Genomic DNA, 109,789 nt, shown 5'->3' with positions numbered 1-109,789 from the left:
GACCACCACAAGGGAAAGAGGGAAACAGCAGGGGGAGGGGCTGCTGTGAGCAGCGCTTGCATGGGGAACAGACATGAAGTCTGGCCAGAGTCACTGTGATACGATAAGAGAAGACACCCACAGCCACGTGTCACTTTCTGTGGTGCTCAGTTCTGTCAACATCCCTCACCATCCACTGAACCTTAGAGAGATCAAACTGCTCTGGTCATCCTTCCCTGCAGGCAGGCAGAGCTCTGGAAACAAAACAAGTATCACTTCATATACCGAGTCTCAAAGTCTTTGAAACTGATTCACCTCCAAAGTTTTCAGTATTTCAAACATCCATCATTTGTAGGCATATTTTAAACTATTTTCTATTACTTTTGTCTCTTAAGAGGAAAAAAGTTCTAGAAACTGGATATAGTGATTCATGCCTGTGGTCCTAGCACTCTGGAGGCTGAGGCAGGGGGATTGTGGTTAAGTTCCAAGATGGACTGGTCTACTTTATGAGACCCTGTGTAAGAAATAAAACCTCTCGGTTGATTTTCAAAGATGCCTGGAGCCAGCTTAGGTCCAGCTGCAAATAAGTGGAAAACATGAAACGTCTGCTAATACCTGCTAACCCTATCCCCTCATAATCAAACTGCTAAGCTAGCCACCCCCCCCCAAAAAAAAAACCCTAGAAGTTAAGATTAGAAAATTACAAACAGGCACACTTGCCGACAAGGTCACGTGTCTGATGAGCTTTAAGGATGTGAAAGGTAGAGCCCACACACAGTCTTTGCTGAGAAACAGAGGGACGCAGACAGCTGAGGAGGAGATAAGATGTAAGTGATGTATGTGTAAGATTGTCCTTCCTGATCGCCGGGGCGAAGTGGGAAAGGAGGAAGGGGCTTGCTGGTGCCAGGGCTTAACAGCCGTTCTCTGCATTCCGTCAGCGCACCTGACACTCCAGGCCAATGCCCCACTTTCCGAAGCCACAAAAGAAACTGCCTTGTTTTCCACACGTGGAATCTCCAGTGCTCTTGTTAGGAAGCGAGGATCACTGCTTTTTACGCCTGTCTCAAAACACCAAACAAAAATTCTGGGGCTCCACAGTATGTTTTCATTATGCTGTTACTTAAATGAGTATCAGTGACGAACTGTGAGGTTCTTACATTTAAAACAAGTCAAGAAAGGGAGACTCTAGAGCCAATAAAATCCTAGTGAGTAACATCTTCAGAATGGGTTCGTTGTGGCTTGTGCAGAACGTTGACAGCGTGCTGCCTTTGTGCTTTGCTGGGCCAACTTCTTCTTCTGATTGAGAACACGATGCTCCATCACTCCAGTCTTCAGACCATATTTCTTTTGTTTTCAACAAATCAATCTTTGCTGCTGATTCATTATTTAATGAGCTAATCAATTTAATAATGCACCATCAAAGCACAATTTTGAAAAACAAAACAACTGTCTCCATGAATGTCAGCACTAGCAGGAAAAGAAGTCACGTGGCAGATTGACTTGCGGGGTCAATGTGTCAGAGACACTGAGGCGTGGTTTAAGATCCATTTCGGGTCCTGCAGCAGGATGACGCCATTCCCAGTTCGACTCCCAGGAAGCCATTTTGGCACCTTGCCCTTTGAAGTCTTTGTCCTGTACTGAAGTCTGTCTCACTGCATGTTAAGTTTTTTCCCTGCTCTGTTTTGTCTTACCGTCTCTACTGTTTGGGGACTCATTATTCTATCAAGCAGCATTGTCTTTGTGGTATCACATCAAAACTGCTGAATCCATGAAGACAACAGTCTTACTCTGGGAAGATGTCTTTCACCAGCAAAAAGAAGTCTCAACTCTCTATTAGCCAAAGCCATCCCTGCACCCACCTCTACCCACCCCCATCTGAGCCCGGACAGGACCAAGCCAATGCGGGACAGACCAGATATTCCTGGAAGGAGGGCAGATTGTCTTTCTGGGTTCTCCTTGTGTTGGCATGCCTGAGACAACGAGTCCTGAGTACGGACAGGGCTTTGGTGGCACCACTGCTCTGGTAGTGGCAAAGATGAGCCAAGGCAGAGAGCCCTTCAGACTAACAGAAGTAAGCTATGGTGTCAGAGCACCTTGGGGGAAACTGAGTGTTGGTTTTAATGCGGTGGTGCAATGTTATTCACTAAGCGGCAGTGTTGTTACCGTGGGAGAAAAGCCATGAGGCATGACAAAACCCACTATCAGAGTTTTATTAGGAGAAAGGAGGGACGGAAGAGAACCTGACCAGGCCAGTGGAAGACATGTGCAGAGAGAAGGCTTACGGAGCTGTGCCGTGCATGCGCACAGATCGCAGGGTCATGCTGCACTCAAATTATGCCATCACACAGCACACAGATTACATAGGATGTAAGGCCCCTTGCTTGGCTACTGAACTGCGCATGTGCGGTCATGTAGCTGGGGGAGTGGCCAGAAATTCCAACACTAAGCAGAAAGTCTGGTTCATGCCGTGGTGCCTGAGGCTACCTGCCCAGCCTTGGCTCCTCTTGGCTGTCTGGATTTTGGCCCTGAACAAAAAGGAAATCAGACAAAACAGTATTTGTCTCATAGGATGGTTAGAAGATCAAGCAAACATGGACTCACTTAGAATTTGGTGTCGTGATGCAGTGGCTATGACTACCTATGTCTTCTCCTGGATTAAGGACTCTTTGCTTCCTAGCCCTAAGGGAGACAGACTCAGTGACAGACAACATTTCTTAAAGGGACCTTCTTTAGCACATGGGCATGTTAGAATGTCGCATCTGTTTTATTGTGCTTGTTTATGTCGATCCTGGTTATCTTAGGAGACAGCCACCTCAGCAGTCACAAGCCATGAAAGTTTCAGGACACGATCAAGATAAACAAAGAGCCATGGCCCTACATTCAGCCAGGACTGACCATGTCAATGTGTACTAATGAGTATGGAAGGGCATCTTTGCATAACAGTGGAACCCACTAGAATCCTGTGGCTTCAAGCTTCACAACTGAGAACAGCCAAGCTCAGGAAGACGAAGTCATTCAGCTAGAGTTGGACAGCCGAGAAGATAGAGGATGTGGACATCACCTGCCAATGTCTGGGCCACAAGCTCCTAAGGGCTCTTTTCATATCACACTGACCTGGAGGTAGGTGGATGGCTGAGGGGTGGATCAAGGGCCTGATTCATGTGAATTACATCCTGCCTCACGTCCTCTGTGTGATGAGGCTAATTGCATTCTCCGGGGTGGCTTTGGATGGCTTGCCTGTGTGGAGTCACATGAGGGAACTGGGGTGAATGTTGAAACTTATAGAAATTCTACCAGGGTCTGACTCTGCTGGGTACCCCATCAGGCGGAAGATGCTGCTTGGCGGGAATCTGTAAGTTACTGACTAACTGAACTGTGCATGGGTCTCTCTCTTAGTAGAGATGTAACAGGCCACCTCTGCTCCTTATTGTACTCCCATCTCTTCGGCTCCCTAGAGATTGTGCAGGCCTTCAATAGGTCTCAGTGTCTCTCCACCTCTTCTCTACTTTCATCAGAAAGCCTGACAGAGGAGCCTGCCCGTGGAACGGGACATATATGCCCAGCCCCATCTTGTCACTGGTGCTTCCCAGAGAAGATGGGGTGGGGGCTGGGCAGTGGGCAGCCCTCCAGAAGATGTAGACTCCCAGGCTCTGGACTGGATGAAGGCAGCTCACAAAGGTGACGGCAAAGAGAGCAGTCAGCTATCATTGTTGACTCAGCCAACGGTGAGAGAAAAATATAAACACAGGACTCAAACCGGGAGAGATGCCGCTTCCAGACAGGCTTGATGGATTCAGGTCGCATGAAGGAGACGTTCCTGTAAGAACTGATGGCTAAGGAAGGATGTGGAATCACCTTCCCTGAAGGTCTTTAAAGAGAGCATTAATTTCTACCTGTCTGAGGCCAGTTAAATAGGTCCAGCTTGAAGGAAGAAAATGCATCAAAGTGATGGCCAAGGTCTCCCCTGGCCCCGCGTGTCTGTGGCTTCTCTACCACTTGAAAGTTTCACTTACAATACATTTTGGAAAACTGAAAGTATGCGCGGACTTGGCTCAAGGCTCCCGAGTGATCTGTCTGCATGTCACGGGAGGTAATTCAGACCATAGAAATAGTCTGTATTTGTCTCTTGTAGACATCAGTTTATGAGAAAAGCAGAATGGTGTAGGTCATTCAGAAAGACACTGCAGGAATTACAACAGAGTCTATGGCCATCATTAAGAAAACAGATGACCACAGAGGCTGGAGAGGGGGTGATGAAAGAGAAGCCCTCATTCACGGCTGGTGAGGGTGTGAACCGGTACAGCCACTATGGGAATCAGTGTGAAATGCCTCAAACAACTAAAATAGATTACTGTGTTGCCGTGCTCTGCCACTCCGGGGCATGTGCTCACAGGACGCTATGTCTTCCCACGGAGACACTTACATGTCTGTGTTTACTGCTGCTCTTTCCACAACAGCAAGGAAACAGAACCAGTCTAGATGGCCACTGACGGATAAATGGACAATAAAAATGGGTCCATGTACACAATGGACAGGTATTCAGCTGTAAAGAAAAATTAAATCACGCAATTTACAGGACAATGGATGAAACTAGGAAATGCTATATCCAGCAAGGTAACCTAGACTCAGAAAGAAGAGGGTCACACGGTCTCTCTCACATGGGGATCCTAGCTTTCAGTGTTTATATATGTATATATTCGGTGTGAGTGTGGGCATAGGCTGTGAAACTAGGAATGTGACCACAGAGGGGAGAAAAGAGCTTTCTTGGGAAGAGAGGCCACAAGGGTATGGAACACCTAAAGCAGAAAGGAGGCTCCTGGGGGTGAGAGGGTACAAGGGAAGGAAGGAGGTGGGGGACAAGAATCAACAAAAACAAATTGTATTTGAAAATCTACAAGGAAATCTATTACTTTGTATGCTAATTTTAAAAAATTAAAATTAAAAAGGCACTGCAGGCAAAATGCATGACCTCAGCACATACTAGCAGAGACCTTGCTCAGTCTACTGCATTTAGCCAGGCTTGTTTCCAAATGCCGGTTCCCAAGGCCCGTGGGAGGAGGCCTGCTTCAGCACTTAGCAGGAGGGAGACGGAAGCCTAAGAATCCAGCTGCACGAGAACCTGAGACCCAGGCAGCACTGAATGGACTGCTCACTCCACTGGGAATCCCAGAATTCCAGCAGAGGTGAATTCACTCGCCTCCAAGAAGGACCACACTTTCCACAACAAGCACGTGGAAGCCCTATAGTGACTAACAATAACCACTGAAATAATTAAATTCACTAATAGGTGGTCAGCAGACAAAGCCCTGTGGAGGAGAACTGGGCCTTTTAATATTGCAGAGTCAGCCAAGAGAGCAGTGGTGCCACTCAGTGTACTCTGTGCTGTGTACTGCATGTCAGTGTGCTGTATACTGCATGTCAGTGTGCTGTGTACTGCAAGTCAGTGTACTGTGTACTGCAAGTCAGTGTACTGCAAGTCAGTGTACTGCAAGTCAGTGTACTGTGTACTGCATGCCAGTATGCTGTGTACTGCATGTCAGTGTACTGTGTACTGCATGTCAGTGTGCTGTGTACTGCATGTCAGTGTGCTGTGTACTGCATGTCAGTGTACTGTGTACTGCATGTCAGTGTACTGTGTACTGCATGTCAGTGTGCTGTATACTGCATGTCAGTGTACTGTGCACTGCATGTCAGTGTGCTGTATACTGCATGTCAGTGTGCTGTGTACTGCATGTCAGTGTGCTGTGTACTGCATGTCAGTGTGCTGTGTACTGCAAGTCAGTGTACTGCAAGTCAGTGTACTGCAAGTCAGTGTGCTGTGTACTGCAAGTCAGTGTACTGCATGTCAGTGTGCTGTATACTGCATGTCAGTGTACTGTGTACTGCATGTCAGTGTGCTGTGTACTGCAAGTCAGTGTACTGCAAGTCAGTGTACTGCAAGTCAGTGTGCTGTGTACTGCAAGTCAGTGTACTGCATGTCAGTGTGCTGTATACTGCATGTCAGTGTACTGTGTACTGCATGTCAGTGTGCTGTGTACTGCATGTCAGTGTACTGTGTACTGCATGTCAGTGTGCTGTGTACTGCATGTCAGTGTGCTGTGTACTGCAAGTCAGTGTACTGTGTACTGCATGTCAGTGTACTGTGTACTGCATGTCAGTGTGCTGTGTACTGCATGTCAGTGTGCTGTGCACTGCAGGTCAGTATACTGTGCACTGCATGTCAGTGTGCTGTGCACTGCATGCCAGTGTACTGTGCACTGCACGTCAGTGTGCTGTGCACTGCATGTCAGTGTACTGTGCACTGCACATCAGTGTACTGTGTACTGCATGTCAGTGTGCTGTGCACTGCATGTCAGTGTACTGTGCACTGCATGTCAGTGTGCTGTGCACTACATGTACTGTGTACTGTACCAGTGTACTGAGCACTGTGTCCCTACTTCAATGAGCAGAATCTTGGGCTGGCTGCGTCCTGGGTCACTGCCGGCACAACCCGAGGACCTATGGAGAGGCTGCCTCTGTCTCCATGGAAACAGTGTGTATTCAGGCAAATTGAAGTCCTTTTCAATTGGAAGAAATGGCCCTTTGCAAGTGAGTGGTTTTGTGCCAAACAAATGGATATCACGCATCACTTACGCTATATTACAAGGCCAAAATCAGGGAGCTGAAATACCTTAGTCTTACAAAGTGCTTTAAGTATGCTCCTATTTGGCCCTTCCTCTAAATATTTATAATTCTCCAAAAGTCTTTCCCTTAAGTGCCTTTTGAGTCAGGTTTACTGAGCCTTCATTTACTTATTCATAGCAAACGCTGATTGAATGGCAATGTATTGATACTGAGATGTAGGTATTAATCAGGTGTGACCTCTGCCCTCAGGGAGCTCACAGCCAGGTAGGTAAATGACACCAGGGCACAGTGCCTTGCCATGGCTACTTCCTCCCAGGTACCCCAAAGATGTGTGTGTGTGCTGCTGCAGGCCCTCGGCTCCTTCCCAAGGATGCTCTCTGAAAGTAGCCTGCAGAGTTAGTGATCACCCAGAGGCCTTACAGCGGTGGATGTTTAGTGGGACAGAAGTTCAAGGTCATCTTCAGCTATATAGCGAGTGCTGAGTGAGTCCTAATCTTTAAAATAACAACAGCAAAGCCCCAGGATGGAAACCTGGGAAGCCAGAGCTCCAGGGATGATTGACACAAGGAACCACTGACTTGATTTCACAGTTCCAGGAAAGGTGGTCCACACACCAAGAACTGGGAGGTGTCCAGTGAGTGAGTGCACGTGGTCCAAGCTGGATGAAGACTGCATATGGCCTTCTGAGCTGGGCCACTAGGAGCTCTTGGTGACCTGGGACGAGGTAAGGTTTGAGAGGAAGACAAAAGAAGGAGGCTGAACAGTGTGTGTAGACTTCTCTGCAGTGGTATGGTGTGCAGACTGGCTGCCACTCAACCTCAGCATCCTCCATTCACACAGGATTCTGCACTTACCCTGCCACGCATCTGCCAGGAGACAGGGATGTCCTCGCCACCCTGGTTTCTCCAGGTGGGGCCACTGCAAAATAGAGACTGCGTGTTCCAAATAAAGACTGACTGCTAGCTCTCATCCTCGCTGCGCTTGTTTTCCTGGTTAACACTCATGCACTGCCAGCCATCACAGATGAATTGTGCCGTACTCAGAACTGCTTGGGGGGGGGGGGTCATTGTGTGTGCGTGAATGTGTGCATGTATGCTCAGACAGGAAAGGCAAGGCTGGAGAGCAGGCAGAGGACAGTGTCACAGGGCTCCAGGGACCTTTGCAGACATAGTCAGAGGCAGGACTTAGGTTTTTCTTCAAAGGAAGTGGAATCAGAAGTCAGAGAGAGAGAGAGAGAGAGAGAGAGAGAGAGAGAGAGAGAGAGACAGACAGACAGACAGACAGACAGAGATGTGCAGAGCAGTCCCCAGAAAGAAGGAAGATGGAGGAGCTGGAAGCCTGACCCTGCATGGGGAACAGAGGCTGAGAGTGGAGTGGATTTTACATGGTCCTGAGAGACAAACATTGGATGCACTTTAAAATGCCCTGGAGAGTTTTCAGAAATGATCTTGAGTCTACCGTCTAATCCTGTCAGTACTGTGGAGGATCTGAGGGGCAGCCTCTCACTCTGGATGGGTACTGCTAAATGGGGAGTGCTGGGACCGAAGCCTGAGCTGACTCAGTCCGCAGCCCGGAGTGACGCATCTGGCACTTAAGCCTGCAGGATATTCTGCTCCTTCTAAACATTGTTCAAACTCACTACAACAGCTTTTATTTTAAACATCTCCCCCAATTCAACAAGCCCTTCAGGAAGTTTGTCCTTGTTTCCCAGTGTTGTGTCCTATGAGATCATTATTTTAAAAAAAAAAAAAAGAATTTTTTTTTAAACCATCATTTTATTTATTTTGCCAAAATTGCACTTTTGAGTCTATTGTTGGCAGTATCATCCCAGTGTTATCGCATACTCGACATTGGCATTGTGGAGATCTGACATAAACCACTTTCCAGCCTGCTCGGATATTGATTTAATATCAGAGGGCCATTTTCTCTTCATCCCTACCAGATGCTAAAAGGAACTGGAGGTGGATGGCAAGGACGTGTCCTGAGCAAGCTGTCCCTCAACTACCCATCATTTCCCTCCTTTCAAGTATCCTGCAGCATATTTAAAAACATATCTACAGAAAGGCATGTATGAAGCAATGGCAGTGTCTCCAAGGGACCCTTTTCACCTGCTTGAGGCACAGGACCCTTTACTTTGCTCCTCTGGTTCAGGAGCTGAGGTCCAAGGTTCCAAGGTCATTGTGTCCCTTCATTATGTAGACCCCTTCGGGGCTGGACCAGGTGAGACCTCTCTGGGAAAACACCATTAACCACAGACACATTGGTACTGTTCCCATTTCCACTCGACGCTTTACTTCTGGCTTACATCCTCTTCCTGGGGGTTTCTGAGCCCTCCAGACTCATGGGATACGGTAGCAACAACAGGGAGCACCTTTGTTCTACCCCCAGTATGAAGAGAAATCCCTCTGCAATGCTCTGCATATGCAGTCCCTTTGAGAATATATTTAATAACACAGGCAAACGTTGGCTTTAGAGCTGAGTGCTTCTCCTTTCAGTGAGGTTAAATTTGCATGTGATGTGCACAAAACAATAGTCCTCAAGAGGTTTGAAGCAGACAGGCATGGAGAAAGTTTAGCAGTCTGGGGCTCCATGTAGCTTGGGCAATAAACATATCCTTTTCCTAAGAGTACACCTAGCAACTTAGGTCCCTTCAACTACACTGAGCTATGCACACACTCCACTTTAAACAATAGATTGAGTTACTTCTTCCTAGCAACCTTTAGAATAGTAACTTCCTCTTTGGAGTTTGGTTTCCATTCAAATGTAGTACAGAACATATCTGGGTAAGGGAGGCAGGGACCATGCTGGCCCGAACTGGTTTTGGGTGCAAGCGCAGTACAACAAACTGTCCACGCAGAAGGCCTTGGCAGGTTAAGCCAAGGTGCCCCAGTGGGTGAGGGAGACCATGCAGGCGCGGGGGACATTGGCGTGGGGAGGTGGAAAGTTACTTACACAGCAGATGTGCATCCTTGTGGAAAAGTTTATTATAGTAGAGAAGAGAGGGAGAGAGAGAGAGAGAGAGACAGAGAGAGAGAGACAGAGAGACAGAGACAGAGAGAGACAGAGACAGACAGAGAGACAGAGAGACAAAGAGAAGGAAGGAAAGCGGAGGTGTGTGCAGCCTGGTGGAGAAGACAGAGGGAAAGGGGGAGAAGAAAAAGGAAGGGGTATTTCCTCCTAAAGGGGGCTTTATGTCAGGACACAGGGCAGGTCCCCAAGGGGCGGGCCAGAATGCCAACAGTTTCCTCTGAGTGAACTCTTGGGGGAAAATCCCCTATTTACCTTCTTACGTCTATGCACAGTTGGGAGTGTACATGATTAAAATCAGATGCATCATGGGAAACGACAGGGAAGTAAACTAAAGCTTACCAAACCCGAGCCTCAACGGAGACCGCCAACAGGGACCTGGGGTCCTTGAGCACTCTGATTCAAGGGTCCCTGGGCTAGCTGGTGGTCTGTGCTGGCAGTCTGCTTCTGAGAAAAATCTCCTGGCTACTTTGCAATCTGTGAGATAATCTAGTTCTTTTGTTAAAACACCAAGAATTTGGAAACACTCGGTCCAGACTGCTAGCCCAGTGATGGGTTGAGAGATGTTCCACGCCGTCCGGATGGACTCCAACATCTCCCGTGAGTGCCCTCATAGTTTTTGGCCAACCCACCCCCATGGGCACCGCAGTTCTGAGTCTTGCCACTCTCAATGAAATGTGGGTGTCTTCAGCATCACACAAAGGCTACTCAAGCACACATGATTGTGCACGCCTTATTTATCATGTTCTCGTTTTAAATCGCTGAGCCGGATTCCATTGTGATTTGTAGCACTCTGTTGACCTGTTCTGTGGATGGCTGCCTGTATTGTTTTCAGTTTGGGGGGTGCTGCAGATGGAGCTGCTCTGTGCACCACTGTCTTTGTGAATGTTTTCATTTATTTATGAGCAGGTGCTCTGCTTTATGCAAAACCGTGACACACTTACAAGTAGCTGCACCCATGTGAAGGTCTTAGGACAAGCCAGAGTTCTGCTGCTCCATGTTCTCCACAGTAAGAGTGGTTTTCAGTCTTCAGGTTGGGGCCATTCTACCAAGTGCAAAGTGAGATCAGAGTTCTGATTTGGATCCGCATTGCAGGGGTGTGCATGGTGTGGCTTTGGGAGCTGGAGTTGTGTTTGCTGTTGGGCGCCTGGCACTGGTGAGCTGTGTCCTGTCTTGCCTAGCCTTTCCAGAGGCTTATTGATTTTTTTTCTATAAAAAGAAAATTGTCTTTATAATTTATCAGTTTTCTCCTTTTTTAAAAAAAAGTATTGATTTCTTCTTTTCTTCCTTCTTCCTTTCTGTGGATTTATTTTTGCCTTCTTTCCCCCAGATTCTTGACTTGGAAACTTAGATTGTTGTTATTTCTTTTCTTTTACAATGTAAACGCTGTGTGTGTGTGTGTGTGTGTGTGTGTGTGTGTGTGTGTGTGTGTGTAGGCCAGAGGGGGACAGTGTGTGTCTTCCTTAGTTGTTCTTCACCTTATTTGGGTGGAAGGGTTGTCACTGAACTTGGCTCCCTGATTCACCTAGACCGGCTCCAAGGACTGTCCTGTCTCTACTCTCCATCCCCATGCACTGGGGTGATGGCCGTGGACTGCTGTGCCTGGCTTTTGACATGGGTGCTGGGGATCCAAACTCACATTTTTCATGTTTGTGAGGCAAGCTCTTTCTTGGTTAAGCTACCTCCAGACCCTACAATAGCAACATTTACAGCTCTCCATGTCCCTATCAGCTTTGGCAACATTCACAAATTTTCCTCAATTCATATGGTTTTCATATGAATTTTCGCCCTCATGTGCGTTTATGTATTTTCAAATTTTCCTCTCTCTCTTTCCTTTTTTTCCTTCTTTCCTTTCTGTTTTCTTTAGAGGGAGGGTTTTTGAAATGGGGTCTTGTCTCTGCCTCCTGAGTGCCAGGAGTACAGGTGTGTCCACCAAGCCTGAGGTAGCTTCCCCCTGAAACTTCCTGTGTTAGGTCCGTTGTTACATTGTTTACTTTCTTCGTGTTGGAGATTTTCCTGTCGCCACTGATTTCTGATTTGATTCTATTGTTGTCAGAGTGGTTCCATCGGCGTCACTAGGGTCAGTTTTGTGACCGAGGCTGTCGTTAGTCTTGTTGAGCGACTAGAATGATGCTTGCAGAGACCGCACATTCTGTGATTGTCAGAGCTGGAATTTGGGAGTGTCAACTAGACCTTGTTGCCTGAGAGTATTAATTAGTTCCTCTAAATCTTGCTGATTTCTCGTCTGGTAGTGCAATGTCTGTACACAGGATGTTGAATGATCTGAGAAGCAATTTTGGATTTGGCTATTTTTTTTTTTTTAGGGCTCAGTGTTTGTTTCAGGTATTAATACTTTGCAATTCTTTCCTCCAGCATCCACATATATAGTTGGATGTAGTGTTAAACACCTATAATCTAGTATTCGGGAGGCTGAGATAGGAAGGTCAGCCTGGCTCACACAGGACACTGTCACAATCGAAATAAAGCAAACCACACTCCAACAGTGTAAATAACTCAATGTCCAATGTCTAGGATTCACTCACCATCTTCTGGGCTCCTCCAGTGGGCTTGGGTCACTTCTCCGGCTCCGCCCTCTGCAGCACACAGTCATCTAGGCTCCACTCCACTACCGCTACTGTCCTTGGTGGTCATCCCATGGTCCTGGCATCTCCAAAATCTTGCTGCAACTGAGCTCTTCACTTACACTTATAGCCGTTCCTGGGCTCTCTTCAGGGACACCAACCCTGCCACACAGTGCCAAGCCTCAGCTGCTCTCCATGTCCCTTCATGCCTTCAAAATCAGCACCATCTGGGTGACTCTTACACTACCAAGTTCAGCTGCCAGCACAAGGTACAACCTTGGCCATGTCTGGAACGTGGCTTCTGTGTGCTGACTCTTGGAAACACTTCCCAGAAGATTTCACCTCAGTGATGCTGGTCTGTTTGTAATCACCACTAATTTCTTAGCTCCAGCTGACCAGCATCCAGTATCCCAGCAAAGTAAAGGTTTCACTTCTGTGATACTGGTCTCTTGTTAATCATGGCTGACTATTCAGCCCTAGCTTACCAGAACTACATATCACATATGCAGTGGTCCCAATAGTCTTTAAGTGACTCCCAAACTTCCTTCTGGAATGTTACAAGCCAGGCCTCTATTGTCTGCATTTCTCTTGACACTCTTTTCTTCCAAGCTTCCACAGAACAGGTCACCAACTCTGAACACTCCATGGATTTTCTTTGTCCAAAATTCCAAAGTCCTTCCACAGTCCTCCCCAAAACAACATGGTTAACTCTGTCACAGCAATACCCCACTGTCCTGGTACCAATTTGTTTTAGCTAGGGTTACCATTACTGTGATAAAACACTGTGACCAAAGAAACTTGGGGAAGAAAGGATTCATTTGGTTTACACTTCCACATTGTAGTCCATCATTGAAGGAAGTCAGGATAGGGACCTGGAGGCAGGAGCTGATGCAGAGGCCATGGAGGGGAGCTGCTTACTCTTTGCTCCTCATGGCTTGCTCAGCCTGCTTTCTTGTAGAACCCAGGACCACCAGCCCAGGGATAGCTCCACCCACAATGGGCTGGGTCCTCCCACATCAATCACTAATTAAGAAAATGCCCAACAGCTGGATCTTATGGAAGCGTTTTTCTCAGCTGAGGGTCCCTCCTCTCAGATGACTCTGGCTTGTGTCAAATTGACATAAAGCCAGCCAGCACAGCTATTTTGAGGAACCTTAACTGCAACAATTTAGGTTCTAGGCCTGGCAATTGTACTTCATATTTCAGCAGAGTGTAGCTCAGGAGACTGAGCTAGGAAGATTGCAAATACGCCTGGAGAGAGAGAGAGAGAGAGAGAGAGAGAGAGAGAGAGAGAGAGAGAGAGAGAGAGAAAGAGAGATCAGCCAGATCGGACAAGTTAGTGGTGCTGTGTCTCAAAAAGTAAAAAGCACTTGCCTAGGATATATGAGGCCCTAGGTGTGAGACCAGCACCCCTTGCCAAAAGTAATAAGCAGTTCCTAATTGTGTAACTAGAAAAGTGAAAATCCAATGTGGGCATGTGTCTCATGTATAATCTATGGTGTGGAGGACCCCAGGTTCACAGAAGTGGATGTCCATGAATAGGGAAGCAGCTGTGCTGGCTAGTTTTATGTCAGTTTGACACAAGGTATAGTCACTGGAGAGGAGGGAGCCTCAGCTGAGAAATAAGAATGGGCTGTAGGCAAGCCTGTGGTACATTCTCTTAATTAGTGATTGATGGGGAGGGCCCAGCCCATTGTGGGTGGTGCTATCCCTGGGCTGGTGGTCCTGGGTTCTATAAGAAAGCAGGCTGAGCAAGCTGTGAGGAGCAAGCCAGTAAGCAGCACTCCTCCATGGCCTCTGCATCAGCTCCTGCCTTCAGGTTCCTGCCCTGTTTTGAGTTCCTGTCCTGACTTCCTTCAGTGATGGCATACAACATGGAAATGTTAGCCAAATCAACCTTTTCCTCCCCAACTTGCTTTTGGTCATGGTGTTCATTGCAGCAATAGAATCCCGACTAAGGCAATGTGATTCTCATGTGTGACTATTGGAAGTTCCAGGACATGTGGACAACACTAGCTTTACTGGCTAAGTCTGTGAGTCTCCACCCAGGCAGGGCTCCTTGACCACACCATCAGAGTCAGGTCACTCTTGTGGGTTCTTTGCTATATTTTAATTTATCCTTGCTCCATTTTTAACACATTTCATGTGTTAGAATGGTATGCGGATAAATTGTTTCTTTTTCTTTTTTTTTTTTAAAGGTTTATTTGCTGGCAGTGGTGGCACACGCCTTTAATCCCAGGCAGAGGCAGGCAGATCTCTGTGAGTTCGAGGCCAGTCTGGGTTACAGAGTGAGTTCCAGGAAAGGATCCAAAGCTACACAGAGAAACCATGTCTCAAAAACCAAAAACCAAACAAAACCAAACCAAACAAAACAAAGGCTTACTTTATTTTAAATTATCTGTTTGTGTGTGGGTATGTGCATATTGAGTTCAGGTACCTTCAGAGGCCAGAGAGGGTGTTGGGTTCCCTGGATCTGGAGTTACGGACAGCTTGAGCCTGACATGAGTGCTGGGCATCTAACGTGAGTCCTCTCAAAAGGCAGCACTTGCCCTTAGCCACGGATCCATCTCTCCAGGCCCCTGGACTTTGTTTATAAATAAATACAGTGTGATAAAATGAAGCTGCTGGTCCTTCTAGTGGAATTGTAACCATCCTGATAGAAGAAAAGACATTGTAAAGAAACACTTGGGCCCATTCCTTTGACTACCAGATGATTTCAACGATGAACCTCAAGAATAATTTCCTCAAAAACGCTGTCTGGGGAAAGGAAAGGAAAAGCCCTGACTCCAGCCAGAGGAGGACCTTGCCTCTCAGAGAGAGACTTCACAGAGTTCTGAGTCCTCAGAGCACCTTGCGGGAGAGACTGGAGCTGAGTCAACGATGGGCCAGTGATGGGCAGGACCACACATTGGTCTGGACTGCTTAGTCCTCTATACCTCTGCCTCTTTAAAGCTAACCCTGATGTCAGGACACAGAAAATGGACTCGGGGGCCAGGTGTCACCAGACCCCTTTGTTTCTCTTCCCCATAGGGACACACTGAATAAATCTTCTTCTCCTGATTTTTATTAGTGCTTGTCTGTTTAATTGGCATACCGGTCACAAACATTTAAACATACTGAGTATAAACAGTCTTGTTTAGACTTTCAGAGTCCAGGCTTTGAGGCTAAAACCTTCTGTAACAGAATCTTGATAAATTTATCATCTTGAAATTTAGTGGCAATTCCATGTCTTTCTTTATAGCTGCCACTTCTAAATGTCTGCAGGCACTTTTAAATACCTATTTGTGTGTGTTGGAATTCCTGGCCACACCCCCAGCTACATGACCACAGATGTGCTGTCCAGTAGCCAAGCAAGAGCCTTAGTCATTCCCGGGGCCTTATGTCCTATGTAATCCGTGTGCTGTGTGGTCACATAATTTGCACGCAGCGTGGTCACGTAATCTGTGTGCATGCATGGCATAGCTATGCGAGCCCATATGTGCATGTGCGGGGGGGGGGGGATCTATAAAAGCAGGCCACAGACCCCCCCCCTCCCTGCACAATCTTCCATAGGCATAAGCACTGCCCCGGTTCTCTTTCCCCTAATGAACTCTGACAGTGGGTTTTGTTGTGCCTCCTGGCTTTTCTCGAAAGGTAAACAGAGCCACTTAATGAATAACACAGTGCCACATAATAACTGTGTGTGTGTGTGTGTGTGTGTGTGTGTGTGTGTGTGTGTGTGTGTGCCTGAGGGTGTGTATGTGCACTTCAGGCCTCCCACTGGAGGTCATAAGTGCCAGATGCCCTGGAACTGGAGTTACAGATGGTTGTGAGCTGTCGGTCTGACTGCTGGGAACTGAACCCAGGTCCTCTGCAAGAGCAGTCAGTATTCTGAACTGCTGAGCAATAGCTCCAGTCCCTCACAGGCACTTAAAAAACAACTTGTTCTTCATTAAAATAGAGTTACATCACTTCCCACCTTTCTTCCCGCCCCTCCCAGATACCTTCCTTCAATTCCTCCCAGGCCCCCAATGCGATGGCCTTTTTTCTTTATTATTGTTACATTCCTATAGAGGTGTATATGCATAACCAACTTGCTCAGTCTGTTTTTGTTGTGTGTATATGTTTTCAAGGCTGACCACTCTACATGGGACAACCAATAAGGGGGCTCATTCTGGGGGAGGCTAATTTTCCTTCTTCCAGAAGTCAATAGCTGCCTGTAGGTCTTTGTCTAGGGGTGGAACCGCCCCCCCCCCCACCGCCAAGTTTCTCCCTTCCATGTTAACATGTTCATTGAAATTGTCATTGTTCTGGTCTTATTTATGCAGCCATTTCTGGGAGGGACTGTTTCACAGCAGACTTCCTAGTACTCTGGCTCTTACAATCTTTCCACCCTGATCCCTTCCTCAACGTTCCCTCAGCCAAAGATGCAGGAGCCGTGGTGTAGATGGGTCTCTTGGGACAGGACTCCCCATGATCTGTCCATCTTGTATTGCGTTGAGGTGGTGGTGGTGGTGGTGGTGGTGGTGGTGTGTGTGTGTGTGTCTATTAGCTGTAAAGAGAGGTTTCTTTGATGAGGGTTGGTAGCCACTTACACAGGAAAGGTGGCTTGCACACCTCACTGGCACTTTTAAAACTTAACATTCAACTCATCCTTTCAAAATCCTGTAAGGCAAGCACCTTCACCTCTGTTTTAAAGATGGAAAAACTGAATCTCAGTGCTGTGTCCTGCCGGGAGTTTTGCCACTGGATGGAAAGATTGAAAACCAAGTTTCTGAAGGGCTTCTCCGACTGTCGCTGCTTCCTGATCCCCCTTACCGTCAGTGACAGAGGGGAAGGACCTTACAGACTTTCTAACAAGACACTTTCCCGGCCTTAGCTTTTCTCAGCAAGACTCATTTGCATAAGTATGTGACCTCCTCAACAATCCATTCTTACCAGTAAAACAGTCAGCTGGTTCCCTGCAATTCCAGGCCTCTTATTTCAGAGTGGCTGTTCAGCCCCACTGGCCGGCAGAGGGCAGCACAGGCCAGCTGATGGATGCATCAGCCAGCCTACCACAGGCCTCTAGCCTCAGCCCCCAGCGTGAAGTCTACTGAGTCCGATGCACCTGCTGAACTTCCTTGGGTTGGGTGTATGCAGGTGCAACAGCTCAGGGTCCAGAAAGAAGTTGGTAACTCTCCCTCTCTTCCGGTGTACCCTGGAGATTCGACAAAAGTCGAGAAGATTCTGGACCACAGGCAGATTTTTTTTTGTTTTCACTAGTACCTAGCTAGAGACACCTAGTGACCTGTAACATAACTGGAGTTTGGGGTTTCCCTGCATGAACTGTGTTAAAGGACATCTTTCCAAAATAGTTCTGATCATGGCAAGGCTTTCAGTTGGCTTCCTGGGAACTATAAAAAGAGTCACAGGGGCCAGGCGGTGGTGGCTCATGCCTTTAATCTCAGCACTCAGGAGGCAGAGGCAGGCAGATCCCTGTGAGTTTGAGCCTGGTCTACAGAGTGAGTTCTAGGACAGCCAGAGCTACACAGTTGAAAACCTGTCTTGAAAAACCAACCAACCAACCAACCAACCAAACAAACAAACAAACAAACAAATGTAATATAATATTATTTTAAGGTGTGTTACTTTTGTTTATACTGCATTTGTTTAACTCTGTGAAGCTGGATTACTGTGCCTGTCTAAAACACCTGATGGTCTAATCAAGAGCTGAATGGCCAATAACGAGGCAGGAGAAAGGACAGGCAGGGCTGGAAGGCAGAGAGAACATAGGAGAAATCTGGGAGGAGAGATCTAGGAGCCAGAGAAGGAGGAGGACTCCAGGGGCCAGCCACCCAGCCACCCAGCTACACAATCAGCAATGGAGTAAGAGTAAAATTTACAGATGTAAGAAAATGGGAAAAGCCCAGAAGTAAAAGATAGATGGAATAATTTAAGTTAAGGAAAGCTGGCTAGAAACGAAGCCAAGCTAAGGCTGGGCATTCACAACTAAGAATAAGCCTCTGTGAGTGATTTATTTGGGAACTGGGTGGCAGGCCCCTTCAAAAGAGATAAAAAGTAAAATAACAACAAACAAACAAACAAACAAAAAACCAACCAAAGGAGTTCGAGGGAACTTGGGTTTCCTTGCAGCACCCGGGGGACTTTGGGAAGATCACATGTTGCTTGTTAGAGAACTCAGAGCTGCAAACACAGTACAAAGCTCTGGGTCATGGCAGAGGTCACCTGAGATAGATTTTTAACTAATTTACTGATAATGTGTTAAAATGAGAAACAACTGTATGTTTAGGCCAATCATTACATCAATGCAGACCTTAGAATTAAACTGCTGTTGCTATGTTTCATTTTTGTGTCATGGAGCCCATTGGGTGGCATGCTGTGGTGGTAATCTGGCCAGTTGAGGACATCCAGCTCTGAGGCCCTGCTTGCTTCGCTGTAGCAGGAACTTCAGCAGAGCCCCGCCTCCCTACAGGCCTGTCCAGTGGTGGTGAGGCCTGTGTTTCCATATTTGGTGTGAGAAATGGCCTCCCTGTAGGTCTTCTTCAGGAAGGAATGTGTTTCAAGGTGGAGGCTCAGGTTATTAGAGTGCAGTTCCCAGAACCTCTTAGTAGGTCTCGGATTCACCCTCACTACATTGGTGGTTGTCACACTGCAGCTCAGTTAGCCAGAACCTCTTAGTAGGTCTCGGATTCACCCTCACTACATGGGTGATTGTCACACTGCAGCTCAGTTAGGCACGTTTCAGGGTGCTCACATGGCTTTGTGACGGCCACCCAGAAGGATGATGGCAGATCAGGATGAAGCTTGCTGTGCACGTTCCCTCTACTTCCCAGTGCTGACAGGGTACAGGACATGGTGACCAAAGGCGTGCACGATGACAGGCCGGGCTGCCCCCGTTGTCCTGGCTTCTACACTGGCTGGCAGATTCATCTTCAGAGAAACAGTTATGACTCAGACCTGGAGCCCTGGAGGGGACAGAAGCTGCAGAGTCGGGACTCCAGGGGTGGATGAGGTTTGTACCCAAAGCTGTCTTTAAAATTGCTTTATATTCCTTATGTATAAAATGCTGAAGCACAGGAGATACCCGAGAATGCAAAGAAGAAATGAATCCTGTAACTTGAAGTACACCCATTCAGTGGAATGTTGTGTGACCGACCATTCATGGTCAGGCCTTAGCTTATTTTATGATGGAGAAAAATATGAAATGTAATCTTATATGTGAAGGTTAAAATGCCCTGTGTAATACAATGGCATATTTGTATATGCACATGTGTGGTGGGTGTATGCATACCAGAATTTCATAGTGAGCATCTCCCTGGGTACAATTATGCCTTAGCCTTTCAGTTTTTTATGGTTTTCCATTTTTTCACGCTGCTGGGGATCTCATCCAGGGCCTTTTGGTTTTGTACTCGGCCACCAGCCGCAACCCTAGTTCTTACATTCTTGAGATAGAGCCTCACTAGTCCCTAAAGCTAGCCTTGATCCTCTACATATCCAGGATGGCCTTGAACTCACAGTCATCCTTCTGCCTCAGCTTCCTGGGTTCAGTTCTAATTTGTCAATGCACATTTGTTATTGGAGGAAAAAAACTTACTCATTTTAAAGGAATTATATGTATATATAGCTAGTAAATTAAAAAGCAAGTTTTCAGATGAATACTTAATATAGTTTTCCAAAGTAGGGAAAGCCAAGAGAGAAAAGAGAAAGACGATGCTACAACATTAAAGTTGAATGTAGTAATGACATGGGTAGAGGGGTTCGACACAGACAGTGATTCGGGTGGTGATTTATTGTGATGACTCTGGGTGTCACTGAGGTGCTTTGACACAGTGACATGTGGTGACCACTGTGGAGATTATGGTTGTTAGCACGAGGTGTCAGACAGAGACAGTGTCAGAGGTTGTCTGTTGTCAAGATTTCAGAAGTAGCACCAGGCCCTTGACCCTGACCCTGACATGTTGCTCCTGTTGTAAATAGTCCCAGAGCTGTGAAGAGCTTGATACAGACTGTGACTGGCTGACTGATACAGACTGAGGTGGCTGTTGTGATGTCCCTGGTTGTAACTTGAGGCACTTTACAGAGACACTGATATCTCACAGCTACTGTGAAGAGTTCAGACGTCACTGTGAGGCCCTGACACAGACAGTGACAAGTGTTAGTTGTTGTGACGTGTCAGATGTCACTCTGAGGTGACTGACAGAGATGGTGACATGTGGCACTGTTGTTAAGAATATGGGCATAACTGTAAGGTACTTGGCACAGACAATAATGGGGTGTCAGAGTGAGACACTCTCGACGCAGACAGGACATGTTGGGGTTGTTGTGACCATTCCAGATATAAGAGTGAGGCGTTTGAGACGGAGCGACATGTAGCCATTACTGTGAAGAGTCCAGGTGTAACTATGAAGAACTTGACATCAACAGTAATTAGAAGCAGCTGTTGACACTGGATGTAACCGTGGGGCATTTGACAGTGACAGGACACAGCAACTGTTGTGGAGAGTTCAGGTGTCGCTGTGGGCACTTGAAGCAGACAGGGACCCGTGGTGACTGTTGTCAGGAGTCCGAGTAACTGTGAGGTGCTTGACACAGACAGTGAAATGGGTTACCTTCATGAAAACTGCTGGTGTTGCTTTGGGGTTCTTGACAGAGATCATGGTGCAGGGTGGCTGTTGTGAATATTATGGGTGTCACTGTGGGACATTTGACACAGCAATGACATGTGGAGGCTGTTGTGAAGACTGGGTGTAACTGTAAGGTGCTTGACACCAGCTGTGACACCTGGCTATTGTGAAGTGTCCATTGTCGCTGTGGGGAGCATGACAAAGACAATGATCCGAGGGAGCTTTTTGAGATGGCTCTGGGTGTCTCTGTGAGGTATTTGACACATGGTATAGTGATACATACATGGTGGCTGCCGTGGAGACTGTGGGTCACTGTGAGATGCCTGACAGAGGGTTAGAGGGTACTGTGAAGGTTCCGGGTGGAAATGTAAAGCTAGTAGACAGACAGTCACAGGTGGTGGTTGTAACTATTCTAGAAGTAATGGTGATGTTTTGGGTGGTAGCTGTTGTGAAGAGTTCAGGTGTAAATGTCAGGAGCTCGACCCAGACAGTGATTCAAGGCAGGTCTTGTGAAGAATTGGGTGTGACTGAGAAGTGTGTGATACTCTAATGACATGTGGTAGCTGTTGTGAAGAGTTCAGGTGTAAACGTCAGGAGCTCAACACAGTGATTCAAAGCAATTGTTGTGGAGAGTAAGGGTGTCACTGAGAGGTTGGTGACACTCTAGTGACATGTGGTGGCTGTTGTGAAGAGTCTGGGTATCACCGAGAAGCTTGGCACAGGCAGCAATTCCAGGTGACTGTTACGATTTTGGTGTTACCGTGGGCACTTGCCAGAGACAGTGACACATAATGACTGTTGTGAAGAGTCTACGTACCTGTGAGGAGCTCAGTCCCAGGATACTGGTCCAAGGCTGCTCTTCTGACGACTCTGGGTGTGTGTGTGGGGGGGACTTGAGACAGACAGACATGTGGTGGCCGGTGTGAAGATTCCTGGTGTTATGGTGAGTGACTGACATAGAAAACAACACTAACGGCTTTATACTTTTAGTGGAAGTAGGAATGAGCCCCTGTGACTACAGCGGTGAAGAGGAGGCACAGCCTTGCTGACTTAGAGCAGGCAGCCTTCCCGGAGGCTACGGCTAAGAGGCAAGACCCCAAGGCTTCACAGATGGTGTGGCATGGACACTGAGAGCTTTCACCTCAAAGGAACATGAGATCATTCGTTTCTGAGCCAAACACAAATCATCGTGCCCTGGCAACAGGGGTTCGGGTTACCCCCAAATGTCACATTCCAACATGGTAACAGTTTCATGAAGATTTTATAGTTACAGAAGGGAAGAAAGTCATAAATCAAGACACTTCTCAAACACATGGGTGGATCAGTCGTTAGGCGATCATAGCGAAGTGGGGAAGTCTCTGTTACAGGCTTCAGGTGACATTCTTAGCCTCAGGGCTGGGGGGAAGCCGTGATCTCCTAAGTTCATACAGCCTAAAAGGTTTCAGATGGTAGTTATAGGATGTAGGTCTGAGACAGAGGTGTTGTGGACTATTATTTTAAGATGTGTTACATTTGTTCATGCTGTGGAACATTTGTTTAATGATGCAAAGATGTGTTGCATTATTTTATGTTGCATTTGTTTAACTCTGTGAAGCTGTGTTACTGTGCCTGTCTAAAACACCTGATGGTCTAATAAAGAGCTGAACAGCCAATAGTGGGGCAGGAGAGAGGATAGGCGGGGCTGGTGGGCAGAGAGGATAAATAGGAAGAGAAATGTGGGAGAAAGGAAGAAAGAGCAAGAGAACAAGGGGAGGAGGATGCTGGGGGCCAGCCACGGAGTAAGAGTGACAGTAAGATTTACAGAAGTAAGAGGAAGGTAAAAGCCCAGAGATAGATGGATAATTTAAAGTTAAGAAAATCTGGCAAGAAACAAGCCAAGCTATGGTCAGGCATTCATAAGTAAGAAAAAGTCTGTGTGTTTATTTGGGGGCTAGATGGCAGGCCCCCCAAAAGAGCAAAAGAGCAAAGAGCAAAAACAACCATCATTTTGGCTTCTAACGTGGGGCTAGAGTTAAAGAAAATCTTAAAACACAGAGGTGGCCAATTGAGTGTCTGTAAAGGGGACTGTAGATAGCCCAAGATGATTTGGCTCTGGCTCTGCAACATTCCCACTCCTCAGAGTCATACAGTTACAAATCTATAGGACTTGTGGAATCTCTAACACATAGGTGTGTTTGCTTCTCTTTTTGTAGAATTTCAGTTCACAGTGGCCATGAAGAAAAACAGTGTTTCAGAGTAAACCTGGTGAAAGAACCAGAATCTACTCAGGGGCAGAAGCCTAGGGACTCACTCAGACTCACTGCATAGGTGTGGGACGAGCGTGGTGAGTGTGGGTGAGTGAGGGGGTCGGGGTTGCACCATCTTGGACTTGACTTGGTAGGTCCAGCTCCTCTTTTCCTCCTCTGCCAGCCCTCAGGAGAGCCGAAGAAACTCTCAAAAGTTGTAGAATTTACTGAGAGAAGTAAGCCATTTCCACTGCATGAATGGATGCCAGAGGACCATGAGGACGTTTACAAATGAACTATGAAGGCTACGTCACAGCAAGTGCACTTCTGAGATGGGAACTATGAGGCCTCTGTATTGGTTCATCAGTTGTAACAAGTTCATCAAACAGTGCATGATGCTGAAAACTGGTGATGAGGGGGCTCCTGTGCTGGGTGCAGAAGGGAGACAGACACAGGTGTGTGACTGTCATCTGTCCCAGCCCCATGTCTCTGTAACTGAATGGTAGGGGAAATCCTATTCATTTTATTTTCCTCTCCCTCCCTCCCTCCCTCCCTTCCTTCCTTCCTCACTTCCTTCCTTCCTCTTTCTCTTTCTTTCTTTCTTTCTTTCTTTCTTTCTTTCTTTCTTTCTTTCTTTCTTTTCTTTCTCTCTCTCTCTCTCTCTCTCTCTTTCTTTCTTTCTGTGTGGTGTAAACACAAAAGACAGCTCTCACCTTAGAGGAATAGGAATAACTTACTCTGAGTCAAACATGAGTGACCATTGCCCAGGAATTGGATTTGGGTTGCTCTGGATAAACATATTCCAACATGGAAGTGGTTAGATGAACACTTTATATTCAGAGAACAAAAGAATGTCACAAATCAAGGAATTTTTTTTTGTTTTGTTTTTTTGTTTTTTTTGAGACAGGGTTTCTCTGTAGCTTTGGAGCCTGTCCTGGACTAGCTCTGTAGACCAGGCTGGACTCGAACTCACAGGGATCCACCTGCCTCTGCCTCCCGAGTGCTGGGATTACAGGAGTGCACCACCACCGCCTGGCCAAATCAAGGAATTTACCACATCCGTTGGTGTGGACATTGGGTATGGGGTTATGTCAAAGTAGGGGAACTCCTGCTGTAGGTCTGGGTGCTGCCTGGTGGCACCCCAAGCTTTGGGGTTGGTGGAAGCTGATAGTCTAGTAGCGTGTGCCAAAGGTTCCATTACCAACACAAAGTTCTAACCAGCTGATCAGTTTTATAGAAACTTAAACACAGGTGCTTTTTCTGTGAATTTCAGTTTCCACTGGGAATCACACCACAAAGGCCTTGCACCCAGTACTAAGTATTTTTAAAAATTCACAGCAGTGAGGGAATGTTCAAAGGTTACAGAAACTAACAAAAACTGAATCATCAAATCTGGATCCATTTCAGCAATAAAACGAGACAGTACAGGACAACTGCTTGAAGTATAAAATTCATATAAGCACGTTGTGATCTGAGGTATCCACTGGTTTCTGTTTGAACCATTGGTTCCCAGCTGGAAACACTACTTTGGGAGACTTGGAAACACTGGGAAGTGAGGCCTCACTGGGAAGAACAGGACTCTGGGTGGGCCTACCCTACTTCCTGTCCTGTTCCCTGGCCCCCTGATACATGAGCAATCAGCTTCATGCTCCCTGCTGCCACAGCCTCGAGTCCTTCCCACCATGCCTTCCCTACCATGAGGGATGGGCTGTACTCTCAAATGGTTAGCTAGGATAAATTCTTCCTGGAGGTGCTTCTTGTCAGGCATCTGGTTACAGCGTGGAGAAAATAGCTACTGCACGGACACAAAACAAGTTATTGACTAAATAAGCAGATGGGGGAGGACAGACAAGCCTCCCATGCAGAGTCCCAAAGGATCTCTGTAGATGCTCATCTCTGGAGGGGTGAGGCAGAGTTAGTCATTTTTCTCAAATTATACTGATTTTTGGATGTTGATCAGCTAAACCTCCATCAGTGTATGACATGAGTGCAGATGCACGCATACAACAGGACACGTACGGAGGTCAGAGGGCAGCGGTAAGGAGTCAGTTCTCTCCTTCCATCGTGTGGGTTCCAGGGATCAGACTCAGGTTGCCAGGGTTCCACAGCACCTGCGTTCATCTACAGAGCCATCTCACTGGTCACTGACTTTCATTACCTCATTTTCTTAGCAGATACGTGGGTTGTTGAGTTACAGATATCTTGAGCTTTGGATGTTTGTGTATTTAAGGACCTGTCTGGTTATCCAAAGTGCAGCTTTTATTCCAAGGTTTTGTCCAAAATGTTCATTTCCAGGCCTCTGGCGTGAGATTCCACACCACCACTGCTATTATTACTCTGTGTCTTGTAAGTTTTTGTGCATTGTTTCCCCCCGAAACTTAAGCTGCTTAACTGGGGTCCTGGTGTTGGGTAACTGCTTTTCCTACTCAGTTAAAATTCTCATCTGATTTCTATAGCTGGCTTCTCAGGTCTTCCCTGTGTCTGCACAGCTCATATGCACATCTTGACTTAGGAAGAGCCTGTGCAGACTTCATGCTGCGCCGATGACAGACCTGGGTGTGGGTTAGAAACACATTCTGTCTCTCCTGAGTCTGGTGTCCTGCTGAAGTCTCACATGATTTTCTTGTCAGCCAGCATTTTCTGGGATGCTCATCTCAGACATTCATGTGTGTATGTATGTACATGAGACTATTTTAAGGTACTGTCTCTACTGTATGGGGCTAACAGGGCTGAAATCTGCAGAATGGGCTGTCTCTGTAAAAGTCAGCCTTTTTTGTTCTTTTTATCCAGGATTTCAGTGGGATGGTTGGGGTTTGACTCCACCAGGAAATGGAATCTGTGCTATTCAAAGACCTTTGTCATGCTTCAGATCTGAAATGCCTCAGTGCACCCCCCCCCCCCCCCAACAAAGCTCACTTTTTGAAGACTTGGTGTTCAATGCGGCCTCGTTTAGAAGTGACTGGATTATAGAGGCTAGAATTTAAACTTCATGGGCATGAAGTTAATACTGATTGTCAATTTGACAGGACCTACAGTCACCTGGGAGACAAGCCTCTGGGCATGCCTGTGAGAGATTATTTTATTGGGTTAATTGAAGTGGGAAGAAGCATCCCCAAAGTGGGTGGTAGGTACCATTCTCTGGGCTTGGGTCGTGGACTGCAATACAAGACAAAGCTAACTGAGCATGGGCATTCACATATTTGCTTCCCATTGATGCAATGTGACCAGCTGCTTCAAGTCCCCGCCACAAGGACCTCCCCATCCTGGTGGCCTGTACCGCTGAACTGAGTCCAAATAAATAAATAAAACCTTTCTCCTGTAAGTTGCTATAGTCAGGGTATTTCATCTTGGAATGGCGTGATTAAGATACCCATCAATGGAGTTAATAGCTTAATTAGCTATTAGTGGGTGGAGCCTAGTAGAAGAAGCCGGTCACTGCTGGTGTGCCCTTTAAGGATATATTTTCCCTCTCAGACACGTCTTCTCTTCTGCTCTGCTCCCTGGACATGATGAAGGCAGCAGACCTCTTCTGCTATAAGGTACTACTTTCTAGGCCTCAAAAACAGCTGGGTTAAGCAACCTTGGGCTGAAAGCCCTGAAATCACAAGACAAAACAAGCTTTTCCCTTTTAAAATTATTTCTCTTGGGTTTATTATCAGGGCAGTGGAAAGCCGACCAATTCAAATGTTCACATCATCCAAAGAAACGGCCACAGTGGTGCTGAACCCAGCCGGGCTAACCAACAAAGCCTGATAGCATAGTGTTTTCTGGGCAAGTAGTCCTGACTATGACTGAAACACCTGCTGCTTCCCAACAAGCCTTCCCTCTCTGGCACCACTTTGAACCACAGGTCCCTTATGCAGTCTGTTGATTGTGGGACAAATCCACCACTGGCCAACACTGTGGTCCTCACTGACTGGGTCTTGAGCTGGGCTGCTGGTGACAGATATAAAGATGTATTCACTTAGTTTATGTATTTCGCCTGCATGGATGTAAGTGTACCATGTGCATGCCTGGTGCCTCAGATAGTTAGAAGGCATCAAAGCTGCTGAAACTACTTACAGGTGGTTGTGAGCTGCCATGTGGGTGCTGGGACTTGAACCCAGGTCCTTTAGAAGTGCAGCTAGTGGGCTTAACCACTGACCCATCTTCCCAACCCCAATTATTAATATTTTTTTTTGAGGCCGTGTTTCTCTATTTTGGAGCTTAGGAACTCACTATGTAGATCAGACTTTCCTTGAACTCAGAGACCACTTGCCTATTCCTCCCATGTGGTGGAATTAAAGGCGTGCGCCACCATGCCTGGCCTTTGAGTGCTTGTCACTGGCCTAGTAGATTTAGTATCCTGACCTGGACAGCACGTGGAGGGTTTGATGATGTCTTCATCCAATTATGTCTCGAAAGCTTCTCTTATTTCATGCACTTTGGAACTTCATTACTAGGCACACACACATTTATATTTTCCTAGTGGGTCAAACTTCTTGTCATTATGATGTTTATGACTTAGAAAAGCTTTTTAAAATTAATTTTGTGTGTGTGTGTGTGTGTGTGAGCACACACACGAGGAGGTCAGAGGACCAACTGAGGGAGTTGCTCCTCCCCTTCTATCACGTGAGTCCTGGGGGGTACTCAAGTCATCAGGCTTGGTAAGGCTGCCAACTATCAAGACCATGTTACTATCCAAACACTTGCCTGGAGCAGCTACTTAACTTTCAAAGTGTTGCTACCAGCTGGCCCTTTACTTCAGTCACACATAAGAGCAAACCACTCTGGCGATTTTCCTGGCTCACTGGCCGCCCTCAAATAGTTGTCAACACATGGGCGATGAGATGTGAGTATTCAGTCCAGAAAGCCATCTTAAGACTTCTTGCTGGGATCACTCCTATTACCCAGGATGGTGCTAGGACCCGGTGAGCACAACAGAATCTATGGGAACTGAAGACTAGCTACTTGGGGATGGAAACTGAAAGTGGAACTCTGGGAGGTTAGCTACTGCCCCGGGGGTGGGGAAACAGCAGGAATGGGTGATGTCGGTCACCATAGCCACATTCTAGACCTTCCGATGGAGCATCATCTGTGTGGGTGGTACAAAGTAGGTTTGCGCTATGAAGAATGGGGTTGAGGACAGAGGCGTTGACAGAGTCTCACTGAGTCACAGTCAGAGGTAATATGGGCTGAAGCCGGGAGTCTTCTCTTGTAGTTTTCCATCGTTGGCTTCCACCGGCTGAGCCCCACCAGGTACCATTTGTGCAGGGAGCTTGTCAGCATTCTGTACACCACAGAGGAGGCAGGAAGGGTGTCTAAGTGGTCTGCGAGCGAAAGACGAACAAGGCTATGCCCTCCCCTAAGCCATCTCTGAGCTTCAGTGCGACCACAGACCTGACTCAGTGGCCAAGAAGGAGGCTTTCATCTGCCCACCACCGCGCTTCCTGGCAGGAGCTGCCGGGCTGGGCTTCCTGTGTTCCAGAGACACCAAAGAGCTTCTTCTGCCTGCGTGCCTTCTTTCCATACCGCAGCACGCCGGGAGATACCGCTCGAGCCTCTCCGTGTCACCAGCCGCTGACAACTAAGGTCCCCGTTCCCAGGACTATCTCCCGGTGACGTCAAGGGGCTGAAGTCCCAGATCCGTGAGAAGTCACTTCCAAGAGGCCCATGTAGGAGTCCTGCCGCCCCCTGCGCCCTGGTCACGGTCCTGCGGTTCATGCGCGCTCGGACTCCGCATCCAGATGTAACTCCAACCGGGGTTGTCCACAAAGCAGCGTGCAGACTGCAAGCTGCGGACGTGCACGGGCCGCCAGGATCCAACGTTTAACCTGGAGCCTCGCTCAGCAACCACCCTCCGTGGGGGCCGCCGCCACTCTCCTTCCCGCGCGGGGAGGCCGGGCGGTCCCGGCGCCGAGAGAAGGCGCAGGCGCGCCTGGCGCGGGGAGCGGTGCATGATGGGAGGCGCGCGCTTTTGCCGCTTCCGCGAAGATGGCGGCGCCGTAGTCCGGGCGCGGAATCCTGGGGCGCGGGGGAGGCTGCGGTACGCAGTCCCGGCGCGGTGATGGCGACCCCGGATCAGAAGTCGCCCAACGTTCTGCTGCAGAACCTGTGCTGCCGGATCCTGGGCCGGAGCGAAGGTACGCGTGGCGGGGCTGAGGGCAGTGGAGGCTGGACGCCGTGACCCCCGGCCGGCCCGGGTAGCTGTTATCCCTGGCCGCGGGGAAAGGAAGGGGTGCGGCTCGTGGGGTGTCCCTGCCCCCGGGGGCCAGGCCCTGAGCGGCGGTGCCCGCCGGGTCCACACTGCACGGCGGCCCGCAGCTCTGCCTCTGCGCGCTTCCCTCTCTGCTGTCACCTTTGCCGCTGGTGATGATGCTCGCTCATTCCAGCAGAGTGCAAGCCGCGAAGGACGCTTCTCAGAAGCCGGACCTCAAGGCGGTTCTGCCCACTTCGACCCGAACTGTAGCCGTGCGAGTCAGTCGCGGGCGGGAAAGAGGTCCAGGATCTCGTCTCTTGAAGCTCATTTTGTAAATGAGTGGGGACGCGTCGTTGAGGGAACGTTTTAGTCATTGACCTGACTGGGTTATTTGCTCCTTATGCCTCAGGATGTAAGAGAGAATTCGCGCAGGTTTTCAAGGAAGACTTTCAACAAAATTGCATTTTAAGAACTGAGAGGGCCTTTTGATCTTTCATAATTTGTAACAACCTATGTAACAACTTGTCAGGGCTGAGAATGAATTTATATGTGTCACTGCTAAACTGTTGACTTAACACAGTTTTTTGCTTTAGACCTTGCAGTGTTTTTTATTCATGAAAAAAAAAAAAATCTTTGAAGCCTCGTCGCCCCGGTTATGCCAAAGGAGATGTTCCTACTGTCTAGTGGGGAGGAATGTGACTGGTGTGTTGGTGAACAAATAGTGTATATAAGTAATAAACGCTGTGGGGAAAAGGTAGGGTAAGCAGATAGAAGGAGCTTGGGAAAATAAGTCTCCAGGAATTGAAGAAGCTATCCCAGCGATCCAGTAAGAGTGAAGGAGGGTCACTCCAACGTCTGGGGAGAGTGTGAGTTGAGGGGACAGTTTACCTTTCTGATTGAATGTCCCAATCATAGGCGAAATCAGATAGCTAAGGTAGCGAGTTATGACTTAATGCACCATAACATCATTTTTCCTTTATTACATTGGGTCCAAAAATTTTACCTTTCAGGAAGAACCTCATAGTTATAACTGAATTTTGAAATTATTCATTATGAATTTCTAAATTTGAATTTTTTTTTTACATGAAGGTCCCTTTTGATTGATAGATGTTTCACAGCTTACAGGTGATTCTGAGCAAAATTCTGTAGCCTCCCATTCCCCCCATTTATAATTACGTCTGAGTTGGGAGTCACTGGTCTCTGAGATACAGGGTAAAATATTCCATAAAGCTCACCAAGATGATGCTGACTTTGCTGTGGATGGAGTTGAGGGTTGCTGAGTGGACTAGGCTCTCTGTCCTCACACACTTGGTTGGAGTTTTGTCCTGGTCTGACAGGTGTGGACGAGCATCTTCTCACGACTTCTCGTTTGGACATTGGGTACCTTCCTAAAACTGTGATTGGTTTTGTTCTCTCCCCAGCATTTGCTCATGTTCTTCCTGAGTTGCTTCTTCCACACTTAGGATTTTGAGTGTTCTTTATGTATCTGGGTACAAGTCCTTTGTTTTGTGTTTTGAAAACTTCCCCCGCCCCCCAGTATTTTAACTTAATAGTTGTTTTCTTTGCGGAGCAGAAATTTTCATATTTTTATAAGTTTTTTTTTTAAGATTAAAAAATATGCGTATAGGTATTTTGCTTGCATGTCTCTGTGTACACCATGTGTATGTACTGTCCGCAGAGAACAGAGGTGGGTGCGGGATCTCCTGGAACTGCAGGTGGTTGTGAGCTGCCGTGTAGGTGCTGGGAATTGGATCCTGGTTTTTTGGAAGAGCAATCAGTGTTCTTCACTGTTGAGCCCCCAGTCCTGATGAATTCCAGTTTGTCCATATCAGAAAGGGGGAGGGGCAGGGAGCTAGCTCAGCAGGTGAAGAGCTTGCTCTACAGTCTCTGGGACCCATGTAAAAGCCTTGCACGGTGGCAATGCATTTGTACTAATAGCTCTACTAAGGCAGCATGGGAGGCAGGGACAGGGGAATCTGGAAGCTCAAGAACCAGCTAGTCTGGAGTCTGCTGCTGCTCAGTGATAAAAACAGCAAGAGAGACTGCTTCCTCACAAGGTGGGAGGCGAGGACAGACTCCTGAGAGTAGCCCTTTGATTTCTACATGTATGCTGCCCCTCAACTTCATAAATAAGAGAAAAAAAAATGTTTTAAAATGATGATTTTGGTGTCATGTGAAGAACTGTTAGCAAGTCCAAAATCATAAAGATTTCTTTCATCTTTTTCCCTAGGAGAGGTTATATTATATTGTTATGTGTGATAGGAGTTAGATTTTTGTTATATGGTACAAGTTGAGATTCATTTTTGAGTTTACCAAAGAAACCCCTTCCCCCAACTGTACTTGTTTTATTCTTGAAGACCGAAAGTATTGAAATGGAGCTTTAAAGAATGTTGATAGCATGAGCTGCTCCAGACCATTTGTGAAGGGGAGGGCCTCATGTCAGTATGGTTTTCAAAAGCACTTAATGTTTTAGAGTGTTTTAGATTTACGAGAAAATCGTACACACGTAGTTCTCCTTTGCCCAACACCATCTCTTCTGGTCTTAGCATCTTGCTTAGTGAGGTGCACTGTCACAGTTAATAATAATAATAATTCATAGGTATTACTGATGCAGAAACACAACTCTCACTTCAAAGGGAGTAAGAGGCAATTTATTTTGGAGGCAAACACAAGTGACTATGGTCTGAGAACATAGATTTGCGTAACCCCTAATGCCCTGTCCCCGCATGGTCACAGTTTTATGAAGTTTAGTGACTATAAAGTCATACGTCAAGGTGCTTTTTACTGTATTGGAGTGAACATCAGGTGGGCAGGTTACAGCAAAGTGTGGAGTCTGTTACTGGCCTCAGCTACTATTCAATGACACTCTCATCTTAGAGTGGTGGAGCCTGGGTGCTCTACATTTACCTAATAGTCACAAGGATGGATGCTAGGTCAGACACAGAGGTGAATAGGGAATGGCCTTTCAGAGGGCTAAGGATAGATGGCCAAGACAGCTTAGCTCCAGACCGACAACATCCTACCTGTGTGTCATCACAGAAGTTCTGATTAATTATCTGTAGAGTCTTTAACACAGGGGTGACTTTTCTGGGCATTTCAGTTCATGGTATTGACCAAGCCCTATGCTTTTTTGGCTTGCTCAGGTGTGGCTTACTACTTAGGCCTCCTTCTAGCTTGAGGCCTCCCTGTTCTCATTCTTCAGGTCTCCTTGGGACATTCTTGATTTTTGTTTTTTTGGTGAGCTTGGCAGTTTTGAAATTTAAAGTTTATTTTGTAGACTTGTTTGACACGTTTCCCATGGTTAGATGGGATTCTATTTGGGGATGAAAACCGTAGAGTGGAAGTGCCATTTTCATCGAATGGCGGCCGGCACAGCATGGCTGTCTTGTTGATGTTGGTCTTGATTGCCTGGCTTGTGCGTCTCCACTCTGGAAGCAGCTCTCCCTCACACTGACCAAGGAGCTCGGCTTTTATCCTTGAGTGGGTGTTTCCACATGAATATTAATATTAGATCTCCTTTCAAGTTTCTCCAGCATTAGTGCCCCTCTCCCATCTTAGTGTTATTATTTCTTAATGCATACTTTCAGTTTAGTTGTTCTGTGTTACAGATTTTATTGTATAAACCAAGATTATTGACTTCAAGTCTGTCTAGTTATGTCATATTTTCATTTTCAAAATTATTTTCAATTTTTAAAATTTTCTTGGGATATGTATTATGAATTGATTGCCTCAAAATACTTGGTGTTCTGGGTAGTATGCTATAGTTGTTTAAGAGGAGGGAACCTTGATTTAAAAAATGCCTCTATAAGATGGAGCTGTAGGCAAGTCTGTAAAGCACTTTCTTAACTAGTGATTGATGTGAGAGGGCCTAGACCATGGTGGGTGGGGCCATCCCTAGGCTGGTGGTCCTGGGTTCTATAAGAAAGCAGACTGAGCAAGCCGTGAGGAACAAGCCAGTAAGCGGCACTCCTCCATGTCCTCTGCATCGGCTCCTGCCTCCAGGTTCCTGCCCTGTTTGAGCTCCTGCCCTGACTTCCTTTAATGATGAACAGTGATGTGGAAGTGTAAGCTAAATAAACCTTTTTTCTCACCTTGCTTTTGGTCATGGTGTTTGATCACAGCAATGGAAACCCTAAGATACTTGGTGATTTTTCAGATTTGATACTGATTTCTAGGTTAATTCTGTTAGTGTTGAAAAATATATGATGGCTGATTGCAGTTACTTAAAAAAAATTTGTGTGTGTGTGTGTGTGTGTGTGTGTGTGTGTGTACGTGCGTGTGTGGAGAGAGAGAGAGAGAGAGAGAGAGAGAGAGCGCACACTAGTACACATGTTCATTCATGTATGAGAATGAGAGCACATGCATGTGTGGAGATCAGAGGACAACCTCTGTTCTAGTCCTTGCCTTCCCCTATTTTTGGAGCAGGACCTCTTGTTTGCTTCTGTGTCCACTGACGGGGTTAGTTGGCCCAGAAGCTTCCCCTTTCCCTTTTCCCTCCCTTCCTCTTCCTCTCTGTATGCAGCTTTGTTTTATTTTGTGCACTGTCCTCAAATGTCTGATGGTATTTAAACATGAAGATGGACAGGTGCCATGCTTCTTCGTGGAGGAACTGTTGGGGACCTGGCTGCTTGCCGGGAGCATCACCTGCCCTTGTCTTTCCTCTTGGCTTCTTTAGTCTCTGAGGTCAGCCCTGACTTTGATCACTACTCTTTCCTGATTTGCTGTGTGCTGTGAGGTTTGCCTGGATGGTCAGTGGCTGTCAGGAGGACTGGGATTTGGGCAGGCTTTGGCTCTCCCTCCACATGTGCAGCGCCTTCCTTTTCTGAGCTTCCCTGGGCTCCTCTAAAGTGAGGAAATACTGGACCAAAGCAAGACTGAAAACCAACAGAGTAAACTCCAAATTCTGCATCTCCATGTCTGATGTCAGTGGGCTCTTCAGATCTCCTCCTCTCTGCTTTGTGGACTGCAACACACTTCTTTCTCTTAGGCTGCTTTCATTCTCTGTTAGCAGCTTTCCTTGATTGGTATTCCACAGCTCTGGCGTTTCCAATGTTTTGGGGGTCCCCAAGGCAATCTAAGCTTCACCTTCACAGCTTCACATAATGGTCTCTCTAGGCCTGCATTTAGGGATACCCCTGACACATGCCTGGCTGCAGAAGCTCTCCTGAGCAGCGGAGGGAAATTCCATAGCTCTTTCTTCTGTCTTTGACTCTGAAGCCAGAACCACATGGCCGAAGCTATTGCTTCGGAAGTTCTTCTTCTTTCTAGGGCTGGAACTTGACCCCTCCTTGTTCAGATACATTTTCACCAGCTTTCTGTTGTCTGTGGTTTTCTTCACTGTTTGAGCTCTTCTTTATTTCCTTTCCACAAGTTGGAAGCTTAACTGGTTGGGATTTTGCCCCAAGATTACCACTCCCTTTATGTCATTTAACATCAAGCTTTTTGTCTCCTTGAATATTGGACTTAGTTCCATTACACTTCCTGGTGCTCCTTTTCTCCTCAAACTGTGTGTTTTATATTTTTCCTTGCTCAATGAACTCCTTTTCTTTGTAAATCTGCGTAAGAATGGCTACTAATAACCACATGACACAGTCAATACTAGATTGTCTTGAAATCTCCTCTGCCAATGCCATTAATCTAAAACTCTTTTATTTACCCTTAGGCAGATTTTTAGGATGGGGGCAAAAAGCATTCTTTGCTAAAATATTACAAGGATGATCTCTAGGCCACTTACTAATGTTCTTCTCTGAAACCTCCTGAGCTGAGCTACCATAATCTTAATTTCTCTCAGCACCGCTGTCTTCCACCCATGCTCCCACTAGTATGGCCCATTAAACCCTACTTAACGCATTCAGCTGCTTTCCTAGCCCAAAGTCCGCATTCTGCCAACATTATGGTTAGGCTTGTTACAGCAATACCCAACTTCTGGTACCAAATTCTGTCTTAGTCAGTGTTCTATTGCTATGAAGAGACACCATGACCATGTCAACTCTTATAAGAAAAAGCATTTAATTAGGGCTTGCTTACAGTTTCAGAGGTTTAGTCCATTATCAGCATGGCTGTGTGCAGGCAGACATGGTGTGGGAGAAGGAGCTGAGAGTTCAACATCTGGATCCACTGGCAGCAGGATGAGTCAGAGCCACTGGGCCTGGCTTGAGCATCTGAAACCTCAAAGCCCACCCGCAGTGACACACTTCCTTCACCAAGGCCACACCTCCTAGTCCCTCTCAGTTAGCACCAATCTCTAATGACCAAGCTTTCAAATCTGTGAGCTTTGGGGGTCGTTTCTGTTCAGACCAGCACAGAGCATAACGTGAGACTTTGAGGACAAAGAGTAGAAGGGTGTGGCTTAAAGTGATATGTTTGTGTCATGTTGGCAAGAGGTGAAATTGTGATGATTAGTTTTAATTATCACCTTGACTCTAGAATCACCTGGAAAGGTAGTCTGAATGAGAGATTGTCCAGGTTGGCCTGCTAGAATGTCCATAGGGAGTTAATCTTGACTTGTCGGCAGTCCTGCCTGCTGTGGGTGTCACCGTTCCCTGGGTGCCTGCTGTGGGTGTCACCGTTCCCTGGGCAGAGGATCGTGGGCTGTCTGAGAGTGTAGAAAGGGAGCTGGGCTTCTGCATACTATTTTCAGTTCATCACTCTCTTGACTGAATGAATGATACGTGACCAGCTGGTTCACGTTGCAGCCCTTGGACTTCCTTGCAGTGATGGAGTAACTTAGACTTGTGTGTCGATAAACCCATTCCTGCTTGAGTGGCTTCTTTCAGCGTGTGCACCACAACAACAGAAAGAATGACAGTTTCCACTCCCCTTCCCCCGTGTCCTTGCAGACATTGGGTCTCCAGTTTGATCATCCTGGAGTGAGCGTCGCCTATCCATCGCTCTCCAGCGTTTCCCTCTGACTTCTCGTCTGTCTTGGTGAATTTATGTCCTCTTATTTAAATGCTTCATTCTGAGTTTTGTGTGTTTCTTTAAGGAAGCAGAGGCAAACCTCTGCTGTAACATAGACTGTAGAAGTGTGTACATGAACTCTGCCCTTTCTTCCTGGGAGCTGCTCAGAGGTTTTTGACCACGCTTACTTTCTAAGCCCTCGTCTGGGCTCTGCCTTTAATCGCTCCTTTTAAGATGGCTGTCTGTCCAGTTTGGTTTTCCTTCAGGATTCTTCTGTGTCTCTGCTGTCTTTTCCCATCTTTTCCGGAACACTTTGATTCCGTCAGTGATTTCATTGGCTTTTCTGTCCTTTCAGTTAGGACTGGGAAAGTGGCTTGTTCTCTTGACTTGTGCTCTGCAGATGAAAACTGCCGGGCTGTAACCTGCGCCCTTTGCTCACCTTGCAGCTGATGTCGCCCAGCAGTTCCAGTTTGCCGTCAGGGTCATTGGCAGCAACTTTGCTCCGACCGTTGAAAGAGATGAATTCCTAGTGGCTGAAAAGATCAAGAAAGAACGTACGTATTTTTCTTAACTATTACCTGTTGGATTATGAAACTTGTGGAAACTTAAGAATTCCTATGTGACATAGGTATGTGCATGCTCATGTGTGTATCTACATGTATTTATGCATGTATACAAGTGTGTATTTGTGTGTGTATTCACATACATTTGTGTGTGCACATGGATATACACGTGTGTATGTGTCTGTTTATGGATGTATTCACATGTGTATGCATGTGCATATGTGTGTATGCTTTTCTCAAGCACGTTTTAATCATAGATGCTATTAAAATAAGGACAGTTCAATTTTGTCTTGGCGTTAGAATTATTGACATATAGTGGAAGTCTCTTTTAAATGTGTCATGACACTGCAGTTTAGTTTTAGAATACGAAAGATAAAAGGCCTCGCTGTCCCTTCTTGCCTCCCTGATTTCCGGTGTCTAACGTAACAGCTAACCGTTCTCTGCCAGACGTCACTGCTTCTTCAGTGTTACGGGCACAGTTTCAGTACGTCAGAACTCTGTGAGCATTTTACTCCTCCTCAGCAGTGGCACCTTGGAGAAGAAAGTTTTCCACTCGTGACACTGGCTTTGGTAGTAGTGGTTGGGCTGGGTGAGGTTGGCTCTGCCGCCCCCTCAGCCTCTGGAAGGTTTGTGGAGTCTTGGCTCTGAGTGGCAGGCGGTCTTCAGCAATCTGTGGGAGAGCTGTTCTGGTCCTGGGTGGGAGAGAGTGCTTTGCTGGTGTGCTAGCATGCCGCAGTGGGGGCCTTTCAGTGGGATTGAAAAACCTGCCTTCGATAGTAGCAGCTTCCTTCTACTGGGGCCTGCTGATAAACTGCCCAAATGAAGTGGGCTTTGATTTTGTTTCTAAGTCAAACTGCATGGGCCAGTGATCTGTGTGGATGTGATCTTTCGGAGCTGTAACACAGAGCTGAGGAGTGTTGGCTGGTGACAGATCTGGGGCTGATGTGATGCAGTGGTCACACTACAGTGTGCACCTGCAGTGGTCACACCCACAGCATGCACCTGCAGTGGGCACTCATACCTTCAGCATGCACCTGCAGTAGGCGCACACACCTACAGCATGCACCTGCAGTGATCACACCCACAGTGTGCACCTGCAGTGGTCACACACACCTCCAGTATGCACCTGCAGTGGTCACACACACCTATAGCATGTACCTGCAGTGGGCACACACACCTACAGCATGCACCTGCAGTGGTCACACCTACAGCATGCACCTGCAGTGGTCACACACACCTCCAGTATGCACCCGCAGTGGTCATACACACCTACAGCATGCACCTGCAGTGGTCACACCTCCAGTATGCACCTGCAGTGGTCACACACACCTCCAGTATGCACCTGCAGTGGTCACACCTACAGCATGCACCTGCAGTGGTCACACACACCTACAGCATGCACCTGCAGTGGTCACACCTACAGCATGCACCTGCAGTGGTCATACCTCCAGTATGCACCTGCAGTGGTCACACACACCTACAGCATGCACCTGCAGTGGTCACACCTACAGCATGCACCTGCAGTGGTCCTCTTTGTCAGCCACTTTACTTTCTTGGTTTTAAGTTACCCATGGTGAACTATGGTAGGAAAATACATCCCAGAAACAAGTGATGCATAAGATCTAAATGACCTGTCACCTTAAGGAATGTGTTGAAGTCTTGTGCCACTCCACCCCTTCCTGCCTGGTCTAGTAATCATCTCTGTTTACCTGTCCATGCTTTGTGTGCTGCCCACCTCGTCCCGTTAATCATGTAGCTGCCTTCTCAGTCACTAGAGTGAGGGTTGTGTTATTAGTGCCCGGTGTTTCTCAGAGTCCAGGCTGGCTTCAAACTTGCCACCATGCTGAGCTACCTTGTTTTTCTTAGTGGTCCCAAAGCATAAGGATGCTGAATGCTGTAAATCAGACATGCTGAAGAAAATCAGAAAATTCTTGAGAGGTACTGGTGGAGGTTTCAGATGTCCCCCAGGGCTCTAGGACCTGAACTCACTAGTAAATAAGTAGAAGAGTAACCGTGGCATTCTAGCCTGTTACTCAATATTGAGACTTCCTTTCCTTTTATGCGTGTCTAGTTCCCATGTCAGTGTGAACTCTTTCCATGAGCTCCAAACGGCTTGCAGTCTAGATTCCCACCCAAACTCTGCCTGGTGGGTATCCTGCAAACATAACTTCCTTAGTGAGTTCGATCTCATGGGCTCCTGGTGAGCTCACTGCCAGTGTGTGTCATAGCTGTGTCATCCTGTAGATTGTCAGGAAGTCACATAATGGGTTTTTCTTAGGAAACTGGTGGTGTACAGTTTCCTTAAGAAAAAAACCTGTGAGCCATGAACGTGTATGTTGCTGGTTTAGGGATGTGCGTATGGTGTGCCATAAGCAAGTGTCCTTTTGCTCTTCTTGTCTTGAGTGACACTTGCCCTCACATCCTGTGGTCCTCTTGTCTGTTGCTGTGTTGGCCTGTCACGTATGAGTTCTCAGGCATTTGAAATTTGATTGTGGTTGTTGGCATCTTAGACTATTTGAGTTATAGTCAGTCCATCCTCTAGAACACCACAGGAAATTAATTTTCCATTTGCCATGGCTGACTTCAAGTGTAAGATACCAGTGAGTTTTTTATATTGAAACCCATCACAGCGGGGGCATGCAGGGGAGCATTCAGTTAGTCCCCTCATCTCTCACACCAGCAAAGTAGAGTGCATTCTAACTCAGGACTCTACCTCTGCTCAGCAATTTTGAAGGGAAAACTATGTTTACTTGTAAATAGTTGCTTACTGTATGACTGTGCTATAACAATTTTCAACCTCACTAAGAATATCAATTGCTTAATGTCATGACTGTATTTATTTGGAGTCCATTTCTTTTGTTGTTTTTTAAGACAGGGTTTCTCTGTGTAACAGCTCTGGCTATCCTGGAACTTGCTTCGTAGGCCAGGCTGGCCTCAAACTCAGAGATCTACCTGTCTCTGCCTCCGAATGCTGGGATTAAAGGTGTGCATCCCCACCTGGCCGTTTCTGTTGTTTTAAAAGATTGTGTTACATCTTGCTAGGATTGGTTTTATTGGCTTTATTTGTGTTCTGTCTCTCCGTGGTTCGCTGTGTCCTCTGTAGGAAGCTGAACAACAGCTGTGGCTTGGATTACATTGTCTCTGTGAATTCATGAAACCCTAGATAACTGCCCCCTCCCTCCATCCCTCCCTCCCTCCAGGTAGCTGTTAGTAAGTAGTAGAGTTGGTGATAGCTTGCTTCACTGTGGATCAGTATTTGTAGACAGACCTCTCTTTATGCCAGCCTGATAGACTCCATGTTTTACATGCACAGAAGGGCTAGGTGAGCTGATCAAACTGATATTGCTAAAAGTCTCCTGGTCCTGTTCTTTGGATTCTTGGGCTCAGGGTTCTTTTCAGCACTTCCCAGTCTGTTAGCCCAGAAGAAATGATTTCCTAACGTTGACTCTCAGTGTGTGCAGCTAATGGGCTCCATTCTTTTTCTGAATTTTCAGTTATTCGACAAAGGAGAGAAGCAGACGCGGCGCTGTTCTCAGAGCTGCACAGAAAGCTTCATTCGCAGGTACGGTGGAGGGTTTGGGGTTCTGAGACTGGGGAATGGCTTGGGAATGCTTGGGGGTCCTTGGGTGTTGACTTCTCAAACACCCCTGTAATCACTAATGGCTTGTAGTTGTAGAGAGCGCTTCCTCTTAAGAGGGCCAGTGTCAGAACTGTTGTTCAACTTCCCGTTAAACCTGTGATGTGTCCTGTGGGTGGGAATTGGACTCCGGTTGGCACTGTGGTTGCTTTGATGGCATTGCCATCAAAGGAGTAGGCATGCTGGTGGACGTGCAGGCCTGTTCCCACCACAGCAGAAGCTCCCATGGCTGATACAGTTGTCTGTGAGCAGCTCATTTTATTGCTGTAGTGAATAATGAAAAGGAAAAAAAGTTTTGAACCCTTTGCAATTAGATACTGATACTTGAAAATTGTCCCAATCTAATATTTTGATAAAGATTTGTCAGCCTCTGTCAAAAAACTCCTTGGACCACAAGGTGAGATTTTGTGATTTCTGACCACCCAGCTGTCTCCCTCCTTCTGTAGAAAGGACTAGGGACCCAGAGTTGAACGTTTGCTCCACAGGTCTGTTAGCCTGAGACAGTGCAGAGGGCCCAGGACTGTGGAGTCTGAGCTTGTTCGCGTTCCCCAGTCCTCGCCTCTTTGGGCCCTGAATTTTTGCCGAGAGCTCTGGTTCCTCAGTGCATTTGACTGCCTGGTTTGCTGCCTTGGGATCCCTCTCGGTCTCGGAGAGTGCTTACCAAGTCAGGATGAGAGCTTGCATGCAGGCTGTCCCCAGGGAATGCTTTCTTCAGTCTTCCTCCCCGTGAATGGCTTCTGCATTTGAGGTGTGACAAAGGCTTTTAATGCGCTGTGGTCAGGGAGCTTCTTGGCCTTGCTGGGGTTAGTTTTCTGAGGCAAAACCTGTGTGTCTGATGCTGTGGCCACTAGGTGGAGGTGTACTTGGGAAACTGAAATTTAAGAAGGTTGTTTTCTAAAAGTTTATTTGAAACTCTGTTTATTCCTATGCTTGCTTGCTTGCCTATCTGTCTGTCTATCACCTACCTACCTATCTATCATCTGTCTGTCTGCCATCTTTCTACCTATCATCTGTCTATCATCTGTTTATCTACCTATCTATCATCTGTCTGTCTGCCATCTTTCTACCTATCATCTGTCTATCATCTGTTTATCTACCTATCTATCATCTATCTGTCTGTCTATCACCTATCTACCTATCTATCATCTGTCTGTCTGCCATCTTTCTACCTATCATCTGTCTATCATCTGTTTATCTACCTATCTATCATCTATCTGTCTGTCTATCACCTATCTACCTATCTATCATCTGTCTGTCTGCCATCTTTCTACCTATCATCTGTCTATCATCTGTTTATCTACCTATCTATCATCTGTATCATCTGTGCATCTATCATTTGTCTATCTATCTATCTGTCTGTCTGTCTATCTATCTGTCTGTCTGTCTGTCTATTATCTATCTACTATCTATCTATCAATCAATCAATCAATCAATCAATCAATCAATCATATCTCTCTCTCGCTCTCTCTGCCTTCCTACCTACCTACCTATCATCCATCTATCCATCATCTGTTTTGTGAGATGGTCTTTAACCAGGCTGTGCTGAAACTCACTATGTGGCCCATGTTGGCCTGGAGCTCACAGCAGTCCTCCTGCTTCAGTCTCCCTTGTTCTGGGATTACAGGTCTAAGCCACCTCACCTAGTTCCTAAACATCGTTTTAAATGGTGGCTGGCTTCCCACAATGCACAGCTAGCCCACAAAACCAACCTAGTTGAATTTTTCATTCTGGAGATGAACCATGTTTTCAAACCTATGAGACAGTGGCTTAATGATAAAGCAGGAAGTATGTCCAGATAGTAGCCGTTCCATCTTTTTGATTTAAAAACAAAAACCAGCCCTTCAAAGTACAGAGGTCATTGATACTATTTTGTCCTGTTTTCTGATCAGTGAGGGTGTCTCATTTGCTGTGTATGCCACGGGGTGCCCTGGGAGGAAGGGTCCAGGGTGCACAGTGTTTTCAGAGCTAGAGCAGGGAGGATCCAGGTGTGGTGTAAGGCATTGGGGTTCCGAGCTGAGTTCCTGTGTGGCCCGGAGCAAGGGCAGCGGCTTGTCTGGGGACTGCAGTACAGTGTGCAGCCGGGACTGACAAGACGGGATAGGCCTGGGCAGCTCCTGTGTGCGTGAAGCGTCAGGTGCCACGGGCGGCTGCCCAGTAGGCACGCACTCCTCAGACACCTTTGTTTTCATAGTCCTCCACTTGGGGATGTTGTTTGTCCACACTTAACATGCAGCTGACACCCGGGGCATGAAGCTGTGTGTCTGTGTGAAGGACCTGGTGGGATCTGGGGTGGCTGGTTCTGTGGGTCAGCTGTGGTGAGCTCAGCCCTCAGCACCGCTGGCATGGTTGCATTTAGTCTTTGTTCTCCCAGGTTGATTGCTTGCTACCCTCGGGCTTCAGCTGGCACTGGCTGTGGTGCTGGTGAGGTAGCTGGGTGGGGGGATGGAGACTGAGGGTGGACAGTGACTCCTGAGCTAACTGGAGCCTGTTTCTTGTCTGTGCCTCTGTGTGTCCACACACGTCTGTAGCCAGCCTGCCTCTCCCTTTGTGTTGCCCATCGCCATCATGACTGCCCGCAGCAGTCCTGTGTCTGCCTCCACCGACTGTTGAAGCTGGCGGCCAGGTTCCAGTCTGGTCCTCTCTCCGCATCGCGAATCTGTTTGCTCTCGGTTCCTCGTGGGTGGAGAGAGTCTTAGGGCGTCATAGTGATGACGGAAGTGGTGCACACAGAGTGCTTGGCCCTGTGGGTATTTCTGAATGGCAGCTGCTGCTATTGACTGGCAGAAATGGAACCCAGGGAGAGTCTGTGTGGGGCAGACAGAGCTTGACTGCCGGCCCAGGGCCTGGGTAGGTCACTGAGCGGCCTGGCTCCTTTCCTCCATGTCCTCCTTCCTTGTGTTTGCAGTGTCCTGGGTCCCCAGTGCTGGTCCGTGGGCCTGGTTAGGCCTTCTACTCCTCATGGCTGCATTTCTAGAGATTCCTCTCCATGTGTAATTTGCCTCCATGTCTGTTTCTATAGAAAAATGAGATGCTCACCGGGGTGGGGCTCTCTCCATCCTTGTCTTCTCTTTTCCATAATACTCTCCTCTGCTCTAAATGAGACATTAATTAAGAAAAACAGTTCGCTTTCATCCCCCTGAGACAGTCGCAGTATGTACGCTTAGCGGCCTGAAACTCTCCGCGTTGATGAGACTGGCCTCGAACCCGCAGAGATCCACTTGTCTCTGCATCCTGAGTGCTGGGATTATAGATGTCATCACGGCCAGCTTAATCTACAGGTGTTGATAATACTTCTTTATCACCATGGTGCTTGCTAAGTTTTATTAATGCAAAGCAGGGTAACTTAGGGATTTGTTTCCAGGGAGTTAAGGACCTGGGGGTGTTGGTTACAGAGTGTCAATCCCAGCCTTCTGAGGGGTAGTACTATTTTATGATGCATGAAGTGAGCTCAGATTAAATGTCCACAGGTGAATTTTAAAATGTTTGTCTATGTTGGAAATAAGTATAAATAATGAAACAGGAAAGGTAATAGCTCTTGTAATATTATTTTTAATCTAAACAGGGAGTTTTGAAAAACAAATGGTCAATCCTCTACCTCTTGCTGAACCTTAGTGAGGATCCTCGCAAGCAAACCGGCAAGGTGGGTGAGCGGGCCTCAGCCGTGTCTTGTGGGACAGTTATACCATGTTTTCATAGGGAGGAAAATAATAGGAGAAAAGCAAAAGCCTGCTAAGCCTGGAGTCGAGTTGTTTCTTCATTCCCAAGGGCAGTTTCTAGAAGATGTGTTGGAAAGCTGTGTAATTCTGATGTAACAATGCATTGAGCAGCCCAGGTAGTTAAAGAGTTGACACCATGAAATCAGGGCCATCTGAGCTGGGAAGCCATGGGCAGTTCTCCTGCTTCCAGGAGTTGGGAGCACAGGTCACTGTCATACCAGTGGCTTCCTGCTGTAAATCCCTGTACTCTTCCCACTACAGGGTCTAGTACAATAGAAAGTTCTGCAGGGGTTGGCCTGGCAAGAAGCTGAGGAGTGTGGGTGCAGCATGTATTCCAACCTCCTCCATATGTAACAGTGATAGACTTGTACACTTGTTTGTGTTTTCTTTTGGAGTTCAGAGAACACCTAATCCTGTCAATTATAACCATTCAAAAGCATCTCCGTTGACTTGCTTGAATAAGTGTGAAATTCAAATCCAATTCCAGAAATAGCATGGCGATAGGAGTAGAAAGGTCCCGAGGGCAAGCTGTTCTGCAGTTTCTCACCTCTGTGTTCTTGTGTACTTCATTTCAGATAACTAGCTATTCTTCGTTATTTGCACAAGCGTTACCAAGGGATGCTCACTCGACACCTTACTACTATGCCAGGCCTCAGACCCTCCCCTTGAACTACCAGGACCGCAGCACACAGGCACAGAGCTCCGGCAGCTTGGGCAGCAGTGGCATCAGCAGCATCGGCATATGTGGTCTCAGTGGCCCCACCCCTGTGCAGCCTTTCCTCCCTGGGTAACTTGAGCTCATATGCATGTACACACATGCACACACACACACACACACACACACACACACACACACACACGACATGATAGAACCAGTAGAATCAGGGGCTTATGTTTGTCTTGCCCATGTTTCTAGGGCATTGTGTGTGTCTTGGTGTTGCAGATCTGTCCCCGGGGTTTTAGCTAGGCCCTTTTAAGAAGTAGCAGGGTGAATTGTCTTTAGGCTGTGATTTTCAGACTCGCGGTTAATGCTCTGAGCAAAGAGGGTGGGAACCAGGAATGTGCAGTAGGACAGGGCAGTGTCTGGAGTCTTAACTTTCTATCCAGTCTGAGGTAGCAGGTGGCGATGTGGTTAATGGACCTTCAGATTCTTTTCTGTTAAGTACACGTTTTTGTGTGTAGGTAATTGGTTGGCTTAGCTTCTGGCCATTGTCATTCCTGGCGACCACATCATAACAAGACTGAGCTGGATAAGTTTCCAGAGGAGCCGAGATCAGAGAGTCAGTATCAAAAGCTGGTGTTTTCCATGTGAGCATGGTGGACTCCCAAGTCACTCTGAGTTATATCATTGCACAGAAGGTCTTGACTGTGGATTACGTGTACCACACACAGGCTGCTCTGTGATGAGCCCATGACATTTTCCAACAGCACTTACCGCTGACCCAAAGCCCATATTTGGCTGAAAGGTTCTCATCTGTGACCTTGGAATTTAGAGTGCTTATTGTTGTCATGAAAAAGTGGCGTAGACAATTTTGAGCTGACATTTTATTTTACATATACAGTTCTTTTCAGATATGTAGTATTGCTGAGCCTGTGCCCACTGAGGGTAGTGCAGGACAAGAATGGCAGTGCTCCTCATACTGAGAGTAGTTTAGGATAGGAGTGGTGGTGCTCCTCATGCTGAGGGTAGTGCAGGATGGGAGTGGTGGTGCTCCTCATGGTGAGGGTAGTGCAGGATGGGAGTGGTGGTGCTCCTCATGGTGAGGGTAGTGCAGGATGGGAGTGGTGGTGCTCCTCATGGTGAGGGTAGTGCAGGATGAGAGTGGTGGTGCTCCTCATGCTGAGGGTAGTGCAGGATGGGAGTGGTGGTGCTCCTCATGGTGAGGGTAGTGCAGGATGAGAGTGGTGGTGCTCCTCATGCTGAGGGTAGTGCAGGATGAGAAGCATCCCCAGAGCACCCCTAGGTCAACAGGTGCAGTTGAGAGCCTGTGGCTAGTTTAGCTTTCGGAGAAGCAGTGGTTTTGTTACAGTTGCCACTGGAGATCAGCATCAGGTTAGAATTTCACAGAGCGACTGTGATGTATTTTCCAGGTTACTTTGCCTTACATTTTATGTATTTGTGTATTTTTCAAGTGAATTAAAACTGTAGGGTCTCACCGGGCGGTGGTGGCGCATGCCTTTAATCCCAGCACTTGGGAGGCAGAGCCAGGCGGATCTCTGTGAGTTCGAGGCCAGCCTGGGCTACCAAGTGAGTCCCAAGAAAGGCGCAAAGCTACACAGAAAAACCCTGTCTCGAAAAACCAAAAAAAAAAACAAAAAAACAAAACAAAACAAAACAAAAAACTGTAGGATCTCTTTAATAGTATGCATAAAGAGTAGGGGTGGGGGCTGGTGACCAGCGGATGAAACAGGGCCCAGCTGTTGAAACCTATCAACTCAGGAAATGTTGAAGGAATGAAAGGCTATGATCTTGACGTTACAGCTACTTTAGAATTTCAAACTGCTTACGTGTGGGTGTGCTGTGTGTTTGTAGAGAACTCAAGTACAGAAGAGAAGTATGGACAGTAGGTGAGATGTCCACCTGGAAGTAGGTCTGAATGCTAGGTCTGTATCCCCGGACAGTGCGAGGGACCTGGAGCTGAGTGTGCTGGGACTCTGGTTTAGGAGACTCCTGGGATCAGACTTACACATTGATGTAGTTAATGTGGTAACACAAGGACACACAGTGGCTAGCACATTCATCTCCAGCGGACAGTCTGGATATTTGAAGCTGGAATGTTTCTTCCTTTCTCTAGGCAGCCTCATCAAGCTGCATTAGTTGGTGATGGCCTTCGGCAGCAGCTGGGCCCGCGGCTCGCATGGACCCTGACTTCAAATCAGCCTTCTTCGCAAACCCCTACCTCCAAGGGCCTCCCAAATGCCCTTTCTCGCAACATGACAAGGTCAAGGAGAGAAGGGGATCCGAGTGGTAAGATGTGCTTTGGCGTTTAGAAGCCATTTTACTCTCCTCTTAGAGCAGGACCTCTGCGGTAGTGTTCCTTAGTTTTCATAGACTGACACCAGGGCCCCTTCTGGGTGTGGCCCACTTTCAGTCCTGCTACCCCCAGTTCTCAGCTGTCTGTCTGTCTGTCCCCTGTGTTGTACTCTCCCTTCTTGTCACAGTCCCCTCCCCACTGCATTCTGCTGTCCTCCTGGGAAGCCGCTCAGAGCTTCAGGAAGATCCCTTCTCCTGTCCAAATCCAACTCCGCAGGATAGTGTCTGCCTTGGTCATGGTGTTAGTGCTTAGCGTGGTTCTTGGACTGTGAGGGAACCTCACTGGCGAGTTCCCTGGGGGTGAGAGGAAGACCTCTTTAAGGGTTTAAAGCCCGGTAGATGGTCAAGGGAGATGTGCTTTTCTCAGTAGACCACATATAGCGGTGCTTGGCAGGTGGGGTTATGAGAACTGAAGAATGGACTTTGCTGTTGACTCATGGCCTGAGGCTGATCCTGAGGCTGGGGCTGCTGCTTCCTGTCCTTAAGGGCAACCGAGGGGCCAGTGTCCTTGTAACTCAAGGACGTGAAAGCCTTTGGCCATGCAGTTGTCCCCATGGAGAACTCACACATGTCACCTTCTCTACACATTATCCCACCATGTGTAAAGGTGGGTACTCGGGTGACACATGCCGGTGTGTGACGCAAGCCAGTGCATTGTCCTCAGCCTGCATACCTGTGTTCCCCACATAGCCAGAGGGGACTTGGAAGAAGTAGATGAGAGTAAGAAGGAGCAGTGGGGGAGACAGGGACAGTAAGAAGGAACAGTGGGGGAGACAGGGACAGTAAGAAGGAGCAGTGGGGGAGACAGGGACAGTAAGAAGGAGCAGTGGGGGAGACGGACAGTAAGAAGGAGCAGTGGGGGAGACAGGGACAGTAAGAAGGAGCAGTGGGGGAGATAGGGACAGTAAGAAGGAACAGTGGGGGAGACAGGGACAGTAAGAAGGAACAGTGGGGGAGATAGGGACAGTAAGAAGGAGCAGTGGGGGAGACAGGGACAGTAGTAACATGGCTGCTTTAACCCAGGTGCACTTGCTAAAGGCATAAATACTTATTTTCCATGAAAGTTTTAAGAATAATTCCAGTCTGAGTACTAAGTACATGCTGCTTACAAGAGATACATTTTAAGAGGGTTACAAATAGGTTAAAAGTAAGTGGTTAATGCTTGTAAAGTCAGCCATGGAGGAGGGTAGTGCCTCTGTCAGGGTAGACTTCAAGTAGCGAGATGGAGATGGTCTTAAGGATAATGAAGATGTACTCCTGAGGAAGATTCAGTGAGTCTGCTGTACGTGCTCGGAGAGTTTACCCTGCTCATGTCTAGGTGGACAGGAGAAAGAAAGAACAGGAACCCATGGCTCACAACCGGCTGACTGTTAGCTGCTGCTTAGTAACTGAACCACAGGTGGAAATGGGCAAGAATGCCGTGTGAGATTTGAAGGACACTGTTAACCTGATAGGTGATTGCAGCAGTTTTGCCCACAGCCAAGGATGTGCCCATGTACTCTATGTGGTGGCTCTGAATGCTGACTGCTCCTGACTCTCTCTCTGGGTCCCCTCGACATCCTGGGTTTCTGGGTGTTGCTCTTCCTCTTTGTGCTCATTTTTGGCTAACCCCCTAAGTTTATTGTGGCATTTGTTCAGAAGACCTGGGGAAGCTGATGTTTTTTTCTGAGCCACGAACTCTATTTCTGGTGGTGTTAGAAGGATCACCCTGCAATAAGCTGTTATCACCCACCCCCTGCTGTGTGGTTACTCCCTATGGTGGATTTGTGCTGTTACCTGTGATGGCCACGGGGAGGCTTGTCTTCAGAGACCTCGGCAGGACACTGCAGGAGCCCCGCCCCTCAGGAAGCCCTCCTTTCCTGTCTCACGCGTCTGTTGCTTCTTGAGCTCACTTAACTCACAGCTCAGTAGAGATGGTATATGTGGTCTGGGAGCAAATGTATAGCACACAGCCAATCAGTCATGCACCTCATTTTCCGTGGAGAGTGTTCCTTACTGTCTTAAAAATCACTTTGCAGGCTCATTGGAAGTTACTGAAGCAGCTCTTGTGAGGGATATTCTTTACGTGTTCCAGGGCATTGACGGCAAAAACATCAAAATGAGCAGCACCGAGAACTGCTACAAAGTGGAAGGCAAGGTATGCCGACAGAGTCCTGCCTGCGGTGCTCAGACAGGAGGACTCACTGAGTCCCGATATCATCAAGCTTCTTACTGCTGGCATCCGGGGCTTGGCAGAGTGGGCACCGAGTGAGTCGCACAGCTGGATTTGGCTTCTCGCCCTGCCCTGTCATGGCCGACCTCTGTGGCAGCGCTTGGTGGTCCCCATGAGTCACTGATGGGGCTGCTGCAGGGTAGAGGACCCAGGGAACAGGCCAGTGTGGAGTCTTGCTGACTCTAATTTTTTTTTTTTTTTTTTGGTTTTTCGAGACAGGGTTTCTCTGTGTAGCTTTGCGCCTTTCCTGGAACTCACTTGGTAGCCCAGGCTGGCCTCGAACTCACAGAGATCCGCCTGGCTCTGCCTCCCGAGTGCTGGGATTAAAGGCGTGCGCCACCACCGCCCGGCCAGTGTGGAGTCTTGTCCTGGACACGGCGTTCCTGACGCAGGCTCCCACATCCCAGCCCTGTGAGTGAGGACTCTGCCCTCGGCTCTTCTCAGCAGGCAGGGTCATCACTTCCTGTGTCTCTGCGGACTGTCAAGGTCCCGGTGGGCACGCCCCAGAGTGCTGGTGACACAGCAGGAGCCCGGTGTCCTCACACTGTGCCCTCCCCTTGGTGGTGTGGTCCTTACTTCTAACTTCCTCGTGTTGGGGGTTGAGGTGAGACTGTCAGAGCAAGTGCCTAGGCTGATGCTGAGTTCTGACCTCTGGTGTGCTTCCTTCCTTTCCAGGCAAACTTAAATAAATCTTTGAGGGACACGGCAGCCCGGCTTGCAGAGCTGGGATGGTTACACAACAAAATCAGGAAATACGCTGACCAGAGGAGCCTGGACCGCTCTTTTGGACTTGTAGGCCAGGTATGTTCATCACAGTTAGATTTGACGTGCTTAATCTGTTTAAGGCTTGCATGTGAAATTCACTGTCAGGGCTCTTCCCGAGGAAAGTGTCCTTGGTGACTGATGATGCTGTCAGCCAGGGTCCACTGAGAACAGGCAGACTCTGGGAGCTGGTGAGGGGATGGCCGATGGAGGTCAGAGGAAAGAGCTGGGGAGAGGTCGTGACTTGGAAGTGGGAAAGCGTGGGCCTGCCCTGTAGCCATCACTGCCGCCTGGGGGAAAGGAAGGACCCTGGGAGTATGACCAGACCTTCAGGTGCCCCACATTTCCAGTGCTGCGGATGTGGGAGTGGGGACCTGCTGCTCTCACTGCTTGGATGGCCGTGGCTGGGGCACTGATGGACCTGCATGCCACTTGAAGTAGCCGCCTTTCCCCCTACTGCTGGATCTTGAGGGGAGCAGCAGATATAAAGTGAGCGTGGGGTTCTTCCGGAGTCCTGGCCTCTTGCAGAGGTGTGGTGGTGTGTGCCTGTGGCCTCAGTTGCATTTTTAGGCAGTAGTTGCTGCCAGTGATATCTACAGATACTGAGAGGATCACAGAGGCAGCATGGAGAGCGGCTGGAGAGCGGCTGTTAGCCAGGAGCATGGCAGGGGCAGCATGGCTGTTAGCCAGGAGCATGGCAGGGGCAGTGTGGCTGTTAGCCAGGAGCATGGCAGGGGCAGCGTGGCTGTTAGCCAGGAGCATGGCAGGGGCAGTGTGGCTGTTAGCCAGGAACATGGCAGGGGCAGCGTGGCCAGTGGCCAGGAGCATGGCAGGGGCAGTGTGGCTGTTAGCCAGGAGCATGGCAGGGGCAGTGTGGCTGTTAGCCAGGAGCATAGCAGGGGCAGTGTGGCTGTTAGCCAGGAGCATAGCAGGGGCAGTGTGGCTGTTAGCCAGGAGCATAGCAGGGGCAGTGTGGCTGTTAGCCAGGAGCATGGCAGGGGCAGCGTGGCTGTTAGCCAGGAGCATGGCAGGGGCAGCGTGGCTGTTAGCCAGGAGCATGGCAGGGGCAGCGTGGCTGTTAGCCAGGAGCATAGAAGGGGCAGTGTGGCTGTTAGCCAGGAACATGGCAGGGGCAGCGTGGCCAGTGGCCAGGAGCATAGCAGGGGCAGTGTGGCTGTTAGCCAGGAGCATGGCAGGGGCAGCGTGGCTGTTAGCCAGGAGCATGGCAGGGGCAGTGTGGCCAGTGGCCAGGAGCATAGCAGGGGCAGTGTGGCTATTAGCCAGGAACATGGCAGGGGCAGCGTGGCTGTTAGCCAGGAGCATAGAAGGGGCAGTGTGGCTGTTAGCCAGGAGCATAGCAGGGGCAGTGTGGCCAGTGGCCAGGAGCATGGCAGGGGCAGCGTGGCTGTTAGCCAGGAACATGGCAGGGACAGCATGGTTGGTGGCCAGAGGTGAGGCAGGGGCAGTGTGGCTAGTGGCCAAGAGCATGGCAGTGGCAGCTTGGCTAGTGACTAGGAGTGTAACGGGCAGCGTGGCTGGTGGTCAGGAGTGTCACGGGCAGCGTGGCTGGTGGTCAGGAGTGTCACGGGCAGCGTGGCTGGTGGTCAGGAGTGTCACGGGCAGCGTGGCTGGTGGTCAGGAGTGTCACGGGCAGCGTGGCTGGTGGTCAGGAGTGTCACGGGCAGCGTGGCTGGTGGTCAGGAGTGTCACGGGCAGCGTGGCTGGTGGTCAGGAGTGTCACGGGCAGCGTGGCTGGTGGTCAGGAGTGTCACGGGCAGCGTGGCTGGTGGTCAGGAGTGTCACGGGCAGCGTGGCTGGTGGTCAGGAGTGTCACGGGCAGCGTGGCTGGTGGTCAGGAGTGTCACGGGCAGCGTGGCTGGTGGTCAGGAGTGTCACGGGCAGCGTGGCTGGTGGTCAGGAGTGTAACGGGCAGCATGGCTGGTGGTCAGGAGTGTGACTGTGAAGTGAGACCTCAGAGATGAAATCCGGCTGCACATTTGACAGTCCATCACTTTGCACAGATTCTGTCCATTCTCATTGTTCCTTTCTGCAGTAGGAAGGTGAAGAGAGAGTGCATAGTTACTGCTGTCCTGAGCCTGCCTCTTTCCTCCCGTACTGTCTACTCTCCAGACACTCTCCAGGTGGCCATCGCCCTTCTTCTGAGGGCTGACACTAAAAGCAGGCTTTGCAGGGCCGGTCTTTACTCACTCCACCCTTCTGCATTCTGTCTGCAACGACAGCGTCTTCTTTCTGGTGGAGTGGAATCCAGTGAGTTTCCACGTGTGGCTGTTGTGAATCGTGCTGCAGCGATGGATGCACAACAGCCCTTCCCTCAGCACTGGCTCTGTGTCCTTTGGACGTGGGTCCTGGGTGTTGGCATCTGGAAGTTCTACTTTTAGTTCTTTGAGGAGCCTCTGCATAGCTGATGCAGCGTCTGTCCGTCCCTGACCCCGTCCCTGTCCGTCCCCTGTCCCTGTCCCCCCACCACCTCTCCACAGCGTACTGACTCCCCCTTCTTCCTCATCCCCTGATAATGGTGGTTCTTCTGGAGTTAGGCTGTTTCTCCGGTTTTGATTTGCATTTCCTTGGTGATTAGTGGCTTTGAACGTTTTCTCATATGCCCATTGGCTGTGTCTTTTAAGAAATGTCCAATTCTGTACTTTAAAAAATCAGACTCTGGGTTTCTTCATCCTTTATATATTCTGGGTATCAATGACTTGTCAGATGTGTGTCTTAGATATTTTATCACTGTAGTAGTGTCGTAAGAATCTTACCTGTGGTTCCCTTGGTTGGATCAGTTCGTCTTGCAAGTCTGACTTTGGAAGTGTTGCTGTGTGTCTACAAAGCTGGTGTGCTTGTCTTTAGAGCTACAGAAGATTAAAATGTGCATTTTATGTTCATCTTTATAGCTGAAAGGGCATTTTATTTTTCTGTCTGGTAAAATAAGCCCGTATTTTATGAGATTGTATTTTGCATTAAGGTGTGTGGGAAACCATGGAGCTGCATATTTATTTAAAGAGGATAGATTTTAGCCTTTGCTAGTGTGTTTATGGCGGCTTGTCTTGCAAAGCAGACTTTGGGCTGTGTGCTCTGTTTATAGCCTTGGTTCATGCCAAGAGGGTCTTACATTGGACTGTAGGCCAGTGGGACTCTTCTTTACTGCTTCTGAGAGTGTGCATTTAGTTCAGGCTGGAGATGCAGAGAGAAGTGTTCAGTGCACTGAGTGGGAAAGTAAACCATGTCAAAACAGGCTGGGAAGTTCCTAATGCTTGGAAGAACATTCAAGAAAGTTACTGTAGCCGGGCGGTGGTGGTGCATGCCTTTAATCCCAGCACTCGGGAGGCAGAGCCAGGCGGATCTCTGTGAGTTCAAGGCCAGCCTGGGCTACCAAATGAGTTCCAGGAAAGGCGCAAAGCTACACAGAGAAACCCTGTCTCGAAAAACCAAAAAAAAAAAAAAAAGTTACTGTAACTCTGAAACTTAGAAAGGCCACCTTTTTAGCTTCATGAAAACCTTTCACATCTCCATTTTTCTTCTGCAAGGTTTGTGGTTTTTGTTATTAGAATAGACGCTACAGGTCCAGGATTTCAGTTCTGCTGAGCTCCTTGGGAAGGCGTCTCCTCCCGCACAGAGTGAGCCGTTGTGTGTGCATGGTCATGCTAACCCCGCTTTCTCCCGCTTTCTCCCTCCCACACAGAGCTTCTGCGCCGCCTTGCATCAGGAGCTCAAAGAGTACTACAGGCTCCTCTCTGTTCTGCACTCTCAGGTAAGCGCTTCCCTTGGAATCCGTCCAGTTCTCAAGAGTTAGAAAATGGACACGGTAGAGGGGATTTTGTTCCTTCATGCACATACAAGAGTAACCACGTTCATAGTACGAGATTTGTTCACTGCATCCCAGAGCCAGTGAAGCTCATTTCCGGGTCCTGGTTGCCGTATGACGTCTTCGTTGTGTGCAGCTTGAGAGCGCTGCAGTTTCCTAGAGGAACCTTGACCTTATTGTTAGATTCACTTTGTGTGGGTTAGGGGCTGACGGCTTGTACTCAGTTACTTCTGTTTAACCTTTCCCTGTTGTTTTTTAGCTCCAGCTAGAGGACGATCAGGGTGTGAATTTGGGACTAGAGAGTAGCCTCACACTGCGGCGCCTCCTGGTTTGGACATACGACCCCAAAATAAGACTAAAGACCCTCGCTGCGCTGGTAGATCACTGCCAAGGTCTTCTGAGTTCCTCTCTAGACTTGAGTGCAAAACTTGTTTGTCGTCAGGGCCCACGGTTCTGCTCTGCTGGAGGGTACACTCAGTGAGCACAGACAGTAGATACAGGCTCGCAGGGAAAGTCACCTGGTGCCAGTGTGGTCTGCTTGTTAGCCTGAGGCTCTCAGGGCGCCACTGAGACGAAACTGGGAAGGGGGTGCATCTGGTGACTAGAGGCAGCTCTGTGGGCTGCATGCCAGGGCACATGCCTACCTGTGCCCTACCTGCACACTTGTTTACCTCACAGCCTTCTCTGCCTTCCCGTGCCCTGGACTGTTTGCTGCCACCCCTCCCTGAGTTGCCCAGGACCTGAACTTGAGCACCCCTGAGTCCAGGTTCACCGCGTACTATCGGGGGTAGCCTCCCTCACCCTGGTAATTCTGTGAAACAGAGAAGTGGGACAGAGCAAACGGCTCCTCCACTCCTCCTCACCACTCCCCTCCCCAGCTGGGTGCCTGCCATCAGTCCTCTTCCCTCTGGGCTCTTCCCCTCTGCAGTAGGTGTTGGCCACTGAGGCCCTGCAGCTGTCTGGCAGCAGTTTGTCCGTCCTGTTTGGCTTTTGGCAGATGTTGTTGTAAGAACTGCTCCTGAGTTCCTAGGCTCATCAGCCTCTCTGCTTGCACACCAGAGCAGTCTGTGTAAGACTAGAGGCCACGTAGAACCCTCAGCGTCCGATACAGCACTGACCACTGTGCTTGCTTGCGTTGCCAGGAGCCATTCTGCCGCTTCTGTGCCCCGCAGGGTCCTCCTGGGCCCACCTGCCGAGCAGTACCAGGGAGTTGGGCTCGTGCGCCACACCCCGAGTCTTGTCCCTATTGCTCCTTCGACCCTTTCTTTTCGTGGATACTATGGTGTGTGGTGCACTGCAGTGTGAACTGTGGATTTCAAGTGTCTAGACTGGGCAGCTGCTCCCTCTTGGTCACTTTTATAACTGAAAAACTCCTTGGCTGACTCCTGCTTGAGTGTGCAAAGCCAGACACTGAATCCTGGTGCCTGGGCCTTGCTGCATCACATCGCTGCTGCTATTGCTGAATATAAGAAGTTCTCACCGACTCAGGAGAGCAGATGCACTTGTCTCTGCTACTTGGCTGTCGCTGGTTTAGTGTTATGGGATTGGTTTGTGCCATGAATTCAAATTTGGGTATTTATTTCTGTGTCTTTTTCCTCATTCCCCTAGGACGGAAAGGGGGTGAGCTGGCCTCTGCTGTCCATGCCTACACAAAGACAGGAGACCCCTACATGAAGTCCCTGGTGCAGCACATTCTGAGTCTGGTGTCCCACCCTGTCCTCAGCTTCCTTTACCGATGGATCTATGACGGGGAGCTGGAGGACACTTACCATGAAGTAAGTACCAAGACTTGGGGTTAGGGGACGCCAGCGTTGCCTTCTCCAGTGTGATTTACCTCGACCGTTATCATTTCCTCTGATCGGGACTGTGCCTGCACCTCATTGGAAGGCCGATCACGTTTGGCATTGTGCTTTGTGATCAGTGCAGTCATGAGGTTAGGGGAAGCTGCTCTCCCAGGTTCAGTGCTGGGAGCTCAGCCAGGTGGAAGTGCATGCCGCTGCATGCCGGTGCTCCCTCGCTGACTGACGGAGCACGGCCTGGTGACACAGCTCCGGGGAGCCGTCTCTTCCTGTGGTCATTTGTAAGCTTGGTCAGCTGTGCTGTTGGTTTGAATGCAGCAAGCGAAGGCATTTGTGCTTATGTTCCTTTTGAAACGTAGGTAGTTACGGTGTGATGCAACATGCAGAACCATGCAGCAAACCCCAGAGGACTTCGTAGTTGTTGGGGACCAGGGCTAGGGACATCACACCCAAAAGTGTTGTCAGTAGCACTAAGGAATGGAAAGACAGGAACCCGATAAAAGTGGTATCACATATTAACACATGCTAAGAGGTTAAGAAATACATAGATGCCACGCTAAATACAGCATTCCTCACGAAAACTCCAGTGTTTGCCATGGAAGTAGGTGCAGGAGAGGCATTTTTTTTTTTTTTTTTTTTTTGTGGGGAGGGGAGGTTGAATCCAGGCCACATGCTTGCTAGACAAATGCTCAACCACTAAGCTACGTGCCCAGACTTCTTTCTGGATTTCTGAAATGTACGATACAGACACTGATTTACCGTGATGTGGTACGGTATAAGCTTAGGGTCTTCTTCTGAAGACACCTGGCTGCTGGGAACATGGGTAAGACTTTAAGGTCCGATTTATGGTGTGTGTGTGTGTGTGGGGGGGAGTTGTGCATGTGCGTGCCTGTGTGTGTGTCTGTGCGCACGTGCATGCATGTGTGCGGAAGCCGGAAGTTAGTCTCATGCATTTGCTCTTCAGACAACTTTTACCTTCACCTTTTGAGGCAGGGTCTCTCACTGACCTGGAACTTGCTGAGTAGACTAGGCTAGCCCTCCAGCATGCCCCAGGAGTCAGCCTGTCTCTGTCACTCCAGCACTCAGTTTACAAGTATGTGCCACTTCACCCAGGGTTTTTGTTTGTTTGTTTTTAATGGTGGTGTTATTTTTCTACTCCTCCTCCCAGGTCTGCCCTCCCTCCCTCCCACCCAATCCATACCCTTTCTCTCTCACTAGAAAACAAATGGGCATCTAGAAAATATTAATAAAATACGATAAAAAAAACCATACCAGAATAGAACAAAACAAATGGATAAACAGAAGAAAGAGAGGCCAAAAAAAGGCACAAGAAACATATAGATGCAGAAACACACACACAAATCCCATCAAAACACAAAATTGGAAACCATATATATATGCAAAAGACTGTAAGGTAAAGAAAAAAAAAGAACCTTATTTTATTTTAAATTGTGTGTGTGTAAGGACGGTGCCCACAGAGTCCAGAGAGGGCTTTGGCTTCCCTGGAGCTGGAGTTAAAGGAAGTTGTGAGCTACCCAGTGTGGGTGGTGGGTATCAAACTTCCGTCCTCTGTGATTGCCATACCCGGTCTCTGCAGCCCTCACCAGGCTGGCTTTGTTTTTCTTCACCCGTTGACCCATCTCTCTGCCCTAGGTTTTATAAGTTACTGAGTGAGCATCTTTGCTGAGTTCAGTAGAATTGGTTCATCTTGTCACTCAACAAACATAACCTCAGTTCTTGTCCCATTGGTAAAGATTTTATTTTTTCTTGCTTTTCTTTGGACTTAATTTAAAATTTCTAGAGAAGTTCCATGAGTTCTGCAAACGTCCCCTGGGTCCTTCCCCAGGGTTACCTGAGCGCTACAGTGTCACTGCGTTGACTCATCCGTCTTCTCAGACCTCCTCACACCAAGGAGTCTGAGGTCTGGTGCTGATGCATAACCCCTGAATTCACACAGGCACCCGCAAGACCAGGGTCCCCACTTTGCCTGCCAGGTCCTTTGCCCAGTGACCCTTTGACCCTGGTGCTGATTTGCCCCGCTCCTTTTGTTGGTGAGTGACGCCTGGTGAGGTGGGTGCAGTGTGGTCTTCGTGGGGTTGTCGTGTTGTCCTCGAAGTCACGCTGCTGTGTCTGGAACCTGCTCCCTTGCTGCTGGGTCTGCCTCACTGCCTAGATCTGCAGAACGTTCGGCCTGTTGAGGGCATTCGGGGCCAGAGTGAGACGAGCGGCAAGTGGCAAGATCCAGGTGGACTGTTGGGTGACATGTGGCCATCTTCTGTCCCTGAGTGTAGATCCCTGATGTCCGTCATTGTCTGGTGAACTCTATAAATAGTTTTCGTGTAAGTTTTAAGTCACTTTTGGGAAGATTATCTCTAACTGCAAATAGTAGATTACCGTACAAAGTCAGTAGGTTAGAGAGTTACATTGTGTATTTGATTGTTGTGTAATACAAGCTTGAGAGGTTTGCCTCTTTAGTCCTTGCATAGGCTAATTCCTTCAGCAGGGCCAAAGTGAGTTATAATTTCATTGTGAAATCGAATGTCTTCAGTGACTGCATGTGAGCTGTGCAGTCATTGTAGTTTATGGAATACCTGCACAGGAAATGCTTCTTCAGCCCTCAGATGAGGGTGCAGGTACCGGCCAAGAGAAAGTGGACAGGAGCCGAGCGGCAACTGTGAGCTGAAAACTGCCAGGCTCCTGTGCTGAGTCCTCACGGTCAGCCTGAGTGGCCGAGGAGTCCTGGTAAAGCACAGCCAGGCTCCTGTGCTGAGTCCTCACGGTCAGCCTGAGTGGCCGAGGAGTCCTGGTAAAGCACAGCCACCTGGTGTGTCTGTGAAGAAGAGCCCGGCGAGGACTAGTTCGGATGTGAGCAGCAGCACCCCAGAGGCGGGCTGGGGGCCCAGGCTCCACAACGGGGACAGAGACAGCTAGCTCTGCATGCTGCCTGCCACTGTGGACGGACCCTCTGAACTGTGACCAGGATAAGCCTTCCTTTCTTAGCTGTGTTACTGTCACAGCAGCAGACCATCCAAGTTTGCTCTACAGCGGACTTGAGCAGAGAGATGAGACATACTCACTGCCTGGAAGTGAAATGAGGCCGTCCAGTTTGACAGACAGAGGAACAAGGAGGGAAGGGAAGAGACAGCTTGAGTCTGTGGCATGGAACTGATGAACAAAATCCTCATTATCAGTGTTCAGTCGGCGAGAGACGCAGTGAAGAGGTCCATAGAGCAGCGAGACGTGTTATAATGGAACTGCAGAGAGCCAGAGACAGGGAAAGTCTTCCAGCAGCTGCCTTTCCAGGAGAAGGCCAGAAGGTGGCGGGTGCGTGGACTAACCTCACTGGGAGTTCTGCAGCCAGTCAGAGTCTCAAGCAGAAATAGAGAAAGAAGAGGTTCCTCTTCAGTAAAACCCAAGATTTCCCAGAATGCAGACTTGCCCAAACTGATTCACAAAGGAACAGGAATGTATGCAGACCTCCAGCAGGTCAGTGGGTCTGTCGGTGATGGAGAAACTCCCTGAGGAAAGCCAGTGATGAGAAGATGACTTGGTCGGTGAGTTTCCGTACAGACTCACCATGGGCCTTCTCAAGCTCTAGGACGTACAATGGGAAGGAGCGTGCAGTCTGTTTTATGAGGCCACTGTAGCACCACACAAGACACATACATGGGCACAAAGCCTCCACTATACCAGGAAGCAGAATTCAGGAGCGTATTGAAAATGCTCTTATAGTAAGGGGATTGATTCATCCCAGTAATACAGAGGTGTGGTCATAGTCCACCAGTGTGACAACCATGGTAATAGTGTAGGGACACAATCTACTCTCTTCATGCTAGAGAACTGTCTGGTGACATTTGGCACAGTTTGGTGACAAAATGCTGAAACCTGGACCAGAAAGGAACTTTTTTGAAACAGTAACAGCTAATGAGGCCGTCGTCCGCCTTCTCCCTGGATGAGGACCAAGACAAGGACTCCACCATCACCGCTCTTCCTCGGCCTTGTGCCGAGTGCACACTCTAGGACGGGAATGAAGAGATCCATCCGGTCAGGGAGAAAAGAAGTACACTTACCCTTTCCAGATGGCGTGATCTTTTTTTTTTTTTTTTTTTTTAAGATTTATTTATTTATTATGTATACAGTGTTCTGTCTGCACATATCCCTGCAGGCCAGAAGAGGGTGCCGTATCTCATTACAGATGGTTGTGAGCCACCATGTGGTTGCTGGGAATTGAACTCAGGACCTTTGGAAGAACAAACAGTGCTCTTAACCTCTGAGCCATCTCTCCAGCCCCAGATGACGTGATCTTAACGTCCAGAAAACCAAGCATGCACTGTGTAGATGTGCACTGGAAAGGGGTACACTGTGTCTGATAAGTTCTCAAACTACAGCCACCCTTGGGCAAAATTCCTTGTGGTTCTCTATACTCAGTAAACGTTGCAAACAGGAAATAAAACAGCTCCACTCACATCAAACACACTAAATACTTCAGGATAAAATTAGCGAACGATCAGTCTGGTACCCTTTGAAATACAGTACCTGGAGAGTTTGCCTGGTCCGTGACCTTTGTGACTCAGGGAAGCTAGCTGACGGGATTGCACCCCCTTTGAAGGTGCTGTGGGCTCTTCAGGACGAAGCTGGAGCCCTGGCATCGATAGCAGGCAGGTTGGTGTGGGAGCTGCTGTGCTCTGTGCTGTTGTATCTGATTCCTAGGAACTAAGTTGCATGCTGAGAAAATGTCCCCTTTGCTCCTGTTTTGGGGGTGGGGAGTGCACATTTGTCTAGCAGTTAATGAGAAATCAGGGTACAATGACATTTTATTTTTTTCCCCTAGATTCTTTCTGTGTTTGACATAATGGTAGAAATTAAAGGACCTTGAGGGGAAAATACATCAATATAATGAAGGCTTATTGCAATTATATTCTGACCTTGGTTCTTTCCTCCGCCACCATATATGTCTCACAGAGTTCATTATATTCTAAAGATGAGTACACCCTTTGTGCTCACTACTAGCTGCTCGTAGAGCGACTGCGCGCTCCTGTGCCCTCGATGAAGCAATGTGTTCATGACTTCCAAAGATGACCGAATTGTCTGGGAGTTTTTTATGGATTAAATTAAAATTTCTTATTGTTCACACTGATAGAAACCCCGCTACACTCCAGCCGTCAGGATAAATTGATGTGCTGTCTGTAAAACCTAGCTCTTGTGTTTAAGTGAATAACAGAGAAATACAATTTATATGCAATTAATCTCATCTGTTGACTGGCAAGCCAGAGGGCAGTTGTAGCACAGAGATGGTAACCGGAGAGGCCCTCGCGGGGGGTCTGTAACGTTTTCTTGTTTTTCTCAGCGTTAAGTTCAGTATGTGTTGCATGATAACCTCATCAGAGCAGAGTGTTTATTTCCCCCGAGCTGCCGTGGTTATATATTTTTAATTGGAAAGGTAATATACAGTTAAAGGGTATAAGATAGATTAGTTAGTTGAAAGCAAATGACCTTTCTCTGTGTTCACAAGAACACCAACATTCGTAAGCTTGGCCTACAAAGTCAAGTAAGTGGGAGACCTCGTCATTACAGGTGGGCAGTGGATTTCTACTGAAGAAAAACTGTTGATTGCTCTGAGAGAATGATGCTATCTAAAAAAACAAAACAACAGAATGGTTAGCTGGTATCAATTATTAAAGTTTTTCTAATTCACAAATTATTTGTGCAATTTAAAAGTTTTGATAGTATAAACACATCTAACAGAAAAAGTTAAAATGTTAGTAATCTGATCATGAGTAGGTAATATTTGTGTTTACTCTGTTTCAGTTGGACTGTGTATCATGTCACACATAATTTTTTCTTAGAAGTAGATAAATGAGTGTCACTTTCTGACATTAAATTCTTCTTCACCAAGTTCTTAAAATGTTCTTTGAAATTCTGATTAGCTATTAGTCTGGCCTATATTTGTAAATGTAAATTTGCATTTTGTTTTTCCTGGAAAGATTAGTGCTATTCCTCATGTCCTTGGATATAAAAGAAACTTTATTTTTAATGGTTATATGATCATTATAGATCATTGATATATTCACATGCTTTTTAACATTTTTCCCAACAAAACTGGCTTTATTCATCAATTGTGTGATTGTCTAAATGGAAAACCCAAGAAAAACCACTGTTAGAACTAATAAATATAATAGTTTCAAGTTTTTGATATTTATTTGTTTGTTTACTTTTGAGGCGGGATCTTACTATGTAGAACAGGCTGGCCTCGATACTTGCAGAGATCTGCCTGCCTTCCAATTGTTAGCTTTAAAGACATGCAGCACCATCCCAGAAAGCATATTAGAAGGATACGATACTTCAGTCAAAAAGATTTTGCCAATAAAAGATAATATTTTACTTAGAATAACTAATGTTAGCAATAATACAAACTAATGAAAGTAAAATGGTGAAACAGATGGAAGGTTATTTCTGTTATCTGGAGATGGGGAGATAGCATGAGAGTCGGAAAGCCCAAGGCTGTAACAACAACAGAATAGGGCAAATAAACAGCACAGAACAGCTGTAAACACTGTCAAGTGCTTCACTTTGGAAATTTGTAATGTATGTAACGTACGTATAATGTATGAAGACTGTTTACTAATAAAAGTTGAGATAGAAAGGTAGGCTAGAGACAGAAAAGACAGTCCACAGGAGGAGAACACCAAGGGGAAGTAGCACTGTGGGGTATACTAACTTTATTTAGCTAAGGGTGGAGAAAGAGTGCAGGGTACCCTGCTGGTGGGGGTGCTAGCTGCAGAGGCTTTGGAGATGTGTGTGGTGTCATATGTACAAACTGAACATCCCTCACCCGTCAGTTCTGCTTCCAGAAAGCATTTTGGTAGGGATCAGAGCAGTGGTACTCAGCCTTGTGGTTAAAGTGGAAGTGGCCTCTTTGTAGTGTGGATAAACTGGAGCAATGGCAGCTGGGTCTTTCCCTGCTACAGAAAGCCCTCTCTAGGGTGTGGGTGTGGGAGGGGGACGATGAGAGTCACGTGAGAAAGTCTCTTCCTCTAGTACCCCTTGGCCGGTTGGTTGTAACTGGCCTTTGCACGGGAGGCCCTGTGTGCTGTGGGCACTGCTGTGGTGGCAGTTTGTGAGCTGTGTATGTGCTCGGGTGCTGCTGACCCAGCCTGTGGTGTGCTGCTCTGAAGTGGAGGCGGTCAGGAGCACGTGAACCCAGTGAGTGCTAAGAATGCTCTGGAATTCCATGTTGATACCATGCTCAGAACTCCATGAGCATGCAGAAGCAAGCCCTGAGGACATGGCTCCTGAAGGCTGCCAGGGAGAAGCTTCATTGATGCTCGTGCTGAGGCTCGCTCCTAAGTCTCCAAGGAAAGTGCACCCTGTTTTTGTTGTAATTTGGTTTTAAATGTCTGGGAACATAATCACCTTCGTTTTCTGTCCAGAATGCTTTGTCAAACATGTTTACTGTATAAGTGAGTGGACTCCTAGTGTCTGAATAACTTACTTAGAGAATAACTATAATAATTTCTTTTGTTACTAGTCACTAATATTTTCACAAATATTTCTAATGCTCAGTGTTCTTTTGCTCTTAGTTTTTCGTGGCGTCAGATCCGACCGTTAAAACCGACCGACTGTGGCATGACAAGTACACGCTGAGGAAGTCAATGATCCCTTCCTTCATCACGATGGACCAGTCTAGAAAGGTAGGGCTGGAGGACACTGCTGTACTCGGAACGCGTGAACTATCCGGAGACGGATTGCAGTGGAAGATGCTTTCGCTGTGTTTTGCTGATGGACTGTGCTGATGATGTACGTTTCCCCGTGTGTTTTTTAGCTCCTGAACTCACATAAAGATGTGATGCTCGAGTCCTGTGGTTTTAATTCAGTGGCTGATATGAAACCTGTGAATGTTTGAGATGTTTGGAATATATGAAATATGAAATACATGAACAGTAATCATAGCTTATTTCCTTTCTAGGTCCTTTTGATAGGAAAGTCCATAAATTTCCTGCACCAAGTCTGTCACGATCAGACACCACCTACAAAAATGATAGCTGTGACCAAGTCTGCGGAGTCACCCTGTGATGGTACGGTCCTTTTGAGGGTGGTGACGGAAGGGATGGGGAGAGTGAGCATGGCTGGTCATTGTGATGGAGATGTGGTGACGATAGTGTGAGGTGGTGAGTATGAGACAGTGATGGTGACAGTGATGGTGACCTGGTGGTGACAGTCAGTGGTGGTGACCCTGGTGGTGACAGTGATGATAGTGACCCTGGTGGTGACAGTGGTGGTGACCCTGGTGGTGACAGTGATGGTGACCCTGGTGGTGACAGTGATGGTGACCCTGGTGGTGACACTGACTGATAGTGACCCTGGTGGTGACAGTGATGGTGACCCTGGTGGTGACAGTGATGGTGACCCTGGTGGTGACAGTGATGGTGAACCTGGTGGTGACAGTGATAGTGACCTGGTGATGACAGTGATGGTGACCCTGGTGGTGACAGTGATGATAGTGACCCTGGTGGTGACAGTGATGGTGACCTGGTGGTGACAGTGATGATGGTGACCCTGGTGGTGACAGTGATTGATAGTGACCCTGGTGGTGACAGTGATGGTGACCCTGGTGGTGACAGTGATGGTGACTGGTGGTGACAGTGATGGTGACTGGTGGTGACAGTGATGGTGACTGGTGGTGACAGTGATGGTGACTGGTGGTGATGATCCGTATAATCTACAGCATCTGTAGATGACTTGGATCACTAACACACCTTCACTCAGAGCATGTGTGTACACCTGTGAAATAATGTGGCCATGTGGGTGTTCAGTCTTTAAAATGTGAGTGAGACAGTAGCGTTGGAGCAGAGTTAACCGCTTCCTCTTTAGGAAGCGCATTGCTTTATCCCCTTCGTGATAAGAAGGTAGTAAATGAATGCGGCAGATGAGAAGGCAGTGTCAGCTCACGACTCAGACTGCGGAGGTCCCTTTCTGCCTGCACTGTGCCTCTCCCTGTCGGCGGCGGGTGGGAGCCGCCCCTCCTGCCCCTTCCTGCCCTCTCGTGGCCTGCCACGGCCGCAGTGTTCCCAGACTCCCGCCATCTTGATTCCTTTACTCTGCATGTTGTATGGAAGTGGTGCATGAGAACTCCAGCCGAGAGGTTTGGGGAGCCCCTGTCTCTCCACAGTGGCTAAGGGCAAGGCTGACCTGTGTCAAGGGCTTCTGAGGTCAGGAGGCGGCCTGTGCAGTTCCTGAGAGTGCAGCATCCCGCACAAATGGCTTGTGTGCAGACTTGTAACCTCTCGGGTGGTCCTGGGAGAGAGGTGGGATCCAGAGCCGGCTTTGGGAAGATGACTGTGTTTAAGAGATGGAAGAGGAGTCAGAAGACCATTTATAGTGCTGGAGTGAAGACCTTTCCATCATGATAGAACACACAAGAGGTGTAGGTGGTCTCCTGGAGTCTCCTAGTCCTGCTGGGAGACTGATGCTCGGATGTGGCTGTGAGACACGTTAGTGAGACTTACTTTAATGACATCCTGCATGGTGATCCTTGAGCTTACAGGCGGTGCTGGGCCTGTTCCTCCTGGAAATCAAGTGCCAGCATCAGCTCCTGGTACGGGGGATGCTGGCCTTTCCGTCTCAGACTGCTTTGCCTTGACTGACTGACTGGCTGGCTGGGGTCTACACTGGTGGTTGGCTCTGGTTTCATGGATGCCTTTACTGTTCCTTTGTTAGGATACATGTTACACATGGATGTGTGCCTTTCCCTTTTGTTTTCTACAGCTGCAGATTTATTCACAGATTTAGAAAATGCATTTCAAGGGAAAATTGACGCTGCTTATTTTGAAACCAGCAAATATCTATTGGATGTCCTCAATAAGAAGTACAGCTTGCTGGAGCACATGCAGGCCATGCGGCGGTACCTGCTTCTGGGCCAAGGAGACTTCATAAGGCACCTAATGGATTTGCTCAAGTGAGAAGCTCCATCTTTAAAGTATGCAGTATCTCTAACATGATAAAGACCTGACATCAGGAGGAAATGAATTGAATTCTTACAAAGTCTGTGTTTAAAACAAACTACACAGATAAAATTTTTGTGGCTTAAATCCCTTGCTTTCTTCTCTGGTTGCCAGCAGACCATCAGATGTGTGCCTTGCAGAGTTCAGGGGAACCCTCATGTCCCAGTGAGCACCATGACATGTACAGTAGCTCTCTGAGTGGGTGGAGTTGGGTAATAGTCACAGTCAATTTTGCTTCAATTTGAAGTTAATTTGATAAATGCATGTTTTAAATTGAGAAGCGTTGCCCTTCTCACTGTGTTCCCTCTGGTCTTCCTCCTGTTGTGGAGCATCCACACTTGGTGCAGCTCAGGGCTCCAGACAGGGCTGATGAGGACCGGGCCATGTGTGGGCACAGCAGGGCAGTGTTTTCATTGAGACATTGGAAGGTGTTGTCACTTGCTGTGAATCAGTGTTCCCTTTAGGATACACAGTTAAACATTCCTCTTAGGACAACAAAATAGCAAGCTACCTTTGCACCTCGCCTGTGCTAACGACGCTGATGCTCTGGCCCTGTGGCCTCACAGTTAGCTTTATCTGACTTCCTGGAGGTCCGGACCCCAGCTGTCCATCTCATCACCTGGGGAGTTAGTGTGGTGGTGCTGACCTGGAGCTCCTGAGTTAGAGCTGGCCACTGGCTGGTGTGGACGCTTGGCATTCCCACATACAGTAGAGCATTTCCACACCAGAAGTGAGGGAGCTTTCCTGGAGAGTAGCGTGTGTGATAAGGAGCTGTTAAAGGGAAGATGTTCTCTAGGTGCTTGTGGAAGGAGTGCATGGGGTGTGGGGTGTGCAGAGTGGGCACGTGTGCGGGCAGCCTAGCCAGGCAGTGCAGAGAGAGGTCTGGAGAGCACTGCAGACCCCCTCTGCCCCTCTGTCCTCCTGGAGTGTCACCGGACACTGCAGTTCTCTTCTCAGAGGTGAGATTTAAGTGTAAAGGGAGAACCGTCAGCCTCTCCTGCCTTCCCCTTGTCTCTACCCAGCACTGCATAGGCACACCTGAGGTGATCTCTTAATCAAAGAGTGGGTGCTTCATGTTTGGAAATACAGCCCTTACCAATGAAGCATGGTGGTGTGGCGCTGATGGGCCTTTGGAACTATGATTTTTATGCTTGTGTAGACATTGAGTCTTTGTAGGAAATTATAATAATCCTACCCATAGGCCAGTCATAATTGGGAAATTTCATCAAAATGTATAGCATCGTAAATGCTTTTAGCCTAAGCTGAATGAAAATTAATGTTTTAAGTATTTTGAAGAAATGTGCTTTCTACAACCCTGTGTGCAGTTAATGTCATGAAGCTTTTTTTGATGAAACAATTTGTTAAAAGTATTTTAATAGATTTTCAGCACAGAGGTAGGAGAAGGAAGCACTCAGAAGACAGCAAAACATTCCAAATCATAGTGTGGGTGTTCAGAGTGGCTGGCTTTGTTGTCTTTACAGTGGGTACTGTAGGCAGAAGTTTCTGTCCCACCAGCAACTCCCAAATACCCAGCAGATGCTTCCCAAATTACCACACAGAAGCTTATTTTAATTATAAATGCTCAGCTAGTAGCTCAGGCTTATTACTAACTAGCTCTTACACTTAAATTAACCCGTAACTCTTATCTGTGTTTTGCCATGTGTCTTGGTAACTTTTCTCAGTACAACATTCTCATCTTTCTCGCGTCTGGCTGGCGACTGACTCCGCCCTTCCTCTTCCCAGCACTCTTAGTTTGGTTGGACCACCTATACTTCCTGCCTGGCTACTGGCCAATCAGCATTTCATTAAACCAGTTCAAGTGACAAATGTTTACAGTGTGTAAGAGGATTATTCCACACCAGGGTACACACAGGGTTTTGGAGCCGTACTTGAAAGGACTTCTAAGAAACCTACCTGAGACCACAGGGTGGATGCTAGGGGCACCATAATGTTTTTGTAACTACATTTATCCATCCCATTTGTCTTGTTAGTTTTTGAACTTTTACTTTTTAAATTCATAATTTAAAAAAATTCAAATAACAATAACTTTAATTTTAAACACATTTCTTAAGACCAGAACTTGTTCGCCCAGCAACAACTTTATATCAGCATAACTTGACGGGGATTCTTGAAACGGCTGTTAGAGCCACCAACGCCCAGTTTGACAGTCCGGAGATCCTCAGGAGGCTAGATGTGAGGCTGCTGGAGGTATGTGAGGCTCCTGGGGGCGTGTGAGGGTGCTGGGGGCATGTGAGGGTACTGGGGGCATGTGAGGGTACTGGGGGCGTGTGAGGGTGCTGGGGGCGTGTGAGGGTGCTGGGGGCGTGTGAGGGTGCTGGGGGCGTGTGAGGGTGCTGGGGGCGTGTGAGGGTGCTGGGGGCGTGTGAGGGTGCTGGGGGCGTGTGAGGGTGCTGGGGGCGTGTGAGGGTGCTGGGGGCGTGTGAGGGTGCTGGGGGCGTGTGAGGGTGCTGGGGGCGTGTGAGGGTGCTGGGGGCGTGTGAGGGTGCTGGGGGCGTGTGAGGGTGCTGGGGGCGTGTGAGGCTGCTGGGGGCGTGTGAGGGTGCTGGGGGCGTGTGAGGGTGCTGGGGGCGTGTGAGGGTGCTGGGGGCGTGTGAGGGTGCTGGGGGCGTGTGAGGGTGCTGGGGGCGTGTGAGGGTGCTGGGGGCGTGTGAGGCTGCTGGGGGCGTGTGAGGGTGCTGGGGGCGTGTGAGGCTGCTGGGGGCGTGTGAGGGTACTGGGGGCGTGTGAGGGTGCTGGGGGCGTGTGAGGCTGCTGGGGGCGTGTGAGGGTACTGGGGGCGTGTGAGGGTGCTGGGGGTAGCTGAGTCCCAGTGTCCTCTTTAGTTATTGTGTTAGGCACAAATGGGTCATTCCTGGAAACTAAACATCCTGGGTGTGCTCTGCCCTGTGTTAGAGGAGGCAAGTTCCCCTGCTTAAGTCACACTGTCTTACTAAGGGGACAGCTCCCAAGGCAGATACTGTGCATGAAACAGGTCCCACAGAGTATGGGGGCGTCACAGATGTTTAGTAGTAAATTGGAGGTGATTCGAGTGGTCAGCAGGCAGGGACCACAGCTGCTCCTCAGACCACTGGTGTCTGGCAGTGGAATGACAGAAGGGCTGTGCTGGAGGTGAGGCTGTGAACATGAGTCCTCACTGGCTGATCTTCGGTCACTACTAGAACCCACTGGTTTTCTTGAAATACGGGCCTTTTGAGGTTTAGGGCCTGATAGGCCATGTGGTTTTGTCCTAAAACGGTTCTGAACTTTGAACCTGTCTGTAGCGTTTGCAGAGCACATGTGGTGTGTTGCACTACTCCTCACCACTGTAGGTGCTGTGCTGGTGAGGAGGAGCCCTCTGCTCGCACAGCAGAGCACTTCCTGGTGTAAAGCCTGTCCGTTACTTTACCACTGTTTCTTTGGGCAGTTAGCAGGTTCTTCAGCAGTAAGTACAAGCCTTTCAATTGTTTGTTGTTTATTTTATCACTGCAGGTGTCTCCAGGTGACACTGGATGGGATGTCTTCAGCCTGGATTACCATGTCGACGGACCAATTGCCACTGTAAGTCATTCTGTGTCCTCGTGTGATATTCACAGCTGCTGGATTGCTGGACATTCTATTGTTTCAAACTGGCTTTCTTGTCTGAAAACTAAGGTTCCAAGTAATCGTGCTCTTAGGATCTGCCCACTGAATGAGTTGCTTAAGCTAGATAATTATTAATGAGAGCTGAAATGCTCTATTATTTTAAGAATTCTTAGAAATATCATTTGTTCTGTCACAGGTTTCAGCAAGTGCTTAATAAACGCATTGTTCATTTTACACCATTATTCTTAGACTGTAGCAACTAATTTAGGGTAATTTGGAAGGAAGCATAAAGTATATTTTCGGGGAATCGTATTTTTCTTACTTAGATGAAATTTGATATTTAGCATTCATTTAAGCAGATGAGTCGATAACTGTCACATTGTTCATAGCTCTTTCACTCATGTGTTGAAAAAGAAGGACCGTTTCTCCTACCACGTCACAGAAGCTTGGCTAGGGGGATTGTCTTTACATGTCTGCATTAAACTGCCTTTCTTTAGGATTGAGTGAGTCCTCCTGACCACAGAACCTCAGAGACTTAGTCATTTCTGTATCTGAAATGCTGCGGAAATAAGTCGTATTTCTTTTCATTATTGGGGCTGTTGGCTAAGCAAGGTCTGGCTGGGCTAAAATCCCGTCTCTAGTGGTGGTTGCAGAGGGGCTTCCAGACTGCCCCCTCTGTGGGGTAAATCACATCCTTGCTGTGACCATTCCATGGAAGCCACATTTACAGAATGTCACGTGTCTTAAGTCCACTGTGGCCTGAGAGCTGTTAGGGAGGGTTCTTTGACTCATGAATCCCATATTTGACTTTGATCAAGTCAGAGCTACTAGTTTAAATGCGCACCTGTTCTTATCTTTCACCGTATTCTGAGTGAGTGGCTTTTCTCCTCAGCTTGTGTCCCGAGTAGTGATTAGTTTGCAAAACCGTGTGGTATTTCAGCAAATTATTTAAGACTTTGTATTATCTGCTTTGTTAGTTTATGTGCATTATGTATTTTCATGCATGAAAGATACAATACCAAGGCCTGGGATGTAGCTCAGTGCTAGAGCACTTGCTTAGCATGTATGAGTTCCATCCCAGGCCCCAAAGCCAAAGATGCCATAGTAAAGATAATGGCATCGATTGTTAAAAAAGTGAAAGTGCTTTAATGAGATGCTAGATGGGTGGTCTAGGTGTGTCATGTCAGAGTGACATTGTGCGCTGTGTAGAGCTAAGACTCAGGTTTTGAATTCAGCTTTAGCAGGACTGAAGGAAAACAGTTCATACCACAGCTTTATTTCAATGGCACATCTGTGACAGCTGTGTCTGGTCCACAGGTCAGTTTGTAGGCAGCTGAGTTGTTGTGACAGCAGCCTTGGATGCCAGATGGAGGAAGAAGGAGGAGGAGGACTCGGGTTGTTTGGTAGCTCAGCCAGGAATGTGGGGTGGGGTGGGTGGGTGGGTGGTGCTCTTCAGTGTTGTTCATGGGTGGTGAAGTTTTATCAGTTGCCATAACTATAGGCATATTCTCACACAAGCACAAGTGTTCAAACTAGTATTGAGCCTTGTTTGTCAGATTTAATTGTATGTAGAAGTTGCCGAGATAGAAAAGGAGGGGCCGGGGAGAGAGCTCAGTGAGTTAAACTCTGCTGTGTTGGCTTGATGACTGCAGTTCAGGTCTCTGGCTCTCATGCTGAGTGGACGTGGCAGCCCTCCTGCCCAGTGAACAGGAAGCAGAAGCAGGAGCGTCCCCGGAATGAGCTTGCTGGCTGGACGAGCTGAATTAGTGAGATCTGGGTTCAAATAAGAGACTGTCTCCATAATAGATGGAGAGCAGTTGGAGACATCTGGTGCATATGCACCCATTACACACACACATGCCAAAAGGAAAACACGAAAGATAAAAGGAAGCCTATTGTATAAATACAGGTTGTTTTTTTTTTTTCTGCTTTTCCCTTGGTTAATTTGTGTGTTACCTGCTTCCGTTCTATTCTCATTAATTGAGGTTCTCATTTTGAACAGAAGTTAATTATAGTAAGAATAAATCTTGTAGCAATCATATAATTATATCTTGTATAATAGCAATGTTAGCTTCTACTAATTCTAAGATATAAAATGTCAGTGAAATTTTTGGGTAAGTCTAATTTGGGACGTTGTGAAATTCACAACCCAGGTTACTGAAGAACACATTAGCTAAATACAGCTCTTTAACTATATGAAGTATTTCTGGTTGACTTTGCTTTTCATGAGTCTCAAGTTATTTGTGGTAAAGTCCATCCAGACTGAAGTGTGGTGAGGTCACTGAGTCTTGATTCCAGCTGCAGAAGGCTGATTTGGAGGCCTGGTGGCCATGCTGTGTGCTAGGGCCTGAGGTTGGTGAGGGAGGCTGAGAACAGGGCATCATCAGGGCTGCTGTCCCACGCAGGGCAGGATGGAGACTTGCTTGCTGTTGAGGTCTCTGCAGATGAGGAGGAGTCTGGAGGAGTCCTAAGTGTATGTCTGGACTATAGTTTCCCTTAGGTGAGCTGAGGAGTCAGATGGTGAAACTGCTGTGGGTGACTCTTGCTTCCTGGACAAAGCAGTGAATGTCTTCCTCTTACATAGTCAGTACATGAAAGATGGCTTAACTGAATTTTTAAAATCAGTGAGAACGTGGTACTTCAAAGGCCACTCTAGGATGTATCTTGTCTATAGAGAAGAATCCAGTAATTGACTCATGGCATCTAATCAGTCATGTTAATCTCTGTTGTCATAGAGTGATAATTAGCAGTGTAGGAAGCAAGTGGTACACAGATAATTCCCCAGGCCCTGGATTTGATTTTCAGATTACTTAAGAACAGTTTTCAGTCACTCCTGTGTGTAGCTGTTTGCATGCCTTCCACCATCCTCCTCCTCCTCCTCCTCCTCCTCCTCCTCATCATCATCATCATCATCATCATCATCGAGTGCCTTCCAGAGCTGTAGGAGGAAGTGCTAAATGGTCTTATTAATAAAAAAAAAACCCCAGAGCCAAATAACCTGCCACCCAAGGAACAACATGCCAGCAGACCAGTAAAGCCATGGAACATGTGGCGAAACATACATTAATAGAAATGGGTTAATTTAAGATGTAAGAGCTAGCTAGCAAGAAGCTTGAGCCATAGTCCATCCAGTTCATAATTAATATAAGCCTCTGTGTGTTTATTTGGGTCCGAGCTTGGGTGGGAGAGATTTGTCTGGATCACAGGGCCGGGCAGGACCAGAGAAACCTTCAGGCTACACAGAGCCTGCCATTGAGTGGTATGGGGGGATGCATAGGCGGTCCTTGTGGCATAGATGTGCGAGGTACACAGAAGAACACAAGCTAAGCTGGCCTGCAGTTATAGTTCTGTGCTAACATGTAAGGAGCATGGTTAAAGTTCCAGGTGTCTCAGGAGACTGGCATGGAGTCTAGATGGACCAGTGTGAGATGAAAAGGTAGGTTGAGCAGCACCCCAGGGTCTCCTGTAAAGGCCAGAGGACAGACATGGACAAGGCAAGGTTCTTTTGGGATCCGGGCTCCCTCAGAGCAGAGTGTGGCCTTCCTCCTGTGCTGAAGGCATATCCTGTGCAGGGTCGGGGCAGGCAGCTGTGACTGAGGGTGTGTGTATGTGCTTCCTCCGGTGGCACTTACCTGGACTAAATTCCGTGTCGTTTACTTGATGTTCAGGTGTAACTGGATAGCCTGAATGTTTATTTGTGACACTTAGCCAGCACGGGAGGGATGACAGGAGGAGGGCAGGAGGGGTCTCTGTATCAGGACCCGTCACTTGGGAAGCCACATCCAGGGCATCAAATAGAGGTGTTGGGATGGAGTCATTAATCCTGTGATCATGACCTCAGGGTCGAGATACTGCTAGGCTAGCCTCTGCTTTTGTGGCTGTTGTCACTGAAGCAAGTGACCCTCGGTGTCTCTTAGAAGTGGGGGTCACAGTCAAGTGTCCAAATTTAGACTGATGTGGGCTGGGTTTAAAGTCCTGGCGAGTTACGGCTAGAGAGTTGGCTCAGTGGTTAAGAACACTTGCTGCATTCCAGATGACCATGTTCTACTCCTAGTACCCACACAGCGGCTCACAACTGTCTGTAGCTGGAGTCCCAGGGGATCCAGTGTCCTTTTCTGGCCTCCAGGGTTACCAGGCTTGCACATGGTGTACAGATACACGTGTAGGCAAAACATAAAGCATAAAATAATTGAAAAAAAAAAAAAGCTGGGCATGGTGGTGCACACCTTTAATCTGAGCACTTGGGGGCAGAGGCAGGCGGGCCTCTTGAGTTCCGAGGCCAGACTGGTCTACATAGCGAGTTCTAGGACAGAGAAACCCTGTCTCGAACCGGATGGGGGAAGAAAAGTCCTGGTGAGCTGTCTTCCTGTCGTACCACCTCTGCCCTGTGTCTCAACTCCAGGACTGATGGGAACATAGCTGCCACTGCTGCTACTGGGAGTGTGCCTGCCTGGCCTACAGGGACCACGTGGCTGTTACGGTGTGGTTCTCCTGGAGCGTGCTGCCCTCCTTACTTGTGTACCGTCTAGGATGTGCGGGAGCCCTGTGTTTGCTGATTTCGGGAGGCTAGGCCCCCGACTAGGAGACTCTTTGCACAAGCCACGGCCTGTCTTTTGTCTCTGTAGGTGTTCACACGAGAGTGCATGGGCCACTACCTGAGAGTGTTTAACTTCCTGTGGAGGGCCAAGCGCATGGAGTACATCCTCACTGACATCCGGAAAGGACACATGTGCAATGCGAAACTCCTGAGGGACATGCCAGGTAAGGCCAGGGGAGGCCAGCGGAGCCTGCCTCCTCGGTGCCGCGCTCCAGCAGCGAACGCCAGAGTCTCAGTAACTGCGCTGGAAGGACTCACTGTCGTGCTCTGAGTTTGGTTCTGTGAAAAGGCTTATTTGGATCATTGTGTCTTGACTTCATTAGAGATTTAGAGAAAATTAAGTCACGGTGGATTTTTTCCCATGCCATGAAGATTCTTTTAAAATCACATTTGTTTTTTCACGAATGTTCATGGGTATAGTTTAACGAGTGCCTGAGACTGTGTGTGTGCACTGTGTGTGCTTGGTGACATGAGACCGGAGGAGGGTGTTGGGTCCCTGGAACTGGCATCACAGACAGTGTGGCTGCCATGTGGCTCCTGGCCCTTGAGCCCAGAGTCTCTGAAAGAACAGACTGCACTCTTAACCACTGAGCCGCCGTTCCAGCATCTAGTTTAATTTTCAAGGAAGGAAAAACCTTCCAATAGGTCCTTGTTCATTTAAAATTCACTTAGTGCCTTAATTATATTCTCTTGGAGGTGTTAATTTTTATTTTGACCACTATCCAGGATGTGGATATGTTTTATATTTTGTAATTTAGAACTATAGTTAAGACATTTAGGCATTTAGTCAAGATTTTGTTAATGTTACAACATTGAATTACTTCAATTATGAATAATTTTGAGTTCATTATATTGAAATCGATTATGAAAACATTTCATAAACCTCTAAAGAACAACTGAACTGAATCTGCCCTTTGATTAGTAAATTAATCATTATAAATAACAGCAGTTGTTTGAAGGAAGAGGTTTCCTCATCACTACTTCGGTTGTAGGCTGACTCTAGACAGCTTCCAAAGGCCCAGACGACGCAGGCAGTGGCGGCCACCCAAGCCAGGGTGACCGCAGACAAGAGTGGCCTGTACCAGGGTCTTGACACAACCAGATGGTCACTGATGCTGGTCCCTGGTTGGTGGCTGAGGAGGAATGGGATGCGGCTGCTTTCCTGTTCCTGTGATGAAGCGGACAGTGTGGCGGATGAGCATGTCCCCTCCCAGCCTTCTCTCTCACAAAGCAGCTGGCCTCTTAGTCCTCAAGGAGAAAGAACAGTGTCTGTGCAGAGCTGAGGCGAGGCTTGCGCAGTGAGGTGCGGCCCCTCCCCGCCCCTGTCCGACCCTGCCGTTGTGGTTTCTTTTGTTTAAGCTGTTGGCTTACTCACGGAGATGCACAGTGATGTTTAGACAAGTGTGGAAAAGTGTTCATTCTCGGGAGGGGTGACAGCAGAGCGCGCTGGTCGGAGGCAGTGCGGTCTGTTATGTGTAAGATACATAAGTAAATGGCTGCAGGTTGGCATAGTGGTTTAGAGTACTCTTGCTCTTGCTGAGGACCCAGGTTCAATTCCCAGCACCCACATGATGGTCACAAACACCTGTTATTCCAGTCCCAGAGGAACTGATGCCTTCTTCTGACAGCCTCCAGCCCCAGCGTGCATGTGATTCATGTGCATACATGCAGGCAAGCTGACACTCATGCAACAATAAAACAAATACTAATTTATCATCAGATAGTAGGAACAAATAAATCTAAAGAAGCGTCAGTCATAATTCCCTTTGAAATTAGTGTGTATGAAGCAGCACATTACGCCTGGACTAAAATGGTGACATAGCACTCTGCTTCTCTGACCGCCGAGTAGGACTGCTCCTGCTGGTTGGGGTCTGCAGTGAGGCCATGCCCCCACCGAGCACTGTGTCTGCCCTGGAGGCGCCCTTTCAGGTGCACAGTCACCAGTCAGTCCCAGAACCTCTCGGGAGGCATTGTGGAGACCTCCTGTCACATGTCCTTCCCTCCAGTGGAGAGCAGTCCACAGCTGAGCGAGGGAAGGGACGGCCAGTGTTCTATGATCGCATGTCTGTACCGTGGGTTGAGTCTTAAGTTTATTGGAAGGCAAAAATGGAAGCCTTGGAAAAATGAGTCACGAACAAGCTAAAATGAACCAAAGATGGAAGGCCTGTGGAGGAACCCAAGTCAGCTTCAGAAGCCCTGCACAAGGAGCCTGGAAGAAGGCATATATGACGGTTTCCCGGTCCCTGCGTTATAGGAAGCTTTGGTGACTCGATGTTGGATGGGTGCCTAGGAGTCAGCCTCCTCCTGCATCACAGCCTCACTTGCCGCTGCTACTGCTGACGTCTTCTGCTCAGTGTTCTTCTCTGCCTGCCTTGTCTCTGCAGCAGACAGTAAAGGTGGGGAGGCTGAGCCAGCCTGTTGTCTCCTGAGAGCCACAGGAGACCAAGGGTTCGCCTTCTGCATACGTTCTGTTGCTTTTCCTTTAACCACATTTTATCACGTCTGAAGTGAGCACCGTTACTCTGTCTGCACTCTTGGGGTGTGTCTGCAGCTGCTGAGCCGCAGCCATCGGGGGCTGCATTGCCTGCATGTGTGACGGCCACAGCCGTGCCGGCTGCCTTTGGGAGGGTGGCAGTGGTTCTGGACTGAGGTGTAGAAAGGCAGTTTGTATGCATTGCTCATCGTTGTAGGGAGAAGAGTGGCACTGAGGAGTGACTAGGGCTACAGTCTGATGTGCAGCACAGCCAGTCTGCTTGGCCACCATTTTCTTTGTGGTGACCTAGTTAATAATGATACATCTTACAGCAATGGTACCTTACATGTCTTCCTCTTCAAAACCTGTGTGTGCGGAAACAGCGCTCCGCCTGCCTCGACAGCGCCACTGTCTACGAGATGAAATCTGCAAAAAAGTCCTCAGAACAGCACCCAGCTCTGCCCAGCCGTGAGCCGTTGTCTTTGTGAGTGACACTTGCCTGTAATTCACACACACCGAATGAGGTTAGGAAGGGCATGAGGGCAGCTGATGTTGAACACAAGACATGAAGAAAAATGCTAGTTCCTGGAGCATCTTTAAATCCGAAGTGTTGGAAAATGAATCAGCTCAGTATTTGATGGAGCCACCTTAACAGAGCAGGGCCAGGGGAAGTGCAAGTTGGGGAGCGTAGTTTGAAGCTCAGATCAAACTGCCTTAGGGCATTTCTGTAAAAAGAAATCTTGGACTTAGGGCCTGTCCAGGAGCACCCTGCTGAGATGCCTGGGACACTGAAGATGTTTGAGTAGCCTTTAGAGGGCAGTAGACAACCAGGAATGAATCTGTCTACGTGTTGGTAAGCAGAAGGGAAGGCTGGTCGTTAAGAAGATTTGAGTGTCTGCCTGCATCTGTGTGCACACCATGCGTGTGCCTGGTGTCTTCAGAGCCGGAAGAGGGTTCGGGTCTCCGGAAATTGGCATGACTGACAGTTGTGAGCTGTTATGTGGGTACTGAGAAACTGAACCCACGTCGTCTGCAAGAACAGGAAGCGCTCTTAACCGCCAAGCCATCTCTCCAGCCCCCAATAGACATTCCTAACTTGGTGTGTAAAACTGGGCGTTAACCCAGCGGGGTACACTTGTATGTTCATTACACCTCAGTGCTGGTTGGTGTTGCTCCGAGACCATTCTTATAATTTTTACGGTTCTTCTGGGCCATCATAAAACATGCTTTAAGCATGTATTTTGTATGCATTTTCAGGGTACTGGATAGAGAGTCAGGGGATAGCAGGGACAAGTTATATTTTCAGGTATAAAGGAATATGCTGTGCTTTTAAATAAAGTCCATATTCCTCAGCCTTCCAGCAGCTGGCAGACGGTTTGGACTCCTTGGCCAGAGGGGACAGCCATGAGGGTAACAGATTTCAGTCGTGCCTGGAGGGGTTGTGTTCTCAACTTCGTTTTCCAACAGCTAGTGACCTCTGTCAGTTGTTACTATGGAAGAGTGTCTCCTTTACAAGGTGAAGTGACAGATTTTCCTAGGAAGAAAACGATGTCTGTCCTGTGTGCAAACTGAAGAAGGCGTGTGTTAACACTGGCCCGTGTGACCCTGGTCACGCAGGTCTGTGGGCATGGTTTGAGTCCTGGGATGAAAGTGAACGCAAGCAGCTTTCTAACTGGATTGCTCAGCCTGGAGGCTGTTGCAGGAGGTGCTCAAAGTGCACAGACGTGAGGTAGCATGCCCTGATACACATGGAGGTTTCAGTGTGCACTGCTGGGGTCCAGGGAGGATCTCATGGAACATTTACCATCAAGGGGGGACAGGCAGAGGCCTTTCTTTCCAGCTCGGGGTGAAACCCAGAGTCGATCTGCAGAGACTTTCCTCTGAGGTTGCAGTCATGCATAACTGAGCGCCTCTAGACAGAGGAAGGCTATGTCCTCTGCGTGGAAATCAGAAGTCCATTTGTATGGCTAGAGCGTTAGGTTAGCTAGCCCGGTTTCAGTAGAGAAAACCACACTCTGTTCTATGCTTCAGGAGAACTGGGAAGCATAGTCTCCTTATCAGATGCATGTCTACCCTCATGTGACTTTTCCCAGGGAGATGCGAACAGACGTCTGCTCACTCCAGTCAGGGAACCAAGTCAGACCACAGAAGGAATTACCCTGAAGTTGAGCTCTGCAGACCAGTGAGTTTATTGGGGTCAGGAGTATTGGGGAGGCACTACTTGATGGAACATGTGTGACTCAGAGGCAGCTGCATCACCGGAATCCCATCCTGGCTTGGGTACGGCTAACCTAAGCTGTGTCCCTGGAGCTCGCTCTGCACCCCTGTAGATGCGCAGGTGCACTCCTGTTGAAGGCTGCTAATAGTCACAGGGGAAGTGGCATGGCACCTGTTGTGTGGACACAGAGCTCTCTTCAGCTATCTGGGGCCCTGATGGGAGCAGTAAGGAATCTTTGGAGTTTTGTAAGGAAGGTGTTGTGACTTCTGGCCAGAGAAGCATAGGGGCCCTGGGGCCTGTCCCTGTGGACTCACTGGACTGAGTGCCTTTGCACAGAACCACTGTTTTTTCAGACACTGTTTTTTCTGGTGCCTGACACTCCCCGGGGAGTCTGTGTTCACCCCAGATCGGGAAGGTAGCCGCAGAATTCCACCCCAGTGTAGGTTGGCGAACCAGTGGATTTAGTGGGGTACTCAGAGGAACAAGGGCGGCTTACATGTGGCTAAGCCACGAAAGAAGAGTTTCCTTCTCCCCCAGCAGTGGTAATTGCTGGTGTATCTCGGGGGAAGGGCTGGTCAGACTCGTGCAGTTTGTCCACAAGGGGCTGTTAGTGGCTCCACCTGGGAGAGTCTGCAGTAATCACAGCTGCTCTGATTTGAAGATGTGCTGGCCATGTCTTGGCCAGAGGACGGTTTTGCAATATCCTGGTTTGGCTTCCTGACTCCCAGGCACTTGCCTGAGGGACACTGTCCCAGTACCTTCTCCCTTCGAAAATGAGGCTGAGGACACTGCCATTTCACTCTGCATAAAAAGGCTCTGCCTCCTACACAGCACTGTTTTCATTTGTGTACGTGTGTACGTGTGCGCATGTGTGTGTGTGTGTGTGTGCGTGCGCGTGCGTGCGTGTGTGCGCATGTGTGTGTGTGTGTGTGTGTGTGTGTGTGTGTGTGTGTTAAAGATAGGCCAACTCTGGGGAGTTGTACTCCACTTCTCCCATGTTGGTTCTGGGGCCTGAGCACCGGGTGTTAGAATTGTGCCAAGGCCCTTTACCCTTCTGGCTCTTGAAAAATTAAGAGTCTTTTATTATTGCCAAACATGATTTATTTAGGATTTATACCTTTTTCTTTCTCACAAAAGAAATGGTGCTGTGTCTTCACGGGGGTCACGTTGGTCACAGTGTGTCAGAAGTGCCCACCCTCCTTGAGTGCACCCTCATCAGGAGGCCCGCGAGCAGCATCCACCTCCTGCGTTTCCCTCCCCCGCTCCAGAGGCATGCTTCCCAGCCCTCCTCAGGTTCACTAGGGTCACACTTGCTGCTCCTGCCCATGTGACTGTTTGCACTCACGTGCACAGCTGTACGAACCACTGGTTTATATGTATGCACTGGCTGTGTTAACCATTCGTTGAAGAATTTGAGTTTTCTTTTAAACTTGGGGTCGTGTTTCTATCTCTCCTCTCTTGACCAAATGTGCCCACTTGGTCTCCAGCCTTTAAGGTGTGTCTTTGATGTCATGCTCTCTGGGAGGCACAGTCCTACAGAGTCCCTCACCTGTCACTTAGTATTCCTTTGTTAGGACAGATGTTATTTATTAGGACCAGCACCACAAGCTGGGTCACTTAAAACATCAACTGTTAATTGTGTCAAACATTCTAAAGGCCAAAAATCCTCAGTGAAGGTGCAGTCAGTCCTGCTCCCTCCGAAACTGGGGAGGCCTCTCCTGCGTCCTTTTGCTACCAATGCCGACAGCATTCCGCACATGCATGTCTGCTCCCTGGAGTCCCTGCCTTTTCTTCTCACGGAATTAGGGCCCACCCTGAGGCCCTCGTGTCTCAGATGACTAGGGGATGAACTAGTCCATGTGTGGTGGGTGGTCAGAAGCAGAGAAGACGTAAGGCTTCTGTTTATGCATGTGTGCCCATGACCAAGCACAGAGACCAGAAGAGGGCATCATCGAGTGTTCTTCTCTGTCACGTTGCACCTTCCTCCCTAGGCTGCCAGTCAAGCAGCCCATGTCTCTGACCCTCTAATCCTGGAGTTCCAGGCATGCACAACCGTGCTTAGCCCTTTACATGGGTACTGGGGATCTGAAATCACGTCCACGTGCTCGCAAAGCAAGTACTCCTACCACCGAGCCATCTCCCCAGCGCTGTACTTACCTGTTAATACGATTGTATCTTGTTTCATGCTGTTCCTCCTCAGGCCTCCTCTTTGATAAAGTAATAGTCTCTCCTTGATTGGGTAGCCAGGTCCTTTAGCTAAAGCACGGAAGTGGGTGGAGAACTGATGTCCTGCTCAGGGCTCTGGAATGAGGCTTGTGGCTTCATTAGGAGGCAGCTTGGGGCAGAGGTCTGTGCTGTCACCAAGCACCTCCCCTGGTGACACCCTGTCTCTTGCAGAGTTCTCTGGGGTGCTGCACCAGTGTCACATCCTGGCCTCCGAGATGGTCCACTTCATTCATCAAATGCAGTACTACATCACCTTTGAGGTAAGCCGGCTTCCGCCCCATGCTGTGTGGCTCAGCAGTGTGAGAGGTGATGCCTTCAGAAGAATAGGCCCTCCCAAGTCTCAACTCGTCCTTTCAGGTTCTTGAGTGCTCCTGGGATGAGCTTTGGAACAGAGTGCAACAGGCCCAGGACTTGGACCACATTATCGCAGCACATGAGGCGTTCCTGGACACCATCACCTCCCGCTGTCTCCTGGACAGCGACTCCAGGGTAAGGCTCACTCCTACAAACCAGGACTGAAGCTGTCTAACACAGCAGCTTGGGATCAGTGATCACTGAGAAAGGCTCATTAACCTGGTATTTGAGGGTCACTTTCTGAACAGAACTGAAGTAAAGGTGAAATGAGTGCATGCTGTCACAGCTGCCGCGGCTGTGACCGTGGTGAGCAGCAGCACACTGTTGACGGTGTATGGAGCAGGAGAATCATCATGAAAGACGTCCTTGGACACCAGAAAGGCACCTAAACATCAGAACAAGTGGTGGCATGTATCAAAGGCCCAGAGAGTGCAAAAATCCAGAGCTCTGGACATCTTCCTCTTTCTCCTTGCTGGGAATCAGTCCCAGGGCCTTGCATACTCTAGACTGAGCACCCCATCCTATGGTCATGTTGTTAGTCTAGGGATAGTGGTGTTTTAGTTAATGGTGGATGGCTGCATGAATTCGAACAGACTGTGCACATCTGAGCTTGAGCATCTCCTGGCCAGGGCTTTCTGCTGAATTCCTTTCTTGTAGAGGACCCTGTTCTGGGAAGGTGCTGAGTAGTAAGGCTCTGGAGTTCTGATTTCCTTTAAAGATCTGGCTCAAAGAAAGAACACGTTCTGAGCTTGAAGTAGGGAAACTGTGCATCTGGGTGAAGTACCAAGAGCGTTTCTCAGTGTGCACTGCTCGAGACACATTCCAGGCATGTAGAGCGTGCTTCTGCCTATACTTTACCAGGGCTTTTGTTTTGTGTTCCAGTTCTCTGCATTAGCCTACTGTGGTGGAGAAAAGTATTGGATAAACTTCATTGTTATTGTGTGACAAATAGTGATCAAAGGCACATCTATGTGGAATTTGCTTTCCAGATACTGAAATGATGGTATAGAAGTGTGTTGTAATATACTATGAACATAATTAGTAACTCATGCAATGTGCATCTGAAGTGGTCTGGGGTCCTTTTGTCCACTTTGACTAGGTCCAGTCTCTGTGAGGTTTATATTACAGTGGGTATCATATCTGTCACCTGACACCATGTTTGTTATGAAGGTGGTCTTTGGCCATTCTGTGATGTGCCATAGACGTGGAACATGTGGGCCAGAGTCAGTGTTCACACCAATGACAGGCTCTCCTTGTGACTCCAGGGTTCTTCTGTTTCCAGTGACACAATGTAAATTTGTGGGAATTAAATGATATGACTCACCATGGTAACCGACTTGTAGATGTAGCTGCTACCTTTTTTAAGCTGTTGAAGTCATGTTTTATGTTGTTTTGCATAGATTGAACAGATGTGAATGTCACCAGATGTAATGTTGGAATTGTTAAGGACTGCACCCGCATGGGCACCCTGTTAAGTGTGTTCTCTCTGGCTCTGCTAACATGGGGGCTGATCCATGAAAGGATAGGGAATGGCTGAGAGACAGGTCGAGTCACCCCAGCTCTCGCCTTTATAGACTAGCTGTTGTGGATATGAGCAGAGTCCAGAGATTCTGCTGCTGCCTGCCTGTGGGGCGGTGGTCATGGGGAGTGTTTGGGGTGGGTCCCAACCAGCTCACTGAAGGAGCCTCGCCCCAGGCTCCAGCAGGCCTGGATCTGTGCCTTCCTGGGTGTTTAATGTAACCATTGGCTGTTGTTTGTTGCTTTTAGACAGGGTCTGCTCTGTAGCTCATAATGCCTGGAACTCATGGTCCTCCTGACTCCGGAGGACTTTGTCATTGCTTGTTCCTAAAAAGAAATCTCTTGTATAAAACAGAGTAAGGCAATCTGTTGTGGACATGGTAATTTCAAGTGTGGTACTTTGATTAGGCCACTTGTGAAAAAGTCAATGATGACAATACACAGAGCTAGTTGGAAGGAGGAATGACAGGTGCAGATATGTGTGTGTCTCATCCTTTGTGCAGTGTTGAAAACCCTGAGCAGCCCACTGAGAAGGTGCAGGCTGGAGGCAGCATGGAGCATGCAGTTGCAGACCCCTGGAGCATGCAGTTGTAGACCCCTGGAACAGACCAATACCCACAGTGCACATTCCACTTAAAGGAAACATCAGTTAATGACCTCAAGGTCAATGCAGTGTTCCAAAAAGAAGGTTTTTTGTTGTTTTTCACATGACTACAATAGAGAAACCAGAGAACTACATCCTTATCAAATTTAAATGGAGCCATCTCCATCCTTAGTTTTCTAGTTTTACCGTGATAAAATTCTGACAGAGAACAGGATGAGCTTGCTTGGGCCTGTGGTCAGAGCCAGCTGTGGCTGCCTGTCAGGAATGGCATCCCCTGCTCAGGTCCTCTGGCTCTCTGCATTGCTGTGCAGTTGAAGGACCCAGGTCACATGAGTGCATTACGGGAAATGAGAACCAGGGATTGTTTATTTACAGTGTCTGTTCTTGGGTTAGCTTGTTCTCAGAGTTGCTCTGTTTGACTGGAGATTCAGTTAGCTCAGCGTCGCTAGCTCAGCTGTCGGTGACGCTGCCTGACATCTCAGCTTGGCCTAGAGATGGGCAGTAGGGATAGCGTCATTAACTGGAGTGAGTGTGGGATAGCTGCTTCTCTCCAGGCTGGCTGGAGTACGTCTTCTAAAGTGTGGTGGTTTGAATGAGGATGGCTCCTATGTTTGAATGCTTGGTCCCCAGTTAGTAGAACTGTTTGGGAAGGATTAGGAGGTGTGGCCTTGTTGGAGGAGGTGTGTCACTGGGGCTGAGCTTTGAGGTTTCAAAAGCCCAGGCCAGGCCCAGTGTCTCTCTGCCTGCTGCCTGTGGATCAGGATATAAAGCTTTCAGGTACCTCTCCAGTGCTGTATCCATTTCCCTGCCATGATTTTGGAATTAAATGTTTTTTATGTGAGTTGCCTTGGTCCTGGTGTCCCCTCACAGCAATAGAACAGTAACTAAGACACTAAGCAAGGACTAGGAGGAGCCTCTTCATCTAGACACACACAAAGCACACATGTGGTATTTAGTGTGTATACATCCTCAGTTCACACTTTGTGCAGTACATTACTTTAGAACAGTACATTCTCAAGAGTCAGAATTCAGTGCTGTGGGAATCCAACAGCCACCAGTGAGCAGCATTAACCGCTTTGGTAGGGTGGAGACCTCATTACCCAAACGCTTCCTAGTCACCATTCCTCCAACATGGTTATACTGGGGACAGTGTCTGCGGTTTAGAGGGCAAAGCACTAGTACAATATCTTTGAGTAGAAATGCCTCACTAGCACGTTGAGGTTCTGTTCATTTGAGAACGCTGTGTCTTTTCAGGTACTTTTAAATCAACTCAGAGCTGTGTTTGATCAAATTATTGAACTTCAAAATGCCCAAGATGCAATGTACAGAGCTGCTCTGGAGGAATTACAGAGACGACTGCAGTTTGAAGAGAAGAAGAAGCAGCGTGAAATCGAGGTATGGTTTCTAACTCAAGCTCTCACTGTTGCCGGCAGTCTGGGCAGCAGCAGCAGCTTCCCTGCTGAAATCGGCACACACGCTGAAGCGGGTGCAGTCCACTCCAGTCAGAGGAAGTTCTGACTGCTGTCCCATTGAGTGGTGTCCCGGTGTCCGAACTGGACACTGTCTGTACTGTTGTCTCCAGAGTCGGCCTGGCGCTCTGTTACTGACTTGAAGCTGAGGGATCAGACACCCTGACTTGCTTACTGACGCATGAGCTAGGTTTCCTTCGGACATTTTTGTGTATTTCCAGTAGCCTGAAATAAGTAAGGTCCATTAGACAAGTCAGGCCGGTGGTGGGGTTCCTGTTCTTGCTCGCCTGGACTGCTTTGTCTAGGTGCTTGTCCTGGGGTCATGAAAGGCAGGTTGTTTAGTCGGCAGTTAGGCTGGGTTACTGCCAGCCCATGTGAGGGGCCTGGCAGCCATGTCACAGGCACTGAAGTATGGTGGGGTTTGGAAGCAGGAGGATGTGTCCTTTTGGTACTCCTGGGTTATCTCCTGGCTGCAGTGGTTTGTGGGTACTTCTGAAGAGCCCTGGGATTTGCACACACATAATCTCCTGATCCATGCCAAGCAGCCTGTGTGTGACTGACAGACGCAAGATTCTGATAATAGCTCAATGGCTGGTTGTGTGCATGGAGGTGGCCTTCCCAGATGTCAGCTATCAGTGACAGGAGGGACACAGCCACGTAAGTGTGGTTATTGGGTGTGTTTCAGAGAGAGAGAGGGAGAGCCGTCACGCTGAAACTGCCCGCCAAGTTTATTTAAATCCAGAAGGTAAAATAATTTTGCAACAGTCGTGTAGATGTGGGTCCACTGGATCTGTGAGAGATGGAGCTGGCCCCTGGAAGGGTTTCAGCGCTTGAGTGCCTTGCTGCGGGGGTTGGCTTCCGATTCTGTCATGCTTCTGTTAGGTGGAGCGGTCCCAGAGGTCCTTCCTTCTGCAATTCATGGCTCCTCTCTACTCTCTTCCCACTTTTCCTCTCAAAACGTCTTCTGTTATTATGATATTTCCAATTCAAATTTAGGATTGAAGGGCTTTTACTTCCTTTAGTTTTACAAACTACATTTTATACATTGACACTCTTGGTTCTGGCATTAGCATACTTACTTCCTGCTGCCTGTGACACCCACACTTCTGTACACACCCCTGTGCTCAGTAGGATTCTGGGACCAGTACCAGCCACAGTAATTGAAAAATACCGTGACTAGTGTTACTTCCCGAGGATCTGTCTCCCTAGGTGATGCATGCAGAGTCATGTTGTCCTGTCCCGGGAAGTGGGTTCATAATGTTAACCTCTCATCTCAGTGCACATTAACTGGCTTCATTTCTGCTGTTCTCTGTGTAGCAGAACGTGGATGTGAAACTACAAAATTTTTACTAATTGATGTACCAAATGGAAAATACATACAGAACATTTGAGATCATTCTAAGAATACAGAACTCTTTGTATTGGTCTAATAAAATTACTGTAACTCACTTTTGCAAAATAAAGGAAAAAATTAATTAATCCCCAGGAAGATCTGACTAAAGCTCTGGGTGGCAGATCTGCCCATTGGTGAAATGCTGAGAGCGTCTTAGGTGAGAGTGAGACTGGGAACTGCGGGGTTCGCACACTGCACCGACGGTCACCCAGTGTGAGCATGGCAGGGAAATAGGCTCTTCTGCAGAAGTGCTGGGCATGAAATCCAAGATGACCCTGCGGTGAGTTATTGGCATCAATAAGTGTGTTTTTCCAGCTATTTAGAAATCAGAGTTAACATGCAGCAGTCAGTTTTCTTTCTATCAGTGGCAATTGTGATGGACGTTTAAAAGAAATGCCACTAAAAAGAATTATGATCTGCACATTTCCATAAGGAACTCCACAACTTGACTTCCTTGAAGTTTCGGTATCCATCAAGGCTGCTGGAACCAGTCCCCTGGGGATCCTGATGTTCTTCCGATTGTAACAAACCATCCTGACGAAAGCAACTTAGGGGAGAAAGGGTTTGTTTCTGCCCACAGTTCCCGGTTCATGGTGGAGGAAGCTTGAGGGAGCTGTATCAGCCATCAGGAACAGAGAGCCAAGAATGCATGTGATCAGCCAGGGCCCAGCAAATGACAGTTGAGGTGGGTCCTCCCACCTCAGTTAACAGTTTAGAAAATCCCTCCCAGGCTTGTCTCTAGGCCAGCCTAATCTGGGCAAGTCTTCATTGACACTCTTCCCAGGTGATTATACATTTTATCAATTTGATAACTAAAATTAATCATTACAACTCCCTGCTTGTCTGCCTGACACACAAATACATTACTTTAAGCCACACCCCTCTGTCTTAGTTAGGGTTTCTGTTGCTGTGGTGATACATCATGACAAAAAGCAAGTTGAGGAGGAAAGGGTTTATTTGGCTTACTCTTACACATTGTAGTCTATCACTGAATGAAGACAGGATAGGGACTCAAACAGGGCAGGAACCTGGAGGCAGGAGCTGATACAGAGGCCATGGAGGAACACTGCTCACTGGCTTGCTCATCATGGCTTCTTCAGCCTGCTTTATTATAGAAGCTAGGACCACCAGCCCAGGGATGGCACCACCCACCATGGGCTGGACCCTCCCCCATCAATTGCTAACTAAGAAAATGAACCATAGGTTTGATTACAGCACAATCTCATGGAGGCATTTTCTCTGTTGAGGTTCCCTTCTCTCAGATTACTACAGCTTGCGCCAAGTTAGTATAAAACTAGCTAGCACATCTTCTGTCCCTCGTCCCCCAAGTGTCATGTTACTCTCCTAATGTAGAATACAATCCAATTTTAAAAGTTTCCAGTCTTAAAAAATTCCATTGTTTTAGAAGTTCAAAGACTCTGAACTATGAACTCCTATAAGATCAAAAGAACTTGAATACTCCAACATAAAACGGCATGGAATAAACATTCCAGGTTCAAAATGAAACTATCAAGATCATGGAAAGGAATAATCAAACTAAAACCTCAACTCCAACAGGGCTAATACCAAATCCTGCAGTTCCATGTCTAGCTTCTGGGGCTCATGATGAAATCGGCTGGGCTCCAAAGGGTTCAGGCAGCCTCATTCCCTCAGCCCTTCCACTGTGGCACACACAGCTTCCCTCTCAGGCTTAGGCCAGATCCACTTCATGCCTGTGGCTCTTCCTCGAACATGTCCGGTGATCCTGGCATCCCCAACACTCTGAGGTCTCTACCACAGCTTCACACAGTGGTCCCTGCGGGCTTGCATCTCTATGGAGACCTCAACCCTGCTACACAGTGCCTGACCTCAGCTGCGCTCCATCATCCCTTCCTTCTTGTGTCTATTATACCTTTAAAACCAATACCACATAGCCACAGCCACCTTCTGGAGATGTAGACCACGAACCACAGCTGTATCAGCTTCTGTGTGCTGACCGAGGACACACTTTTCCCTGGGTCCCAATGCAGACACCAGGTTTCTCTTTCATGGTGTGGAGCTCTGTAACAGCCACAGCTGCTCTGTTGTCTGCCCTTCATTGTCAAAAACTTGAAGCTTGTCCACACACCTTTCTAACAAATAGTTCATCATCTTTAAGTTCAACTTGGCTCAAAATCTCTGGACACTGGCAAAATGAAGCCAGATTCTTGCTAAAACATTCCAGGAGTGTGCCTGGTTCAGTTACTGACCGTTCTTGTTCTTGGAGGTCTCAGGAGCGAGGCCTGGGTGGCTGGAGATAAGGGTAAATAAGCTGTTGACTGGTCTAGTGGCTAATAAGAGGTGAGAGCACACATGTGAAAAACTGAGAAGGAAATGGACCGTTTATTTCCTTAGGTGTATGCAAGTAGATTGCTATCTGTAAATGAAGCTAATGGTCTGCAGACACCCAAATGGCCTGCAGAAGATGTGCTAAAGGGGCAGTAGGCTGTCGAAAGTACCGTTAGCTCTGCTGGAAAGGCTCCACCCTGCCTAGCCACAGTTCCAAGTTACGGCAGGGCCATTGCCAGACTGTGTGAAGCACCTAAGGCTGATAGGACTCAGAAAGAACAAGCCCAGATTTTGAGTACCAATGGGCAAATCACAAACAATGTAAATGAGCAGCCCTAGCAAAATGAACAATTTCTCCAGACCAAGGTGTGTGCCGGGAATGCAAAGGTTCAGATCAGAAAATCTAGTTGATGGAAGAGAACCAGGTAACTCCCGTACAGGCTGGCTGGACACATGTTCAGTGAAGTCTACCATTTGCTGGGGGGAGGGATGAAACGGTCTCACTGTGTACAACCCAGTCTGGCCTCCACCTTAACCATTCTCTTGCCTCAGATGGGATTACAGGTGTGGGCTACCAGGCATGCTTGGCTGAAAATGACGTTTTAAAATGAGAATAGATGAATGTGTCCAAGGGAGATTGCCAGGGGAGTCCCGCTGAAGTTAGGAGTGCCAGCACTCAGCTGACTAGTTCCCTTAATGCCCACTGTCTGAATGAGGAACGTGGAGGGAAACAGGGCTGTCTGTACCACAGCACACAAAGCCACAAGAAGACGGGTTAGTGGGAGTGGGTCACAGGGATGTCTGAGCATATGATGCTGTTAGCGGGACGACATGCAAGGAGGCATCCAGCAGTTGAACTTGCTGCTTCTAATTGTCCAGGGCCAGTGGGGGGTGACAGCGGCAGAGGAAGAGGAGGAGAACCGGAGGATCCGAGAATTCCAGGACTCCATACCAAAAATGTGTTCACAGTTGCGAATATTGACACACTTCTACCAGGTGCGTACAGTACAAGCCACGGTGCCTTCTTCCGTGACTGGCTTGCTTTCAGAGGTTAGAGATGTGGCTCATCCTTGTCACATGAGCAGCATCCAGGATGGAGTGTCTCGGGAGCTGGTGGTCCCCCTGAGGATTCATCCTCGCTGGGCCCTCCTCAGGCAGCTGTATAGCTAGGATGAGAGCCTCGATGGGAGATTGGCACTGGGGACCTGTGACTTCTCATGCTCCTCAGAGAGACTGCACTGAGCCTTGGGTGGTGCAGGCCAAGTGTGGCCTTATTGAGAGATCGAAACCATGAATAGTCACAATGACTTTGTTAAATCAACATCTGACAGAGCTTGTGTCCTACATGAAGGCTGCTTTCACAGTGGTGTGGAGCCCAGTAATGGTTTTGAGCTAGGATCTGTTCCCCCTGTAGAGTGATGACTGAGCATGCATTTGTGAGCCAGTGAGATGTGAGAGAGAGGAGGGGGACCCTGAGCTCTGTGCTCATCACAGAGTGAGATGCTTTAGCATCCATGACTCTGTTTATTCCTGTAGCGTGAGTGCAGAGGGATGTCAGCAGGGCAGTTGTCCCTACACGGAATGTATGCATTGCCTGTCTAACTGTACAGGCTGAGTGAGTTCCTGCTGGAGGCTCATGGGTACAGTGCGCTGGGAGGGCTGCGCGTGGACAGGGTTCCGACTGACTCTGCTGTGTTTCATCCTAGGGTGTTGTCCAGCAGTTTCTGGTGTTGCTGACCACCAGCTCTGATGAAAGTCTCCGCTTCCTCAGCTTCAGGTTGGACTTCAATGAACATTACAAAGCCAGAGAACCCAGGCTCCGGGTTTCACTGGGCAGTAGGGGACGGCGCAGTTCCCACACGTGAGGCTTCGTGGGGTTATTAGATGCCCGCTCAAGCCAGACCCTCCAGGCAGCAGGGAGCTGCAGGTGCCCCCTGTCTGCACACAGGCCACAGTGTTTCAGCACTCCGTCTGCTGGAAGAAGTCTCATTACCCACTGGACTTGAGTGTAATGTCACCGAGTTCAGCAGGCTGCTCACCTACAATGTAGTCTTCGTAGTTGAGAGATGCTGTGATGTGTTGGAGCATCTTATTTCCACCATGTAATTTATATTTGTCACCTTAAACAACAACAGCAACAGTTTCTTGCCACAAAAAAACTAGGGCAGTGGTGTGTTCCTAAACTAAGAGTAATGTCATGCTATTTTCTACCATCGTCTGTAGAGACAATTTTTGTTACCATGGTCACACTAAGTTGAAACATGTCTCTAGGAAAAGGAAATATGTAAATGTTTTACTTTGGTTTTAGTGTTTAAGACACTAGCCTGCGTGAGGACATCGACACCCAAGCGTCGCCTTCACACACTTGTTCTTACTTTCTCTTCCAAAGTTTACATTTTGATATTTAGTTTGCTATGTCAAATAACTTGTAAAACAGTACAGAAGAACAGGAGCCATGTGGAGAGGGGTGTCCTGGGCTAGCACAGCCCAGCTGTGCAGACCACCAGCTGAGCACTGGGTACGAGTGAAGAAAGGCGGAAGTGTTTTATTTTCAAAATTCTGATAAGTGTTGGAAAGAAACCAGCTTGGATATTGGCGGGTTCCCTTCTTGCCTATTTTTTCATTGTGAATATTTATATACTACTGACCAGATGATGGAGGGAACTGTTTTTTTGTAAAAATGTCCTATCCAGTCACATAATTATGCCTTTTTTATGTTGCATAAGTGAGAACTTAGAGAATTAAAGACCATTATCTTTCAGATGTTTTGCCTGTTTCTTGAGTAGTCTGGGAAAACTGTCCGCTTCCTGGGTCTGTGAGTTGGAACTGGTGGAATTTGGTTGACTGTGTTCCGGTACATGTGCAGTTTAATTTGTGAAACTCATATACCAACCACTTGGAGTGCAGAACTTGAGGGAGAGGAAGCAAGCGTTGCTGTGCACTGGACCCTTCCACCAGCCGACCGCACAACCTGCCCTCTTTAAAGTTCCGGGGCACTAGAGTCCTGGCGTCACAGGAGTGAATTCACGGTGAAGGCCGGGAGTTCTTAGGACATAGCTTTAACATAATCTTACCTTAAAAGTTTACAGATGCAAAGCTGGGTGTAGAGGTGCATGCCTGTGACCTCTACCTGGGTGGCCGGGCCAGGAGGACCAAGAGTTCAAGGTCATCCTTTGCTACACAGGGATTCATAAGCCCCCTCGCCCCAAAAAAAATGTCATAAAATCAGAACTTTGAAAAAGTTTCCACATTGCAAGACATTGAAGCAGTTCTGGTGTATGCTCTATTCCCAAGAAAGAGTTCCAGTGTCATTTGATCATGGGCACTGCTTTTGTCTTGTCTGGTCCCAGTTCCCCCAGGGTTAATCCTCTGGAGGAGCCCCACATCCTGCTCTTGAGTGGCTCCTTTCTCAGGGGCAACTGAGTAGGAAGAGGCTGCCTGGCCTGGGCCTCACTGTGCCCTGCCAGGCTTTCCCGTGACTGCTGCCCCCTGAGAGCTGAGAGGGGGGTCCATTTTCCTTGGGACACAAACACAGCTGCCAGTGCCCTCATGGTGGCATGGCAGGGAGATAGCTGTGCATCAGGCATAAGGAAAAGAATCTGCCAATCTTACGTATGGCAGATGGCACTGTGAGTAAGCCCCTGGGCAGATACTCTGAAAAACATGAAAACACTGTACCCGCCTCTCCTGGGTAGATGCTGCAAATGATGTTTTGACAGTGAATGAGGAGATAAACACCTCTCAAAAGACGTGCATCTGTGAGAAAACATTTTAAAAATGGATTTTCAGAAATGTTATAAAATTTTATGATTTCGTTGGTAAGGATGATGTGTGTTTCTGCTTTTCTTTGTCTAAAACACTTAAGAAGTACCACAATGTGGTTTTAAAACTCATTCAAAATGTTCAAGGCAGTGAGTCTTGGTAGCTACCCCTACTTATCAAAATTTACAGTTCAGCACATTTACTCCAGAGCGTAGGTATTTACTGGTCCGACTTCAACACAAGCCCGGCAGGGCTGGCGGGGTGGCTGGACACCTGACACAGTTTGGAGTACAGCGGTGAGGTGTGTCTCTGTCCTTCCTTCTGTCCGGCAGTCCTTCTGGGGACCGTTGTTTTCAGGTATCACAGTCATAGGAGCCAAGTAGAACAACTCACTGACTGAAGTATGACTTCCCATCATGCAATGCGGCGTTAAGCCAAGTGCGGCAGAAGCAGGAAAGCCTCTTCAGGCTCAGCTCTTGCTGACGTCACTGTACACATCTTCCTGTAAGGAAGAAACAGTGGCTGCTAACATGATTTCAAATCTTATCCTCGGCCTCTGGAAGTTTGTTTTAGCTCAGTAGCGTGGGTAACATTCAGACAATTCTCTTTGCTCCCCTCCTCTCCCCTCCTCTCCCCTCCCCTCCCCTCCTCTCCCCTCCCCTGGGTAACATTCAGACAGTTCTCTTTGCAACCCATCCCCACGCTCACACCTTGAACTCACTGCCACACTTTCTGCCTGGGCCTCCCCATGCTGGGATTGTAGGTGAGAGCCAGCCCTGGCTTCACATTTTTAAAATCAGTTTCAGGGTTGGGATCCTCAGAAGATGGTATTCTGTGTCCCACAGGAGCGGCATGGCTTGGCATGGCTCGGCATGGCTCGGGCAGGGGATAGCCAGAAGCATGTGGTACCCTCCCTATGCTGTGCAGCCTGAGCAGAGCTGTCCCGAGGAGCCCTTTCTTGGCATCATCCAGATGCTCCTTGAGGGACAGATGGGGTGATGACTGCCAGGGAGCTGAGGGACATTTGGGTGGTGGTACCCATTGTGTGTCCCTCCAGAAGAGAGCATCCAAACCTATGCAGGATGCCCGTGCAATCGGCCTTTGTTCCAACCCTGGGATCGTCCAAGGATGCTATGTGGGAACCCCGGTGTTCTTAGGAGGCAGTATTGATCCACTTGCCCTGTGGGGATAATTCATCGAGATTTTGCTAAGTTCGAGCAGTCAGACCATGACTGCTCTTGCCAGCAGCCCCTGCAGAGCCTGTGTTGACCAAGGATTGGGCCAGGCCCTGGGGCCAGGTGTGTAGATATTCCTTCCCCGGCAAGGTGTTACTCCTCCTCGGTTTTATATTATCTATTGGATTGGTAATGTTTTAGATACATTAAATATTACAGTCTCCTACCTTTTGTTTCTTTTCGCATTTTAAATGATGGCTGCTGGATAGCGCAGGCAACATGGCCGCCGTCTGCGGCTTGTGCCACCCTGGCTTTGCACAGCGACCACTGACCTCACTGTGGCTTGTGTGCCACAGGCAGAGTGGACAGACAAGGACCATTTTGGAAGCAACACACTCCTTTTGTTTTCCTAGCTTCTCTGTTTCTACCTTCTTGGCAAAGTTCAGGGTGTGGGAGAAGCCTCAGGCCAGACTCTGGGAGAGGCCTGCCATCTGCCTCCCCAATCTCCACCTCCTTGGTCAGCAGGACCCTGCATTTACTTGGGGCCTAAGGAGTTCATGTAAGACCCTGCAGGAGAGTGCTAGGTAGAACATCTGCACACATCTGTAATACCCTCCACTAGCTTTGATCTGCTCAGTACCCTCCCCACTAGACAGTGAGGAGATGTTCCGTCTCATAGTGTGTAGGCTTGGCATTGGGAGACGCTTAGCAGATATCTCCTGAGCCTGATAGCACTTCTTAACAGAACCTGGGCTGAGCTGATGAGACCAGTGGGCCTACACTGAGGATGCGGTTTGGGGAACGCTGTTGAGCTTGGCGGCCTCTGCGTCTCATGTGGAGTTGAGAGCATCCAGGAATGTGTTGTGGAGAGCATCCACCACCTCAAACCCTTGTTTTCTCATCTGCGACACTAGACCTCGGGTGGCTGGTCCTTTCAGCTGAAGCACTCGGAGTGGATGTCTGGGCAGGCAGGCTTTGAGATCGCATTTGGTTGAACTTGTTTTCACTGGGGGCAGCAGGAGAGTGTCCACACAGATGAGACTGTCACCTCTCCACTTGTTTTAATGTGTCCCCTCAGTGTCTTAACTTGAATGCACTTGGTATGGTGGTGTTTTGCGCCCATGTGCCCAGTCCCATACATGTGGTGCATGTATCCATCCTTTCCAGGCAGGGCTGGACAGTCACAGGAGCTGGTGGACCTGGTGTGCAGGAGAACCTCTTTGTGCTTCCGTCCACCCTGTGTTGGTGTGATCAGACAAGAGGAAGGGCTGCAGGTGAGCCCCGCAGCAGAGCAGGGCTCAGAGAAGTCGTAGGTGGTGTCCCTGAGGCAGGGGTGTGGAGGGCGGTGATGGCCTTTGGGTTCTGTGTGGTGAACATAGAACATGGGGAACACAGAGATGATCTACCCACTGGGCAAGCCAGGCCGTGCCAGGGGGCTTTCTTTGCTGGAGATGAAATTGGGATATGCTGACCTGGGGGAACATTTGGAAGTGGTGTACAATACAGAAAGGCGGGGGGCAGAGTGCAATGGCGGAGAAGCAGGTGACTCCAGGCTGAGATGGAGCCATTCACTTCCTAGCCTGGGGTCTGGGCTTCAAGTAGGGATCCGAGTTACCACAGCCTGGGTTCTGTCCTGTGGCGACCTGCTTTGTATGTTTGGTACAAATGTGAGTATGGACAGCATGCAGGTTAACTTTAGACAGTGGACTGTCCCCAAGGGAGCGTTTCTTCCCTGTCTGGCCTCACCCCTGGCTATGGAGTCATGACAAACAGTGTGGTACCAGCCCAGAACAGCCGCAGATCCATGGGATGGAATAGAAGACGTGATGGAATAGAAGACGTGATGGAATAGAAGACGTGATGGAATAGAAGACGTGATGGAATAGAAGATGTGATGGAATAGAAGACGTGATGGAATAGAAGATGTGATGGAATAGAAGACGTGATGGAATAGAAGACGTGATGGAATAGAAGACGTGATGGAATAGAAGACGTGATGGAATAGAAGATGTGATGGAATAGAAGATGTGATGGAATAGAAGACGCAGACTCGCCCACGCAGCTGTAGCCACCTGAGTTTTGGCAGCGGCCAAAACAATATACATTGGCAAAAAGGGCATCTTCAACATGTAACGCTGGCAAAACCGGATGTGACAGTCAATTCCGGGTGAAATAAAGACTGTAATGTAACACCTGAACTCTAAAACTGCCAGAGGAAAAAGAAAACTCTTTAAGATCTCAGCACCGGCACTTTCCGAACAGGACTCTAGTCACTCAAGAAATCCCTCCATGGCGGAGTTGCATGGAATTAGAAGGTTCTGGCACAGCACAGGAAACAAGTGAAGAGCAGCACCTTCAAAACAGGAGATTTCTGCTAGCTATACGTCTACAGAGGACCGACATCCAACATATGCTAAGAACTCAAAACGACAGCAAAAACAGCTCAATAAGAAATAGGCTAAGGAAGTGCTCTCATAAGGAGATACATAAACGCTCAACCGACATGAGAGACGCTCAGCCTCACTAGCTGTCAGAGAATAAAGGCAGAAGGATGGTGAGGCCCCTGTCTGTCTCACGGGTCAGAAGGGCAGCCATTAGGAAAACAGCAAATGCTGATAGAGATGTGGAGATGTGGACAAAGGGAACCATCCACTGTTCCAGCTACTCTGGACATCATGGTAGAGCCTCCTCAAGATGCCAAAAGAAGACCCACCATATGACCCAGATAGGCCACTCCAGGTCTGCACATCCCAGAGACACCTTCACAGTAGCGAAGCGATGGAACCAACACAGGGGCCGTGGGGGACACAGACACGGTGGAACTTGGCCATGAAGAGTTAAGTTATGCTGTTTGTAGGAAAGTGAATGCAACAGAAGATAATCACATTGAACGAATTAAGCCTGTCTCAGGACAAATACATAATGTGGTTTGGTTTTGTTTCTCTCTGGACTTTAAAGACACATAAAATCAGAGGTTTATAGATAGCATGAGAGCAGAAGACAGAATGTCCAGGGGACGAAGGGACTGATGGAGGACAAGAAAGAGGGTATAGGTCCATAAAAGGGAATGTGTTCATGTATACACTTGAATGAAAATCGCCTATGTCACCGACTGTCATTGTCTAATCTTTAGAAATAAAGCTTAGGTAGCAGTTTAGTGCCCACTGCTGCTATGGAGCCCCCACACTCGGGGTGGAAGCAAGTCTAGCTGGCTTCATGGGATATCCAGCTGGGGATGCCCCTGCTGAAGCCCTGCCCGTGACACCCTGGCAGTCAGCATCAGGGCAGCTCCACCCCACCGTTCATCTCCCACCCTCACTGCAGTGGCTCAAAGGGGCCCTCGGTGTAGTCTGCACACACGTGAGAGTCCAGGCATCTCCAAGAGAGCAAGGCTCCTGCCCTGCAAGCCCGTGTGTGTCTTCTGTAGCTGTCCGGCTCTACAGGCTTGGGGCTCCGAGACCACGTTCTTTACGTCGCCAGACACTCAGCATGTAGCCTCCCTCTCGAGGGTTGTTGGGTCGGGGAATTGGATAATCTGATCTTGTCTCTAGGATCTCTGCCTTGCTGCTCTCAGACTGCATTTAACAAGGACAGGCAGAGAGGACTGCATGGGGACCTGATCTGAAGGGACTTGGGAGGCCACCTTCTGGGGTGGACATGGAGTGAGTGTCTCTTTTCTCTTATTGCAGTTGGACCCTGCTCAGGTGCCAGGATGGAGCAGCCTGAAGCTAGTGCTAGGGGTCCAGTACTCCCTAGTGAAGTGAAGGCCCGTACTCCCCTCACGCCAGCGGCCCTGCAGTGGGGCTGACCTTGCAGTCCTTCCCTCTGTTGGGAGTCAGGCTCTTGGGGACCCTCCAATCATGCCTGACCTGCTTCCCTCCCTGACCATGATTCATAGAGTCCAGTCTGAGAGGCTTCTGGATGGGGCTAAGGAGTGGGGCTGCGGCCATCTGTGGCTGTCTCTCAGCCAGGCCTCCTCACCTCAAGGCACCAGTGAGAATGAGCCTCAGGCTTACCTCTGCCAATCCCATGACCCCAAGTTCACGTCAGGCAGAAGACCTACCTGTTCGGTGCTTAGATCTCATGTGAAACTTTGGACTGGGGCAATATGACCAGTGGACACTCAGCCATTGTCCTGCCCGTCCCTCCCTTCCCTCTCCCGCCTGCTCCCCGCTCTCAGTCTGGGGCTTTTGCTGCTCCGGAGCAAGGCCCTTCTCTCTGGTGAATTCTAAACGGAAGTCACACAGCTGGCTAGTAAATCAAATTTGATAAATAAACAAGCCATTCTTTTGAGTATTGTCCTGAGGTCTTATTTCTCGTGTCTCCCTTCATTAGGGGGTTTGATTGTCATCTCTTCGGCTCAGCAGACAGTGCAATCTGTCCTGTTAATTTTGTAATTGAGGTCTGTGCAAACACATTGCCACAGCCCCGGGCAATGTTTACCCGTCCTCAGCTGAGCACACAGTACAGTTTTAGTTGAATAAGATCCAAGTGAAAAGGCACAAATCAAGCATTTAAAAATAGAACAAGGCCCCAAAGCGCCCAGTGTCAATATCCCCATCGAGTATTGAATGGCGACGCGAGGTGATGCCGGTTCTGTGGATGGAGAAGCTCCTCACGGCTCCTGGGGGTCTCATCCCCACAGATACCTCATGTTGAGCAGACAGCGGCGAGCAGTGTGGCTCAGCTGAGGAGACCACGTTTCAAACAGCTGCCCTCGTCTCTAACTCCAAGCTAACACCTGTTGCTATGGGTCTTTCTCGAGTCTCTGAGAGGGAGTGGGAGGGAAATCTTCACTCTGATGAGCTTGGGGGCCAAGATGATGAAGTCCTGTGGAAACCCAGGGCTCGGAGTAGACCCTCCTGAGAAGGATGCTGTTCAAACTCATGGACCCTCACTGAATGAGGATGGAAGACACAGTCCAACACTGCGGTTGGCCCCAGTTTTTGGAGGTCAGTGCTCAGGCAGGGTTAGGATAGGCTCTCCACAGCCTGGATCGGCCTGCGGGACCTGGAAGCAGCAGAAAGCCTCCATGCTTCTCTCAGCTGCTCCCTTACTGCAGCGCCGGCCAGAGCTGCATGTGTGCAACCGAACTATCTTTAACATGCTGACAAGCATCTAAGTCAACAGGCTGGGGCAGTCTTTCACTAGAATAGCACATTAGCAGATTTCTTCTATTTTTCACTTTGACATTTTCATGTGCGTGGGAAGATCCTCAGAGTTACAGACTATTAGCCACTGACCTGAAAGTAACAGAACTACCCAAACCTTAAATCCAAGCCCCCATCTGCGGGGGAAGTAAGAATGTGCTATACCTGACCTGGGAGGGGCTTGAGTTTTGATGGAAGCTGTGGGAATGGCGTGTAGGTCCTGTGGTGATCACGTGTGTGTGGGGGCCATATAGGGAAAGTAGCCGGAATGGGGGCCCGGGGTGTGGGATTGGTTGCCTGGAATGAGAACTAGCCGATGAGGCGTACCCCCAGATCCTGGAGGAGAGTCCACAGTGGCTTTCTTCAGGGAACCTGTAGTGTGCAGCAGACACAGTGATAAATGCCAAGTGGACCAGGAGCCCTCTGGCACGACCACCCCATCGTCTGCCACTGAAGGGTGCAGGGGCATCAGCTACTGAATTCAGCTGGCACCCAGAGCCAGGCTGCAGGGACAACTAGGGGAGTTGAGAGCAGGGTGGATGCGAGGGGTCATCTGCAGGTACCCACCCCAGGAGGAAGCATGTAGTGAGGATGGGCCCGGGGTTGTCCTTGCAGATGGAGGTAACTTGAAGGCCCTGTCAGGTTGCTCATGGAGCACCTGGCTCCCCTTGGCTGTGTGCCTAGACCAGTCCAGCACACCTGTCAACGTGTCCTCTACCCCGTCCAACCACACCCATCATTGAGAGGGTGAGACAGTGACTTCCTGTGGTTAAGGATGTCTCCAAGAGAGAAGTGGTATCCTCTGCAGCATAGAGTCGGGGTGCCTTTGACTGCTGTGTGAGTGACGGACGAGGAAGTCCTACCTCTTCCACGAGTACCTCTGAAACTGGCAGCTGACTGACTAGGTTTCCGGGGAAAACCTCAGAGCTGCCTCAGTTCTGTGCATCTTTGCTGAGAGAGAGCTCTGAGGTCACAGATTATCAGAGACTCTGTCCCTTTGAGCGAGTCCGAGGGGTCAGGGCTACCCTTGGGGGACTCCTCTATGGCCCCTACTGAAGGTTCTGAGTGTTGGACAGCGTCCCCAGTCAGCGGTGAGAAGACATACTGAATATAATACTTGTCTTGGTGTTCCACCCTGGGGCTGTCCCCTTAGCACAGGTTCTGTGCTGGGATGGGACAGCGTTCTCCCAGGCAATGAAAATGTCATTATAGGTTGTCCATGGGACACCTAGCTCTTACAGCTTCCCTGTGCTGCTCCCAGGCTCTGCATCCCTCCCATTCCCCTCAAGACCACGCTGGTCTCACGTCTCGTGGTTTGGTCTGGTACTGTCCAGAGCTAGAGGAACAGTGGCATGGGGACATCCTTGGTGACTTCTCCCATCGTGGGACCCTTAGATGCTCCTGAAGACCACAGGGCAGCAACCTGTTGTTCTTGTCCCTTCCCCCAGGGAGCGTGTCTTGGTAGGTGGGAAGGGAAGGTCTCCAACCAGGTCTATCCACACACCAGACAAACCCCGAGTCCTTAAAAGTCTTGCAGGGTCAGCTGTGCCCTTGTGGGCTTTGGTGCGGACTCAGTGAGATGGGGCTGGGGAGCCATGGTGTGGACCAAACAGGGTCTCCTTGATGGCTGCTGGGGAACAAAAATGCTGGAGGCCCCAGGATTCCTGTCAGGGATGAAGAGCATTCAGGTGGCATGTGGGACTGAGAGGACCGGGTGAGCAGTGGCCCTCTAGTGGCTTCCCGTTGGACAAGACTTCCCTGATTGGCAAGGTGGCTGCTATTTTCCGAGGCTCCATGGGGAGGCAGTGTAGGACAGTAGTTGTGGTTCTGGACAAGGGCAGAGCCTGGATCAGAAGCAGGCCATGCCTGCGTCTCAGGTGACATGCCTGTGTCTCTGGTTTGTGACGTGACCAGGGCTGTGACAGCAGGGCCGTGTGGCAGCTCACAGCATCCACGTATTTCTTCTGATCCCAATTGGGTGTCCTCAAGTTAACAATGAAGCAGAGGGAAAGGCTGTCGTCCTCGGGGAGGGGATGGCCTCCTTTCTATGTTTGTAGCAGAGACTCTTTTCTGAGCCTGCAGCCTGGCCGTTCGTGTCCCCCACGTCTGACCTGCTGATCTCAACAATCACTGAGTCAGCCGGCCAGTTTTCCTACTGGTTGTGACAACTGTACCTTCAAACCTGTCACTTCTATTTCTCAGGCCCTGTAAGTTCTCACGACTGCAGCCGTCACTTCCAGTCCTGAGGAATGACAGATTCTGCTCAAAGGTCACCATGTTGGCCAGGCATGCAGGTCACGCCGTGGGGAGGGTGGAGCTGGGGCTGCCTTGAGGTCCCCTCCCAGCCACACCTCGTCTATCCACCTGCCCGAGGCCCATGTTTGCCTACGGGGCAAGTGTGTTACAGGACGGCCGAACCACTCTGTAATGCTCCGTTGCCAGTGACTGCAACTGAGCTGAGCAGTGTCACGTGGGAACTTCAACTACAAGCAGTTCTTACAAGTAGTCAGCTGCTTTGAGTGGGATGGCTTTTTAAACTGCCTCACTAGCCTGACGCTTCCAGCCTTTGAGACCCAGATGAAAAGTTTCTCCATACAGGGGTTGGGGATTTAGCTCCATGGTAGAGCGCTTGCCTAACAAGCACAAGGCCCTGGGTTCGGTCCTCAACTCTGAAAAGAAAAAAATTCTCCATAGGAAACGGTGTGGCTACTTCTGCTGTTAGGGATGTTCTAAGGATGGGAGACACAACTGGACAACATCTGGTGCGGTGGAAATGGCAACGTGAGCCGTGGGACCCTGAGGGGCACAGCCCCTGCTTAGAGATGCTGGGCAGTGTGGACACCAAAAGTGAAGCTCCCATGTCAAAGGGCAGAGTGCTTCTTCTGGAGCTGAATGTGCGTGGGCCGTGGACCAGAAGACCCCAGCACCACGTTCCAACATGGTGACCGATTCATGAAGTACAAAGGGGACGGGGGAGATGGTTCAGTGGTTAGGATGTACACCGCTCTTGCAGAGAACCCAGGATCGGTTTGCAGCATCCGCATCAGGTAACTCACAACTGTCTGCAACTCCAGCTCCTGGGGATTCAATGGCCTTCTCTGGCCTCTTGTGCGCACTCTACTCACATGTACAAACCCACAGACAGACCTACATTATATATATATATATATATATATATATATATATATATATATATATATATATATATATATATAATATTGAAATTAAGTGTACTGGCTAGTTTTATGTCAACTTGACACAAGCTAAAGATATCTGAGAGGAAGGAACCTCAGCTGAAAAATACCTCCATAAAATGGGACTGTAGGCAAGCCTGTAGGGCATTTTCTTAGTGAACCATGGAGGAGGGCCCAGGCCACTGTAGGTAGGTGGGGCCACCACTGAGTTGGTGGTCTTGGGTTCTGTAAGAAAGCAGGCTGAGCAAGCCATAAAGAGCAAGCCGGTAAGCAGCACCCCTCCATGGTCTCTCCATCAGCTCCTGCCTCCAGGTTCCGGCCCAGTTTCAGTTCCTGCCTTAGCTTCCCTCAATGGACTATGACTGGATATACAAGCCAAATAAATTCTTTCTTCCCCAACTTGCTTTTGGTTATGATGTTTTATCACAGCAATAATATCCCTAACTAGGACAGAAATTGGTACCAGGAGAGTAGGGTGTTGCTGTCACAGATGTTATTTGGGAGAGGATTGTAGAAGGACTTTGGAACTTTGGGCTAGAATAACCACTGGGTATTAAGAGCTCAGTGAGCTGTCCTGTAAGAGCTTGGAAGATAGGAATGTTCAGAGCAATGTTGATGGAGGCCTGGCTTGTGAAGTTTCAGAGGGTAGCAAAGACTCTACCGGGCCTTTTGTGTGAGGAATCTGAGGTTCTGGTCAGCTGGGGCTGAAGAATCAGCTGTGAATAACAAGAGACCAGAACCACTGAAGTAAAACCCATGCTTTACATAGACAATAGATGCTGGTCCTCTGGAGCTGAGAAATTTGGCGGTCATTAAGAAGAGACCAGCGCCGGTTGTGATGGCGCACGCCGGTAGGATTTGCTGAAGGAGGCGGAGGCAGGAGGATCACGAGTTCGAGGCCAGCCTGGGCTACACATGGGCTGGAGAGATGGCTCAGTGGTTAAGAGCACCGACTGCTCTTCCAAAGGTCCTGAGTTCAATTCCCAGCAACCACATGGTGGCTCACAACTTGTAGTGAGACACCTGCAGGGACACATGCAGGCAGAATGCTGTATACATAATAAATAAATAAATCTTAAAAAAAAAAAAAAAAAAGAAAAAGAAGAGACCAGCATCGTTGGTGAAGTCTTCTGGGAAGTGTCTCGAGTCAGCACTCAGAAGCTGTGTTCCAGAGGCAGCTAAGGTGGTACTTCGGGCTGGCAGCCGGAATTGGTTCTGGTTTGGGAGGCATAAAGGGATTGTGGAGAGCAGCTGAGGCTTGGCCACATAATAAGCTACAAGAGGCTATTGCTGAAGGAGCAGCTGGACAGGCAGTTGAAGCCCCAGGATTCTAAGGGTCATGGAGAAAAGTTGAGTCTTGGTACCGTGAAGAGAGCCCAAGAGAGGCTATTGGTGAAAGTGCAGCCCAGTTGCAGCAGAAGACCCCAACATTTTGGAGATGCCAGGACCATGGGGTGACCACCGAGAACAGCAGCAGCCATGGAGTGGAGTCAGCTGGAGCCCGGAAGACAAGCTGTGTGTGCTGCAGAGGGCGGAGCCAGAGAAGTGACCCAGGCCCATTGGAGGAGTCCAGAGATGGAGATTCCCAGGTACTGGGCATTGAGTTATTTACACCGTTAGAGTTTGGTTTGTCTTTGTTCAGATAGTGACTGTGCCCTGGTTCTCTCTTGAAGTAGGAAAGTAATTTATTTTTGATTTGACAGGAACCCACAGTTGGAAGATTTCAAACTTTCAAAAAAGAGATTTTGGAGTTTTACGGCACTTGATTTTAAAAGAGACTAGATATTTTTAAAGAGATAACTATTAAAGTGGTTGAATTTGTAAAGCTGTTGGACTTTCAAAGTCTGTAAAATGTATTACAGTGTGAGGTCTGGGGATGAACACAAGAGGAAGCCCTGTGGCTCAACAGACATGTGATTGTGTCACATTGACAGGAGGTCAGGTGTGCGGCTGGTTTATGTCACTTGCCTCTAACTAAAGTCACCCGAGAGAAGGGAACTTCAAAATGTCTCTGTAAGATGGTAATGTAGGCAAGCCTGTAGGGTATTTTCTTAGTGATCCACAGCTGGATACTTGGACTCAAACGCAGGGCCCAGGGCCTTTGTGGGTGCCCCCCACCCCGGGATAGTGGTCCTGGGTTCTATAAGAAGGCAGGCTGAGCAAGCCATGAGGAGCAAGCCAGTAAGCAGCACCCCTCCATGGCCGCTGCATCAGCTCCTGCCTCCAGGTTCCTGCCCTGCTTGAGTTCCTGCCGCGGCTTCCCTCAAAGGACTGTAGCTCTAGATCTGTAAGCCAGATAAACCCTTTCCTCCCCATGCTGCTTTTTCTCATGTTTCATCATAGCAATAGTCACCTTAACTAGGACAAAGAAAATAATAAATTAAGACACTCAGGAATACAGTAGTGGGGGGCAGGGGCTGGAGAGATGGCTCAGAGGTTAAGAGCACTTGTTACTCTTCCAGAGGACCTGGGTTAGAGTCCAAGTATCCAGCTGGCAGCTTACAACAGTCTGTCACTCCAGTTCCAAGGGATTTGGCACACTCTTTTGGCATACACACGGTTCATAGACATACATGAAAGCATAAATAACCATACACTTAAAATAAAATTATTAATAATAAAAATTTAAAATATATTGGTGGGAGCATTGGTAGGTGGGTTACAGGAAGTGGGGGAGTTTCTATCGTAGGCCTCAGATGCTATCTGATGACGTTATTAGCCTTTGAATTGGTGGAATCCAGGGGTCACTCTGTTCCAAAAGGATTTACCTAGTAGTCACATGGATATTACATCAGACACAGAAGTAGACAGTTAAGGGAATTAAAGATAATTTGGCTCCCAACCTGTAACATTCTAGCTCTCCACAGTCAACCAATCAGCCTAATGGCATGTTTAGCACAGGTAAGCCCCTGGTACCCCCATCAGTTCATAGCAGCTGGTGAGCAACCAGCCATGTTGGCTACTTAGATATGAATTACAATTGCACACCTACTAAAACATCTGCTCTGAGGACCCACACATTTGAAGTGTTGCAGAAACACACAGGTTAACGTTTCTACACAGATCTAGGCACTTCCTCTATCTGAGCAAGTTCACGGACTCTGTGTTAGAGCTGGTCAAGTCTGCAGCTCCCCCACCCCCTGCCCCAGTGTGCCTAAATAGAGCCCATCAGACACAGGCGTGCTCATCTTTATGTCCTTCCCATAGCTGTTTGCTTTGTAATCCCAGAGCTGAGCTGCAGAGTGCAACATGACCTCTGTCTGGCCCTTTCAGAGTGCTTATCCTGGGTCCAGCTCTGAATAGGGTGTGTCCATGAGGACAGGAAACAGTGTCACACCAAGGCTGCCCTGATTTGGGCCACGTAGGATTTTGTGGGTGCTGGCCTCCTGGGAAGTCTGAGAGGGTGTGTCCAGAATGTGTCACTGCCGTTCATGGCACAAGGCACAGAATACGCAGGCAGGAGTGTGCACACGCATGTGGGGTATGTGTCCAGCCAGACTGAAAGAAGCCTCCTTGGGGCTGTGGCAGGACAGGGTGGGGTGCCACCGGGAGAGTCTTTTATCCCTGAAAGAGGGAGGGTTGAGAGCACAATGAGAAGGGTCCTCCCAGAAAGAGGTCGTGAGCACTTACTTCAGTGAGAGCCAGGAGCAGAATGCCTCCCATCCCCACCCTGCCCCACAGATGGACCTGTCTCCGTGGGGGCTGTTTCCAGTGCAGGTCACTGGAGAAACTCAAACTCCAGAACATGAAGAACTTGAAGTTTATGTGGGTGAGGGTAACTGGGACACAGCACCCACCCACCCCAAGCAGCAGTCTTCTTTAGAGAGGCTGGTCCTCCCAGGCTTCACGAAAGATACCTGCACATTCCACAGGTACTGGTGGGAACCTGGGACCACTGGTGTGACCTGTCATCATGGTGGGAAAGGTATGGTGGCAGGAGCATGAAGCTTCCGGTCACACGTCATCCAGAGAGCGATGAACGCTGGTGTTTAGTGTACCGCCTTCTATTCAGTCCAGGCCTCCACCCCATGGGATGGCGCCACCCACATTTGGAGTGAGTCTTGCTTCTTTAGTGCAGGCTTTTCTGGAAACCCCCTCACAGACTTATCCAGAGATGTGTTTCTGTGGTGACTCTCAATCCAGTCAAGCTGACGAAGATTAACCATCACAACCGTGAAGACGTGGAACACCACCCAGACCTGTAATCATCAGTGATGCTCAACAGACTCGGCAAAGCTGGTGCCCGTACAGCCTGGATGCTTGGTTTGCAAAGGAATTGCTATGAGCACATGCGGTAAGTGAGTGTGGGCATCAAAGCATTGTGAGTGAGGCTTGACCGGCAGGGAGAGTTGGCGCTTAGCCTTGGAAACGCGACTGTATCTGTGTGTGACTGGGGAGAAGCTTTAAGTAGTAAATGCACACATACTGATGGTTTGGACGTACAGTGTTTTGGGTTTATGATACACATCCAGCAGGAACTGTATCTTGAGTTTTGACATTTTTCCAGGATGGTAATACGCAGTACACCTCTCTAGGGACACAGGGACTGTGGGACCCTGATACAAAAGCCTTCTGTGCTGTGCCCTGTGCTGCTCAGCTGTGCTGTGCAGGAGGCAGCTGATCATCCCCTGGTTAAGAATGGTTTGGGAGATGGAACACGTCCTAAGTAAATCATACATTGTCTGTGCTCTGCTTTGTAGCTCAATTCTCAGCCAGTTGTTTGGTTGTCTTTAAAAACAGCCAGTTAAGCCGGGCAGGGGTGGCGCACGCCTTTAATCCCAGCACTCCGGGGGCAGAGGCAGGCGGATCTCTGTGAATTCGAGGCAAGCCTGGTCTACAGAGCGAGATCCAGGACAGCCAAACTTTTACACAGAGAAAGCCTGTCTCAAAAAACCAAAAAGAGCCCGTCAAAATCCGTTCACAGATTTTAAACTAATGACACACGATCTAAGGTGCCTGGGAATCACTTGTTTTGCACCAGAGCAGGAGAGGAACTCGCCCTCTGCTTCCTCATGGCACCCACCATCATTCCCGGGGGATGTCGGTAGTCATTGACAAATTCCCAGCAAACCGAGTGATGCCAGGTCCTCCACTGCTCCGAATTGCCATTTCCCGTCCTGTTCAGTCCTCCCCATCCGGTCAGCTTGACCTGCAGCAGCAGCAGCAGCAGCAGCAGCAGCAGCAGCAGCAGCAGCAGCAGCACGGATGAGGGTCTCCTTTTTCCCCTGGGCACACCAAGTGAGCCCTACAGCACATCTGGCCTGCATTCCAGCCATCACAGTCTCAGGATGCTTCAGGATGATACCTGCTCTACAAGGAGCTCTTGGTCCGTGGCCCGTAGTCAGTGAATGACCCATGGGAAATCTCTTCCCCTTTAGGGAGTAATTCCGTGCTCCCTTGTGTAAGCCAGATAAAAAAGAACATCACGTACAAGATGGAGTCTCTTCTCCCAGTGTGTCTCACCCACTCAGTAGGTATAGAAACAGCCAGGTCTCATGAGTTGTCCTTTAAATTTTTTTCCTTTCATTATTTGTCTGTATTATCTGAGCTTCTGGGTATCTAGAGTTCCATTTCTGGAATGGTGGGCTGTTTTGTAGCTGACTATTCTGCTGAAAACAGAATCTGTCTGTCTGTCTATCTATCCACACACATTAGGAAACTATCAAGACAAAATATGAGGGTCAGGACTCAGAGAGGAGGGGAGTTTACTGATGTAGGCTTGGCGGGTTGGGGGTGGGGGTGGGGGTGGGGCGTGGGCACCGCCTGAGGCGTTTGCTAGTTCAGTGCCCAAGTGCTGGGGGCCAGCAGTACTTCCCTAGGCAGGGAGAAAGGTGATTCAAGCCTGTTCGAGCTCAGGATTCCAGGTGCAAAGGTCCCAAATGAAAGTATGTGTGAAGTGACACCTGCCACCCAATCTGCCTTTCCTCATAGGGTGTTTTATAAGGATGTCCCTGGTGGTCATCCTGAGTGAAGGCAAGCAGAAATGGGTGACCTAGAGGCCAAGACCCAAATGTGGACGTATACCCTATGCAGGAGGAGGACAGGAGGACCAGCCTCATCGTGGTAATGAGCTGGGATGAAAATGAAGAGCCAAAAGGGCAGAGGACCCCTGCTGCCACAGGGGTCTAACTCCGGCTGTGACGGCAGACTGCGTGAGGGAAACGGTGGGATTCGGGTAGTGATGGGAACCACTGCAGACCCACACCTGTATCTGCACCCAGTGGGAACATTCCTCAGAAAGTGGAACCACTGCAGACCCACACCTGTATCTGCACCCAGTGGGAACATTCCTCAGAAAGTGGAACCACTGCAGACCCACACCTGTATCTGCACCCAGTGGGAACATTACTCAGAAAACGAAGATAAAGCAAACGCTTCCAGGCACCGAAAACTCTTGAAAATCTTCCTGGTGGACCCACAGTAGATACTAAAGGGATCACTTGGTTGCGGGGATACACACTACTCCCAAGTGTTGAATGTGTGTGTGTGTGGCAGAGCAACAGGGAGTGAAAACCTGGCCTGTGGGCAAATCTACAAGACTATGGAGTGCATAGACTAATAATTCTTGGGTATTTAAAATATATGCATTGCTGAAATGTGTGAGAAAATGATGCAAAACAATGATTAACAGGAGTTAAGCATTCTGTTTGCACATATCCTTCATTACGTTGTTAATTATATATTTTATCAGTATTTTTGAAGGTTGTGTTAGATTATAGTGAGTCGGGGATGCACATTATATTCTCTCACACAACCTTCAAAATAATGATAAAATATATAATTAACAATGTAATGAAGGGAAATGGAATAAAAATGCTTGCCTCATCCAAGTGAGATGAATGAAGGGAAAATTCAGGTGTGTGATACAAATGACAAGCAGTTAAAACAAACTCATCCGGAATGGGCTCACATTAAATATGAAGGGTCTGGGTAGTCCTGCTTCAAGGCAAAGGGTCCTATACATCACCTAAAAACACACACCTTGAATATGCTACAGAGAAGAGGGTGACAGATGATAGGATGATAGGAAACATTAGCCCGAGAGAGAGAGAGAGAGAGAGAGAGAGAGAGAGAGAGAGAGAGAGAGAAAGAGAGAAAGAGAGAGAGAGAGAAAGACACACACACACACACACACACACACACACACACACACACACATCTAGATGCAGGACAGATGAAACCCACAGAGAGAGGAGGGACATTATGTAGCACTAAAGGCTTAAATCCACTGGGGAGATAAACACGCTGGTCACTGTAAGACTTGACAATTGGCAGAACTAAGGAATGAACTCCTCCGTGAACTTTGACAGACCTCTATTGGTGACAGGCAGACAGACATGCAATCAGTGCTTAACTATGTGATTAATAAACTACGCGATTAACTCGGTCAGACAGTATATCCAACTGCAGAACTCACCTTTCATGCTCCAGGTGGGAAAGTCTGCTCTAAGTGTCCATGAAGTACATTTTTAAAAACAAACCTGCCATCATATTTTTCAGCATCTCCCCCAGACCGTGGTTTGTGACGAGAGGTCTCTCCAGCTGCAGTTCATAATCTAGGGTAGCAGTGCCCACGTGCCCACCATGTCTGTGTAACTGTGTGACACTCTCACCTTGAGGGAGTGCTGTCCAGTCAGGTCTGGGGCCAGTGAAGGCTTTTCACCCCTCAGGGGCACATTTTACACTGACTACCGGCAGCCAGCTCATCCCTTTCATTTTGCTAGTTGATACTAACATCTTTGCTTCTGCTTATGGATTCAGTTTTTAACTATATGTGAATGTCCCCAAGAAGAGCAGTTATGCATCTCTGCAGCTCTCAGAGGATGCCTGAGAACATCCAAGTCTTAATGACACTGAGATGTGACATTTTGCACTGGTTTTGGCGTCTTTGTGGAGAGGAGATGGATGAAGTGGAAGGACGTTCTCCCCTTGAAGATAGCTATAATATAGGATCTGGTGTGATTAGAGCACAGGATGTGGAAAGGGAGAAGACAGTCTGTGGTATCTTATAAACAAGGCAGAACCCTGCAAAACCTGTACCCTTTAACACCTAAATAACTCAACTTAGGGTTACGTGGAAAAAACAATTTTCTTTTATGAAT

The 109,789-nt window shown here is 48.5% G+C and overlaps 1 protein-coding gene across 1 annotated transcript; it reads left to right on the top strand.

Moving 5' to 3' along the window:
• Positions 1-29,015: 29,015 nt before the first annotated feature.
• On the top strand, positions 29,016-91,167 carry Tubgcp3 (tubulin gamma complex component 3). The gene is made up of 22 exons (XM_059244348.1): positions 29,016-29,165; positions 36,568-36,675; positions 40,179-40,246; positions 43,884-43,961; positions 44,613-44,824; positions 46,833-47,005; positions 49,090-49,208; positions 49,959-50,084; positions 53,743-53,811; positions 54,125-54,257; positions 55,474-55,640; positions 63,245-63,355; positions 63,631-63,739; positions 65,430-65,619; positions 67,738-67,873; positions 69,155-69,223; positions 73,873-74,008; positions 80,933-81,021; positions 81,119-81,250; positions 84,492-84,632; positions 89,286-89,402; positions 90,113-91,167. The coding sequence occupies exons 1-22, from the start codon at positions 29,090-29,092 to the stop codon at positions 90,269-90,271; spliced, it is 2,718 nt and encodes a 905-aa protein (XP_059100331.1). The 5' UTR covers positions 29,016-29,089; the 3' UTR covers positions 90,272-91,167.
• The last annotated feature ends 18,622 nt before the right edge of the window (positions 91,168-109,789 follow it).

This window comes from Peromyscus eremicus, chromosome 17 (assembly GCF_949786415.1).
Source record: "Peromyscus eremicus chromosome 17, PerEre_H2_v1, whole genome shotgun sequence".
Classification (NCBI taxonomy): Eukaryota; Metazoa; Chordata; class Mammalia; order Rodentia; family Cricetidae; genus Peromyscus; species Peromyscus eremicus.
This window is presented reverse-complemented; position numbering and strand designations above follow the sequence as displayed.

Bases quoted from the DNA above. Each gene is read 5' to 3' on its own strand.
- Tubgcp3 (XM_059244348.1), top strand. From the start codon at position 29,090: ATGGCGACCCCGGATCAGAAGTCGCCCAACGTTCTGCTGCAGAACCTG. The intron at 50,085-53,742 runs GTATGTTCATCA...CCTCCCACACAG, and splicing joins CTTTTGGACTTGTAGGCCAG to AGCTTCTGCGCCGCCTTGCA. The intron at 54,258-55,473 runs GTCTTCTGAGTT...TCATTCCCCTAG, and splicing joins GCTGGTAGATCACTGCCAAG to GACGGAAAGGGGGTGAGCTG.